The sequence below is a fragment of the Anomaloglossus baeobatrachus genome, chromosome 10, assembly GCF_048569485.1.
Source record: "Anomaloglossus baeobatrachus isolate aAnoBae1 chromosome 10, aAnoBae1.hap1, whole genome shotgun sequence".
Taxonomy (NCBI): Eukaryota; Metazoa; Chordata; class Amphibia; order Anura; family Aromobatidae; genus Anomaloglossus; species Anomaloglossus baeobatrachus.
In genome coordinates this window covers 25,611,972-25,749,471 of record NC_134362.1, presented here as the reverse complement: position 1 = coordinate 25,749,471, position 137,500 = coordinate 25,611,972, and the positions used below count along the sequence as shown (strand labels likewise).

The 137,500-nt window shown below is 46.0% G+C and overlaps 2 protein-coding genes across 2 annotated transcripts; one reads left to right on the top strand and one right to left on the bottom strand.

The window, feature by feature from the left end:
• Positions 1–21,022: 21,022 nt before the first annotated feature.
• Positions 21,023–23,911, top strand: PHLDA2 (pleckstrin homology like domain family A member 2). The gene is made up of 2 exons (XM_075326740.1): positions 21,023–21,598; positions 23,517–23,911. Exon 1 carries the CDS (start codon positions 21,172–21,174, stop codon positions 21,556–21,558), a length of 387 nt encoding a protein of 128 aa, XP_075182855.1. The 5' UTR covers positions 21,023–21,171; the 3' UTR covers positions 21,559–21,598; positions 23,517–23,911.
• A 6,034-nt stretch (positions 23,912–29,945) lies between these two features.
• On the bottom strand, positions 29,946–105,953 carry SLC67A1 (solute carrier family 67 member 1). Its single transcript, XM_075325469.1, has 10 exons — positions 105,736–105,953; positions 103,791–103,888; positions 97,635–97,780; positions 84,341–84,473; positions 62,577–62,692; positions 62,377–62,478; positions 60,732–60,832; positions 50,863–50,964; positions 34,097–34,217; positions 29,946–30,609 (listed from the first exon to the last, which is right to left on the bottom strand). Exons 1-10 carry the CDS (start codon positions 105,844–105,846, stop codon positions 30,422–30,424), a joined length of 1,218 nt encoding a protein of 405 aa, XP_075181584.1. The 5' UTR covers positions 105,847–105,953; the 3' UTR covers positions 29,946–30,421.
• Between the last annotated feature and the right edge of the window lie 31,547 nt (positions 105,954–137,500).

Sequence of the window (137,500 nt, the reverse complement as noted above, 5' to 3'; positions counted from 1 at the left end):
TAGCCTCCTTTTGCTTGGATTACTGCTTTGCAGACTCTTGGCATTCTCTTGATGAGCTTCAAGAGGTAGTCACCGGAAATGGTCCTCACTTCACAGGTGCGCCCTGTCAGGTTTAATAAGTGGGATTTCTTGCCTTATAAATGGGGTCGGGGCCATTAGTTGTGTTGTGCAGAAGTCTGGTGGATACACAGCTGATAGTCCTACTGAATAGACAGTTAGCATTTGTATTATGGCAAGAAAAAAGCAGCTAAGTAAAGAAAAACGAGTGGCCATCATTACTTTAGGAAATGAAGGTCAGTCAGTCAGAAAAATTGGGAAAACTTTGAAAGTGTCCCCAAGTGCAGTGGCAAAAACCATCAAACGCTACAAAGAAACTGGCTCACATGAGGACCGCCCCAGGAAAGGAAGACCAAGAGTCACCTCTGCTGCGGAGGATAAGTTTATCCAAGTCACCAGCCTCAGAAATCGCAGGTTAACAGCAGCTCAGATTAGAGACTAGGTCAACGCCACACAGAGTTCTAGCAGCAGACACATCCCTAGAACAACTGTTAAGAGGAGACTATGTGCAGCAGGCCTTCATGGTAAAATAGCTGCTAGGAAACCACTGCTAAGGACAGGCAACACGCAGAAGAGACTTGTTTGGGCAAAAGAACACAAAGAATGGACATTAGACCAGGGGAAATCTGTGCTTTGCTCTGCTGAGTCCAAATTTGAGATCTTTGGATCCAACCACCGTGTCTTTGTAGAAAAGGTGAACGGATGGACTCTACATGGCTGGTTCCCACCGTGAAGCATGGAGGAGGAGGTGTGATGGTGTAGGGGTCGTTTGCTGGTGACACTGTTTGGTATTTATTCAAAATTGAAGGCATACAGAACCAGCATGGCTACCACAGCATCTTGCAGCGGCGTGCTATTCCATCCGGTTTGCGTTTAGTTGGACCATCATTTATTTTTCAACAGGACAATGACCCCAAACACACCTCCAGGCTGTGTAAGGGCTATTTGACCAAGAAGAATAGTGATGGGGAGCTACGCCAGATGACCTGGCCTACACAGTCACCAGACCTGACCCCAATCGAGATGGTTTGGGGTGAGCTGGACCGCACAGTGAAGGCAAAAGGGCCAACAAGTGCTAAGCATCTCTGGGAACTCCTTCAAGACTGTTGGGAAACCATTTCCGGTGACTACCTCTTGAAGCTCATCAAGAGAATGCCAAGAGTGTGCAAAGCAGTCATCAAAGCAAAAGGTGGCAAATTTGAAGAACCTAGAATATAAGACATATTTTCAGTTGTTTCACACTTTTTTGTTAAGTATTTCATTCCACATGTGATAATTCATAGTTTTGATGTCTCCAATATGAATCTACAGTTCTCAGAGTCATGAAAATAAAGAAAACTCTTTCAATGAGAATTGTTGATTGTTCCCCCAAACGTATATAGATGATATACACCTTATGACACCCACAGTCCCTGAATATAATAATCTGTACCTTTTAGTGTTTCATTTACAGTGATACATAAGAGCAGATCTATTCACTGATGGCAAACACCAACCTTAAAAGAGGCTTAAAATAAACCTTTAAAAAGGTCGCCATGTTAATGGTTACCCACCGCACAGAGGAAAGAGGAAGCGCATAAATCAGCAATACTGACTAATCCTGGCCCGGAATTCAGTATGAAGCGATTTTATTGGTGCACATACGACATATGTAACAATTTACTGTCATATCACATTACTGCACAAATAATTATCTACCTCAAGGCTGAAATTCTATCTATAAATTGGTTCCACATATATTCTTTTCTATTTATAATAACCTATGAAATCATAGTAGTCACATTCTTGTATATAGGGGCAGTATTATAGTAGTTATATTCTTGTATATAGGGAGCAGTATTATAGTAGTTATATTCTTGTACATAGGGGCAGTATTATAGTAGTTATATTCTTGTACATAGGGGCAGTATTATAGTAGTTATATTCCTGTACATAGGGGGCAGTATTATAGTAGTTATATTCTTGTACATAGGGGCAGTATTATAGTAGTTATATTCTTGTACATAGGGGCAGTATTATAGTAGTTATATTCTTGTACATAGGGGCAGTATTATAGTAGTTATATTCTTGTATATAGGGGCAGTATTATAGTAGTTATATTCTTGTATATAGGGAGCAGTATTATAGTAGTTATATTCTTGTACATAGGGGGCAGTATTATAGTAGTTATATTCTTGTACATAGGGGGCAGTATTATAGTAGTTATATTCTTGTACATAGGGGTCAGTATTATAGTAGTTATATTCGTGTACACAGGGGGCAGTATTATAGCAGTTATATTCTTGTACATAGGGGGCAGTAATATAGTAGTTACAGTCTTGTACATAGGGGCAGTATTATAGCAGTTATATTCTTGTACATAGGGGCAGTGTTATAGTAGTTACATTCTTGCACATAGGGGGCAGTATTATAGTAGTTATATTCTTGTACATAGGAGCAGTATTATAGTAGTTATATTCTTGTACATAGGAGCAGTATTATAGTAGTTATATTCTTGTACATAGGAGGCAGTATTATAGTAGTTATATTCTTGTACATAGGGGGCAGTATTATAGTAATTATATTCTTGTATATAGGAGGAGTATTATAGTAGTTATATTCTTGTACATAGGGGGCAGTATTATAGTAATTATATTCTTGTACACAGGGGGCAGTATTATAGTAGTTATATTCTTGTACATAGGGGGCAGCACCACTACAGCTGGATTGAAGTATTACACAGGTGCCCATTAAAATATATGTACAGTCATTACAATGCACAGAAGTTCCAGGTTCACCAGAATCAGAAATGATCTTTGCTGTTCGCTATTTGATAAAGATGCCGCATGATGACCCTTATTTATTTATAGATATATTTAGAATTCCCCAAAAATTGCATTTTGTAAAGCAGAGAATATCTATAGATAGATGAGAATGAATCCGGAATTAGCAGAACTCGCGGATGACACCACTATGTGCAGTGATATACTGCAGCGCGGCTTTCACCCTCTGGATATAATGCCGTCATTATGACAACCTGTCTGCGGTTACGTTATGTCAGGAATGGCGAGATCTCAGTGTAAAATGTCACAGTCCGTGCAATGAAACAACCTCCTGCGTGGCTGACAACAGCGGCTAGAAATGGCTCCATCCCTCTCGCAATCAGACGTTAGCGTATAGTCACCAGATTTACCATTTTTTGTCTATTTTTATGTTATTTTTTAATATAATTTTTATATATATATTGACTCCTATCTAAGTCATTAACAATCTGCATTCACTGAACACAGATTTTACCAAGCAATCAAGCATTTTGAGAATGAAAGATCAGTCCAGGAGGAGAATTGTCTTATTTTCATAATTGTTTCTCCATTTTTGCTTTTTCTTTGCCTTATGTTTAATTTTCTTTTTTTCTATGACTTGTCTTTATTGATGCAGCCCAAGCAATATGGAGGCCTCGCTCATATCCATAGCCTTGTGATGACGTCTTGCCTATGACATTATCAAACCGTCTGGTCTTACGATACACAGTGTCCCTAGTTGTCACCCTAGGTATGGGGACATAGCAAGCGCATGGCAAAAGGGAAGGGAGTCCCTGTGTCTAGGGAAAGGGAAGATGGTGACCCCTGAACAAACCTACTGCTGGTTCCTGGGGTCCCTCACCACCCTAGATAGGTTCCGCACCCCTGAGCCGAGGCAAGTAGCTGACCCTAGGTATCCCTAATGCTGGGCACTAAATAGGGAACGGATGGGATGAGCTCTTCATCAACCCACTAAAGAACTATAGATGACACACAGGGGGAAAAGTATGAACAACTTATCATTAGATGACTCCGGTAGACGTTCAACTGAGCTTCCAGCAACGATACCACTGAGGGGTACAAGCCACCTGCTTGCAACAAGGGCTAGAATGAACTAAAAATATCACCAGCACCAGTCCAAGGGTGGAAAGAGTATTTAAGCACCAAGATAATGCTAATGATCAGCAGCTGGGTGGAAAGTGAACTCCTGCTGGTCCAAAAGGGAGAGATGAATCCAGTAGGAAAGCTACCTATACCAATGAATACTGACAGCAGAAAAAGGGAAAGTCATGGAGCATTCTGTGCAGCCAAACACCGTGACCTTCTAAGGCCAGAAACCACATGACTGTTTCCCGTAACACACCGGTGACACTGGTATTATGGCTCGGATGTCACTCTGCAGTAGAGACTTATCCTGTGATGACTACACTTGTAGGCATGGCTTGGCAGTGATGCGGACCCCATGACTGTTCCGGTCTTTTGTAAAAACGGGCCTCCTTGCTCACTGGAATGAGGAGGCCTGCTTAAAATTTAGTGTGTGGCTAACCTATGACCGTGGCGATGTTCCTTATGCTAATGAATATACAATATTTGAGACTTTCAGAATTCTTTATCAAATAGTGGGATTATTGCAATAAAGTAATTGTTTGTCTCTTCTTTTTCAGCAAAAACGCATATTCATATACTGTGTTTGGGTTTGTGCAGATGGTATCTGATAAATATTTTTCTTGAAGTGCCTTTTTTGTCGTCCCTTTAATCACAGTCTCAGCTGCAAGATTCTATGTATTCAGCTTATAATGTTAAAATTCTATGAAACGTACGTCGTCTGTATAATAGAACACAAGAGTCATAGATTTTCCATTATGTCCCCCAACATCAGGCCACAGTTGATATACCAAGTTATATACTTCATGAAACTGACATATATATACATATATATATATATATATATATATATATATATATATATATATATATACATACATACACACACACACATATATATATATACATATACATATACATATACACACACACACACACACACACACACACATACATACATATATTCATGCAATATTACCCTGATCTTATTTCCCATAAAATAGAAGGTGCAGAAATTTTCCCTGAAATTCCTGATTCCATTATGACTACATTTTATGACATATCTTAACCCTTCGTGGTTCTTTCCAAACTGAAAAAATGTCCTTCTGTTTAACTAGTGGTTACATTTCCGGCTGCACCTTCAGTTACAGTCAGACACATACCGGCTATTATTTGGCATACATATTACTCATGATTATGCTAACATTATCTTTGTTGAGAGGTTGCCCCAATCAACTAACCTGGGAATATAATTCATTACATTTTTAAAGCTACAGTGCAGGTTTTAGCTATTTTCATAGAGCCTGGTAGTTTTATGAGGTATTGCTGCTCTAAAATCCAAAATTCAGCTTTTGTGCTCAGGGAACCGCAATGGGCACGGATCTTGGTCCTAAATAAAAAAAAAAAAAAGTTTTAATGATGTTTCTTGAACACAAAGTTATATTAATGTATTAGAACCATCTGTTTAGAAAAAAAATACAGCTTGTTTAATGTTTGGAGTAATAAATTATGTAGAATTTTGTGAGGAACAGTAAAAGAATGTACATATATAAATGCATACACCATATATGTGAAAGTCACATTCTCTGCCCTTGTAAAAAAAAAAAAAAAAAAGCAGCCGCAATGCCCCCATAAGACTACCAGCCACATTGTCTCATCTTACCCCCATAACACTATCATTTAGTCCAAATGTCTGTGCCAGCCAAGGGACATATTTGGGTCTGGCAGTGCCTGCTCTTCCATTGGCACAAAAGTGTAAAGTGTAAGGTTGTAGTGACAGTGAGTGGATAGCAGATGAGTACTGGTTTGTGGATGTATGGTCTGATCTGTTGGGAATAGGCCCCAGAAGTTCAGTGCCATAAACAATCATTATGCTGACCCTCTATCTCGCTTGGCATACTGTATATCTATGACCTAGTCCAAACCTACTTTTATAGGGTCCATTCTTTTACCGCCACCCTGATTTCTTCTGCTCCTCACATTGATTCTTTTTTTCATTTTTCACCCATTCTAATGAATGGGGAAAAACACAAGTAAAATGCATCAAACACATAATAAAAAACGAGAGCAAAATCACACATATTGTACGTTTTCCTGCCAACGTTCTAGTTTTTGGTGCAGAAACAGCTGCTATAAATACTCAAGCATGTGAATACACCCTTAGGCCTCATTCAGATGTCCGATTTTTGCATATGAGTGTTATCCATGTTTTTCACAAATAGCACTCGTACCTACAGGGCCATTCACATGTCTGACAAAGGGATCCACAGAAATTATATCCGATTTTGATCAGAAAGTCGGATTAATATCAATAATGCAATGTATACGATACTCATATTTTTTGTAATTTTTTCCTTTTTTGCACAGTTTTTTTTTTCATTATTTTTTTTTTTTTTTTTTTATTATTCACCCATGCATTTGAATGAGTGAAAAGCGCTGGAAAATACTGAAAGAAGTGATAAAAAAAATGCAGCAGGGCTCAAAATATGCACAGAAAAAAACAGCATGTATGTAAGGTTTCAGATAATTCACTCATTATGTAGGCGCTGTAAAATGGAGCAAAAACGCCATGTGTGAACATATCCAAAGTTGATTTTTTGTTGCTTGGCTTGGGTCTCGCAATGCAGCTCTTCCCTGTTGATATGAAAGGGTATGAGGTGCAATACCAGCTGCAACCTTTGGACAGGAGTGGCGCTATTTTTGGAAAAATGCTCTGTGCTGCTGTGGGTGTGGGGTTGGATCTTATACAATATATATTTTATTTTGGTACCATTGATTTGTTTCTATTTTGTTCTCTTACATGCAGTCCTTACTTTATCATCATCATCATCATCATCATCACCATCACATAAGTGACCGGTTACTGCCCGCTCTCAGGGTAGACATACTCCGCCACCGCTGCAATGATCATTCCTGTAATTCTATTACGTCTCGCTCAGTGACGCGGATCCTCCAAGCTCTCGGCCCGGATGAAAGCTCTTGTTATAGAGCACGGACCGATGACGTTAGTGCAGCAGAAAGATCCAGATGGAGCAACGGAAGCCGTGACCGAATGTCAACTACAGAAGCAAACAGGAACCATGGGACCCAAAGAAGCAGAGACAAGCTCATGGCAACAATGTTGCAATTCACAAAGGAGCAAAGGAAACTCATCAATGAGAAGCTGAAAAAGCAGAGCCGAGTTGCAGAATATCTGAAGCCGCAGAGCTGAGTTTGTCACAGTCCAGTGCAGAGTTGATATAACACAACTGAGAGTGTGAAAGAGTCTAATGCAAACCGGGCAGAGCGCTATGTGAGTGTGGACTCTAAGCAGTGCAGCAGAGTTACTCTCCTAGGCCTGGAGTCACTAGAGCTTTCACAGGAGCCGCTGGATCCTCTTCATCCTCCATGATGACATCACAGAGCTGGTGGATGCTACAGACCTTGCGCTTCGCCACCTTTTTTTTTTGAGGAGGCCGCACAGATGCTCAATGGGGTTTAGGTCTGGAGACGCTTAGCCGATCCAGCTCCTTTACCCTCAACTTCATTAGCAACGCAGTGGTGGTCCCCACAGCCAGCAGAATTCATGCAGCCTCAAACTATGACCCTCCACCACCATGCCTGACTGTAGGCAGGCCACACTTGTCATTGTTCTCCTCACCTGGTTGCCACTATTCATGCCGGACACCATCTGAACCAAATAAGTTTTTCTTGGCCTCATCAGACCACAGGACGGTTCCAGTAATCCATGTCCTTAGTCTGCTTGTCTTCAGCAAACTGTTTGCAGCTTTCTTGTACATCATCTTTAGAAGAGGCTTCCTTTTGGAACAACAGGCATGCAGAGCAATGTGATGCAGTGTGCAGCAAATGATCTGATCACTGACAGGCAGACCCCCCCCCCCACCCATGTAACCTCTGCAGTGTGCAGCAAATGATCTGATCACTGACAGGCAGACCCCCCCCCACCCCTGTAACCTCTGCAGTGTGCAGCAATTGATCTGAGCACTGACAGGCGGACACCACCATCCCTGTAACCTCTGCAGTGTGCCGCCTATGGTCTGAGCAGTGACAGGCGGACCCCCACCCTTGTAACCTCTGCAGAGTGCGGCGTATGGTCTGAGCACTGACAGGTGGACCCCCCCACCCCTGTAACCTCTGCAATGTGTGGTGTATGGTGTGAGCACTGACAGGCGGACCCCCCACCCCTGTAACCTCTGCAGTGTGCGGTGTATGGTCTAAGCACTGACAGGCGGACCCCCCACCCCTGTAACCTCTGCAGCAATGATGGCCGCACTCATTCGTCTATTCTGGACAGACAGCCTCTGGATATGACGCTGAGCTCATGCACTCAGCTTCTGTGGTCGGCCATGGCGAGGTCTGTTCTGAGTGGATCCGGTCTTGTTATACCGCTGTATGGTCTTGGCCATTGTGCTGCAGCTCAGTGTCAGGGTGCTGACAATCTTCTTATAGCCTCGGCCATCTTTATGTAGAACAACAATTCTTTTTTTCAGATCCTCAGAGAAATATTTGCCATGTAGAGCCATGTTGAGCTTCCAGTGACCAGTATGAGAGAGTGTGTGAGAGATAACACCGAATGTAACACCCCTGCCCCCCATTCACACCTGAGACCTTGTAACACTAATGAGTCACATGACACCGAGACAGTTTGGTCATTTTCACTTGGGGGTGTACTCACTTTTGTTGCCAGCGGTTTCGACATTAATGGCTGTGTGTTGAGTTATTTAGAGGACACAACATTGTATCACAGGGTCAGATCTTTAGTGTTGTCCCATAAAAAGATATGATAAAATATTTACAAAAATGTGAGGGGTGTACTCACTTTTGGTTCACTGACTCAAGTTGAAAAATCGCAATGGTAAAATCAGCTTACGGAAAATCATGGAGCCGGGAACAATGCTCGGTGATTGCCGCTTATCCGTCCGCGCTGAACACTCTGTGATAAGCTGATACGGTCTTGTATGGAGTGAATGCGCCATTTACACCGCGGCCGGTAAATCATCCATTCAGGATTCACGCTAAGTGGCTAAATTGCAAAGCAAATACTGGTCCGTGAATGGAGGAGCGATAGCGGCGCACACCCCGGGACATTACACAATTCAACATTTCTGTATAAACAACTTGAGGCAAGAATCCGGAGATAAGCGGCAATTTAATTTAATTTACACGGCTAAATAATGTTATCGTAACCTTTCATAGAGTCTATGGCAGGGGAAAGTCAACGGAGATTTCCGCTCCAGAGCAGCGAATCTAATCCCCCGATCAGGTCTACAAGTGCGGGACAGATTACATCCAGAAAGGTAACTGGTGCCTGCTTCATCCGCATTGTGCAGCAAATGCTCTATTAAAAAGAAAATTGTCAGCAGAGTTTTGCTATGTAATCTGATGTAGGGGCTGAGACACTGATTCCAGTGATGTGTCACTTGCTGTCACTGCAGATCTAGCAGAGCTCAGAATGCTGAGCTGTCTATAACCCCGCCCCCAACACTGTGCATTCAATCAGTGGTGAGGGGTGTGGTTGGACTAGGAAGTATGCAACACCTAGTCCTGCAGTGATAATCTCCTGCTGATAAAACACTGATTTTAGTGAAACAGCAGCACACAGCCTAGTAAGTGACACATTGCTGGAATCAGGGTCTCAGCCCCTACATCATGCTGCACTCATATTACAGAGCAAAAACCTGCTGACAGATTCCCTTTAATTCCTTTTAAGACCCCCGTGTGCTGTGACTGCTGCTTCCATTATGACATTACGACACTACCTCCAGAACAAGGCCCTGTCCTGTGTGGTCATTAAATGCCAATAAATGAAACTTGTTTATTTATTTATTTATTTTAAAGACACAGAACAACTTGCCAGTGTGAGTCATTAACGTCTACTGAAAAAAAAGTCCCAAAATGGAGAAGTCCCGGAAAATTGATTCTGCTTTACGTAATTCTACTTGAGATATTGCTTAAAATCCCCTCATTCCTATAAGAAGCATCATAAGTTATGATATTAATAAGAAGGAAAGTGGAAGAGACGCGCGGCCAAAACTCCCTTTTTAGGGTCTATTTCCAATTTTAGGATCCTCTTTTAGGTACAGGAGTTGTGTGTATAGTGGTTTTATTTATGCACTACATGGTGGTATTTACATTATCACTGCATTGTATAGTGGTTTTATTTATGCACTATATGGTGGTATTTACATTGCGTTAAATTATCATTGCATTGTATGGTGGTTTTATGCACTATATGGTAGTGATTACATTACATTGCATTACATTATCACTGCACTGTATAGTGGTCGCAGCAGTGTATACCATAGTTAATGTGTCAGCTACATGGAAGTGTTATTTGTCTTTACATAACATAATTGGCCTTTATAATTAGCACTATATGGTGGTATTTACAATGCATCACATTATCACTGCATTGTATAGTGGTTTTACTTAGGTATTATATGGTGGTGTTTACATTGCATTTCATTATCATTGCATTGTATAGTGTTTTTATTTATGCACTATATGGTGGTATTTACAACTGCATTTTATAGTGGGTTTTTTAATGCATTATATGGAGGTACTGTATTTACATTGCATCACATTATCACTGCACTGTATAGTGGTTTTATTTATGCACTATATGGTGGTATAAACATTGCATTTCATTATCATTGCATTGTATAGTGGTTTTACTTATGCACTATATGGTGGTATTTACATTGCTTTACATTATCACTGCATTGTATAGTGGTTTTATTTATGCATTATATGGTGGTACCGTATTTACATTGAGTTACATTATCATTGCATTGTATACTGGTTTTATTTATGCACTATACAGTGTTATTTACATTGAGTTACATTATCATTGTATTGTTGTATTTAGATTGCATTACATTATCACTGCATGGTATAGTGGTTTTATTTATACATTATATGGTGGTACCGTATTTACATTGAGTTACATTATCATTGTATTGTTGTATTTACATTGCATTACATTATCACTGCATGGTATAGTGGTTTTTATTTATGCACTATATGGTGGTATTTACAACTGCATTGTATAGTAGTTTTATTTATACATTATATGGTGGTACCGTATTTACATTGCGTTACATTATCATTGCATTATATAGTGGTTTTATTTATGCACTATACGGTGGTATTTACATTGCATCACATTATCACTGCATTGTATAGTGGTCGCAGCACTGTATAGCGTGATTAATGTGGCGGCTATATGGAAGTATTATTTACCCATGTATTTACACAACATAATTGGCCTTTATAATTAACCCTATATGGTTTGGTTACTTGTGCACTGTATGGCAGTACAGTAGATGGAGGTATAGGAGGACAGGGCGTCACGCTACGATTTCGGGAAAAGCATTGTACAAACACTGGGATAATGCCGGAATCATTATGTAATATGCTGGAAATGCTGCCGCAGACTCCGATTACTCCGGCCGTTTACAGTTTAATTAAAGCTGATTATACACAACAACTCGACTCGTTAACCTCTTTTTTCTTTAACGACATGATTAAAGGAGGGCGGATCCTCGGGACATCCACCCTTTATCCTTGTGTGGGAACGGCCGGGAGCCCGGGCTCTGGGGACGACTTTACAGGTTTAGGCCGCTCCTGGGAATTTGTCACATAAAAACTAATGATGTTTTAAAATTTTTCCCAGAAGATACTTATGGCCGATAAAAAAATGCTAATTGATTGGTTTTAATTATTATCTACGGCCTAAATGGCAATATGCAAAATGGGAAAATCTGAGAAGTGAAGATCCCAAAGCAGGAAGGGACTAGACCCCCCCTTTGTTCATCCTGAACCTCCTGGTTCTTGCAGGTTTGGTGGGGATGTGTCTATCTCCCATTCACTGCACCTCAGACCACTGTAACGGCTGCGATCAGTGCATGTCATGTAGTATCTACTGCTTGTACTTCTAGGCCTTCAAGGATGCTCCGTTGCAATGGACGGTCCTTACCCGTTGCGGTTTTATTTCAGTCTTGACAGTAATATTTATGGAATTCCAGATTTATGGATGTAATAACCTGTAACCGTCCAGATACACACGTCATTCAGGAACGGAGATCTGATAGAGGCAGCGATTCAGCTGTATAATGGCCTCTAGATAAGGAGGAGCAATGACCTTGACTGATCAAAGACAATGGAGGACGATGACCTCCATCTTTCTCCTTCTACCACCAATGACTAAAAACTTGTGTCCAGCTGGAGGCTATGGATGGTCCTTACTCGTTGCAATTTTATTTATTTCTTCACAGTATTATCTAGGAATTCCAGCTTTACGGATGTAATAACCTGTCCAGATACACACGTCATTTGGGAACGGAGATCTGATAGAGGCAGCGACTTATCTGTATAATGGAGGAGCAATGACCTTGACTGATCAAAGACAATGGAGGACGATGACCTCCATCTTTTTCCTTCTCCCACCAATGACTAAAAACTTGTCTCCAGCTGGAGGCTATGGCCTCTGGATCTTGTTGAAGGACCCTTGAGCAACGTCCAAGTATCGGCCATGACCATTATGTTTCCGCAAAACCCCTTCTAATACCTCCCTTGCTATATGGACGCCCAATCATGGGTCTAGTCTGATGGCCGCCGTCGATATCCATGCTCCAAGTAGACATTGATGAATTGTGCAAATACATCTTCCAACCTGATCTGAATGCAAGCTGGAAAGTAACAGATGTCAGGAATTTCAAGTTGAAGATGGAATTTCCCAAATTTTGGGTCCCAGATGTTAAAATCATTATTTACCATAGGGACAAACCATTGCCAAATCTCAGAACATCCATGAGGTTAACAGGAAAATAAAGGGGAGACCTCCCAGCCTTCTAGAGAAGTGGGCATGGCCAAAGTCTTCCGGAAAGCAATACTTCCAGAAGGCGTGACTCAGAGGTTCTCCATCAGTAGACAGTCTCCTACTGTGTATTTAGGTGTATTTAGGGGGCTTGAAAGAGGCGTAAGGGGGTGTGAAGGACCGGTGGTTCCATTATAGAGGGGACAAGGCTAGGAATGGTCTCTCACAAAGTTGGTAAAAGGTGGACAAATCGTGCAGATGCCATGATGCTCCAAGACAGATCATTATGGTGTGGTCCCTAACGGGTGATGGGAAGGAGACACCATAGGATGTCAAAAGGTGTGAAAAATTAACCCAAGGATCTTGGATCAAATAAGAACCAAGTCATCCTATGTCAGGCTGCTAGTGCCAGAAAATTTATACGAGGTGCCAAGGTTGTCGTTCCACTCAGACCCTGGTGCCCAAGTGCCCAAAGACCAGTCTGGTACAACAAAAAAAGCCAACATTTTGCATTGGGCTTTCCAAATGTTGGTTTTCCCACATGTTTTTGTTACCATCTGGCGGGGGTCACATACCCCCTAGGTGTGGGGGGCATCATAGTTTGAGCAGCACATAACATAACCCCTTGATATGGGGGGCACCATAGCTTGAGGAGCACATAACCCCTTGATATGGGGGGCACCATAGCTTGAGGAGCACATAACCCCTTGATATGACGGCACCATAGTTTGAGGAGCACATATTCTTGATATGGGGGTATCATAGTTTGAGGAGCCCATAATCCCTTGATATGACGGCACCATAGTTTGAGAAGCACATAACCCCATGATATAAGGGCACCATAGTTTGAGGAGCACATAACCCCATGATATAAGGGCACCATAGTTTGAGAAGCACATATTCTTGATATGGGGGTATCATAGTTTGAGGAGTTCATAATCCCTTTATATGACGGCACCGTAGTTTGAGAAGCACATAACCCCTTGATAAGGGGGCGCCATAGTTTGAGGAGCACATAACCCCTTGATATTGGGACTCCATGGTTTGAGGAGCACATAACCCCATGATATGATGGCACCATAGTTTGCGGAGCACATAACCCCATTATATAAGGGCACCATGGTTTGAGGAGCACATAACCCCATTACATAAGGGCACCATGGCTTGAGGAGCACATAACCCCTTGATATGACGGCACCGTAGTTTGAGGAGCTCATAACCCCTTGATATGGGGGAACCATAGTTTGAGGAGCTCATAACCCCTTGATATGGGGGAACCATAGTTTGAGGAGCTCATAACCCCTTGATATGGGGGCACCATAGTTTGAGGAGCACATAACCGCTTGTTATGAGGGCACCAGAGTTTGAGGAGCACATAACTTCTTGATATGGGGGCACCATAGTTTGAGGAGCACATAACCCCATGATATAAGGGCACCATAGTTTGAGGAGCACACAACCCCCCTGATATGAGGGCACCATAGTTGGACATACACCCTCCATGTAAGAACTTTCCGGCCCGTTCTCAGCTTGTTCCGCTATTACGATCTCTCAGAAAGGGAATTAAAGGGTGTGTGGGAACAATTGGCCCTGAGTCAATTATTTTTTTGTGTAAACGCCCAGAATATTGAGAATGAGCTCTCCTGGGCGTCCTCGCAGCTTCGGCAGATATCAGATTTCATCTGGGAGCGAGCGAGGCGTAGGAGGAACATTTATTTACAGAAGAGAAGGCAAATTCCAGCAATGGGACATGTCCTTACATGTGCAGAGCCCCGTGTCCCCTATAGAAGCCGCGTCACAAGACCCCATTGTTTAGCTATGAGGACGGGAATATAAGAAATTTACGAAACGCGGCAGACAGGACATCGGAAGTGTCACACAAGCCCCGGCCATTGCACACACGTTAATGGATTGTATATAAACATTTAAGAGACCATTTCTGCTAAACGTGGGCCCGATGTTTACAGTGTATTTATGGGATCCTCGTCAGGACGGCCCCGCTTACTGTAAGCTCGCATTCTATTCACTGACACGTATCCGGTGGTGAAGCCCAACAGAAAGCGAAACGTCACGTTACAAATTCTCCTGTAAATATAAATGTCATTGCTCAAGCTCAGTATTTACATCCTATGGGGGTCATACATGGGGGTCCCTTACTCTCAACCCCCCTTTATACCATAATAGCACATATGCACCAAGTCTGTCTTAGGGTAACCAAGAGGAAGCCATTCTTATAGATTTTGGCTCATTACTGGGGTCCCCTGCCATGATTTCCTTAAAGCCCCTTTCACATTGCATTCTGATCTCCGTCCAGTGGTCCTGTTGAGGCTTCCGACCCACCCCCCCACAAAATGGGTGTCGGACGTATGTGCCAATGGGGCCATTGACTATAATGGTGCAGACGGAGTCACCGTGTGCTGTGTCGTGCACCATTTTCGGGCGTATATGCCTATTGGAAGAAGACACCTAGACGTAGTCTACTATGTCTGGGCGTCCACCACCAACAGGCATATACCACCGAAAATGGTGCACAACAGATCACACGGTGACTCCGTCTGCACCATTATAGTCAATGGCCCCATTGGCACATATGTCCTAAACTCGTTTTGTGGATGGGTTCAGTCGGAAGCCCCGACGAGACCACTGAACGGAGATCAGGACGCAATGTGAAAGGGGCTTTAGCCTTTAAAGGGTTCGTACCAAGTTTTTCAGTTATCACCCATCCGTAGGAAAGGGGGTCCCACCACTTGGACCCCAACCAATCTCAAAACTAGGGCACTGCTATTGGCTATATCCAACAGAGCTATAGAAAATGAATGGAGCGGACATACGATTGCCCGACCAACCGGCCACGTTCTCAGGATTGGTGGGGGTCCCAAAAGTTAGACCCCCAGCGATCGGCAATTATCACCTATCCCATGCGGAATCGTTCTTACAGAGAAGCCCTCCTTTCGGGATCATGGAGGGGGGGGGGTCACATCTATGAGCCAGAAGGGAGGGCTACTCTGGAAGACGGTGGCTTTCAATCTGCTGCGGCCCAAATACACAGGAGACCAACATTGGCTGAACCCACCGTAGATCATCCGACAGTCTAATGTGTATGGTGACTTAACACTTAGGTCATCTATAAAGTCCTGCACGTCTCCTACAGGGGCTAATGCTGGGGAAATATCCGGCATTCAAACCCCCCAAAATCTTCTAACCCCCCCTAAAAGAAAGGAAGGTGCCGCAGTACCGGTCAGATTTGTCTAAGCCTCAGATTCTGGAGTTGCGGGAACCCAGTGGTGACATTGTATCACTTTGTGGAGGTCACAGTGTGAAATGTCAAGGACTTATCAGCAAAGTATCACAAGCATCTCGCGTATCCACCTCAGTCTGGTTTAGTTCTGCTTGTGTTGGAAGGTGCTACAAGGAGTGTCCTGCGAACAATGGGAGGCGCGTGGGAAACTTCAGTGTCAGTAACGTCTGTAGGTGCGCGTCACCCAAAAACAGACGCGAGCTTCAGCATGATCTCCAAACACCAAGCAAGCTAAATGCCAACGATGTGACAACTACAAACCCTTCATACACTTCTAAGGAGTTATATACAACTTTAAAGGAATCCCTCCAGATATAGCGCCACTTTGGTCTATAGGTTGCATCTGGTATTGCAACTGAGCTCTAAATAGTTACATATCACTTGTGACCTAGTGACAAGATTGGCTCTATTAATGGGTTGTATGGTGCCATCCCAGTCCATGAGTGCTGGGTGAATGGGGCTGAGCTGCAGTACCACACACAACCTGTGCATAAGGGGGGGGGCCCTGTTTTCAGATCTTGTTTTAGGTTTGAGATTCATGTTAACTTTTGGTCATTGCCATTTCCGTGTGTGGTTCTACCAGATCTTTCCTTCACTCCCCACATCCGACCATTCTCTCGCTCATGTCACATCCACTTCAAAAACACCTCTAGAATTTGAACTTTGACTCAAAAACTCTTACTGTCGCTCTTATTCATTCTCCTCGGGACTATTGCAACTCTCCACTAATTGGTCTCCGTTACTAAACTCTCCCCTCTCCAATCCCTCCTGCATGCAGCAACAAGGATCACACTCCTTTCCAGACATTACACCGATGCCTCCACCTTCTGCCAGCCATTGCACTGGTTACCCATCCACTTAAGAATCTAATATAAATGCATCGTTCTCATCCACAAATTCCTCCACAGTTCTGCATCACCCTACTCATTCCCGCCATTCTGCTAATGACTTAAGACTGACATTCTCTATAATCCGAACCCCCCACTCTCATCTCCAACACTTCTCTCATGCTGTACAGGTTTTCTGGAATGCACTACCCAGGACAATTTGATTAATTACCAATACGCACAGTTCTATGTGTGCCCTAAAAACGCATTGCATTAGATTAGCCTCACTTATCTAACTATTCCCATTATGCCCTTGCAAAATTTCCAATGTCACATTTTATCCCCCCCATCCTTTTTATAATATACTTTGTGCTGTAATGGACAGATGGGCCCATGGGTCTTGTGTACAGGCCGGAGGGGTGACGTGACCGGACATGTAACCGCAGTCCTGGAGATGAGGAGACACGAAGCCTCGGGCCCCTCTTCTGATGTTATCAGCCCAGAAGATGCTCCGGACGACAACGGGTGGATGGTCATAAATTACTAACCGTCTGTACAGTGGATTCCTTACACTCCGGAGCTTGTGATGGGACAAGTCTGCCCCCCGAAGAACAAGACCCCCAAAAGATGCAGCACATGTTCTGCAGCCCACCTGGCCGCAAGCGCAGAACCAGAGCAATGGACCACCACCACCTCACTGATGGACACAGACAGAAAAGGGCTTCTGTGCAAGAACAGTATATGGGCCCTTGTGCGAGAACACTATATGGGCCCCTGTGCAAGAACAGTATATGGGCCTCTGTGCAAGAACACTATATGGGCCCCTGTGCAAGAACAATATATGGGCCCCTGTGCGAGAACACTATATGGGCCCCTGTGCAAGACCAAGATATGGGCCCCTGTGCAAGAACAATATATGGGCCCCTGTGCATGAACAATATATGGGGCCCTGTGCATGAACAATATATGGGGCCCTGTGCATGAACAATATATGGGCCCCTGTGCATGAACAATATATGGGCCCCTGTGCATGAACAATATATGGCCCCTGTGCAAGAACAATATATGGGCCCCTGTGCAAGAACAATATATGGGCCCCTGTGCAAGAACAATATATGGGCCCCTGTGCATGAACAATATATGGGGCCCTGTGCATGAACAATATATGGCCCCTGTGCATGAACAATATATGGGCCCCTGTGCATGAACAATATATGGGCCCCTGTGCAAGAACAATATATGGGCCCCTGTGCATGAACAATATATGGGGCCCTGTGCATGAACAATATATGGCCCCTGTGCAAGAACAATATATGGGCCCCTGTGCATGAACAATATATGGGCCCCTGTGCAAGAACAATATATGGGCCCCTGTGCAAGAACAATATATGGGCCCCTGTGCAAGAACAATATATGGGCCCCTGTGCAAGAACAATATATGGCCCCTGTGCAAGAACAATATATGGCCCCTGTGCAAGAACAATATATGGCCCCTGTGCAAGAACAATATATGGCCCCTGTGCAAGAACAATATATGAGCCCCTGTGCAAGAACAATATATGGGCCCCTGTGCAAGAACAGTATATGGGCCCCTGTGCAAGAACAATATATGAGCCCCTGTGCAAGAACACTATATGGGCCCCTGTGCAAGAACAATATATGGACCCCTGTGCAAGAACACTATATGGGCCCCTGTGCAAGAACAATATATGGCCCCTGTGCAAGAACACTATATGGGCCCCTGTGCAAGAACAATATATGGCCCCTGTGCAAGAACAATATATGAGCCCCTGTGCAAGAACAATATATGGGCCCCTGTGCAAGAATATATGGCCCCTGTGCAAGAACAATATATGAGCCCCTCTGCAAAAACAATATATGGCCCCTGTGCAAGAATATATGGCCCCTGTGCAAGAACAATATATGAGCCCCTCTGCAAGAACAATATATGGGCCCCTGTGCAAGAACAATATATGGGCCCCTGTGCAAGAACAATATATGGGCCCCTGCGCAAGAACAATATATGGGCCCCTGTGCAAGAACAATATATGGGCCCTTTCCAGTCCAATAATTCAACAAAATCCACAACTCCACCTGCTTTAGAGGTAGAAATGACCCCCCAACCTCTCGGGACCCAGTGCAGCTGCACAGGTTGCACCAATGATATGTCCGCCCCTGGACCACCTGGATCCTCTTAATAGTATAGGTGCAATATGTGGCTTCACCAAGGCTAATTGTAAAGGGTGGAATTTTGGGCAATTGACCGCACTTCCTAGGGGTCCCGTAGATACTGGTTTGCAGAAATAACTTGAGAATAGAGCAAAAACCACACTCTGCCCTATTGGTAATTCCAGTAGCGGTATGCAGGCAGTGTATTGCAGTATTATTTATTATATGGGTATTGCACAGAATGATTTGGCATTGTATCGCGGTATTAATTGATAAAACCTTCACGCAAAGAAGTTCAATGTGTTGCTGGAATTCCCCTTTAAGCGCTTGTCTGCCGATATCAATCTGCCATCTCTGCTGCTTAACAAAACAGGGAAAACCTGCTCAAACTGTAAAAAACCGGCACTGTCCCAGCGGGGGGTCAGGAAATGACACCGCTACAATGCGGACAAGTGTGTCCTCGTTGTATATGGAGAGCCACAAGTGATCGGATGCACAGCGGATCTCTTGTAGAACTACAAGTATCAGACTGCCCGGCAACTTTTCCCAACTCTTAGCACTTTGGCACAATGTCCTACATCCACCTATAGTCTCCATCCGCAGGGGATTGGGGGGTAGCAGCAGGCGCATAACATGAAGTTCATGGGCCAAAATCCCCCAAATATTACTGGTGATTTATGGTATGGGGGTGATCATATGGATCGGTGGGCTCCAAGCCCTGGAGGCGACTGCGACCTCTGCAGGTAAAGAGGATGCATGTGCCGGGGTCTGTGTGCCAGAGGAGGCACCAAAAAGCATTGGAAATAGGAGATAGTCATCTACTGAGCACTACAAGCCTCAGCATGCCTTACTGTCCAGCTCTTGTAGAGCAAAAACATCCTTTATGCATTGCTTATATATGGCGCCATCATATTCCATAGCGCTTTAAAGGGTGCATGTGCCGGGGTCTGTGTGCCAGTGGTGGCACCAAAAAGCTACTCTACATTGGAAATTGGTCATAGTCTTCTATTGGGCACTACAAGCCTCAGCATGCCTTACTGTCCAGCTCTAGTACAGCAAAAAAAACCTTTATGCATTACTTATATATGGCGCCATCATATTCCATAGCGCTTTATAGGATGCATGTGCCGGGGGCCTGGGTGCCAGAGGGGGCACCAAAAAGCTACATTGCATTTGAAATAGGTCATAGTTATCTCTTGAGCACTACAAGCCTCAGCATGCCTTGCAAAGACAAAGACATCCTCTATGCATTTCTTATATGGCGCCATCATATTCCGTAGCGCTTTACATACATTATCATCACTGTCACCATATTCCCTATCAGTATGTCTTTGCAATGTGAGAACCCAGAGGAAACTTGCAGAAACATGGTTTAGATTATGCACTATTTATTTCTAAGCCTGGGAGACACATAGATCTGCATGGGAGCTGTATACACAAAACGACAGGACATTTTTAATCAAGACTATTTGCAAAATGTATGTTTCGATACATTGTAGCAACAGAACAAACTTGTAGCAAAAGTAAACATTCAGTTTCCAAGAAGGAAAGCTATGGTAGAAATTGTTGCAATTGTCGGAACGTTGGACGATTTCTTTAGTAGACATTGTTGCAATTGTCGGAACGTTGGACAATTTCTTTGGTAGACATTGTTGCAATTGTCGGAAAGTTGGACAATTTCTTTGGTAGACATTGTTGCAATTGTCGGAACGTTGGACGATTTCTTTGGTGGAAATTGCTGCAATCGTCGCAGCGTTGGAGCGGTGGTTGTGTGCGCAGCTGCGTGATGTGAGAGGAGCAGAGTTATGAATGAAGCCAGGGCTAGCAGCGGTGGGTGTGCCACTGTGTGAGTTCAATCCCAGACACCAGGGCAGACCAGTGACTAAGCTCTGGGCGGAACTGCATTCCAAAGCCCGTCACTGGGAAGGATGGGAGGGAGTGGTGTGGGTGACATAAATTCTAACATAGCTCCCTATTCTTCTCATTCACAGTCCCAGACACAGCCAAAGGCACAACCTGGAGATCCGGAGCGTAGGACTATCCCCGGTGGCTTCCATCAAGGAGAACCCAGTAGAACTTGTGCCCACATTGTCTTCCAGCATTCCGACCCACCAAATAATGAAAATGCAGGTCAACCCAGACGTGATCATGGAAGGAGAACTGGAAAAAAGAAGCGACAATCTCCTACAGTTCTGGAGAAAGAAGCATTGCGTCTTGACCAAGGCTAGCCTCAGCATGTTCGCCGATGGCCAGAAGAAGACCAAGTGCAAAGAACTCAAGTTCCAGTCCATCAAGAAGTTGGATTGTGTTGAGCGGACGGGAAAATACATCTACTTCACCATTGTCACCAACGACAATAAGGAGATCGATTTCCGATGCACAGATGAAAGCTGTTGGAACGCGGCTATCACCATGGCCTTGATTGACTTCCAGAACAAGGAGGCCATCCAACATTTTAGGTCGCGCCAGAACAGCGAGAGGAGGGTGGCCCCGTCGTGTGTGTGATCCAGAGACTGGATTCATGCAACAGCACCCCACCTTACAGGTGAGAACAGAAACCTGATCAGATCTGGCGGCCCAACGTGCCGGCACATGTCCATCCACAAGCGTGGGCTTTCTGGCTACCAGCTGGCATTGAGACGCATTCAGTCTGGCGCTTATATATCCAAGAATGTTTGGATCTTGATCATTTAGCAAATGTTTTTGTACATCTGCCAGCATGGAGGATAGCCACGTCTCTCCAAAATGTCTATATAGTATCTTAGGTACAAGATAATTACATAAATGTGATATATCGAATAATTGAAAAATGCTAAATAAATATAGGTTGTAACCGTATATATTTTGCGGAGGAACATTTTTTTTTAAAAAAAACAATTTCTAAATCTTTGACCTAAGTATATATATTGTCTCTGACATTCATAATGTGGCGAGATACTTAAGAACGTGGCCGATGAAATATGAGGAGTAACAGGAAGGAGCTCCAGCTCCTTCTGCCATGTGGCTGCGACACGAAGAGACTCAGACGCTTCAGTCTTAGCCTTTGTAACATATTTTTTTGCCGTCATTTTTACCATTTTTTTTACATTATAGAACATTAAAGAAATGCATTTTTTTAAATAAATATATAGATAATATAATAATACAATATAATATAATTATATTAAAATTATAATATAATAATATTTATAATATATATATATATATATATATATATATATATATATATATATATATATATATATATATATATATATATATATATATATATATATTTTTTTTTTTTTTTCAAGTTTATTTTTTCAATTTTGGGCCCTAAACTCCATGATTTTTTTTTCCTATACTTTGGGAGGGGCATTAAATACATATTAATGTATAACAGAATGTATTTAAATAATATTTAGTCTGCAAATTCTCATTTCCAAAGTCACTTCGATTACAATGGATTTAAGAAAATCTGAATAATCCAAAAACTTTCTCTATAAAACATGCATTTTTTTTTAGAATTTTTACAAAAATAATTATTATTTTATTCTTTATTATTACACCCAAAATTAGACTGAAATGAAAACAAAAAGGCAACTTTTTGACTTCTTAGATAGTGGTTTTATAATAATCTCCTATTTATATGCATAATCAAGTCTTTAAATTATTAATTAAAAGGGACAAACTGTGGTTAAGCTGCGTAATGATTTGAGAGCTCTGTATGTAGTGTATATCAGTATACACTATATACAGAGCTATGTAAATGTTATAAAAAAGCATTTTTTAGCCTTTTTACAAAAATTATTTATTTTTTTCTTTATTATTACACCCAAAATTAGACTGAAATGAAAAGGAAACTTTTTGAGTTCTTAGATAGTGGTTTTAGAATAATATCCTATTTACATGCAGAATTATGTCTTTAAATTATTAATTAAAGGGACAAACCGTAATTAATCTACATAATGATTTGAGAGCTTTGTATGGAGTGTATATCAATATACACTATATACAGAGCTATGTCTATGTAGGATTGCACTAGCATGATCTTATAGGGATTATATTAACTTTTTACCCCTTTTATAAATCTATTTACATGCAGAATTCTGTCTTTAAATTATTAATTAAAAGGGTCAAACCATAGTTAAGCTGTGTAATGATTTAAGAGCTCTGTATGTAGTGTATATCAGTATACACTATATACAGAGTTATGTCTATGTAGGCTTGCACTTGTATGACCCTATAGGGATTAGATTAACTTTTTTCCCCCTTTTTTAATAATCTCTTATTTACATGGATCATTAGGTCTTCAATTATTAATTAAAGGGACAAACCATAGTTAAGCTGTGTAATGATGTAAAAGCTCTGTATGTAGTATATATCAGTATACACTATATGTAGAGCTATGTCAATGTGTGATTGCTCTTGAATTACCCTATAGGGATTATATTAACTTTTTTTCCCCCTTTGTCCCGTTACAGTGCCCATGAATTATGGACCAAATAAGAAAGCAGAGGCTAAAGCGCCGACTCTGAAGACAGAAAGTCGGACAAAGCAAGTTGAGCAAGATTTGATTGTTGGAGCCTAATCGAGCTGACGATTGAACAACCATGATGAAGATGGAAGATCCTTCACTATTTGCTTAGTGTTATTTATTTATCCGCGGGGAAAAAAAAGCCTTATGCAATGTCAGACCGGGTTGGGCCGGATAATTTATTTGATACTCTCATCTTGTATATGTATCTATTTATTTCCACAGCTTTCCTTCTTAATATAAATATATATGTGTATATATATATTGTTTCATTTCAAGGAATGAATGTAATTTGAGATGTTAACTTATTATTATATTAAAAAAAAAAAGATTGTTTTGATACTTAAATGTGTCCGGTTGATATTTTAGATCTACCAAATTTTAGGCCGTGGAATGCTTAAAAGAAATGGCGCAAAAGAACAAGACAGCCTTTAATGGGTTGGCCATTGAAAATGCTGCGAGCTGGGGGTTGTAGTTCATCAATAGGACATAGAAAATACTTTTTTTTAAAAGGTGGCCATATAGTGGAACTACAACTCCCAGCATAAAACTGTTAACATCAGTGTGTTTGGGTTCACTCTCAAGTCATTGATTTATAAAAGTATGTGCCCCCCCCCTTCCCCCGGACCACTAAACCCCCAGATACCTTTCTGTCCATTATAACGCTCCGGCACTATTATATCGTGACGACTTTCCTGTATCCAACCAAAGTTTGACCTTTGATTTTTTTTCCTCTTTGAAGTATAATTTCCTCCTGAACCTTGAGCTACAATTAATATCAGTAAAAGATTCCTTCAGATTTCGACCGTGTCATCTCCTGCCAATTATAAGACGCTCAGGTCCGGTTACGCAGAGCAGGGGCCATTGGGTCTTATCAGAACAATATGATCTACAGCCAGGGGTGTCGCTGTTTCTGGAAGAATTACACCATGTTTTTCCAACTTTTTTAGGTTATGTCTGTTATTGAAGTTAAAGGGGAAGAGTTGTAATACCACAAATGACCTCCTGCCAGGGGTGGCGCTGTTTCTGGAAGAACGACCATGTTTTTCCAACCTTATTAGGTTATGTCTTGTATTGAGGTTAAAGGGGAAGAGATGTAATACCACAAACGACCTACAGTCAGGGGTGGCGCTGTTTCTGGAAGAATTACACCATGTTTTTCCAATTTTTTTAGGTTATGCCTTTTATTAAAGTTAAAGGGGCAGCGTTGCAATACTACAAACGACCTACTGCCAGGGGTGGCGCTGTTTCTGGAAGAATTACATCATGTTTTTCCAACTTTTTTAGGTTATATCTGGTATTAAAGTTAAGGGTGCAGAGTTGTAATACCACCAACAACCTACAGTCAGGGGTGGCGCTGTTTCTGGAAAAAGGACGCCATGTTTTTCTAACCTTTTTAGGTTTTGTCTGGTATTGAAGTTAAAGGTGCAGAGTTGTAATACCACAAACGACCTACAGCCAGGGGTGGCGCTGTTTCTGGAAAACAGACGCCATGTTTTTCTAACCTTTTTAGGTTTTGTCTGGTATTGAAGTTAAAAGGAGCAGAGTTGTAGTACCACAAACAACATACAGTCAGGGGTGGCGCTGTTTCTGGAAGAAGGACGCCATGTTTTTCCATCCTTTTTCAGTTATGTCTGGTAATAAAGTTAAAAGTACAGAGTTGCAATACCACCAACAACCTACAGCCGGTGGTGGCGCTGTTTCTGGAAGAAGTATGCCTTGTTTTCCCAACCTTTATGTCTTTTAGTGCAATTAAAGCAGAGTTGTAATACCACAAACGACCTATAGCCAGGGGTGGCGCTGTTTCTGGAAGAAGGACGCCATGTTTTTCTGACTTTTATGCTATGTAGTGCCCAGCTATGGTGTCCTGTGTACGTCGGGGAAACTATTCAGTTGATAGAGCGGAGATTTTCATGATTAGGGAGTAGATCAGGCTATTATTGAGCGGGGAGGTTACTGTTCTTACAGAAGCGGGGGAGGGGTATCACTACTGGCGTGCATGAAGCGATTGTGTCGGCGGGCGTGTATATTTCTTGCTTTACAAGAAAAGGCAGCGACCTGCGAGTGACGTCACCGTGCAAAGCTCATCACAATGGGAAGAAGGGAAATTCCTTGATTGCATTCCACACAGGCCGGAGGCGATAACGAATCGCTTTATCATGCGCCATAAAAGACTGCAAACACTATATCATATATCATACCGCCGTCATAAATCCGTATATATCTATATATATTTACTTAAGTCACAGCAGTTCTGTATTTAAAGGGGAACACGCAGGTGCAGCAGCTCCTTAGGTGACCTGCTTAAAGGGGCTGTCCACTTTTGTCAGGTCCCTAGACAATAACTTGATCACAGGTTGCTGCAGCCCCAAGTGATGAATTGTAATCTGAGATGTAAGCTTTTAAAATTCCCGGCAGCACTGTATATAAGGGGCTATGTTGGGGCTAACACTATATATAAGGGCTATGTGGTGACTCACATTGTATATAGCAGGGCTATATGAGGGCTCATACTGTATATAGGGACTATGTGGGGGCTCACACTATATATAAGGACTATGTGGGGGCTCACACGAAATATAGGGGCTATGTGGGGGCTCATACTATATATAATTGCTATGTGGGGGCTCACACTATATATAAGGGCTGTGGTGGCTCACATTGTATATAGCAGGGCTATATGAGGGCTCATACTGTATATAAGGGCTATGTGGGGATTCACACTTTATATAGGGGCTATGTGGGGGCTCACACAAAATATAGGGGCTATGTGGGGGCTCACACGAAATATAGGGGCTATGTGGGGGTTCACTATATATAGGGGCTGTGTGGGGACTCACGCTATATATAGGGACTATTTGGTGGCTCACACTATATATAGGGGCGATATGAGGGCTCATACTGTATATAGAGACTATGTTGGGCCTCACACTATATATAGGGACTATGTGGGGACTCACACTAATATATAGGGACTATGTAGGGGCTCACATTGTATATAAGGAGCTATGTGAGAGCTCACATTGTATAGAGAGAGGCTATTTGGGGGCTCACACTATATAAGGGGCTATGTGGGGGCTCACATTGTATATAGGAGGCTATGTGGTGGTGCACACTTTATACAACAGGCTGTATGAGGGCTCACATTGTATATAGGAGGCTATGTGGTGGTGCACACTTTATACAACAGGCTGTATGAGGGCTCACATTGTATATAGAAGGGCTATGTGGGGGCTCATTTTATATATAGGGGTTATGTGGGGGCTCACACTGCATATAGGGGCTATGTGGGGGCTCACATTATATATAGAGGTGCTGTGTGGGGGTCACTTTGTATATAGGGATTATGTTGGGCTCACAATGTAAATAGGAGGCTATGTGGGGGCTCACACTTTATATAAGGAGCTATATGGGGGTTCACATTATATATAGAGGGGCTGTGTGTGGGGCTCACTTTGTATATAGGGATTATGTGGGGCTCACAATGTAGATAGGGGTCTATATGGGAGCTCACACTTTATATAAGGAGCTATATGGGGGCTCATTGTGTATAGGGGCTAGGTGGACGCTCACATGGTATATAGGGGCTATGTGGGGGTTCACATCGTATATAGGAGGCTATGTGAGGCTCATACTGCATTTAGGGGCTATGAGGGGCTCATACAGTATACAGGGGGACGTCACCATACTTCATTCTGCTCAATATTAATATAAAATCATTAGAATTAATATATCAATATTAATATTGAGCAGAATTAATTTCAGTCTATTGGATCGGCCTCCACACCAGTCACAGTCTCTTATGTGACCCCTCAGGAAAATTATTTGCCCACCCCTGGTATAAATGCTATTCCTCCCCTCACCGAAACACCCCTACAGGACAGATGAAGCATTACACGGGCTTAAAGCCATTGTAATTAAATGAAGGTTACCATTATCAGTGTATTACTTTTCTTAATTCTATAAGTGAGTATATATCAGAGGACGTGTATATAATATAGTGGGGGATGGGGTGGGATTTAAATTTGCTTTCTTCTTAAAGCAATGCTGCACCCCTCCCTGTCCAGGGACGGCACATACCGAGAGCAGGGAGTTATAGGTGGGAGTTTCGGTGATTCACTTGTATTACATCGGTAACAAGTTCCATAAATCGAGTTCTCGGCCCTTTATGCCGGGGTTTACAGCGTTAGCAGCAGATGTGCGAATCGTTTTATGGAGGATGAGCAAGTGCAGATTCTGCAGATAATAAAATCTATACAACCTCGTAAATATTCCTCACTGTACAGAAAGTCATTGTCAGAAACAAGTGAAAGTCGCTTCATTTCTCTCCAAGGTGCAAATGCAACTTCGGCTGTGTGCACACCTTGCGGTTTTTTTAATGCATTTTTTGTTATCAATCTGTATGGGAAAACGCATCCCAGCAAAGCCTATGAGAATCCTGAAGTGTTGTGCACACGGTGCAGAAAAAAACCTGCACCAAATAATTTACATGTCATTGGTTCTGCATAATTCCTATAACATTGTATTAAACACAAAAAAAACCCTTAAATGCATCAAAAACCGCAAAACCCTAGCAAAAACCGCATGTTTTTTTTCAGCAGCCTTTTTCTTACCAAGAGATGCAGTTTTAGGTGCAGAAAATCTGCAAACACATCTTTAATGTGGGAACATACCCTTAGGCCCTGTGCGCACGCTGCATTGTTTGACGCGTTTTTGGGTGCAGTTTGTAAAACTGCATGCATTTCCTTTCCCTGCAAAGTCTATGAGAATTCAAAAATGCTGTGCGCACATTGCTTTTTTTTCCTTGCAGATTTGGGTGCAGAAAAAAAAAGAAACAGCTTGTCAATTCTTTTTGACTTGCGTTTTGCCATTGAAAACAGTAACAAAACGCGGGCAAACACGCACCAAAAAATGCACTGAAAGGCCAAAACGCCGCAAAAGTGCATGTATTTTTTGGATGCGTTTTTCTGCCAAGGGGTGCATTTTCCGCTGAAGGCACAAAACTGCAGCGTGCGCACATAGCCTTACTGCAGTTTTTCCCCATTGAGATAAAAATGGGTTAGAAACAAAAAAAAAAAAAATGCATAAAAAAACTACAACATTCCCCATGTGTATCCCCAGCTAATGCAACATGACTGAGAACCACATGGCAAAAAACCCATGCCATTTTACTGGAAACTGCTGTGCTTTTGTGATGGGTTTCACCAGTTGAAACTGCCTGGGTGCAAATTGCGCATTCAATAAACGTTTAGTGCAAACTCTACAAGAAAAGATTGGTATCAGCTGTATGATAAATTTCTGCCACTTTCTACTGTAGTTTGTGCTCCATTTCCATCTCTGCTTGCTGACACTGAATGGGGAGGGGCTGTTTATATCAAGAGTCCGGATTCTACAGACCTGATACAATTGTAACAATCAGTTGTGAGAAGTATCAAGTGAAGACAATCGTATGTTCCCACAATCCACCGACACATTCTATTATGTAAATATTTATTATTTAGACACAAACAAGGATGGAAAAGTCATAATATTGTATCTAACAATTGCATTGTTTCTTAAAAGTACCTTTATGAGCAGTGCCAGACTTGGCCACAGGTAAAAGTCCAAATATAGAGGTAGATCATTGCCCATTGCTGACTGTTTCCATTAGAGTCCAGCGTGTGATAGGGGGAAGTCAGAGAACGCCAGCCAGAAGATGAGCTTTTATAGAAACCTGACAGCCAAAGCTTTTGAGGCTACAGTCCTGTGGTTGTTAGGGCATGCTGGGAATTGTAGTTCTCTTGAAACGGGGAGAGCTACAGGTTTGAGACTCGTCTCCTCATTGAGGGCATGCTGGGAGTTGTAGTTCTATTGCGACTGGAGAGCTATAGGTTTGAGACTCATATTCTCGTTGAAGGCATGCTGGGAGTTGTAGTTCTCTTGCAACTGGAGAGCTACAGGTTTAAGACGCGTCTCCTCATTGATGGCATGCTGGGAGTTGTAGTTCTCTTGAAACTGGAGAGATACAGGTTTCAAACTCATCGCCTCTATGAGGGCATGCTGGGAGTTGTAGTTCTCTTGCAACTGGAGAGCTACAGGTTTCAGACTCATATCCTCATTAAGGGCATGCTGGGAGTTGTAGTTATCTTGCAACTGGAAAGCTACAGGTTTAAGGCTCATATCCTCAATGAGGGCATGCTGGGAGTTGTAGTTCTCTTGGAACTGGAGAGATACAGATTTCAGGCTCATTGCCTCTATGAGGGCATGCTGGGAGTTGTAGTTCTCTTGAAACGGGAGAGCTACAGGTTTCAGACTCATATCCTTATTAAGGGCATGCTGGGAGTTGTACTTCTCTTGAAAATGGAGAGATACAGGTTTCAGGCTCATCGCCTCAATGAGGGCATGCTGGGAGTTGTAGTTCTCTTGAAACTGGAGAACTACAGGTTTCAGACTCATCATCATTGAGGGCATGCTGAGAGTTGTAGTTCTCTTGCAACTGGAGAGATACAGGTTTCAGGCTCATTGCCTCAATGAGGGCATGCTGGGAGTTGTAGTTCTCTTGCAACTGGAGACCTGCAGGTTTAAGGCTCATATCCTCAATGAGGGCATGCTGAGAGTTGTAGTTCTCTTGGAACTGGAGAGATACAGGTTTCAGGTTCATCGCCTCTATGAAGGCATGCTGGGAGTTGTAGTTCTCTTGAAACGGGAGAGCTACAGGTTTTAGCCCCATATCCTCGTTGAGCTTTCTTGAAGGACGGAATAGGCTCATTAAGTATTGCCATCTTAGGGAACAATGGGGTTCATAACTTCTTTACACAATGGGGGGTTTAGATTTGCAATAATTAATGTAATATATAAATCTTGTGTCCCGCACTACTTGTTCTTCCCCACGTTTCGCGTTGATTGCCTATTTACAAGGTACATCAGCAAACACAGGCTAATGATAATGTTAAATAGGCCGAAGGAGGGCACCCCATAGTGTTTATACAGATATCCCCCAATGGTGGGTCCAATGGTCCTTATGAGGGGCTGGATAGAGGCGCAGATCCCCAACATGGCTCCTACAACAAAAAAAAAAAAGGATATAAATCAACAAGTTGTATCCTCACTACCTATCACCTATCAGAAGGACCACCCGACCTGTAGAAGAAAAAATGAGAACAGCAGGAGATGAGTGTGCTGACCCTGTGGGGAAAGTGATCTGTCCGCTATGAGAAAAAAACACTAAATGTATCCTCTTTGGATTCTACAGGGCATAATATAAACATCATAACATCATAAGATCTAAAAAAAAATAGGTGAACGAAGCCTCAGATCACGAGCAACACATGACAAATTACATTATTTCCCCAAAACTAGAGCAAAATGCAGAAATATAGTGTGAAAAAGTAAGTACACCCTTAATCCTTTCATAGGAAATAAGAGAATAAATAGCAGCCAGGTGCAGCTAATGAAATGCCTTGGCCTAATTGTTCATCAGTACGTGGAACCAGCTTGATAAAAGCAGACGTTTTTGCCAGTTTGCTGGTCTGACACATTCAGGTATGTGTTAACAGAACAATTAATTATTATATTCCCAAAACTAGAGCAAAATGCATAACTATAGTGTAAAAAATTAAGTACACCCTTACTCCTTCCATAGGAATTAAGAGAATAAATAGCAGCCAGGTGCAGCTAACGACATGCCTTGGACTAACTGTTCATCAATAAGTGGGACCAGCTCTATAAAAGCAGAAGTTTTGTCAGTTTGCTGGTCTGGAGCTTTCGGGTATGTGTTAATATAATGGCAAGAAGTTACCAGGCTTACGATAGGTATTGAGTAATCAAAATATTCTGTATAATGCCACTATAATGCATTCATAACTATTAAAAAAGCCTTAATTAGATCCTGCAGAGATTCAAATAAAAGGGAATAGTGACAAATTCAAATAAAAAACATAAATTTTACTCAATCTTTAAACCATTAAAAACATCATGTGCATAAATATAAGGAATAAATAATGGACTGGATCAAGTTCCTAAATGTTAGCAGCGGATTAATAGGTTATAAGGTGCCTAATGCAATGACCATATTATAATAAATAGTTATATATATAACAAAGTGCTTAGTGCTGTGGCTATATTAGATAGTCATATATAACTAGATGTTTATAGTAGTAACAAGGTATTCCCCAAGCTTATATCATGCAAAATAGATGAATACTGATCTAATATGTAACAATAGTATGGGGGCACTATACCTTAAAATGGTCCAAGATCCCGACGCGCGTTTCAAGCAATGTCTTCTTCAGGGTGAACTTGGGAACTTGATCCAGTCCAGTATTTATTCCTTATATTTATGCAAATGATGTTTTTAATGGTTTAAAAATTGAATAAAATTTATGTTTTATATAATAATAATATTTATTCATTTATATAGCGCTATTAATTCCACAGCGCTTTACATACATTGGACACACTGTCCCCATTGGGGCTCACAATCTAAATTCCCTATCTGTAGGTTTTGTTATCATGAATTTGTCCCTATTCCCTTTTATTTGAATCTCTGCGGATTCTTATTAAGGGTTTTTTGATGGTTATTACGGTAAGTATTGTGAGAGAATACAATCCATTTTGTTCTTATAGAACCCATTTTGTCTTATAACTGAATGATGTCATAGGGCTCAGCTAACACTAATGGGCGGGGAAGTTTCACATTTCTGCACACCCTTACGGCCCTTATTGGTACATAGTTCAGGGGAGTTATTTCTTTGTTTGGGGTACTATATAAACTGTCTGATAAGTTATTTCTTTGTTTGTGATACTATAGAAAATGGTCACATGATGTAATAAAGCAGAAACTTTCAGTACACCACAGAGCGTGTGTGCTGTATTGATTTCCTGAGTGCTTATAAAACAAATCTTACTAATTTGGAGTTCCAATGGCATAGGAGTGTATTTCGCTCACAGTATCTAGTGGTCACACATGGGTCCTTGTGCCAAAAAGAGACCCAGTTACTACATATGAAGAAACCAAAGTGATGGCCCTATTACAGATTTTTCTCCAAGTTTTGCTTCTGATGGAAGGGCAGTGTCATCCAGCAGCACAGAGTATTTTAGGAGAGGAGTGTGCTGATATTGAAGGGAGCAATGACCTGTCGCCTCATGAAATTATGTTAAAGCCCCCAAAAAGGTTAGATTAGCGTAGGATAAAACCTGCCAATTTAGGTAGGATCAGTCAACCGTCCAATGTCTATGGGGTTGACCTGACATCAGAGGGATCCTTTTTGTACGATAAGTGAAGGCCTAACATCAGATTACTCCCCTCAATCCATAAAAAACAAATGCACGCGCGGCCGAATTGAGCGTGCATATGTATAATGGTAGCAGGAGAAAAGAAAGCTGTTGGCAGGAGAAGCATTTGACCAACCACTATCGTAGATGTATGGGCACCTCTATGAAGGGACAGGTGTCATGGTAGGAAGAAGGGGGATGGAGACAAGGTGGAGGGAATAGGGTGCTCGAGCAGCACAGAGGATTTCAGCAGAGGAATGTATGGAGACAGAGGTAGTGTTATGATGTGCGGAGGGGAATAAAAGTAACAAGAGGCAGCATAAACCTTCTTGCAGGTGCCGGGGCTTAGTCTCCGCTTCTTGTATTCTGGGCATGGGAAGCTTTGGAATGTAAAAACGCCTACAAAAAAAGTAACACAAAACCCAACATAAAGGCGAAGAATGTGCAGAGTCACGTCCGACACCCGAGACCCCTGTAATGGGAGATCCCATAGAGAAGGGGTAAGGGGTTTAGAAGGAAAAAATAAGGAAAGATGGACTAAAGGCTGATATCTGCGAAGAGGAAGGGACAAGGTTCCAGCAGCACAGAGTATTTCAGGAGATGAATGGGAGGCAGTTACCGGTCGCTCTCATGGAGAGAAATGGGGGGGGGGGGACTATAACCTGTCCATCGATGAGGGTTGGAGACAAGGAGAAAGGGTCCCTCAGCAGCACAGAGTATTTCAGGAGAGGGGCTTGGCTTGTGGTCTTTTTGGTGATTGGTGGCCATTGACTGTCCGCCCATGAGGAGAGGGCTGTATGTGACAAAGGCAATGTCATAATTGGAGGAGGGGGAAATTATTGGCCAGGAATAGATGTGAAGCCTCCGCTCTGTGATACCAGGTATTATAAGGTCACATGACTGCATAAGGCGCCATTTGTGCCGATCGAGTGACGCAACTTATTGATCATTATGTAACATTTTCATGAAAATGTGTCAATGTACAGTCAGTGCATTCCAAAGGGGGCGAGTGTTTTTGGGTTTCCAATTAATTCATTCACATAATTAAAGGGGTTGTCCACTACTTTTACATTGATGGCTTATCCTTAGGAGAGGTCATCAATGTCTGATCGGCCGGCGTCTGACACCCGGCACCCTTGGCGATCAGCTGTTCTTGGTGTTGGCATCAGTGTGAGAAATGGTTAGGATACAATGCGGCTGTAACGCACCCAGTACAAGCAATGGTGAGTCCATCACTGGTCCTAAATGGTGTCATGGCCTCTCCTCAGTACTTACCAGTTTCTGAAGGAGGGACGGCTTTGGTTAAGATACTGTCGGTGATGACTCCTGAGACGCACAGACTGAAGACCATCGGGAGAGCGATAATGCAGAAATGGAAGACATTGGTCATTATTATCTAAAGGAGGAAAGACAGAAAGTTGCGTCACATGAAGCCAAAATGTCTGCACCTGAAATAGGAATGTGTTATGTAACTGTAACATCAAAGAGGGACTGTAACTAATTCTAGATGGAACTGATGGGATTGCACTGTTATGGAGGCCCTGTCTCCGGCACTGTTATGGAGGCCCTGTCTCCGGCACTGTTATGGAGGCCCTGTCTCGGCCCTGGTCTCGGCACTGTTATGGAGGCCCTGTCTCCGGCACTGTTATGGAGGCCCTGTCTCCGGCACTGTTATGGAGGCCCTGTCTCCGGCACTGTTATGGAGGCCCTGTCTCCGGCACTGTTATGGAGGCCCTGTCTCCGGCACTGTTATGGAGGCCCTGTCTCCGGCACTGTTATGGAGGCCCTGTCTCCGGCACTGTTATGGAGGCCCTGTCTCCGGCACTGTTATGGAGGCCCTGTCTCCGGCACTGTTATGGAGGCCCTGTCTCCGGCACTGTTATGGAGGCCCTGTCTCCGGCACTGTTATGGAGGCCCTGTCTCCGGCACTGTTATGGAGGCCCTGTCTCCGGCACTGTTATGGAGGCCCTGTCTCCGGCACTGTTATGGAGGCCCTGTCTCCGGCACTGTTATGGAGGCCCTGTCTCCGGCACTGTTATGGAGGCCCTGTCTCCGGCACTGTTATGGAGGCCCTGTCTCCGGCACTGTTATGGAGGCCCTGTCTCCGGCACTGTTATGGAGGCCCTGTCTCCGGCACTGTTATGGAGGCCCTGTCTCCGGCACTGTTATGGAGGCCCTGTCTCCGGCACTGTTATGGAGGCCCTGTCTCCGGCACTGTTATGGAGGCCCTGTCTCCGGCACTGTTATGGAGGCCCTGTCTCCGGCACTGTTATGGAGGCCCTGTCTCCGGCACTGTTATGGAGGCCCTGTCTCCGGCACTGTTATGGAGGCCCTGTCTCCGGCACTGTTATGGAGGCCCTGTCTCCGGCACTGTTATGGAGGCCCTGTCTCCGGCACTGTTATGGAGGCCCTGTCTCCGGCACTGTTATGGAGGCCCTGTCTCCGGCACTGTTATGGAGGCCCTGTCTCCGGCACTGTTATGGAGGCCCTGTCTCCGGCACTGTTATGGAGGCCCTGTCTCCGGCACTGTTATGGAGGCCCTGTCTCCGGCACTGTTATGGAGGCCCTGTCTCCGGCACTGTTATGGAGGCCCTGTCTCCGGCACTGTTATGGAGGCCCTGTCTCCGGCACTGTTATGGAGGCCCTGTCTCCGGCACTGTTATGGAGGCCCTGTCTCCGGCACTGTTATGGAGGCCCTGTCTCCGGCACTGTTATGGAGGCCCTGTCTCCGGCACTGTTATGGAGGCCCTGTCTCCGGCACTGTTATGGAGGCCCTGTCTCCGGCACTGTTATGGAGGCCCTGTCTCCGGCACTGTTATGGAGGCCCTGTCTCCGGCACTGTTATGGAGGCCCTGTCTCCGGCACTGTTATGGAGGCCCTGTCTCCGGCACTGTTATGGAGGCCCTGTCTCCGGCACTGTTATGGAGGCCCTGTCTCCGGCACTGTTATGGAGGCCCTGTCTCCGGCACTGTTATGGAGGCCCTGTCTCCGGCACTGTTATGGAGGCCCTGTCTCCGGCACTGTTATGGAGGCCCTGTCTCCGGCACTGTTATGGAGGCCCTGTCTCCGGCACTGTTATGGAGGCCCTGTCTCCGGCACTGTTATGGAGGCCCTGTCTCCGGCACTGTTATGGAGGCCCTGTCTCCGGCACTGTTATGGAGGCCCTGTCTCCGGCACTGTTATGGAGGCCCTGTCTCCGGCACTGTTATGGAGGCCCTGTCTCCGGCACTGTTATGGAGGCCCTGTCTCCGGCACTGTTATGGAGGCCCTGTCTCCGGCACTGTTATGGAGGCCCTGTCTCCGGCACTGTTATGGAGGCCCTGTCTCCGGCACGGTTATGGAGGCCCTGTCTCCGGCACTGTTATGGAGGCCCTGTCTCCGGCACGGTTATGGAGGCCCTGTCTCCGGCACGGTTATGGAGGCCCTGTCTCCGGCACGGTTATGGAGGCCCTGTCTCCGGCACGGTTATGGAGGCCCTGTCTCCGGCACGGTTATGGAGGCCCTGTCTCCGGCACGGTTATGGAGGCCCTGTCTCCGGCACGGTTATGGAGGCCCTGTCTCCGGCACGGTTATGGAGGCCCTGTCTCCGGCACGGTTATGGAGGCCCTGTCTCCGGCACGGTTATGGAGGCCCTGTCTCCGGCACGGTTATGGAGGCCCTGTCTCCGGCACGGTTATGGAGGCCCTGTCTCCGGCACGGTTATGGAGGCCCTGTCTCCGGCACGGTTATGGAGGCCCTGTCTCCGGCACGGTTATGGAGGCCCTGTCTCCGGCACGGTTATGGAGGCCCTGTCTCCGGCACGGTTATGGAGGCCCTGTCTCCGGCACGGTTATGGAGGCCCTGTCTCCGGCACGGTTATGGAGGCCCTGTCTCCGGCACGGTTATGGAGGCCCTGTCTCCGGCACGGTTATGGAGGCCCTGTCTCCGGCACGGTTATGGAGGCCCTGTCTCCGGCACGGTTATGGAGGCCCTGTCTCCGGCACGGTTATGGAGGCCCTGTCTCCGGCACGGTTATGGAGGCCCTGTCTCCGGCACGGTTATGGAGGCCCTGTCTCCGGCACGGTTATGGAGGCCCTGTCTCCGGCACGGTTATGGAGGCCCTGTCTCCGGCACGGTTATGGAGGCCCTGTCTCCGGCACGGTTATGGAGGCCCTGTCTCCGGCACGGTTATGGAGGCCCTGTCTCCGGCACGGTTATGGAGGCCCTGTCTCCGGCACGGTTATGGAGGCCCTGTCTCCGGCACGGTTATGGAGGCCCTGTCTCCGGCACGGTTATGGAGGCCCTGTCTCCGGCACGGTTATGGAGGCCCTGTCTCCGGCACGGTTATGGAGGCCCTGTCTCCGGCACGGTTATGGAGGCCCTGTCTCCGGCACGGTTATGGAGGCCCTGTCTCCGGCACGGTTATGGAGGCCCTGTCTCCGGCACGGTTATGGAGGCCCTGTCTCCGGCACGGTTATGGAGGCCCTGTCTCCGGCACGGTTATGGAGGCCCTGTCTCCGGCACGGTTATGGAGGCCCTGTCTCCGGCACTGTTACCGGCACTGTTATGGAGGCCCTGTCTCCGGCACTGTTATGGAGGCCCTGTCTCCGGCACTGTTATGGAGGCCCTGTCTCCGGCACTGTTATGGAGGCCCTGTCTCCGGCACTGTTATGGAGGCCCTGTCTCCGGCACTGTTATGGAGGCCCTGTCTCCGGCACTGTTATGGAGGCCCTGTCTCCGGCACTGTTATGGAGGCCCTGTCTCCGGCACTGTTATGGAGGCCCTGTCTCCGGCACTGTTATGGAGGCCCTGTCTCCGGCACTGTTATGGAGGCCCTGTCTCCGGCACTGTTATGGAGGCCCTGTCTCCGGCACTGTTATGGAGGCCCTGTCTCCGGCACTGTTATGGAGGCCCTGTCTCCGGCACTGTTATGGAGGCCCTGTCTCCGGCACTGTTATGGAGGCCCTGTCTCCGGCACTGTTATGGAGGCCCTGTCTCCGGCACTGTTATGGAGGCACTGTCTCCGGCACTGTTATGGAGGCACTGTCTCCGGCACTGTTATGGAGGCACTGTCTCCGGCACTGTTATGGAGGCCCTGTCTCCGGCACTGTTATGGAGGCCCTGTCTCCGGCACTGTTATGGAGGCCCTGTCTCCGGCACTGTTATGGAGGCACTGTCTCCGGCACTGTTATGGAGGCACTGTCTCCGGCACTGTTATGGAGGCACTGTCTCCGGCACTGTTATGGAGGCACTGTCTCCGGCACTGTTATGGAGGCACTGTCTCCGGCACTGTTATGGAGGCACTGTTTCCGGCACTGTTATGGAGGCACTGTCTCCGGCACTGTTATGGAGGCACTGTCTCTGGCACTGTTATGAAGTCACTGTTTCCGGCACTGTTATGGAGGCACTGTTTCCGGCACTGTTATGGAGGCACTGTCTCCGGCACTGTTATGGAGGCACTGTCTCTGGCACTGTTATGGAGGCACTGTTTCCGGCACTCTTATGGAGGCACTGTTTCCGGCACTCTTATGGAGGCACTGTCTCTGGCACTGTTATGGAGGCACTGTTTCCGGCACTGTTATGGAGGCACTGTTTCCGGCACTGTTATGGAGGCACTGTCTCCGGCACTGTTATGGAGGCACTGTCTCTGGCACTGTTATGGAGGCACTGTTTCCGGCACTCTTATGGAGGCACTGTTTCCGGCACTCTTATGGAGGCACTGTTTCCGGCACTCTTATGGAGGCACTGTCTCTGGCACTGTTATGGAGGCACTGTCTCTGGCACTGTTATGGAGGCACTGTCTCTGGCACTGTTATGGAGGCACTGTCTCTGGCACTGTTATGGAGGCACTGTCTCTGGCACTGTTATGGAGGCACTGTCTCCGGCACTGTTATGGAGGCACTGTCTCCGGCACTGTTATGGAGGCACTGTTTCCGGCACTGTTATGGAGGCACTGTCTCCGGCACTGTTATGGAGGCACTGTCTCTGGCACTGTTATGGAGGCACTGTTTCCGGCACTGTTATGGAGGCACTGTTTCCGGCACTCTTATGGAGGCACTGTTTCCGGCACTCTTATGGAGGCACTGTCTCTGGCACTGTTATGGAGGCACTGTCTCTGGCACTGTTATGGAGGCACTGTCTCTGGCACTGTTATGGAGGCACTGTCTCTGGCACTGTTATGGAGGCACTGTCTCCGGCACTGTTATGGAGGCACTGTCTCCGGCACTGTTATGGAGGCACTGTCTCTGGCACTGTTATGGAGGCACTGTCTCCGGCACTGTTATGGAGGCACTGTCTCCGGCACTGTTATGGAGGCACTGTCTCCGGCACTGTTATGGAACCACTGTCTCTGGCACTGTCTCCGGCACTGTTATGGAGGCACTGTAGCTGGCACTATTATGGAGGCACTGTAGCTGGCACTGTTATAAAGGCACTGTCTCCGGCACTCTCTGACAGTCTTCCCCGGGTGTATACATTCCGCGGCCTCCTTATGCCCGATGCGCATGCGCATTGACGTCATCGGGAGATTTCTCCCTAGGCGTGCGCACTGAGGCTGGAGAGCTGCGTTATGTTGCCACAACAACCGGGGGCTGTTCATTGCGCGTGCGCCGATATGACGTGCGCGCATCACCGGCCGACTAATTAATGGACTATGGGTATTTAATGTTACGATCAGGGAATGAACGCACTTCCACCCCCGCCTCCAGCCTGCTGAGGAAGCGAGAGCGATACGCGTTCAGGACTGGGAGCTGCTCTTCTTCCCCCCACAGTTTGGGTCTTTTGCCTTTTTCTGTCCATAATATAAGCCTTGATATTCTTACAAATCCTTTTGGTATCTATATATAGTTTGGTAATTACCCTTGGGCAGTCTTTGAGCCTTATTAGGCTATGTGCGCACTAGGCGTTTTCTTCACGCTGCGTTTTTATGTGCGTTTTTGTCTAAAAAACGCACCCGCGGCTAAAAAACGCGGCATAAACGCATGCGTTTTTGCCGCGATTTGGTGCGTTTTTTGCTACGTTTTTACTCACTGCGTTTTTAATCAGTGCACAATGCCATTAAAGATTGTTGATGAAAAAAGAAAAAAAAAAGGTCTGATGTCATTTCCTTCTTCAAAATGTTCATTGTATGCAGGAGAGCAGACAGCAGCTGCAGAACTACAAGTCTCAGCATCCTCCATTCACTAGTGTATGCAGGAGAGCAGACAGCAGCTGCAGAACTACAAGTCTCAGCATCCTCCATTCACTAGTGTATGCAGGAGAGCAGACAGCAGCTGCAGAACTACAAGTCTCAGCATCCTCCATTCACTAGTGTATGCAGGAGAGCAGACAGCAGCTGCAGAACTACAAGTCTCAGCATCCTCCATTCACTAGTGTATGCAGGAGAGCAGACAGCAGCTGCAGAACTACAAGTCTCAGCATCCTCCATTCACTAGTGTATGCAGGAGAGCAGACAGCAGCTGCAGAACTACAAGTCTCAGCATCCTCCATTCACTAGTGTATGCAGGAGAGCAGACAGCAGCTGCAGAACTACAAGTCTCAGCATCCTCCATTCACTAGTGGATGCAGGAGAGCAGACAGCAGCTGCAGAACTACAAGTCTCAGCATCCTCCATTCACTAGTGTATGCAGGAGAGCAGACAGAAGCTGCAGAACTACAAGTCTCAGCATCCTCCATTCACTAGTGTATGCAGGAGAGCAGACAGCAGCTGCAGAACTACAAGTCTCAGCATCCTCCATTCACTAGTGTATGCAGGAGAGCAGACAGCAGCTGCAGAACTACAAGGCTCAGCATCCTCCATTCACTAGTGTATGCAGGAGAGCAGACAGAAGCTGCAGAACTACAAGGCTCAGCATCCTCCTTCCAGGACTGTATGCAGTTTTTTGCCCAAAAAGAAAAAAAAAATGACATGGGCTTCGCCATATTTTTGTATGCTAGCCGGGTACAGCAGGCAGGTACGGGCTGCCCCCAACCCCCAGCTGCCTATTTGTACCCGGCTGGGAGCCAAAAATATAGAGAAGCCCTTTTTTTTAATTATTTCATGAAATAATTAAAAAAAAAAAAAAATGACGTGGGCATCGCCTAATTTTTGAGTCCAGCCGGGTACAACTAGGCAGCTGGGGATTGGAATCCACAGTGCAGGGTGCCCATGCTTTCTGGGCACCCCCACTGCGAATTGCAGTCCGCAGCCACCCCAGAAAATGGCGCTTTCATAGAAGCGCCATCTTCTGGCGCTGTATCCAACTCTTCCAGCTGCCCTGAAGCCGGGTGGCTAGCCAGGTAATAATGGAGTTAGGGCTAGCTGTATATTATCAGCTAGCCCTAAGCCCGAAATTCATGGTGTCACGCCAATATTAGACATGGCCACCATGAATTTCTAGTACAGATAAAAAAAAACCACAACACACAGAAAAATATTTTTATTAGAAATAAAACACAACACAATTAGTGACTCCATCTTTATTGAAATAAACCCCCCTCCGCAGTAATCCTGGGTCAGGGTCCCGCGCCGTCCAATCAGGATCCAATATCATCTGATCGGTTTGCTGGAAGGCATACCGATCAGATGATGTGTCAGGATCAAGTGCCTGAATCACATCACACATCAGCTGATTGTATAAAAGCCGATTATACAATCAGCAGATGCATCAGTAGGAAAAAAAAAAAAAATACTCACTTATGTGCTGATTACCGGCAGCTCCTGGAGCGATCGATTGGACAGGAGTCTGATCCTATACGATCGCTGCAAGAGCTGCCGGTGATCAGCTGATGAAGTCCCCTGACGGCAGGATCAGCTGATAGCCGGCGCGAAGAAGCCGGCGACACTGCGATCAGCTGATGCGTCAGGTGACTGCATCAGGTGATCAGCGCCAGGTCCTGCAAGCAAGGTCCTGCCCCGGGGAGACTGCACACAGCCAGAGCGGCGGGACCGGGAGGAGATGGGAGCGGGCATGGCACCGGGACCCTGCGGACAGGTGAGTATATGACATTTTTTTTTTTTTCTACTGTTCACTTTGGTTTTCGCCGCTGCCTCCACCTCCCGCCCAGACATGGCGCCGCACGGAGCTGACATGCACAGGACGGGAGGTGGACGCAGCGGTGACGGTACCGGGAGGATTCCTGCTTCTGTGTTTACCAACAGAAGGAATCCTCTTCCTGTACACGTCACTGTAGTGCCCACCCCTTGCGTTTATAGCTGCGTTTTTAGTCATAGAAACGCGGCTATATGCGTTATTCATTGCGTTTTTAACATCTCATTGAATTCAATGAGTGAAAAACGCAGTGAAAAACGCAGAAATAATTGACATGCTGCGTTTTTGTGGTCACCACAAAAACGCAGCTAAAAAAAAACGCTGTGTGAGGACAGCACTTCTGAAAACCCATTGACATTGCTGGGGAAGCAATGTCACTGCGTTTTCAGCACAAAAACGCGGTAAAAAACGCCGCTAAAAACGCGGCAAAAACGCCTAGTGCGCACATAGCCTTAGGCTGAGTAAAAACGCAGCAAAAAACGCACCAAATCGCGGCAAAAACGCATGCGTTTTTGCCGCGTTTTTTTAGCCGCGGGTGCGTTTTTTAGACAAAAACGCACATAAAAACGCAGCGTGAAAAAAACGCCTAGTGCGCACATAGCCTAACTCTATATACGTGCAGCAGTCCTTGATTAATCTGGTCTATCAAGGAAGACACTTTGTTACTGAGGCAGATATTCTGCTATTGCTGCCACTATAGACTATGCACATTTTTAACTGCATTTACGGATTAGGACCCACACACACACTCATGTGGGGGGTGATTGCTGGTAGAAGTCCTCTTTATACCTCTACATATTTTGTTTATTGATGAACAATGATATTTTTAATTCATATACGTATGTTTTTCTGAATTTCAATAAAGATTGTTATATTTTATGGAAATAGTACTCCTATGTGTGTGGTTTATACACATGTGTTCAAACTGTCTCCGGCACTGTTATGGAAGCACTGTTATGGAGGCACTGTCTCCGGCACTGTTATGGAAGCACTGTTATGGAGGCACTGTCTCTGGCACTGTTATGGAGGCACTGTCTCTGGCACTGTTATGGAGGCACTGTCTCTGGCACTGTTATGGAGGCACTGTCTCCGGCACTGTTATGGAGGCACTGTCTCGGGCACTGTTATGGAGGCACTGTCTCGGGCACTGTTATGGAGGCCCTGTCTCCGGCACTGTTATGGAGGCCCTGTCTCCGGCACTGTTATGGAGGCCCTGTCTCCGGCACTGTTATGGAGGCCCTGTCTCCGGCACTGTTATGGAGGCCCTGTCTCCGGCACTGTTATGGAGGCCCTGTCTCCGGCACTGTTATGGAGGCCCTGTCTCCGGCACTGTTATGGAGGCCCTGTCTCCGGCACTGTTATGGAGGCCCTGTCTCCGGCACTGTTATGGAGGCCCTGTCTCTGGCACTGTTATGGAGGCCCTGTCTCTGGCACTGTTATGGAGGCCCTGTCTCTGGCACTGTTATGGAGGCCCTGTCTCTGGCACTGTTATGGAGGCCCTGTCTCTGGCACTGTTATGGAGGCCCTGTCTCTGGCACTGTTATGGAGGCACTGTCTCTGGCACTGTTATGGAGGCACTGTCTCTGGCACTGTTATGGAGGCACTGTTTCCGGCACTGTTATGGAGGCACTGTTTCCGGCACTGTTATGGAGGCACTGTCTCTGGCACTGTTATGGAGGCACTGTCTCTGGCACTGTTATGGAGGCACTGTCTCTGGCACTGTTATGGAGGCACTGTCTCGGGCACTGTTATGGAGGCACTGTCTCGGGCACTGTTATGGAGGCACTGTCTCGGGCACTGTTATGGAGGCACTGTCTCGGGCACTGTTATGGAGGCACTGTCTCGGGCACTGTTATGGAGGCACTGTCTCTGGCATTGTTATGGAGGCACTGTAGCTGGCACTATTATGGAGGCACTGTAGCTGGCACTGTTATGAAGGCACTGTCTCCGGCACTGTTATGGAAGCACTGTTATGGAGGCACTGTCTCCGGCACTGTTATGGAGGCACTGTCTCTGGCACTGTTATGGAGGCACTGTCTCTGGCACTGTTATGGAGGCACTGTCTCTGGCACTGTTATGGAGGCACTGTCTCCGGCACTGTTATGGAGGCACTGTCTCTGGCACTATTATGGAGGCACTGTCTCCGGCACTCTTATGGAGGCACTGTCTCTGGCACTGTTATGGAGGCACTGTCTCTGGCACTGTTATGGAGGCACTGTAGCTGGCACTGTTATGGAGGCACTGTAGCTGGCACTCTTATGGAGGCACTGTCTCCGGCACTCTTATGGAGGCACTGTCTCCGGCACTCTTATGGAGGCACTGTCTCTGGCACTGTTATGGAGGCACTGTAGCTGGCACTGTTATGGAGGCACTGTCTCTGGCACTGTTATGGAGGCACTGTCTCTGGCACTGTTATGGAGGCACTGTCTCTGGCACTGTTATGGAGGCACTGTAGCTGGCACTGTTATGGAGGCACTGTAGCTGGCACTGTTATGGAGGCACTGTCTCTGGCACTGTTATGGAGGCACTGTAGCTGGCACTGTTATGGAGGCACTGTCGCTGGCACTGTTATGGAGGCACTGTAGCTGGCACTGTTATGGAGGCACTGTAGCTGGCACTGTTATGGAGGCACTGTAGCTGGCACTGTTATGGAGGCACTGTAGCTGGCACTGTTATGAAGGCACTGTCTCCGGCACTGTTATGGAGGCACTGTCTCCGGCACTGTTATGGAGGCACTGTCTCCGGCACTGTTATGGAGGCACTGTAGCTGGCACTCTTATGGAGGCACTGTCTCTGGCACTGTTATGGAGGCACTGTCTCTGGCACTGTTATGGAGGCACTGTCTCTGGCACTGTTATGGAGGCACTGTCTCTGGCACTGTTATGGAGGCACTGTCTCTGGCACTGTTATGGAGGCACTGTAGCTGGCACTGTTATGGAGGCACTGTAGCTGGCACTGTTATGGAGGCACTGTAGCTGGCACTGTTATGGAGGCACTGTCGCTGGCACTGTTATGGAGGCACTGTAGCTGGCACTGTTATGGAGGCACTGTAGCTGGCACTGTTATGGAGGCACTGTAGCTGGCACTGTTATGGAGGCACTGTAGCTGGCACTGTTATGGAGGCACTGTCTCCGGCACTGTTATGGAGGCACTGTCTCCGGCACTGTTATGGAGGCACTGTAGCTGGCACTGTTATGGAGGCACTGTAGCTGGCACTGTTATGGAGGCACTGTCTCCGGCACTGTTATGGAGGCACTGTAGCTGGCACTGTTATGGAGGCACTGTCTCCGGCACTGTTATGGAGGCACTGTCTCCGGCACTGTTATGGAGGCACTGTCTCCGGCACTGTTATGGAGGCACTGTAGCTGGCACTGTTATGGAGGCACTGTAGCTGGCACTGTTATGGAGGCACTGTAGCTGGCACTGTTATGGAGGCACTGTAGCTGGCACTGTTATGGAGGCACTGTAGCTGGCACGGTTGGTTTACAGGATGGCCTAAAGTTATGGCCAGAGGTTTTGAGGCTGCTACAACGTTTGGCTTTCACATTTTGCTGCTTCAGCTTTTTTAGTGGCAAATTCCATGAACTCTATATTGCGATGAAGAGCGATCAGATTATTTAAAAAATTGCAACGTTACTCCATGAAAAGGGTTATTCACTACTTAATCATTGGTGACCTGTCTTATCAATGTCTGATTGGCCGGGGTCTGACACCCAGTACCAATGCAGATCAGCTGTTCTCAGTGCGAGCGGTGGTCTCTATCAGAAGGAGGCAAAGTGCAGTACCAAAGTGGTGGCCACTAACAGAAGAAGGAGCAGTTCCGGAACTGAACATTTCCGGCTGCCTGCTGCCGCTTCCGGGACCGAGAACGGCTGATCGGCAGGGGTGCAGGGTGTCAGACCCCGGCCAATCAGACATTGATGAGCTATCCTTAGGGGCACTTTGCACGCTGCGACATCGCAGGCCGATGCTGCGATGCCGAGCGCGATAGTCCCCGCCCCCGTCGCAGCAGCGATATCCTTGTGATAGCTGCCATAGCGAACATTATCGCTACGGCAGCTTCACATGGACTCACCTGCCGTGCGTCGTCGCTCTGGCCGGCGACCCGTCTCCTTGTTAAGAGGGCGGGTCGTGCGGCGTCATAACGACGTCACACGCCAGGCGGCCAATCGGAGCGGAGGGGCGGAGATGAGCGGGATGTAAACATCCCACCACCTCCTTCCTTCCGCATATCCTACGGAAGCCGCAGTGACGCCGGTAGGAGATGTTCCTCGCTCCTGCGGCTTCATACAGAGCGATGTGCGCTGCCGCAGGAGCGAGGAACCACATCGGACCGTCGCGTCAGCGTAATTATGGATTACGCCGACGCTGCACCGATGATACGATTACGACGCTTTTGCGCTCGTAAATCGTATCATCGAGCCTTTACACACTACGATGTCGCATGCGATGCCGGATGTGCGTCATTTTCAATTTGACCCCACCGACATCGCACCTGCGATGTCGTAGTGTGCAAAGTACCCCTTAGCCTCTCTGACAGACCCTGACAAAAATGGCTTCTTAGAGCAGGGTCCACCTGGTGTCACGGAACCCAGAACAAAAATCCTGAAAAATGTGGGGCAGCTATAATGTCACGCTGGGGCAAGGGAACACCCGGTGTGTGGCAAAGGAGGAGGGATACACCAGGGAAGATGTGAAGGAAGGCCCTGATGATAGGGAGAGGGGTCCCCACCTAACTCACCCCTATACGGGTCCTTCCCCCAGTGCGCAATCACGTGCCTAGGCTCTGGCTGATGTGACGCCCCTGGACTATTCAGGGCATCACAGGGTACTGCACTTTCTATTCTTGGTGCAGTATTCAACCCCTCATGGTTCTGGGTTCCCAACCTGTGGTACTGCCTCCATCAGCATCCAAAATCCCAACCACACCTTACACCCCACCCTGTCAGGCACACCAGTGGGCTGCTGAGCTGGAATAGGGCCACCCACCGAGGGGTCGGGCAGACTGGTGGGAGGGAAGTAGTGAGTGTAGATGTAGCCCTTGAGAAGTGAGGAGCTGGGAATGGTGGCTCCCTGTTTGTGTCAGGTTGGGTTGCAGACGGTGGTCTGGGCCCAGAGGAGTCGGAGACCCAGTTGCAGGGTATTGAGGCCGGGTGCCTAGACCTGGTCTTGGAGGACGGGAGGCATCTGAGTCTAATAACCGGTCCGAGACTGAAAGCACGGCGGGGTACAGGACCGGGGTATAGGTCGGGGAGTAGCTTCAGGCAACCCGGCAATTAACCTGTTGAGGATAGTGACTTCATGGACTGTCCCCACCAAGCTCAGAGATCAGGGGCACTAGCGCAACGATGGGGATAGGGCATTCCAACCCACGCAGCCCACTGAAATCCCAAGCGTGAACCCTTGAGAGCACAATTCCACTACCAACAAGGAGGGAGCGGGGCCCGGACAGCTTTAAGCCAATGGGCCACCAGGACACTTTGAATTTGTGCACAGAGGCAGGCTCCAAATCACCCGGCAGTACTGTAGAGGACGGATACCTGGACGGGCTCCCCAAGAGGGCAGCAGCACCCAGAGACTTGGTTTACCTTGTTGTCGGTCTGCTTTGCGGTCGCATCACCACCAACACTGCCTGAGTGAGTACATGAGCCTCCCCTGCTTCCAACCGACCCTGCGCACCCCCACTCCCCCAGCATGCAGAGTCCAGGGACCTTGCCTACCCGTAGAGGGAACATCATCTGGCTTCCCCACTTCATCTTCCTTGGGTACTCCCATCGGCAGCGGTGGTACTCCCTTACCGCAAACCACGGGTGGCGTCACAAACTCTTATCCCCTGTAAATAGTCCCCTTTACATTTGAGTGGCCACAAGCCCCCGGGTCCGGAGACCCTCGAGCCACAGCAGCAACCCCGGATCCGAGCGGATCAACCTCTGCAGGGGCGGCACACTGACACTGGACTAGCCCTGACTAATGAGCAGGCCAGCAAGACACTGGTCTTACTACTAATATAAAGACAACACAAGGGAAGGGGAATAAAGGAAGGAGACAGATTCAACAAAAAATCCAATTTTTCTCTAGAGATAGACTCCACCACATCCACTGGAAAGATAGCCACAGCTTTCTCCAGAGACAGCTCCTTCACAGGTCAGCATAGAATGAACTATAGCCGGCATAGGACATAGAGGAGTGGGTTTATATAGCAGCTTAGATTAAAAATTACATGTCAATCAAAGCAGGATAGAAAACAGCAGAGAGTGAAATGTATCATAAATGTGACATTCGAGTATACAACAAAGCTACATAAAAAAAAGTTTTGTTATTTTTTTTGTGATCCTTCATTAGTCCGGACTTGTTGAGTCAAATTACTGAGAAAATGGCGTCTTAGACATCACAGGAGGGTGACGTACGGGAGCTGCTGATGGGGATGTGCAGTGTACACAGACGACACAACACTTACTGACACAAAGCACGAGAAAATATCCCAGAAAAACGCTATTTATTCAGCCGCCGACAAAAGCGACCGCTCCGCTTCAGTCCTGAGTCTTGTTGTCACAGGCAGGTATTCGGGCCCCGGACAGAGGAGCAGCAATAAAGGATGTTATTTCTAGGACTCTTTTCATAAGTGGCGGCAAAGAGCGAGATTCTTGTATGTGTTATTGTGGTATAATTAGTAACGTGTAAAGGACGCACCGCGCAAATAAACAAGCCATGTATTCACAAAGAAGCCGCATACCGGGGGGCAGGGGGGGGAACAGAGGGGCTTCCAAGCATCAAAAAAAGGTCCATGGACTGGGGTTCTGCATCAGTGTGGACAACATTACTAGTGATGAGCGGGCACTACCATGCTCGGGTGCTCAGTACTGGTAACTAGTGATGAGCGGGCACTACCATGCTCGGGTGCTCAGTACTGGTAACTAGTGATGAGTGGACACTACCATGCTCAGGTGCTCAGTACTGGTAACTAGTGATGAGCGGGCACTACCATGCTCGGGTGCTCAGTACTGGTAACTAGTGATGAGCGAGCACTACCATGCTCGGGTACTCAGTACTCGTAACTAGTGATGAGCGGGCACTACCATGCTCGGGTACTCAGTACTCGTAACTAGTGATGAGCGGGCACTACCATGCTCGGGTGCTCAGTACTGGTAACTAGTAATGAGCGGGCACTACCATGCTCGGGTGCTCAGTACTGGTAACTAGTGATGAGCGGGCACTACCATGCTCAGGTGCTCTGTACTTGTAACTAGTGATGAGTGGGCACTACCATGTTCGGGTGCTCAGTACTGGTAACTAGTGATGAGTGGGCACTACCATGCTCGGGTGCTCTGTACTCGTAACTAGTGATGAGCGGGCACTACCATGCTCAGGTGCTCAGTACTTGTAACTAGTGATGAGCGGGCACTACCATGCTCGGGTGCTCAGTACTCGTAACTAGTGATGAGCGGGCACTACCATGCTCAGGTGCTCAGTACTGGTAACTAGTGATGAGCGGGCACTACCATGCTCGGGTGCTCAGTACTGGTAACTAGTGATGAGCGGGCACTAGCATGCTCGGGTGCTCAGTACTGGTAACTAGTGATGAGCGGGCACTACCATGCTCGGGTGCTCAGTACTGGTAACTAGTGATGAGCGGGCACTACCATGCTCGGGTGCTCAGTACTGGTAACTAGTGATGAGCGGGCACTACCATGCTCAGGTGCTCAGTACTGGTAACTAGTGATGAGCGGGCACTACCATGCTCGGGTGCTCAGTAGTCGTAACTAGTGATGAGCGGGCACTACCATGCTCGGGTGCTCTGTACTGGTAACTAGTGATGAGCGGGCACTACCATGCTCGGGTGCTCTGTACTAGTAACTAGTGATGAGCGGGCACTACCATGCTCAGGTGCTCTGTACCGGTAACTAGTGATGAGCGGGCACTACCATGCTCGGGTGCTCTGTACTGGTAACTAGTGATGAGCGGGCACTACCATGCTCAGGTGCTCAGTACTGGTAACTAGTGATGAGCGGGCACTACCATGCTCGGGTGCTCAGTACTGGTAACTAGTGATGAGCGGGCACTACCATGCTCGGGTGCTCAGTACTGGTAACTAGTGATGAGCGGGCACTACCATGCTCGGGTGCTCTGTACCGGTAACTAGTGATGAGCGGGCACTACCATGCTCGGGTGCTCTGTACTGGTAACTAGTGATGAGCGGGCACTACCATGCTCGGGTGCTCTGTACTAGTAACTAGTGATGAGCGGGCACTACCATGCTCAGGTGCTCTGTACCGGTAACTAGTGATGAGCGGGCACTACCATGCTCGGGTGCTCTGTACTGGTAACTAGTGATGAGCGGGCACTACCATGCTCAGGTGCTCAGTACTGGTAACTAGTGATGAGCGGGCACTACCATGCTCGGGTGCTCAGTACTGGTAACTAGTGATGAGCGGGCACTACCATGCTCGGGTGCTCAGTACTGGTAACTAGTGATGAGCGGGCACTACCATGCTCGGGTGCTCAGTACTGGTAACTAGTGATGAGCGGGCACTACCATGCTCGGGTGCTCTGTACTAGTAACTAGTGATGAGCGAGCACTACCATGCTCAGTACTAGTAACTAGTGATGAGCGGGCACTACCATGCTCGGGTGCTCTGTACTAGTAACTAGTGATGAGCGGGCACTACTATGCTCGGGTGCTCAGTACTGGTAACTAGTGATGAGTGGGCACTACCATGCTCGGGTGCTCAGTGCTCGTCACTAGTGATGAGCGAGCTATTATGGGGGCACTGTGGTTTACTCCTTTATAAAGGGTACCTGGGTAGAACGGCAGTGATGACTTTATACCTGGTGCTACTATGGGGGCACTGTAGCTGGCTCCTTTATAAGGAGATAGTACCACGATATGTAGAGCCATTATGGGGGCACTGTGGCTGCCAGTGGTCAGGACTAGACCAGCCTCTCAGGGAGCGGTCATGTCACCCAGCTTTCCAAATGAGCTGAATGGTAAATCTGCTGGCTAAATAGTGTCACCAAAAATTGATAAATACTCACCAGTCCCAGTCCAACGACCATAGAGACCAGTATACTCAAGAGAAGCATGGTGTCCTCGGAGAAGCGGCGGGTCAGGCGTCCCACCATGAATCCCTGCACCACCTAGAGAATGAGAAGATCATAAGTCATAGAGAGGAATGAAAAGAGAAGAAAGAAACTAAAAATGAAGAGGAAAAATGAAAATAGTAAAAAAATAATAAAAGTAACTAAAGATTAAATAGAAAATAAACAAATACAATTCTAATTTTAGAAACCTGTAAAACTATAACAGAAGACAAAGCTATAGCCGGTGATCGTCAGTATAAGAAATAGGTAAGATTGCAACTTATATACTGTAGAATAATGTATACGATGGATAAGATTGCAGGATAGTGACACTGCTCCAAACATAAAGGGAACACAAGAGCCCACATCCTAGCTGTCAATCAATGACATATTCATCAGTGGAATGTGATGAGAACAATAAAACATAAAAATGATCAATGTAAATCAGAATCAATATCCCATGGAGGTCTTGATATGGATTAATAATCAAAATCAAAGTGGAAAATCAAATTACAGGCTGATCCAACATCAGTGGGCATGCCTCAAGACAAAAAAAAAATGAGGCTCAGTGGTGTGGTGGCCTCCATGTGCCTGTATGACCTCCCTACAATGCCTGGCCATGATCCTGATGAGGCTCAGTGGTGTGATGGCCTCCATGTGCCTGTATGACCTCCTTACAATGCCTGGGCATACTCCTGATGAGGCTCAGTAGTGGGGTGGCCTCCATGTGCCTGTATGACCTCCCTACAATGCCTGGCCATGATCCTGATGAGGCTCAGTGGTGTAGTGGCCTCCATGTGCCTGTATGACCTCCTTACAATGTCTGGGCATGCTCCTGATGAGGCTCAGTGGTGTGGTGGCCTCCATGTGCCTGTATGACCACCCTACAATATCTGGGCATACTCCTGATGAGGCTCAGTAGTGTAGTGGCCTCCATGTGCCTGTATGACCTCCCTACAATGCCTGGCCATGATCCTGATGAGGCTCAGTAGTGTGTGTGGCCTCCACGTGCCTGTATGACCTCCCTACAATGCCTGGCCATGATCCTGATGAGGCTCAGAATTGTGTCTGGCCTCCACGTGCTTGTATGACCTCCCTACAATGTGTGGTCATGCTCCTGATAAGGCTCAGTAGTGTTTGTGGCCTCAACATGCCTGTATGACCTCCCTACAACGCCTGGGCATGTTCCTGATGAGGCTTAGTAGTGTGTGGCCTCCACTTGCCTGTATGACCTCCATACAATGCCTGGGCATGCTCCTAATGAGGCTCAGTAGTGTGGTGGCCTCCATGTGCCTGTATGACCTCCTTACAATGCCTGGACATGCTCCTGATGAGGCTCAGTAGTGTGTGTGGCCTCCATGTGCCTGTATGACCTCCTTACAATGCCTGGGCATGCTCCTGATGAGGTGGCAGATGTTCTCCTGCCAGACCTGGATTAAAGCGTCAGTCAACTCCTGGACAGTCTGTGGTGCAACGTGACGTTGGTGGATAGAACAAGACATGATGTCCAAGATGTGCTCGGTTGGATTCAGGTCTGGGGAACGGGCGGGACAGTCCATAGCATCAATACCTTCATCATGCAGGAACTACTGACACACTTGAGCCACATGAGAACTAGCATTGCCATGCATCAGAAGGAACCCAATGTGTCTGATGATCTCATCCCGGTACCTAATGGCAGTCAGGATACCTCTGGCGAGCACATAGAGGGCTGTGTTGCCCTCCAAAGAAATGCCACCGAACACCATTACTGACCCGGTCATGCTGGAGGACGTTGCAGGCAGTAGAACATTATCCATGGAGTCTTCAGACTTTGCTTCTTCTGTCACATGTGCTCAGTGTGAACCTGCTCTCATCCGAGAAGAGCACAGGGCGCCAATGTTGAATCTGCCAATGCCAATCGCCCTGCATGGAGTTGGGCTGTAAGCAGGACACCTACTTGTGGACGTCGGGCCCTCATACCACCCTCATGGAGCCTGTTTCTGACAGTCTGAGCATACACATGGATATTAGTGGCCTCCAGGAGGTCATTTTGAAAGGTTCTGGCATTGTTCCTCCCTGCGCAAAGAAGGCGGTATCGGTTCTGCTGCTGGGTTGTTGCCCTCCTATGGCCCCCTCCATGTCTCCTGGTTTGGACACTGTGCTGAGAGACACAAATAACCTCAAACTGATGTGCCATCGTGGATGAACAACGTCTATGGGTTATGTTACCTCTAGGGGTGAGAGCAATGACAACAACCAAAAGTGACCGAAACAACAGCCAAAAAGGAACAGAGAACTGGTCTGTGGTCACCACCTCCTTTATAGGGGTGTCCTGCTAATTACCGATCATTTCTACTTGACCGTTCTATTTGCACAACAGCAGAAGACATTGACCACAATCAGTTTTTGCTTCATACCCGGAGAGATGATGTCACAGACGTGATTGGCGGAGTTACATTGTATTGTTTAAGTGTCACCTTTATTATTTTGAGCATTGTGTGAACCTCAACCCTCAAATCCAGAGTCATCGTCATCATTAGTCCCAATTTTGTGATTATTTTGGGTTAATTGTTACTTTTTTAAAGGTTTCCTCATTCTTTAGATACTTAATAAAGATAAGTCGCAGTAATTACAGAGCTGAGGATTTACTGCTCGATGGGCGAGGACGAGGATCTCATGTCTCCCTCATTACCGCAGACGCGACCCGAAATATCAGGTTTTCTGTTCTGAATTTGATATCTTAATCTTTTCTCAGCGTGAGAAAAAAAAGGGAAACAATGAGCAGCCGGGGAACCCCACCTCAGCGACAAGTCACAGCAAACCGCACTATGCACAGGAGGCAGCCTGCACGCCGAGGAAGCAAAACCGTGCAATGCCATCCACAGCACAGGACAATGGGCCGCTCCTGTAACACAAAAGCCCGGAGGAAACCCTGTGGCTGCAGAAATACAAGCTGGTAACATAATTGCACGCAACACAGGACAGCATTCCAGTCCAGATTGCTCCGGTCACAAATACCATGTCCTGGTCATTAGTGAGGACGAAATAGTCATGAGAGATCAGATTCTCATTAGCAACAAGTTGTACCTTCTTTTAATAAAAATCAGTATTTTAGCAGTATTATAGCAGTTATATTCTTGTACATAGGGGGCAGTATTATAGCAGTTATATTCTTGTACATAGGGGCAGTATTATAGTAGTTATATTCTTGTACATAGGGGCAGTATTATAGTAGTTATATTCTTGTACATAGGGGGCAGTATTATAGTAGTTATATTCTTGTACATAGGGGCAGTATTATAGTAGTTATATTATTGTACACTGGAGCAGTATTATAGTAGTTATATTCTTGTATATAGGGAGCAGTATTATAGTAGTTATATTCTTGTACATAGGGGGCAGTATTATAGTAGTTATATTCTTGTACATAGAGGGCAGTATTAACAACTACTATAATACTGCCCCTATGCACAAGAATATAACTACTATAATACTGCCCCTATGCACAAGAATATAACTACTATAATACTGCCCCTATGTACAAGAATATAACTACTATAATACTGCTTCTATGTACAAGAATATGACTACTATATATTCTTGTACATAGGGGGCAGTATTATAGTAGTCATATTCTTGTACATAGGAGCAGTATTATAGTAGTTATATTCGTGTACATAGGAGCAGTATTATAGTAGTTATATTATTGTACATAGGAGCAGTATTATAGTAGTTATATTATTGTACATAGGGGCAGAATTATAGTAGTTATAGTCTTGTACATAGGAGCAGTATTATAGCAGTTCTAGTCTTGTACATAGGGGCAGTATTATAGTAGTTATAATCTTGTATATAGGAGCAGTATTATAGTAGTTATATGCTTGTACATAGGAGCAGTATTATAGTAGTTATATTCTTGTACATAGGGGCAGTATTATAGTAGTTATATTCTTGTACATAGGAGCAGTATTATAGTAGTTATATTCTGGTACATAGGGGCAGTATTATAGTAGTTATATTCTTGTATATAGGGAGCAGTATTATAGTAGTTATATTCTTGTATATAGGGGCAGTATTATAGTAGTTATATTCTTGTACATAGGGGCAGTATTATAGTAGTTATATTCTTGTACATAGGAGGCAGTATTGTAGTAGTTATATTCTTGTACATAGGGGCAGTATTATAGTAGTTATATTCTTGTACATAGCGGGCAGTATTATAGTAGTTATATTCTTATACATAGGGGACAGTGTTATAGTAGTTATATTCTTGTATATAGGGGCAGTATTATAGTAGTTATATTCTTGTACATAGGGGCAGTATTATAGTAGTTATATTCTTGTACATAGGAGGCAGTATTGTAGTAGTTATATTCTTGTACATAGGGGCAGTATTATAGTAGTTATATTCTTGTACATAGCGGGCAGTATTATAGTAGTTATATTCTTATACATAGGGGCAGTATTATAGTAGTTATATTCTTGTATATAGGGGCAGTATTATAGTAGTTATATTCTTGTATATAGGGGTAGTATTATAGTAGTTATATTCTTGTACATAGGAGCAGTATTATAGTAGTTATATTCTTGTACATAGGGGCAGTATTATAGTAGTTATATTCTTGTACATAGGGGGCAGTATTATAGTAGTTATATTCTTGTACATAGGGGCAGTATTATAGTAGTTATATTCTTGTACATAGGAGCAGTATTATAGTAGTTATATTCTTGTACATAGGGGCAGTATTATAGTAGTTATATTCTTGTACATAGCGGCAGTATTATAGTAGTTATATTCTTGTACATAGGGGCAGTATTATAGTAGTTATATTCTTGTACATAGGAGCAGTATTATAGTAGTTATATTCTTGTACATAGGGGCAGTATTATAGTAGTTATATTCTTGTACATAGGGGCAGTATTATAGTAGTTATATTCTTGTACATAGGAGCAGTATTATAGTAGTTATATTCTTGTACATAGGGGCAGTATTATAGTAGTTATATTCTTGTACATAGGAGCAGTATTATAGTAGTTATATTCTTGTACATAGGAGCAGTATTAAGTATTATAGTAGTTTTATCCCACATATAAATTGGCAGCGTTATTAGGAAGCGTTTATATTAGGTGGAGTTATTTTTTATGTGATGTGTTTCATTAGAAAACAATACACACTTCTGTGATATTTAAGTCGCTGTTTATGATCTTGAAGTCTATTATTACAATGTTTATATTATAGATAAGTGAGGGAAGAGCAGGGATGAGGAGGAGGAACACATCGGCCGGTCACTGACTTCACAGCCTGTGATACTACATAATGTACCGTCTGATTGATTATATATATATATATATATATATATAATCTATTTACTTATTTATATAGCGCTGTTAATTCCACAATGCTTTACATACATTGATGTATCCATTCTGTTAAATTCTTAAGGTTGGATACAAAATGTAACAAATTGTCATCAGTGAGAAGAATTAGTATTGTATATTCTCAGCTCTTGTTTGTAAATAAGAATGTTCTAATTTCTTATAGAAAGGAGAAATCTTCAAAAAAGATAAGGAATTGACCAAAAAAGCTTATTACCCAGAATATGCTGTTAGATATATTAGTTCAGTCCCGCACCCATTTCCCCCCATGTCTGTATACACAGATACATTAGTGAGGGGTCTGTGGTCACGGTATAATGAGATCACACGGCCTCCAGCACTCCGCACTTTATGTCATGGGTCTAAACTTTGTACTGATCTTCAAAGACCATGAGAATACAAAGAAAACAGCAGCTTGAAGGAATCCGTGCTGTCATTCATACCCCAGAGAGGAAGGAAATAGTTGTCAGGTGAAATAACAGCCACCCATATGTGTGTTTATCTGCCGGGGGCAACATGGCTCCACACATAGATGATCTATTCAGAAGAAGAAAGGAAGGAAGGAAGGACACCCACAACACAGCACAGCTCCTGGTGGCCCAGATACAGAGCCGGACAACCGGAAGACACCGGCGGAAGAAGTGGGAAAAGGAAGATTGACGGAATGGTTCAGTTTTAGCAAATAAATGATATATTTTGTATAATGAAAAATTATAAAATTTTCCAATACACTGTCTGTATTAATTCATTGCCGTTTTTAAGACATTTTTATATACATTTATATTTTTTACATTATTATTATTATTATGAAAGGATAGTAGTAATAATAATAAATAATAATGATAAAAAAGAAAATAATAATAACAATAATAATCTTTATATCTATAGCGCCAACATATTCCAGAGTGCTTTACAATTCAGGAATAAGGATAATAGTAATAATAATAGTAATAATATATGGAAGAAAATTATATTGATCAATAATAATAATAATGATAATATTTACTTATTACAATTATTATCCACTTTTTTAAAATTAATATTATTATCCATATATTAGTATTCTATTATTTTGATTACTATTATTATCATGATTCATTTTTTTATATAATAATGAAATAAAAAATATAAGAATATATGGATATGAAAATTATTAAAAAAAAGAATAAAAAAATGATAATGACAATAATAATAGTAATAAAAAGATATAATAATAGATAATAATTAAAAAATATGGATAATAGTAAAATAAATCATATTTTTTATTTTATTTATCTAGCTAATAATTAAAAATAAATACAAAATATCTATAGAAATATATGAATAATAGTAAAAAAAAGACAAATATATTATTATATTTCTCTTTTAACTATTATACATATATTTTTGTATTTTAATTATCTATATATTATGTATTATTATTAATAAACAAATAGATAATTAAAAAATAAACACAAAAATATAAGGATAATAGTAAAAAGAGAGAAAAATTATTATTATTATTTCTCTTTTTACTATTATCCATATATTTTTGTATTTTAATTATCTATATATTATGTATTATTAATATTAATAAATAAATAATTAAAAAATAAACACAAATATAAGGATAATAGTAAAAAAAAGAGAGAAAAAATATTATTATTATATTATTATTTCTCTTTTTTTACTATTATCCATATATTTTTGTATTTTAATTATCTACATATTATGTATTATTAATATTAATAAATAAATAGATAATTAAAAAATAAACACAAAAATATAAGGATAATAGTAAAAAAAAAATATATTATTATTATAATATTATTTATCTTTTTTACTATTATCCATATATTTTTGTATTTTTTAATTATCTATTTATTTAATAATTATTAAATAAATAGATAATAATTAAAAAATAAAAAAATATGGATAATAGTAAAAATGAGAAATGATGATGATGATGATGATAATAATAAATAGATAATTAAAAAATACAAAAAATATATCGATAATAGTAAAAAAAGAGAAAAATATAATAATAATAATCTCTTTTTTTACTATTAGATATATATTTTTGCATTTATTTTTTAATTATCTATATTTTATTATTATTAATAAATAATACATAGATACCGTAATTAAAAAATATATGGATAATAGTAAAAAAAGAGAGTAATATTCTTATTATTGTTATCCATTTTTTTATTCTTTGTTAATAATTTTCAGATTATATTATTATTAACATCATCCATATATACTTTCATTTCTTTTATATCTTACTTTGTATTTTTTTTAGATTTCTTATTTATTTATTTTTTGTCATCTCCACATATTCCTCATATCATAAGTATATTCTTGTCAGAAGAAAATCCCCTATAGATTTTTCTATATACTACCAGTATAGGCCATCAGTATATTCTTGGGAGATTAAAGCTCCCATAGATCAGCGGGCTATTCTTTTTTTTTTTTTTGCACCCCCAGTCCCTTCCGCTCTTCAGACTTCAGTGTTTTATGTCCAAACATGAGAGAGTTTAAAGTAAACACAGATTATTTTTCTTCCATTTCCGACTCATTATTTCTAAGGTAATAACATAAACAAAGAGAAAGATCAAAAGTCCAAATATAGATCCCATTTGCTTTGGGGAAAAGTTAAAAGCAAATAGTAGTTGTTGCAAAGCAAAAAAAAAATGTTTCCACAAAGCAAAACAGGCACAAGCTAAAGGACCTGATATAGAAGACGTTTAAGCAGCCAGACTGACCGAGCAGAGCTGCAGTGTAAAGCATGGAGGAGCAGAGAAAAGATTTTCATTAGAGAATCTAGATTTACAGTGGGTACGGAAAGTATTCACACCCCTTTAAACTTTTCACTCTTTGTTTCGTTGCTGCCATTTGGTAAATAAAAAAAGTTGTTTTTTTTTTCTCATTAATGTGCATTCTGCCCCTATCCCCCATCTTGGCAGAAAAAAACAGAAATGTAGAAATTTTTGCAAATTTATTAAACAAGAAAAAGTATTCATACCCTTTGCTCAGTATTGAGTAGAGGCACCCTCCCTTTTGAGCTAGTACAGCCATGAGTCTTCTTGGGATCCTGGATTTGGGGATCCTCGGCCATTCTTCCTTGTAGATCCTCTCCAGTGCCGTCAGGTTGGATGGTGAACGTTGGTGGACGCCATTTTCAGGACTCTCTCGAGATGCTCAATTGTGTTTAGGTCAGGGCTCCGGCTGGTTCGGTCAAGAATGATCACAGAGTTGTTCTGAAGCCACTTCTTTGTTATTTTAGCTGTGTGCTTAGGGTCATTGTCTTGTTAGAAGGTGAACCTTTGGCAAAGTCTGAGGTCCAGAGCATCTGGAAGAGGTTTTCTTCCAGGATATCTCTGTACTTGGCTGCATTCATCTTTCCTTCAATTGCAGTCAGTCGTCCTGTCCCTGTAGCTGAGAAACACCCCCTTAGCATGATGCTGCCACCACCATGCTTCACTGTGGGGATTGTATTGGGCAGGTGATGAGCTGTGCCTGGTTTTCTCCACACATACCGCTTAGACTTATCACCAAGAAGTTCCATCTTCGTCTCATCAGACCAGAGAATCTTATTTCTCATAGTCTGGGAGTCCTTCATGTGTTTTTTTGCAAACTCTATGCAGGCTTTCATATGTCTCGCACTGAGGAGAGGCTTCTGTCGGGCCACTCTGCCACAAAGGCTCGACTGGTGGAGGGCTGCAGTGATAGGTGACTTTGTGGAACTTTCTCCCATCCCCCTCCTGCATCTCTGGAGCTCAGCCACAGTGATCTCGGGGATCTTCTTTACCTCTCACCAAGGCTCTTGTTCCACGATTGCTCAGTTTGGCTGGACGGCCAGGTCTAGGAAGAGTTCTGGTGGTCCAAAACTTCTTCCATTTAAGGATTATGGAGGCCACTGTGCTCTTAGGAACCTTGAGTACTGCAGAAATTCTTTTGTAACCTTGGCCAGATTTGTGCCTTGCCACAATTCTGTCTCTGAGCTCCTTGGGCAGTTCCTTTGGCCTCATGATTCTCATTTGGTGTGACATGCAGTGTGAGCTGTGAGGTCTTATATAGACAGGTGTGCGCCTTTCCAAATCAAGTCCTATCAGTTTAATTACACACAGCTGGACTCCAATGAAGGAGCAGAACCATCTCAAGGAGGAGCACAAGGAAATGGACAGCATGGGACTTACATATGAGTGTCTGAGCAAAGGGGCTGAATACTTATGACCATGTGATATTTCAGTTCTTGTTTGATAGATTTGCAAAAAATTCTACATTTCTGACAAGATGGGGGATGGGCGCAGACAGTACATTAATGAGGGAAAAATGAACTTTTTTGAATTTACCAAATGGCTGCAATGAAACAAAGAGGGAAAAATGTAAAGGGGTGTGAATACTTTCCGTACCCACTGTACAGACTATGGTTACTTTCTGGCATTCTTGTTTGGATTACAGGACCTATATTCCGGGCGACTTACCAACTGGAGAATCCCAAAATACGACATTAAATATCCAGCCGTAGCTGCATTAAGGCCAAAAAAGTCGACAGAAACGATGGGAAACATGAGCATAAAAACACCTGAAAGGACAGAAATGTGCATTTATTATTGTTGTGTCCTGCCTGATAAATCCACGTTCACAGCTTTAGTTCATACAGTGCACAATGCCAGGAAGCAGCATTGAAAGCCAGTGAAATACCAGGGACTTTGTCATTACACCTTATTAAACATGTCATATGTTTGGTGGAAGGATTATTGTCGCAGGGATCGCAACTGCGACTGGGCCCGGGGGTGCAGGGGGCCCGCCGGCCCAGCCCCTAATTCAGATGGATGTGTGTCCGAGGCTGCACATCCAGCTGCAATACATCGCGATGCATAAATCCGTCAGGTCCCTGTACTGTGATACACACTGCCGGCCATACAGAAGCCGGCAGCTTTCATCTTCGTTCCAGTGACTGAGGGCGGTGTATGGCAATGATGCCATGCATTCCAATAGCACCAACACCGATGAAAGCTGCCGGCCACTGTGCGCTGGCTACACAGCATGACGCTGCACTGTGGGAGCCAGGGAGGGGGAGTACAATGTTGTTTACCAGGATGGGGACATGGAACAGTATATACCAGGATGGGGACAATATGTACCAGGAGAGGGACAGTATGTACAAGGAGGGGCCCAGGATGGAGACATATATACCAGGAGGGGGACAGAATATACTAAGAAGGGGACAATATATAATAGGAGGGGGACATTATATACCAGGAGAGGCTGAGCAGGGGGACAGTATACACCAGGATGGGGGACATATATACCAGCAGAGCCCCAGAAGGGGGACGTATATATTAGGAGGCGTCCAGCAGGGGGACAGTATACACCAGGAAGGCCCCAGTAGGGGGACAGTAAATACCAGGAGGCGACATCAGATACTAGGAGGGGTACGGTTTATACTAGGAGGGTCCCCGGATGGTGACATATACACTAGGATGGTGACATATATACCAGGATGGGGACATTTTTACCAGGATAGGGACATTTTTACCAGGATGGGGCTAGAATGGGTAACATATATACTAGGATTGGGGACCTATATACCAGGAGGTGGACAGTATATACCAGGAGAAGGACAGTAGATACCAGGATGGGGACAGTATATACCAGGTGGGGGACAGTATATACCAGGAGGAGCCTGGGAGGGTGACATATATACCAGGATGGTGACATATATAACAGTAGAGAGACAGTAGATACCAGGAACGGGACAGTATGTACCAGGAGGGGCCCAGGATTGTGACATATATACCAGAATGGTGACATATATACCAGTAGGAGGACAGTAGATACCAGAAAGGGGACAGTATAAAGAAAGAAGGGCCCATGATGGGGACATATATACCAGGATAGTGACATATATACCAGTAGGGGGACAGTAGATACCAGGAAGGGGACAGTATATACCAGGAAGGGCACAGCTCCACAGATGTGAGGACGATGAATGAGGAGAATAGGGATGAATTCCCTTTAAATTAGTGACATCACACTCTGGTAGGAATAAGATTTCCGACCACCACAAGCCCCCATTAGACAATGCAGCCGAGCCAGAGACAGATAACAGGGGAGAAGCTTTACCTATGGGAAACCCGGAGAGAACTTTAATTATAAAAATAGCCATGACGCCCGGGAACTGCAAGAGCCGGATTAATTCTCCAAAGTTGAACACGCCGGCTTTACCTGGAAGACAATGGGAGTCACGTTGAGACAATGATACAATTGTCATTATACAGTAGATTGAAGCCGGCAGCGATCACCGCGCAGGGATCCGGTCTTACTTGGTGGATGGGATCGGCCTTCCTGCTTTGCTTTGGTTTGTGCCGGGATGTAGATCATCACGATGACAGCGCTAATGAGGCTGGCGGCCAACGCGATAAACGTGGGGGTGTAGAGTCTGCCAACACAAGAAGCCCGCATCACTGCCAAGTGTACATATTATTAGTAATAATAGGGATATAACATCAACAGCACTCATTATAAAGAGCTCAGAAGACAGCAGAATCTGAGCAAGAGGAGCTGCAGTGTAAAGCAGAGAGAACAGCAGCAAAGGAATGAGAAAAGATCAACACTTCATGCTGGGCTTGTACTCATACCCTGCAGCCAACGTGAACAATAAAAGCTTCAGTGTAAAGCAGGGAGGATGGAGAGAACATCACATTAACAAGGAAATGTAAAGGGCTGACTTCCTGCTAGCCTGAACAAGCAAAGCTTCAGTGTAAAGCATGGAGAACAAGCGAAGTAAATGTATAGGGATGATTTCCTGCTAGCCTGAACAAGCAAAGCTTCAGTATAAAGCATGGAGAACAAGCGAAGTAAATGTATAGGGATGCTTTCCTGCTTGCCTGAACAAGCAAAGCTTCAGTGTAAAGCATGGAGGAGGGAGAGAAAAACAAGTGAACAAGCCTTGTAAATGTAAATTGGCTGACTTGATGGTAGCCTGTACAAGCAAAGCTTCAGTGTAAATCATGGAGAACAAGCCAAGTAAATGTATAGGGATGATTTCCTGCTGGTCTGAAAAAGCAAAGCTTCAGTGTAAAGCATGGAGGAGCGAGAGAACAATAAATGAACACGCCAAGTAAATGTAAAGGGTTGACTTCCAGCTGGCCTAAACAAGCAAAGCTTCAGTGTAAAGCATGGAGGAGGGAGAGAACATCAAATGAAGAAGCCAAGGAAATGTAAAGGGTTGACTTCCTGCTGGCCTGAACAAGCAAAGCTTCAGTGTAAAGCATGGAGAACAAGCCAAGTAAATGTATGGGGATGATTTCCTGCTGGTCTGAACAAGCAAAGCTTCAGTGTAAAGCATGGAGGAGGGAGAGCACAACAAATCAGCAAGCCAATAAAATGTACAGGACTGACTTCCTGCTGGCCTGAACAAGCAAAGCTTCAGTGTAAAGCATGGAGGAGGGAGAGAACACAAAATGAACAAGCCAAGTAAATGTAAAGGACTGACTTCCTATTGGCCTCAACAAGCAAAGCTTCAGTGTAAAGCATGGAAGAGGGAGAAAACAAGACAAGTAAATGTAAAGGGCTGACATCTTGCTAGCCTGAACAAGCAAAGCTTCGGTGTAAAGCATGGAGGAGGGAGAGAACAACAAATGAACAAGCCTTGTAAATGTAAACGGCTGACTTGGTGCTGGCCTGTACAAGCAAAGCTTCAGTGTAAAGCATGGAGGACGGAGAGAAAAATAAGTGAACAAGTCAAGAAAATGTAAAAGAGCTGACTTCCCACTGTCCTGAAGAAGGAAAGCTTCAGTGTAAAGCATGGAGGACGGAGAGAAAAAGAAATGAATAAGTCAAGTAAATGTAAAGGGCTGACTTCCTGCTGGACTGAGCAAACAAAGTCCAATCTATGGAGGCCGCACCTCACAAACACAGGAAGGGGTTACATTTCACTTGTAAAGTGCCATGGAATTAATGGCGCTATAATAATAATGATAAAAAATAATAAATATTTCTTCTTACTTAAATTCATGTAATTTTCGATAAAAATCATTTTTTTTGCATTTGGGTTTCATAAAAAATGTCCTATATCTATAGTATATCCTCTGTGATGCACCGTCTATTACTTGCTGCAAAATGAGTTAACTGAGAATCCATCAGTGAGCTCACTGTGTCTTCTGCCGGGGAGTTCGTAACTTATCTGTCTTTTGTTTTTAGTTGCTTTATGACCCCAATCCACATTAAAGCTGAATGTGCAGAGACACAAAGAACCTGTAAAGCAAAAGGGTGCAACATTTTTTAATGAAACCCAATTGCAAAAATTGTTTTTAGCCCCCCAAAAATGTAAGAGGACGTATGGAGTGGGAAGAGCTGCTCTGTTGGCAAAAGGGGGATTTCTTAAGGACATTTTTGTACTTCCTTGGATTGGGATTGTGACAGAGGGTCGCCGGAATACAAGAAATGTATCTCTTCGTTGCCGGCCCCCTGCGGGGCTCAGGACTAAGACCCCATTATATAGTGGCCAGAACCTCGGCGCTCTCAGCCCGGAGGCCAAACCGGCTGCGGTGCCGGAAGTTATCTATTTCAGTTTTGCAATTATTGCCGCTCCCTGAAGAGCATTAACCCCAGAGAGGGTCCCCCCCGACTGCGGCATAAGCCCCCCCTGCTGGGTGCTGGCGATATTTTGGCATAGACCGTAGGTTTACCCCGCAAACTATTCTGCCGGGGACAATGGACGGATTGTGCAGGACATTTGTGACAGACAAGCAGAAGCTTTGATTCTTACAGACAGAATAAGGACGCTGTGTCCCCTCCTGAATGATAATAAGACACTTACTGTAAAGGGAAGAAAAGGCCAAGTTATAACTCCGGGGTCTGCGAAATCTCAGAAACTGACGGGACATTGCCGAAATATTTATACTGAATGTCACATAAAAAAGGATTAGTATTGTAGTTATATATCCTTCTACGTAGGGGCTGTATTCTTCTATATAAGGGATGAGTATAGCAGTATTATAGCAGTTATATTCTTGTACATAGGGACAGTATTATAGTAGTTATATTCTTGTACATAGGGGGCAGTATTATAGTAGTTATATTCTTGTACATAGGGGCAGTATTATAGTAGTTATATTCTTGTACATAGGGGCAGTATTATAGCAGTTATATTCTTGTACATTGGAGCAGTATTATAGTAGTTATATTCTTGTACATAGGAGCAGTATTATAGTAGTTATATTCTTGTACATAGGGGGCAGTATTATAGTAGTTATATTCTTGTATATAGGAGACAGTATTATAGTAGTTATATTCTTGTACATAGGGGGCAGTATTATAGTAGTTATATTCTTGTACATAGGGGGCAGTATTATAGTAGTTATATTCTTGTACATAGGGGGCAGTATTATAGTAGTTATATTCTTGTATATAGGAGACAGTATTATAGTAGTTATATTCTTGTACATAGGGGGCAGTATTATAGTAGTTATATTCTTGTACATAGGGGGCAGTATTATAGTAGTTATATTCTTGTACATAGGGGCAGTATTATAGTAGTTATATTCTTGTACATAGGGGGCAGTATTATAGTAGTTATATTCTTGTACATAGGGGGCAGTATTATAGTAGTTATATTCTTGTACATAGGGGGCAGTATTATAGTAGTTATATTCTTGTACATAGGGGGCAGTATTATAGTAGTTATATTCTTGTACATAGGGGGCAGTATTATAGTAGTTATATTCTTGTACATAGGAGTAGTATTATAGTAGTTATATTCTTGTACATAGGGGCAGTATTATAGTAGTTATATTCTTGTACATAGGGGCAGTATTATAGTAGTTATATTCTTGTACATAGGGGCAGTATTATAGTAGTTATATTCTTGTACATAGGGGGCAGTATTATAGTAGTTATATTCTTGTACATAGGGGGCAGTATTATAGTAGTTATATTCTTGTATATAGGAGACAGTATTATAGTAGTTATATTCTTGTACATAGGGGGCAGTATTATAGTAGTTATATTCTTGTACATAGGGGGCAGTATTATAGTAGTTATATTCTTGTACATAGGGGGCAGTATTATAGTAGTTATATTCTTGTACATAGGGGGCAGTATTATAGTAGTTATATTCTTGTACATAGGAGTAGTATTATAGTAGTTATATTCTTGTACATAGGGGGCAGTATTATAGTAGTTATATTCTTATACATAGGAGGCAGTATTATAGTAGTTATATTCTTGTACATAGGGGGCAGTATTATAGTAGTTATATTCTTGTACATAGGGGGGCAGTATTATAGTAGTTATATTCTTGTACATAGGGGCAGTATTATAGTAGTTATATTCTTATACATAGGGGCAGCATTATAGTAGTTATATTCTTGTACATAGGGGGCAGTATTATAGTAGTTATATTCTTGTACATAGGGGCAGTATTATAGTAGTTATATTCTTGTACATAGGGGCAGTATTATAGTAGTTATATTCTTGTACATAGGGGGCAGTATTATAGTAGTTATATTCTTGTACATAGGGGGCAGTATTATAGTAGTTATATTCTTGTACATAGGGGGCAGCATTATAGTAGTTATATTCTTGTACATAGGGGGCAGTATTATAGTAGTTATATTCTTGTACATAGGAGCAGTATTATAGCAGTTATATTCTTGTATTTGAGTGGCAGTAGTAGCTCGTTTTTTGTCTCTTCTATGATGTAATCTTGTCTCCTGCATTAATAGACATGCAGATATCTCGGGCCTCTAGTTGAGGTCACTGTGGGTGGGAGTTGCTCCATGATCCCGGGGTCTCTTTTTCGGCCAATCACACAGTCACATTTATAACTAAACTCTGTTGCAGGGTAAAACTCTCCTGATTATTACGTAGATCAAAACACAGGACTTGCGGCAGTGGGAACAATGCGAGCCTCATGAATTAGTTATGGGGTCAGATAAGCTTGGCCGGGGGGTCGGAGGCCGCTTCCCTTCCACGATCCCCCCCTGATAATATTCAGGAAGTCATCCTTAATAATGGAGCAGATGTTGTCACCAAATGATGTTACTTTGCCCAATAGCTGATTATCTCCCGTCCTAATTATCCCGGCACATGGCCGACAGCAGAGCCTCATAAGCTCATGTTATTGTGGTTAATTGTGTTAATTAGCAGGCATTGTGTAGGGGGGTTCAAGAGGCGGTGACCCCCACTGATGTCCTAAACAAGGGGTCTCAGACTGCATCAAAGACTGGATGTTGAGGCTTGTGGTCCCCAATGCAAAATCTGTCCCAGAGCCACCACCTCCCATTTATAGTCCAGGTGTCATCCGATACGGCAAAGGAGACTATTTCCGCCATTCTGCACCTCCTAATGGGCCTCCCATTCCTTTTATAGATTGGGTCGGTACAGATCATAGCACCGCTATATGACTGCCAGGGGCTCATAGAGGAAGATAGCATGAAATAATGATATCTCCTAGGATGGGGGACATAAGGGACCAGGATGGGGGGCATAAGAGCCAGGATGGGGGACATAAGGGACCAGGATGGGGGACATAAGGGACTAGGATAGGGAACATAAGGGACCAGGATGGGGGACATAAGGGCCAGGATAGGAGACATAAGGGACCAGGATAGGGAACATAAGGGACCAGAAAGGGGGACATAAGGGTCAGGATGAGTGACGTAAGAGACTAGGATGGGGGACATAAGGGACCAGGATGGGGCACATAAGGGACCAGGATAGGGAACATAAGGGACCAGGATAGGGGACATAAGGGACCAGGATGGGGGACATAAGGGACCAGGATGGGGGACATAAGGGACCAGGATGGGGGACATAAGGGTCAGGATGAGTGACGTAAGGGACCAGGATGGGGACATAAGGGACTAGGATGGGGGACATAAGGGACCAGGATGGGGGACATAAGGGACCAGGATGGGGCACATAAGGGCCAGGATGGGGCACATAAGGGCCAGGATGGGGGACATAAGGGACCAGGATGGGGGACATAAGGGACCAGGATGGGGGACATAAGGGACCAGGATGGGGGACATAAGGGACCAGGATGGGGCACATAAGGGCCAGGATGGGGGACATAAGGGACCAGGATGGGTGACATAAGGGCCAGGATGGGGGCTAGAATGAGGAACATAGATTATTGGATTATGATAGTAACTAGGGGAAATGGTGTAGGGGCCAATTATGGAATATTTTTACTATTGTAACAACTCGTATACTGTATTTTTCTTTTTAGGATAATATTTTCCATGGGGGGCAGAAGGGAGTTCCTGTTACTGTGCAGGGTGGCTCTAAGTGACTTTTTTTTCTACTTTTGGTGCAGTGATGATTTATTTCAGGGAAAACGTAGGGCATGTGTACTAGAAGCAATCTATAATCTATAAGCAAGCTATAGATATCTGTGTGTTATTTTCTGCAGCGATGAGTTCTGGCTGGAAGAAGTGATAGTGGTCTCACTAGATGATGAATAAAAGCAAAGATGAATTACTTTAACCACAGACAATTGGTAAGTCAGTGTATTACCTGTACATTATACACTATATACAGAGCTCCTGTGTATAATGTCACCGGTGATCACTGTATTACCTATACACTATATAATGTAATTGGTGAGCAGTGAATTAGCTGTACACTATATACAGAGCTCCTGTGTATAATGTCACAAGTGATCACTGTATTACCTGTATACGATACAGTATATAATGTCATCGGTGAGCACTGAACTACCTGTACACTATATACAGAGCACCTGTGTATGTTACTGGTGATCAATGGTTTACCTGTACACTGTACACTATATACAGAGCTCCTGTACATAATGTCACTGATGGTAATATTAATGTTATTAGAATTGTGCATTTTATTAAGGATCAGTATTATAGTATATGCTCACTATGTGGTATGGTCTGATCATGTGGTGGTGGTATTTGTTCTTTCTATGTGGTATTATTCAGTCACAATGTTATGGTAATATGTGGTAATATGTGGTCTGGTCATTGTGTTGTGGTATTTTGTGCATATTGGCCTGTGCCTGCTAAGGCCAGAGATTAGGTGCAGCTGACAGTTGAGGTGATGGGCAGGAGGGCAGCCTTTCCAAGTTGAGCAGTTTTCCTTTAGTATTAATTTTCAACACTTGTAGAAAACAATTTAATAATATTCATCATACTAAGAAGTGACTGACTGTGACAGGAACAACGTGGATCTGATAGGGGGCAATGAGACTATGAATGAAGGCACAGGGGGGTAAAAAGGGAAAGCTCTTTTATACTACAGACTCTGACGCTCCACACTATGCTTTCTTTGGTGCTTCTGCGTTGCATGGACAGGCTCGGGCGTCGACGAGCTGTGTTCTCATCAGTAATCAGACAAGCAGGAGTTAATTTTTGCTAGCCTACAGGTTACCTTTTGCATGACATGTTGCGGGAACCCTATCCCAGTTACTCCCTGCCTTTTTATGATGGCGGAATCTGTCTTCCCATGCCGACTATAGCATTTTGTCCATGTGCTGTTGTGATCCAATTGCTGGTGAATTATTGAGTACTGCTGGGTGCGCTTTGGAGACCCTCTTGTCTGGTTATTTCTTCCCTGCTCTTTGTTTCCCCCTTATCATATACTGTCGTATACCTCCATGTGTGCTTGCTGTGTGATATAGTTTTTGGTTTCCCTATTTGTCTATTTGAGTGGGTTCTACCATTTCTGTCCCAGCCCACCTCTGGGTTGGGGGAGAGAGGGTAATAGATCAGGGCTGGAAGGGAGCAGGGCAATGGTCCTGGCCCAGACATCTTCACCATCAAAAGTATCTCTGAGATGTGGATAGCTAGGACTCACTAGCCTGAGGGCTAACCTAGGAGTCCCGGACTCCTGTCATCCCAGACTACTCCATGGCACAGTAATAGGCACTGACTGGCAATGATATGGAGGCTCGTTTGAGTTAGCACTGTTAATGGGAAAGATTGTCTGCTGTCATTCATAGCGGGAATTTGACTGGCAGTCTAAAGGCCACTTTACACGCTGCGATATCGGTACCGATATCGCTAGCGTGGGTACCCGCTCCCATCGGTTGTGCGACACGGGCAAATCGCTGCCCGTGGCGCACAATATCGCTCGGACCCGGCACACATACAGTTAGGTCCAGAAATCTTTGGACAGTGACACAATTTTGGCGAGTTGGGCTCTGCATGCCACCACATTGGATTTGAAATGAAACCTCTACAACAGAATTCAAGTGCAGATTGTAACGTTTAATTTGAAGGTTTGAACAAAAATATCTGATAGAAATTGTAGGAATTGTCACATTTCTTTACAAACACTCCACATTTTAAGAGGTCAAAAGTAATTGGACAAATAAACCAAACCCAAACAAAATATTTTTATTTTCAATATTTTGTTGCGAATCCTTTGGAGGCAATCACTGCCTTAAATCTGGAACCCATGGACATCACCAAATGCTGGGTTTCCTCCTTCTTAATGCTTTGCCAGGCCTTTACAGCCGCAGCCTTCAGGTCTTGCTTGTTTGTGGGTCTTTCCGTCTTAAGTCTGGATTTGAGCAAGTGAAATGCATGCTCAATTGGGTTAAGATCTGGTGATTGACTTGGCCATTGCAGAATGTTCCACTTTTTTGCACTCATGAACTCCTGGGTAGCTTTGGCTGTATGCTTGGGGTCATTGTCCATCTGTACTATGAAGCGCCGTCCGATCAACTTTGCGGCATTTGGCTGAATCTGGGCTGAAAGTATATCCCGGTACACTTCAGAATTCATCCGGCTACTCTTGTCTGCTGTTATGTCATCAATAAACACAAGTGACCCAGTGCCATTGAAAGCCATGCATGCCCATGCCATCACGTTGCCTCCACCATGTTTTACAGAGGATGTGGTGTGCCTTGGATCATGTGCCGTTCCCTTTCTTCTCCAAACATTTTTCTTCCCATCATTCTGGTACAGGTTGATCTTGGTCTCATCTGTCCATAGAATACTTTTCCAGAACTGAGCTGGCTTCATGAGGTGTTTTTCAGCAAATTTAACTCTGGCCTGTCTATTTTTGGAATTGATGAATGGTTTGCATCTAGATGTGAACCCTTTGTATTTACTTTCATGGAGTCTTCTCTTTACTGTTGACTTAGAGACAGATACACCTACTTCACTGAGAGTGTTCTGGACTTCAGTTGATGTTGTGAATGGGTACTTCTTCACCAAAGAAAGTATGCGGCGATCATCCACCACTGTTGTTATCCGTGGACGCCCAGGCCTTTTTGAGTTCCCAAGCTCACCAGTCAATTCCTTTTTTCTCAGAATGTACCCGACTGTTGATTTTGCTACTCCAAGCATGTCTGCTATCTCTCTGATGGATTTTTTCTTTTTTTTCAGCCTCAGGATGTTCTGCTTCACCTCAATTGAGAATTCCTTAGACCGCATGTTGTCTGGTCACAGCAACAGCTTCCAAATGCAAAACCACACACCTGTAATCAACCCCAGACCTTTTAACTACTTCATTGATTACAGGTTAACGAGGGAGACGCCTTCAGAGTTAATTGCAGCCCTTAGAGTCCCTTGTCCAATTACTTTTGGTCCCTTGAAAAAGAGGAGGCTATGCATTACAGAGCTATGATTCCTAAACCCTTTCTCCAATTTGGATGTGAAAACTCTCATATTGCAGCTGGGAGTGTGCACTTTCAGCCCTTATTATATATAGAATTGTATTTCTGAACATGTTTTTGTAAACAGCTAAAATAACAAAACTTGTGTCACTGTCCAAATATTTCTGGACCTAACTGTACTTACCTGCCTAGCAACGTCGCTGTGACCGGCGAACCGCCTCCTTTCTAAGGGGGCGGTCTGTGCAGCGTCACAGCGATGTCACTAAGCGGCCGCCCAATTAAAGCGGAGGGGCGGAGATGAGCAGGACGAACATCCCGCCCACTTCCTTCCTTCCGCATTGCGGGGGGCGGCAGGTAAGGAGAAGTTCCTCGCTCCTGCGGTGTCACACGGAGCGATGTGTGCTGCCACAGGAACGACGAACTACATCGTACCTGCAGCTCCAACGATATTTGAGAAGTGACCCTCATGTCAACGATGAGCGATTTTGGACGTTTTTGTAACGATCCAAAATCGCTCCTAGGAGTCACACACAACGAGATCGCTACAGCGGCCCGATGTGCGTCACCAATTCCGTGATCCCAACGAGATCGCTGTAGCGATCTCATAGTGTGTAAAGCCCCCTTTAGAGGAGCTACTACCATTCACAAGGGCACTGACTTGCAGGCCCCGACACAATGACACTCTGGCTGGCACCCGTCATGGTGGTACTCTATCTGGCACAGTGGCACTCTGGCTGGCACCTGTCATGGTGGCACACTGGCTCGCACCTGTCATGGTGGCACACTGGCTCGCACCTGTCATGGTTGCACTCCGGTTGGCACCCGTCATGGCGGCCCTCTGGCTCGCACACATCACGGTGCCACTCTGCCGGGTACAGTGGAACTCTGGCTGGCACCTATCACACTGGCACACTGGCTCGCACCTGTCACGGTGGCACTCTGCCGGGTACAGTGGAACTCTGGCTGGCACCTATCACACTGGCACACTGGCTCGCACCTGTCACAGTGGCACTCTGGCTCGCACACATCACGGTGCCACTCTGGCTGGTACAGTGGAACTCTGGCTGGCACCTATCACATTGGCTCACACCTGTCACGGTGGCACTCTGGTTGGCATCCGTCACAGTGCCACTCTGGCTCACACACCATCACAGTGCTACTCTGGCTGGTACAGTGGAACTCTGGCTGGCACCCGTTACACTGGCACTCTGGCTCGCACACCGTCATGGTGGCACTCTGGATGGCATTTGTCACGGTGGCACTCTGGCTCGCACCCGTCACGGTGGCACTCTGGCTCGCACCCGTCACGGTGGCACTCTGGCTCGCACCCGTCACGGTGGCACTCTGGCTCGCACCCGTCACGGTGGCACTCTGGCTCGCACCCGTCACAGTGGCACTCTGGCTCGCACCCATCACGGTGGCACTCTGGCTGCAGTAAAGTCCGTATTGAGAGGTAAATAAATAAAATAAATAAATCTTTATTTTTATATAGAGCTAACATATTCCGCAGCGCTTTACATAGATCAGGAACACTGTCCCCATTGGGGCTCACAATCTAGAGTCCCTATCTGTATGTTTTTTGGAGTGTGGGAGGAAACCGGAGAACCCGGAGGAAATCCACGCAAACACGGGGAGAACATACAAACTCCTTGCAGATGGTGTCCTTGGTGGGATTCGAACCCAGGACCCCAGCGCTGCAAAGCTGCAGTGCCTGCCACTGAGCCACCACAAGACTGCAGTGCTAACCACTGAGCCACCACAAGACTGCAGTGCTAACCACTGAGCCACCACAAGACTGCAGTGCTAACCACTGAGCCACCACAAGACTGCAGTGCTAACCACTGAACCACCACAAGACTCCAGTGCTAACCACTGAGCCACCACAAGACTGCAGTGCTAACCACTGAGCCACTGTGCCGCCCAGAGGTGGTGTATATACTGTATATAGATGACATTTCTGTGTGTCACATCTGAATTCTGCAGATAATTATCACAATCCGTTACAATCACAGTGCGGTGCGTCTAATCTGTGGTGAGTAAACACGATGTCCCCGCAGTTCATCCGTCCACAGCGCGGCGCGGCCAGTTACAATAATGCGGCGTGGGCCGATCAGTGGAGTTACATTTTTCGTACATGACATCAGGAAATAAGCTGCTTATTCTTTGTGGAAATCAGAAGAAAATGCGATTGTGTTGGCCGCAGAATAATACGCCCTCTCATGTGCACGGATGAATAAGACGCCCTCAACAATGGTGGCCTGTACGGCTAAAAAAAGCTCCACAGCAACAAGGGGACGAGCGGCCGACAGATAGACCTGGGTGATCATTTGTCACACCGCCACCGATCAACCCATAAATATCAACCGCCGGGCATTTAATGGCCACATAGGGCAAGATAAAATCACCCTTAGACTATCCTTGTTTTCAAGGGGTTAAAAACGATGAGTTTTTCAGGGAGAATCGGCTCCAGGATACGCCGGCGTTTTCTTGGTGTTTTTGTCCTGCACCTTGTTACCTTTTTGGATACATTTCTCTGTAGACATTTTTTTGGCAGTTTTTTTTCCCCATTTTTGTGGCATTTTTTAGCTTTGCCATTGACTTCTCCTGCAACACATGGGGCAGCATTGACAGGTCGCTTCTTTTAAGCACTATCGTTTTTGGAAACCTCTTTTAAAGGAGTTGTCCACTACTTTAACATTGATGGCTTTTCCATAGGATAGGTCATCAATGTCTGATCGGCCGGGGTCCGACACCCGGCACCCCCTCCTATCAGCTGTTCTCTGTGCCGCTGCCCCGGTTTCTGATAGTGTCCATGGCCGGGTACTGCACATCACCTGCTATTAATCTGACTGGGAGTCGGATGTGCAGTACCCGGCTTGGCCACTATCAGAGGACGGAGCAGTTCCGGAAATGAGCATTTCAGGCCACCTACTGGCATCAAGAGCCGCTGATCTGTGGGGGTGTCAGGTGTCGGACCCCAGCCAATCAGACATTGATGACCTATCCTAGGGATAGGCCATCAATGTAAAAGTAGTGGACAACCCCTTTAATTTGTCATGACACTGAATACTGATGGGTTCGGTGAAGTCTTTACCATGGTGGGTTTCTGGGGTCACTACGTGGCGGTTCTCGGGAGCTCGTCAGGACAGTCTGTTGTCGGTGTGCAGTGGAGCAGCCTTTAGTGTCCAGCCCTGATGCCTAATATTCCAAGTGCCCCCTTATCATCAAGTCTCATAGTGTCCTATGTGGAAGAGACGTCTTGGGAAACCAGTGCAAATTCTGCACCCCTATAGTAAACCCAATGACTTCTTATGTTATCCATGCCGGTATAAGGCCCTGTGCGCACACTGCGTTTTTGTTGCAGATTTGCTGCGGTTTTGGGTGCAGAATTGGTGCAGTTTTTGTTCATAAAATGCATATATAACCTTCCCCAGAAAAGTCTATGAGAAATCTGAAATGCTGCGCACGATGCTTCTGTTTTCCTTAGGCTATGTGCCTACGCTGCGGATTTACCGCGGATTTTGCCGCGGATTTGCCGCGGATTTCCCGAAAATCTGCAGCAGCGGCACTTCCAAGCCATTTCAATGGCATTTTGGAAATGCTGTGTCCATGCTGCGGATTTTTCCGCGGCGGATTTGCCGCGGATTTTGATCGGGAAAAATCTGCAGCATGTCAATTATTCTTGCGGATTTTAGTGCGGATTTTGGGTATAGAATGGGGAAAAAAAAAAAAAATCCGCATCAAAATCCGCGGCAAATCCGCGGTAAATCCACGGTAAATCTGCGGCAAATCCGCGTGTGCGGATTTGCCGCGAAAGTCGCGGATTTTCATGCAGAAAAATCCGCAGGTACATTCTACCGTGGACACATAGCGGCTATGTGTCCACGGTAAAATGTACCTGCGGATTTTTCTGCATGAAAATCCGCGACTTTCGCGGCAAATCCGCACACGCGGATTTGCCGCAGATTTACCGCGGATTTGCCGCGGATTTTTTTTTTTTTTCCCCATTCTATACCCAAATCCGCACCAAAATCCGCAACAAATAATTGACATGCTGCAGATTTTTCCGCATCAAAATCCGCGGTAAATCCGCAGCGTGGGCACATAGCCTTATAGGTTTTGCTGCAGAATTTCTGCAGCAAAAAGAAGCAGCGTGTGACTTCTTTTCTACAGGTCCCTGCGTTTTGCTGAAGGGACAAAAAGGCACCAAAACGCGGTAAAAACGCATGCAATTTTTAATTGCCTTTTTTGCTGGAGAAACAGCTCTGCAGGGTGCGCAGCCTGATGCCGAGTTTATCACATACAGTTTATGCAATATTTAATAAACTTACTACAACTTTCAACAATATTTTGAGTTTTAAATGACTTCCTACCACGAGCTCAGCTTACTGAGGAAATAATATAAATATTAATCTAATACTGCTCAGGGCTGTATCCAGTGTGCACAATGTAAGATAAGTACATTACACCGGGGCCGACACATTGTAGGAAGGTATCAGAACCGGAGGCAGAACTGGGCCGATGATGTACTGAGCTCAGAGCCTGGTCTACACTGCATAAATTACTCCGGATCTGGACAGGTTTATGCAAAATCTTCCGGAAAAATGCTCAAATCCGCTCATCACTAGTTACCAGTACTGAGCACCTGAGCATGGTAGTGCCCGCTCATCACTAGTTACCAGTACTGAGCACCCGAGCATGGTAGTGCCCGCTCATCACTAGTTACCAGTACTGAGCACCCAAGCATGGTAGTGCCCGCTCATCACTAGTTACCAGTACCGAGCACCTGAGCATGGTAGTGCCCGCTCATCACTAGTTACCAGTACCGAGCACCCGAGCATGGTAGTGCCCGCTCATCACTAGTTACCAGTACCAAGCACCTGAGCATGGTAGTGCCCTCTCATCACTAGTTACCAGTACTGAGCACCTGAGCATGGTAGTGCCCGCTCATCACTAGTTACCAGTACTGAGCACCCGAGCATGGTAGTGCCCGCTCATCACTAGTTACCAGTACTGAGCACCTGAGCATGGTAGTGCCCGCTCATCACTAGTTACCAGTACCAAGCACCTGAGCATGGTAGTGCCCGCTCATCACTAGTTACCAGTACTGAGCACCCGAGCATGGTAGTGCCTGCTCATCACTAGTTACCAGTACCAAGCACCTGAGCATGGTAGTGCCCGCTCATCACTAGTTACCAGTACTGAGCACCCCCGAGCATGATAGTACCCGCTCATCACTAGTTACCAGTACTGAGCACCCGAGCATGGTAGTGCCCGCTCATCACTAGTTACCAGTACTGAGCACCCGAGCATGGTAGTGCCCACTCATCACTAGTTACCAGTACTGAGCACCCGAGCATGATAGTGCTCGCTCATCACTAGTTACCAGTACAGAGCACCCGAGCATGGTAGTGCCCACTCATCACTAGTTACCAGTACAGAGCACCCGAGCATGGTAGTGCCCACTCATCACTAGTTACCAGTACAGAGCACCCGAGCATGGTAGTGCCCACTCATCACTAGTTACCAGTACAGAGCACCTGAGCATGGTAGTGCCCACTCATCACTAGTTACCAGTACAGAGCACCCGAGCATGGTAGTGCCCACTCATCACTAGTTACCAGTACTGAGCACCCGAGCATGGTAGTGCCCGCTCATCACTAGTTACCAGTACTGAGCACCTGAGCATGGTAGTTCCCGCTCATCACTAGTTACCAGTACTGAGCACCCGAGCATGGTAGTGCCCGCTCATCACTAGTTAAGAGTACTGAGCACCCGAGCATGGTAGTGCCCGCTCATTACTAGTTACAAGTACTGAGCACCTGAGCATGGTAGTGCCCGCTCATCACTAGTTACCAGTACTGAGCACCCGAGCATGGTAGTGCCTGCTCATCACTAGTTACCAGTACCAAGCACCTGAGCATGGTAGTGCCCGCTCATCACTAGTTACCAGTACTGAGCACCCCCGAGCATGGTAGTGCCCGCTCATCACTAGTTACCAGTACTGAGCACCCGAGCATGGTAGTGCCCGCTCATCACTAGTTACCAGTACTGAGCACCTGAGCATGGTAGTGCCCGCTCATCACTAGTTACCAGTACTGAGCACCTGAGCATGGTAGTGCCCGCTCATCACTAGTTACCAGTACTGAGCATCCGAGCATGGTAGTGCCCACTCATCACTAGATACCAGTACTGAGCACCCGAGCATGGTAGTGCCCACTCATCACTAGATACCAGTACTGAGCACCCGAGCATGGTAGTACCCGCTCATCACTAGATACCAGTACTGAGCACCCGAGCATGGTAGTGCCCGCTCATCACTAGTTACCAGTACTGATCACCCGAGCATGATAGTGCCCGCTCATCACTAGTTACCAGTACCGAGCACCCGAGCATGGTAGTGCCCGCTCATCACTAGTTACAAGTACTGAGCACCTGAGCATGATAGTGCCCACTCATCACTAGTTACCAGTACTGAGCACCTGAGCATGGTAGTGCTCGCTCATCACTAGTTACCAGTACTGAGCACCCGAGCATGGTAGTGCCCGCTCATCACTAGTTACCAGTACTGAGCACCTGAGCATGGTAGTGCCCGCTCATCACTAGTTACCAGTACTGAGCATCCGAGCATGGTAGTGCCCACTCATCACTAGATACCAGTACTGAGCACCCGAGCATGGTAGTGCCCACTCATCACTAGATACCAGTACTGAGCACCCGAGCATGGTAGTACCCGCTCATCACTAGATACCAGTACTGAGCACCCGAGCATGGTAGTGCTCGCTCATCACTAGTTACCAGTACAGAGCACCCGAGCATGGTAGTGCCCACTCATCACTAGTTACCAGTACAGAGCACCCGAGCATGGTAGTGCCCACTCATCACTAGATACCAGTACTGAGCACCCGAGCATGGTAGTACCCGCTCATCACTAGTTACCAGTACTGAGCACCCGAGCATGATAGTGCTCGCTCATCACTAGTTACCAGTACAGAGCACCCGAGCATGGTAGTGCCCACTCATCACTAGTTACCAGTACAGAGCACCCGAGCATGGTAGTGCCCACTCATCACTAGTTACCAGTACAGAGCACCCGAGCATGGTAGTGCCCACTCATCACTAGTTACCAGTACTGAGCACCCGAGCATGGTAGTGCCCGCTCATCACTAGTTACCAGTACTGAGCACCTGAGCATGGTAGTTCCCGCTCATCACTAGTTACCAGTACTGAGCACCCGAGCATGGTAGTGCCCGCTCATTACTAGTTACAAGTACTGAGCACCTGAGCATGGTAGTGCCCACTCATCACTAGTTAAGAGTACTGAGCACCCGAGCATGGTAGTGCCCGCTCATCACTAGTTACAAGTACTGAGCACCCTAGCATGGTAGTGCCCGCTCATCACTAGTTACCAGTACTGAGCACCCGAGCATGGTAGTTCCCGCTCATCACTAGTTACCAGTACTGAGCACCCCTGAGCATGGTAGTGCCCGCTCATCACTAGTTACCAGTACTGAGCACCCGAGCATGGTAGTGCCCGCTCATCACTAGTTACCAGTACTGAGCACCTGAGCATGGTAGTGCCCGCTCATCACTAGTTACCAGTACTGAGCACCTGAGCATGGTAGTGCCCGCTCATCACTAGTTACCAGTACTGAGCATCCGAGCATGGTAGTGCCCACTCATCACTAGATACCAGTACTGAGCACCCGAGCATGGTAGTGCCCACTCATCACTAGATACCAGTACTGAGCACCCGAGCATGGTAGTACCCGCTCATCACTAGATACCAGTACTGAGCACCCGAGCATGGTAGTGCCCGCTCATCACTAGTTACCAGTACTGAGCACCCGAGCATGGTAGTGCCCACTCATCACTAGTTACCAGTACTGAGCACCCGAGCATGATAGTGCTCGCTCATCACTAGTTACCAGTACAGAGCACCCGAGCATGGTAGTGCCCACTCATCACTAGTTACCAGTACAGAGCACCCGAGCATGGTAGTGCCCACTCATCACTAGTTACCAGTACAGAGCACCCGAGCATGGTAGTGCCCACTCATCACTAGTTACCAGTACTGAGCACCCGAGCATGGTAGTGCCCGCTCATCACTAGTTACCAGTACTGAGCACCTGAGCATGGTAGTTCCCGCTCATCACTAGTTACCAGTACTGAGCACCCGAGCATGGTAGTGCCCGCTCATCACTAGTTACCAGTACTGAGCACCTGAGCATGGTAGTGCCCGCTCATCACTAGTTACCAGTACTGAGCACCTGAGCATGGTAGTGCCCGCTCATCACTAGTTACCAGTACTGAGCATCCGAGCATGGTAGTGCCCACTCATCACTAGATACCAGTACTGAGCACCCGAGCATGGTAGTGCCCACTCATCACTAGATACCAGTACTGAGCACCCGAGCATGGTAGTACCCGCTCATCACTAGATACCAGTACTGAGCACCCGAGCATGGTAGTGCCCGCTCATCACTAGTTACCAGTACTGAGCACCCGAGCATGGTAGTGCCCACTCATCACTAGTTACCAGTACTGAGCACCTGAGCATGGTAGTGCCCGCTCATCACTAGTTAAGAGTACTGAGCACCCGAGCATGGTAGTGCCCGCTCATCACTAGTTACAAGTACTGAGCACCCTAGCATGGTAGTGCCCGCTCATCACTAGTTACCAGTACTGAGCACCTGAGCATGGTAGTTCCCGCTCATCACTAGTTACGAGTACTGAGCACCCGAGCATGGTAGTGCCCGCTCATCACTAGTTACGAGTACTGAGCACCCGAGCATGGTAGTGCCCGCTCATCATTAGTTACCAGTACCGAGCACCCGAGCATGATAGTGCTCGCTCATCACTAGTTACCAGTACTGAGCACCCGAGCATGGTAGTGCCCGCTCATCACTAGTTACGAGTACTGAGCACCCGAGCATGGTAGTGCCCGCTCATCACTAGTTACCAGTACCGAGCACCCGAGCATGATAGTGCCCGCTCATCACTAGTTACCAGTACCGAGCACCCGAGCATGGTAGTGCCCGCTCATCACTAGTTACAAGTACTGAGCACCTGAGCATGATAGTGCCCACTCATCACTAGTTACCAGTACTGAGCACCTGAGCATGGTAGTGCTCGCTCATCACTAGTTACCAGTACTGAGCACCCGAGCATGGTAGTGCCCGCTCATCACTAGTTACGAGTACTGAGCACCTGAGCATGGTAGTGCCCGCTCATCACTAGTTACGAGTACTGAGCACCCGAGCATGGTAGTGCCCACTCATCACTATTCATTATACAGTGATTTATACCCGCTGCCACCTCAGCTGCAGATGCCCCCCAAAATATAACTTATTTTGTTTAAATAAACGTAGCTTTGGTCTCCAAGTATTAAGTCAACAAATAACAGATATTGTGAAATAGAAATGTCAAGATACAAATACAGAAGAAAAAACTGTTCCAGCCGTTATAAGAATGTGAGAAATGTTTGCAATGTGCGTTTCCAGGTGAGGACAATAAACAGACCCTCGTGTCCCCAGGAGGAAGTGACAAGGTGACAGAGCGGAGTCACCGACAGGTGAGGCACCAGCAACACTGTGCAGGCAAGCGGGCGAGGGCCCTTTAAGAGAAGCCATGGTGTCTAGAGGATAGTGCAAGGAGCAGGAGAGCTGGAGTTGTCGTGCCAGTGTTCAAGGCACAAAGAGGTGCAACGCCGATATATGTACAGATTATATACGTTCCCCAGGACTTGTGACTGGCTGTTTATGGCAGTCTGTATCTACAAAGTAGCAAAGGCACACTACCATTGCAGACCCCGAGTGTAATAAAGGTTGTTCCAGTCGCTGACAGCAAGCAGAGGTCTTGAAAACTGTGAATAACATCTCACTATATAATGATCGTGGAATCAGAACTTGTTATTCTCTTATTGTAGGGAATATACTCGCTACAGAGATGAGCGACAACCGATATGGCTGCTGTGAAGTATCAAAAAAGGGGGGTTTTCACCAAAGTTTTCCAGAAACCTGAACAAATGAATGTCACATTGTCAGACCCTTTCCTTGAAGCCACCACTAGAGGGAGCTCTCTGCATACAGATTCTTCCAGCCCCCATTGAATTCTATATTAGCTGCGCATATCCAGTGGCAAAACAATTGCGGTTGCAGGGATCGCAACCGCGATCGGGCTTGGCGGTGGAGGGGGCCCGCCGGCCCCAGACGCTGCTTCAGCTGAATGTGTGTTGGAGACTGCACATCCAGCTGAAATACACTGCGGTGCAGAGACCCGTCGGATCCCTGTACTGTGATACACGCTGCCGGTAAAACAAAAGTCGACAGGTTTAATCTGTGTCCCAGTGACTCAGGGCGGTGTATGGCAATGATGTCATGCGTTGCAATAGCACCAACACAAATGAAAGCTGCCGGCCACTGCGCACTGGCTACACAGCATGACGCTGTGCGACATGGGAGGGTGAGTACAATGTTGTTCTTTTTTGCATTAGACAGAACGGAGACATATATACCAGGAGGGGGACATATATATTAGGAGAGGTACAGTAGATAGCAAGAGGGGCCCAGCTGGGGGACAGTATACACTAGGTGGGCCCCAGGAGGGGGACAGTAGGTACCAGGAGGGTGATAGTATGCACCAGAATGACCAGAGGAGGAGGACAGTAGATACCAGGAGGGGACAGTATAAACTTGGAGGGGGACAGTATACACCAGAAGGGGACAGTAGGTACCAGGAAGGAGACAGTATATACCAGGAGGGGGATAGGTTGGGGACAGTATATATCAGGAGGGGCCCAGCAGGAAGACAGTATACACCAGGGGAGCCCCAGGAGGCAAACAGTAAGTACCAGGAGGGGGACAGTATACACCAGGAGGGCCCCAGAAGGGGAACAGTAGATACCATGGGTGGAACAGAATATACCAGGAGGACAGTAGATATCAGGAGGGGCCCAGCAGGGGACAGAATAAACCAGGGAGCCCCAGGAGGGGGACAGTAGATACCACGGGTGGAACAGTATATACCAGAAGGACAGTAGATATCAGGAGGGGCCCAGCAGGGGACAGAATAAACCAGGAAGCCCCAGGAGGGGGACATTAGGTACCAGGAGGGGGACAGTAGATAGCAGGAGGGGGACAGTACATACCAGGAGGGGGACAATACATACCAGGAGGGGCCCAGGATGGGGACATTCTTACCAGGACGGGGTTATATATACACCAGGATGTGGGCTGGCTAGAATGGGCAACATATACACTAGGAAGGGGGACATATATGTGAGGATGAGGGACGTACTTACCAGGATGGGGGACATTACTACATAATGGGGGGGCAACTCGTTTGTCTTTATATGATTTTAGAATGATAAATGTATACATACATCTCACCAACATGGAGGGGCAGGTCCAAATTTGGCACCAGGGCCCATAGAAATCTAGTTACGCCACTGCATATATCCATATACTTCTATAAATTATATATACAGTGACAGTATACTCTTGGGGTGCCATGCTGTATCAGTTTAACTGGCCATTTTCATGAATGCTTCCATCCTTCCTATATAAAGCTGCAGCGCTGATGTCTGTGTCACCTTTATATACAATTAGGAGCTGACGCTTTGATCAAACAGATTTAATCAAATCTCGTCACCAGATTTTTAGTGAGTAAAACGGTCTAAATATCTGATGACAGATTCGCTTTCTCAAAGGCCAGAACTAGTTGATGAACCTCTGATGACCTCTAGTGGTCACATCAGTAACGGTTTTAGTGCAATAATTGATGTGACCACTGGGGGTCAGTATAGAGTCTCATAAACTGGAATTCCTATCTAATTAATAATATAAAGAGCTTGGTTGGATTTACATTGGTTGAAAGTTGTAATTGGGGTCTCCCAAAGTATCGGAGGCATTTAAAGGGAACTATACATCCAATTATTTTTCAGAATAAGGTGCATGTGAGTAATTATGTGTCTTCCTCTGGTCATTCCCTCACTCATCCTCTCCATAGTGTTTAATGGGAGCTGTAACCTCTGTGCAAAGGTCTGTGATTGTTGAGTGCAGGAAGCAAAAGGAAGGGAAGAAATGGCTCATAAGTGGAGAAAGATACAATTTTTTCTGATAAGATATATAACATAATTTCTTATAATCGCTTGTACTTTTCATTTATGCAAAGTTTGCTGAAATTTATAGTCCCACTTTAAATGGGATTTGTATAAAGATAAGTTCAGTAACTTTCTAATGTATGTTATATTTCAATCTGTCTCCATTTTTAAAGTTCCCTGCTTGATATCAATGAATGGGAGCCGTCTTCTTTATGTCCAGAGGCTGAAAACATACACATGGCTTAATTCTGCTCACAGCTGAGGGTTTGCTGCAGTTGCATCCAGTACCGTCAATCCTTTATGAGCAGAAAATAGCAGCAGTATAAATCTCTTTCCTATTGTAATAATCTGTTACAATGTATTAGATATTAAAAATTAATAGTGCTCACCCAAATCTCGTAGCTAGGAATCCCCCCAGTGAGGATCCGACAATGATTCCTATTCCGAAGCAGAGGCCGAGCTTCCCCAGGGCTCCGGCGCGTTCCTCGGCCGTCGTCAGGTCGGTCACAATCATCTGGGCTCCTATTAAACATGAAAAAAAACATTACACCCACAATTTTATAACAGTATGGCATAAAAAAAGACCAAAAGACCAAAGTGGGATTTTTTTTTTCTTAAAGGGATATTCAAGATTCAGGAAATAAAGACATTTTTTGTAGAATTAAAAGTAAAAATTTGGATTATATATTAATTCTCAATGTTTCTCCGAGTTTTCAATATATTTTGCTGTTCAATGGAAACTTTAAAAACTGTCCTGGTCATTATTTTTTTTCTTCTACAGGATGAAAACTCATGGTATAATGTCTCCATCTAGTGGACAAAACTGATATTGCACTTCAGGATTTTTTTTAAATTTGTTTATTATTATTTTTTAATTTTTTTTTTAATGAAATGCATTTAGTTGAGGATAAAAAAAATAATTTTGAAACCTGGCAGTGGTAAAACAACCTTCTTTGGTACTCAGGGCAATGACTTAAAAATGCATCCCCCTCCCCCATATAGTTTACACTGGTGATTTTGGTGATCTTTAGACTAGGTGTAAACCCATGCTAACGTGCAGATTACTGCTTGAAAACGAGGGCATTATATTCACAGTTGTGAATTTGCAGGTAAAACAACTGTTTCCTTACAAAATTAAATGGAAAACCAGGGTGCGGCATCACCGCTGCACGGGAACGCAACAATACACTCCCCGACTATTGGGATCACTTCTTCAAATTATCATCCAGTGTTAAAGCGCACCAATGACCAGGATTTTCCTATATAACCTAAAGCCAGTGCTCTATTGGCACTATCAGGCTGACTCTATACATACCTTTAGTTGTCAGCTCAGATGTTTAGGTTTTGAAACACAAGCAAGTAAAGTTTGTAAAATGAGCAGCTTTTTGAATGACAGCAGCTGCCGATCAGTTGATATCTGGGGTGGGTATTCATAGTGATTCCCGCCCCCTTGCCTCTTGTCCCTCCCACTGTTATTTTATGCTAATTCTGTTATAGAATCGTTTTACTAAGTGACTAGAAGGACCTGTGCTGATGTCATACCCATGTGACTAGAAGGGGCGTGACCTCAGTCAACATAGCTGATACCAGGAAGCAACATTATTTTTCTGTTGGCTGAGGCCCCGCGCCTTCTAGTCACATGGGTTTGACATCAGCACAGGTCCTTCTAGTCACTTAGTAAAATGATTCCATAATAGAATTAGCATAAATAACAGATTAGGGGAGGAACAAGAGGCAGGGGGTGGGAATCACTATGAATACCGACCACAGCTATCAGCTGCTGCCAATCAAAAAGCTGCTCATTTTACAAACTTTACTTGCTTGCGTTTCAAAATCTTTACATCCGATCTCACAACTTAAGATATGTACAGAATCAGCCTGATAGTGCCAGTATAGCATTGTATGTATAGAATCAACCTGATAGTGCCAGTATAGCACTGTATGTATAGAATCAGCCTGATAGTGCCAGTATAGCACTGTATGTATAGAATCATCCTGATAGTGCCAGTATAACACTGTATGTATAGAATCAGCCTTATAGTGCCAGTATAGCACTGTATGTATAGAATCAGCCTGATAGTGCCAGTATAGCGCTGTATGTATAGAATCAGCCTGATAGTGCCAGTATAGCACTGTATGTAGATAATCAGCCTGATAGTGCCAGTATAGGACTATATGTACAGAATCAGCCTGATAGTGCCAGTATAGGACTGTATGTACAGAATCAGCCTGATAGTGCCAGTATAGCACTGTATGTATAGAATCAGCATGATAGTGCCAGTATAGCACTGTATGTATAGAATCAGCATTATAGTGCCAGTATAGTACTGTATGTATAGAATCAGCCTGATAGTGCCAGTATAGCACTGTATGTATCGAATCAACCTGATAGTGCCAGTATAGCACTGTATGTATAGAATCAGCATGATAGTGCCAGTATAGCGCTGTATGTATAGAATCAGTCTGATAGTGCCAGTATAGCACTGTATGTATAGAATCAGCCTGATAGTGCCAGTATAGCACTGTATGTATAGAATCAGCCTGATAGTGCCAGAATAGCGCTGTATGTAAAGAATCAGCCTGATAGTGCCAGTATAGCACTGTATGTATAGAATCAGCCTGATAGTGCCAGTATAGCACTGTATGTATAGAATCAGCCTGATAGTGCCAGTATAGCACTGTATGTATAGAATCAGCCTGATAGTGCCAGTATAGCACTGTATGTATAGAATCAGCCTGATAGTGCCAGTATAGCACTGTATGCATAGAATCAGCCTGATAGCGCCAGTATAGCACTGTATGTATAGAATCAGCATGATAGTGTTAGTGTAGCACTGGTTTTAGGTTATATAGGAAAATCCTGGTGATTGGTGCGCTTTAAGTTATCGTCCAGCTGTATACAATCCCTGAACAAATGCATATACTGCACACGTTGCATACTTATATACACACGCCAGACACTTGTAACACTCGCTCAACACAGAGGACATGCCTATACTCTCCACATACAACACGTGACACTTATTGCCCTGGTCTGCAGAAAGAGGAAGGAGCCACAATATGTGGAAGAACAGACATCAGCCATAGAGAAGTGATTTTTTTTTTGGGGGGGGGGGGGGGGGGGGTAGACACTACTCTAGTGCAGCTCAGTCCCTTACATCTGTGCTCCTCCTGCACCTGCATCAATGGCAGAACATAAATGGTTAAAGGCGGCTCCTGTGCAAGTGCAAGGGTCAAAAGAAAAAAGTTTGGGCCCGTTTCATATGTAACTTTTTACCTTGTCTTTTTATTCTATGTATTAATAAAGTTTATACATTTTGAATTGGCTATATATTTTTTTCTATGGGTTATACCCATTGACAATTAGTCCGTTCTCTCCGCGTCTTGTCTGTTTTTTCCCCAGGACAGCACTTAGTTGTGTGAATTTGGTTTAAAGGAAACTAAATAATAATGTTGTAGATTTTATATATTTTTGCTTTAGGACAAAGAATGAAATAATGTTACAAATTGAGCTTTCGAGAATATTTGGGTCTCTTCATTCCTTCTGGAGCCACCGCATATATTTACTGATACTTTGCAATTCTTTAAGGCCTCTTTCACATCTACGTATTACCGGTATGTATGGCAGCCACTTTTTTCATGGATATGACACGTACCCATTGGGCTGCTCATGGACTGTAATCCACAAGGAGATATGTTTTGTTTCCAGCAGAATGGATGACAAAGGTCAATACACGTCTATGGGTCCGGAACTGGATTGAGACCCTTAAACTGTCCCTCAACCCAGAGGTACACTCAATGGTTGTGAGGTCTGGGCCCCCAGCGTGTCCCTATCTCCTGTCCAAAACCCTGATGTAACACCCTCCACGCCCACCACCCAAGGTTCGGGCAAGAACAGTAGTCACAAAACTCCGCCGACAAACAACATAGACAGGGGGGACAACAGAAGTCACGCACCCCCCAAAAAAACAACACGGGGACTACAAGAAGGTGTATATGGTAAATATATATATGTAAATATATGTATATATAATGTATATATAATATATGTAAATAAGGTAAGGGGAAAGTAACTAAACAACAGGGTACATCCACACCAAACTGAAGGCGGCAGCAGGAAACAACACCTTCCCACTCAAGACCAAGCTCCAGAATGAAATCTGAATAACCGGCGCCCTCTGCTGGGAGCAGAGGGTATTTATCCAGATTGGGAGTGGTCCAAAACTGGAAACACCTGAGCAAGGATAATGATTTTTTTAAAAAAAAAATGAACACAAAGATGGGTGATAAATGTAAAAATGGATGATGAAAACGGAAAGTGCCAAACGTACGTGTTTTATACGGACATGTGAAGGGGCCTTACATAGGAAACTGTATTTGCTCCTGTACATCTTTAATGACTGCTGATGTATAAAAACAGATGGATGACAAATGAAAAATATCGTCCGATGAAGCGTGAATGATTTTTTTACCCTCGTGTGAACCTGACCTTAGGGCTCATTCAGACATCAGCGAAGTTCACGTACAAAAAAATCAGTCCTAGATTTGGTCAGTGTCAGATTTTACCACCAGAATTTACTCAGGATATCATCAGTTTTTGGCCTTGGTTCCATTTGCGTTTTGCACGGATGAGTGCACTCCGATAAAACAGCGAGTCTGCACTCGCACCAGTACAAAACTATGGGGCAGTGTCCATCTGCAATTGATTTTTCATGCCATAGCGGCATGCTGCATTTGGCAGCGATTCTCGGCTCACGCACCCCCATACAAGTCTATGGGTGCGTGTGAAACATTGCGCTGCACTCATATGTCATCCGAGTGCAGTGCAATGTACGCAGAGACAGACAGCAAAGGAGATGGAAAGAAAGTGCTTTCTCCCTCTTCTCTGCAAAATCACATCACAATCGCATGACCCTCTGCTCACACACCCCCATACAAGTCTATGGGAGCATGTGAAACATTGCACTGCACCCACATGTCATCCGACCGCAGAGACAGGCAGCGGAGGAGAAGGAGAAAGTGCTCCCTCCCTTTTTTTCTGTAGCTGTGCAATCGCAAGATCATATCACAGGCGCATGACCCTCGGCTGAAGCTCACAGCAGTGGGTCATTAGCATATCGCTTCCAATGCTCTCGCATTGGAAGGACTGCGCAGGTGGAACTGAGGCCTTTATCGGATCAGAAGCAACAAGAAAGAAAGCTTTCTCCACCTTTTCCTATCAGTCTGTGAAAAATAGAGAGCACATGCGTGACATCTGAGCAGGGGAGTAACGATCGTGGTCATGAACACAACCGGGTCCATGCCGAGGACCCCAACTGGATGTGGTGTATTGCGGTGCAGAGACCCATCGGATTCCTGAGCTGCAATACACACTGTCAGCCAATCAGAGGCCAATTTTCAGATCCAAATTTTTCATTGGGGCCTATCGGACTCTAGTTACCCCACTGCGGTCCGATTTCTTCACTTGAATTTTAATCGGACACTCAGATCAATATCGCAAATGTCCCTGCAATTTTGCAAGGAACGATAACGATCATGGATGTTAACGGCCCCCACGCTGCAGAATGGTGCACTAAATCTCTCAGCCACGGCAAAGCTGCACCGAGGTCCCTAATGTTGGAATCAGACCAGACTAGAGGCAACAATGATTACAAGAAGGGAACAGCTTTATAGGGCACATCCCCTATATAACCATGGGCTTACGCAATGATTTGGAAGTGACAGACTCTACGGGGAAACCCAACTTCTGCCATCTCATGGTTATTATACAGAAGCATTTATAAGATGTTTTCACAGAAATGTCTTTAATCGCACCAATCTCCAGGATTTTCCTATATAACCTAAAGCCAGTGCTATACTGGCGCTATCAGGCTGATTCTATACATACAGTGCTATACTGGCACTATCAGGCTGATTCTATACATACAGTGCTATACTGGCGCTATCAGGCTGATTCTATACATACAGTGCTATACTGGCGCTATCAGGCGGATTCTATACATACAGTGGTATACTGGCACTATCAGGCGGATTCTATGCATACAGTGCTATACTGGCACTATCAGGCTGATTCTATACATACAGTGCTATACTGGCGCTATCAGGCTGATTCTATACATACTGTGCTATACTGGCGCTATCAGGCTGATTCTATACATACAGTGCTATACTGGCGCTATCAGGCTGATTCTATACATACAGTGCTATACTGGCACTATCAGGCTGATTCTATACATACAGTGCTATACTGGCACTATCAGGCGGATTCTATACATACAGCGCTATACTGGCGCTATCAGGCTGATTCTATACATACAGTGCTATACTGGCGCTATCATGCTGATTCTATACATACAGTGCTATACTGGCGCTATCATGCTGATTCTATACATACAGTGCTATACTGGCGCTATCAGGCTGATTCTATACATACAGTGCTATACTGGCACTATCAGGCTGATTCTATACATACAGTGCTATACTGGCACTATCAGGCGGATTCTATACATACAGTGCTATACTGGCGCTATCATGCTGATTCTATACATACAGTGCTATACTGGCGCTATCAGGCTGATTCTATACATACAGTGCTATACTGGCGCTATCATGCTGATTCTATACATACAGTGCTATACTGGCACTATCAGGCTGATTCTATACATACAGTGCTATACTGGCACTATCAGGCTGATTCTATACATACAGCGCTATACTGGCACTATCAGGCTGATTCTATACATACGGTGCTATACTGGCACTATCGGGCTAATTCTATACATACAGTGCTATACTGGCACTATCAGGCTGAGTCTATACATACAGTGCTATACTGGCACTATCAAGCTGATTCTATACATACAGTGCTATACTGGCACTATCAGGCTGATTCTATACATACCTTTAGTTGTGAGATCGGATGTATAGGTTTTGAAACACAGGCAAGTAAAGTTTGCAGAATGAGCAGCTTTTTGAATGTTAGCAGCTGATAGCTGGGGGTGTGTATTCATAGTGATTCCTGCCCCCCTGCCTGTTGTTCCTCCCCCGATCTGTTATTTATACAAATTCTATTATAGAATCGTTTTACTAAGTGGCTAGAAGGACCTGTGCTGATGTCATACCCATGTGACCAGAAGAGACGGGGCCTCAGTCAACAGAAAAATAATGTTGCCTCCTGGTATCAGCTATGTTGGCTGAGGCCCCGCCCCTTCTGGTCACATGAGTATGACATCAGCACAGGTCCTTCTAGTCACCATGATTTATAGTCACAACCATTAGTAAAACACTTCTATAATTGAATTAGCATAAATAGTAGTGGGAATAACAATAGGCAGGGGGCGGGAATCACTATCAAGTCCCACCACAGCTATCAGCAGCTGCTGTCACTCAAGAAGCTGCTCATTTTACAAACTTTACTTGCTTGTGTTTCAAAACCTATACATCCGAGCTGACAACTAAGGGTATGTATAGAATCAGCCTGATAGTGCCAGTATAGCACTGTATGTATAGAATCAGCCTGATAGTGCCAGTATAGCACTGTATGTATAGAATCAGCCTGATAGTGCCAGTATAGCACTGTATGTATAGAATCAGCCTGATAGCGCCAGTATAGCACTGTATGTATAGAATCAGCCTGATAGTGCCAGTATAGCACTTGTAGCGGGGTGGGGGTCCCCCAGGACCACAAATACGCCGTGACTCAAATAGTCCGATCAAAACAGCTTTATTGTCCTCGCTGTACATGTAAATGGACCCGGAACACAGCCGGGTTATGCACCGTCCATACGGGTCCCCGTCACACAGGCACCCCTTGCCGTAGGAGACGGTCTTAAAAAGCCCCGTTCGGCTGTTCCAAGAGGGTCCACAAACCTATAATCGCTCCACGCAGGCCTGGAGCTTTTCCAGGCTTCCGGCTCTGCAGCTTACAGAGCAGACTCTATTACAAGATCATAGTGGGAGTTTTAACCACTTTCTTCTCTCTCTGGCACCTGGTAGCAGACACCTCTAGCTGAGGTTCCTTCTTGGCCCCAGGGCCCTCTGCAGACCCCTGGGTCTGTGTCTCCTCCAGGAGAGGTTCGGCCTTACAGCCCTCGTCTGGCTGCACTCACCTCAGACTTAATATCGGAGCCCTGTGCTCGGCCTCCACACAAGCTGCTCCATGCAGAGCTCTCGGCTCTGCTCTCACTCTCTCCCAGCACACACGCTGGAAGTCTAGAGCTAGTCTCTATCTAGACTGCCCTAGACACACCCCACCCAGGTTCTGAGACTGGATTGCTTTAACCCCTCGAGCCACACCCACAGGTGGAGGTCTGTGAATCTCAGCCCTGCAGAGCACCTTGTGATTGTTAAAGGGAACCTGACCCTTATGTGTAGCAAGAAGCCTTTGTGGACTACAAAGTCCCATAGCAACCTTTACCGTCTAGATATCGCAGATACCTTCTCCACTGTGACATATAGCGACCATTTACCACGTTGGTGGTCGCTACATCACATATCCCCCCCCTCTGTTCAAACTTGTAGGGTTGAACACTCGATACCCTACAGGGGCCCGGAGACAGGGCAACCGGGCCACAGTGCGCTAACAGGCAAGAGGGCCCTTCAGGACACCCTCGAGCTTCTGGTCTCGCCGGACCGTCCGTCACCAAACCCTGCGCAGGAAACCCACTACTCAGACACGGTTCCCGGCCAGACCCATCCCACCAAGGCTGTCGCCCAAGATCTGTGCCAGAGGGAGATCCTCCCCTAGGTGGCACCATCGTCCTGTCAGTCCCTGAGCTAACCTGACCACTAGGGCCCTCACTATCGAGGAGCCTCCGCGGGGAGATGATAGAAGAGATGCCATAACTAGGACGTCCGCCTGAGCCGTTCACAGATCTCTCTCGGGCTCTTCCACCCGGGCATCTTCGTTTGGGTCTTGGATAGCGCACTGTCTTGTCAGCGTCTTCGTCTAACGCTGCAGCCCTCCTTCCATTCAGTCCTTCAGATTGTGTCTCGCGGGATGGAGACCCTTCAGAACCCGTACTATAGCCTGATAAATATCCGGGTCCTCTGTGACCCCGGCTCACTTTATCAACAGGCTTTCTTTCGCCCTCTGAGGTAACCCGTTCATTGAGTGGGCTACCTTCCTCTTCGAGGCCATAACCCCTATATGGTCGCCATCCCGCACCAACTTGGCGGAGTTGGCTCGCAACGCTCTGTTTTTCTAAATTCAACTGGTTTACGTCTTCCAAGTATCCCAGGCGGTAGTCTAGGAGGACTCGCATATCGGCAACACACTCTGTCGTTCCCGCAATGGCACCGGGAACCATGCCGACTTCACAGGGTATCCTGGCTTTATTATGAATATCTATTCTTACTCTCGTCACGCCGGTCTTATCAACCATCTCCTGCATGGCTCTTCCATGTCGTCCAATAAGCCTCATGACCATCTCTTTGGGAACTTGAATGCTCTCTTCAACAAACTCCAATAACCGTTGAGCTGTCTTCACCGCTTCTTCAGTCTTTCCATAGATACGGAAGGTTCCGCTGTCTTTTTCGAAGTGTACAGCTGTAACCCCGGGAACCTCCCTGGCTTGCTTAACGTTATTTCTTAGCGCTCTCAATGCCAGCCCGATCAATGTTGTCTTCACAACCACCACCTCGTGAAACCCTGTGGTCAGCTGCGCCAAGCGTCTGGCGTCTGCATCCTTCCTGGCAGTAATATGCCACTTCGTACGAAGACACCGGAGGTGCATGTCCCTTAGGATGGCCACTCGCCTCTTTGTGACGTCACTAAAAGAGCACACCACCAACCGATTAGTCTCTGCGGCAAAGTACATTTTACAGGCCCCTACTGCCTTCTGGAATCTCTCATGCACCCTCTCACTGGCACAGGCTTCTCTTAAGTCTTCCGGCACGTCTATCCAGCACTTGAAGACTGGTTTGCTTCCTTCACTGTCAAGGACACTAGACTGTTCCTGAGGTCTCTTGTCTTCTTCCAAATTCTTGGTCTTACCCACTGAGTCAGTCAGGTTCTCAGCTCCTGATGAGACCTTACGTCCGATCTTCACCTCTTCCTCAGAGGCTCTTTCCATTTTTACCGCATCAGCCGTGTCTTGGGACTTCACTGCATTCCCTCCTACTTCCTCTTGGGTCTCTGCAGTGACACCCTCTGCCTTCTCTTGGGCATTTACAGCATCGTCCTCTACCGGGGTGTCACTCCCTTCAGCACGGTACTCTGTTCTTCTTAGAACCTTGACACCCTTTTCAACATTCAGCCCCTCAACACTGGGTAGCTTACTGGTCCGTTCACCAGGACCTTTGTGGATTGGTACTTCACCAACACTGTCTAGGACTTTGCTGTCCGACTCCACATGAGTGGTTGCTATTGGCAACGTGCCTTTCTCAACCTTCTCTGCACACTCAGTTTCTGGAAGGGAATCCGCACTGTGGGCAGAAATACAGGACACTGTCTCTACTTGGTCCATATTTTCAGAGGTTGTAGCTAGCTCCGCCCTTCTGCGCCTTCGGCGACTGGAGGAAGATTTCCCCTCTTTGCTCATCGGTCTGTCACTGTACTCATTTGTCACTTTAGTAACGTCAGTGTCTATTCTGGAGTCAACGTCACTCCCCCTGGTGTTCTGGACTACCACATCCCCACTTAACCAGGGGTCAGACCCCTTGTCTAGAGCTCTCCCGTTTTCAACGGTCACACTACCATTGGTTACTTTAACGGTCATGTCGCTAAGTTGGGCTTGTCCCCCATTATCTTTGGTCACCCTCAACTTAGGACTGTCCTTACGTGGAAGTACCTCCTCCTCAGTGTACCTCAACGTCCCACCGGGAATCTGTATAACCTCTTGCGGAAAAGAGGCTTCCGTAGACGGGAGCCGACTTATTCCTGTGCCATCGGTCCCGGCCTCTGTCTTCCAGAGGTCCCAAAAGAACTCAAAGTCCTGTCCTATGACAACCGGATATAGCAGATCTGGAGCTACACCCACATCAGGGCGCCCCACACCTTTGTCCGACCAAATCATCATCCTGGCCAGAGGATATTCCTTAGTGGTCCCATGCACACAACGGCCTTCTATTTTCCTACCCTCCATAAAATGGAGATCGGACATGGGTCTCACTAAGGTCAACTGGCTACCCGGGTCTAAACAGACCAAACACACTTAGCCCATTCAAGTCCACGGAGCACTTCTGTGGCCTCACATCGGATGGATATCCTATACCGCAGGTAGGACATAGGTAAGGCGAATCCCATTGCCCCTTGCTATAGTCCCTCTGCTCGGACCCTGAATGCTCCACCCCCCTGTGGATCACCACCACTTTCTGGGGTCCCGCCCCCTGTTGGGTAACTACCCCGTTCCGGGCCTCCGCCCCCTGTTGGGCAACCACCCCTTTTTGGGACTCCGCCCCCTTTTGGGACTCCGCCCCCTTTTGGGGTTTCCATGCAATGTCCTTAGCCCCCAGTTCACACTGTTCGCCCTTATTTCCCTGGGCACCCAGTGTCCATACTGGCCGCCGAAGGGAACGCACAAACTGGTTCATGGCTACGACATCGCTACACTCTGACAGCTCCTGTTGTTCCACAATGTCCGCAGGGACCTTTCCCTCTTTTTGGCTTTCAGCCCCCACTGCTGTCGCTGGACCTCCTGGCCCATGCTGCTGGTGCTGCTGACTGTGTAGCAGCTGGTTCAGGAGCTCCTCCATGCTGCAACGAGAAGAGGAACAGGAGGGGCGCTCCAATGGGTAATACCCGGTGGTCAAAGACAGGGGGGGGGTTAGAGAACCACTAACCTTTCCAGGTTGTACCGCCCGTACAACCTGGGTTTCCAGCCTGTGGTGTATCACTGCTCACCAAGCAGGGCCTCGCAATTCCGGCTGGCCTGGAACCTCCGGTCACTGGTTTCTCGCCCCTGCAGATCCGCTGATTCACCGCCAGCAGCTGGAGCGCTCTATCCCTGTTCGTGGACCCGCCGATCCACCGCCAGCTGCTTGAGTGCGCAGACGATTTTTCGTGGACCCGCCGATCCACCGCAAACCGCTTCAAAAAAAAAATTTCGTGGACCCGCCGATCCACAGCAAGCAGTCCGTATCCACAGGAATATGTCCTATGCCGTTGCCCCTAGCAACCAGGCTGCATGCCCGCATTCTCCACCATAATGTAGCGGGGTGGGGGTCCCCCAGGACCACAAATACGCCGTGACTCAAATAGTCCGATCAAAACAGCTTTATTGTCCTCGCTGTACATGTAAATGGACCCGGAACACAGCCGGGTTATGCACCGTCCATACGGGTCCCCGTCACACAGGCACCCCTTGCCGTAGGAGACGGTCTTAAAAAGCCCCGTTCGGCTGTTCCAAGAGGGTCCACAAACTTATAATCGCTCCACGCAGGCCTGGAGCTTTTCCAGGCTTCCGGCTCTGCAGCTTACAGAGCAGACTCTATTACAAGATCATAGTGGGAGTTTTAACCACTTTCTTCTCTCTCTGGCACCCGGTAGCAGACACCTCTAGCTGAGGTTCCTTCTTGGCCCCAGGGCCCTCTGCAGACCCCTGGGTCTGTGTCTCCTCCAGGAGAGGTTCGGCCTTACAGCCCTGGTCTGGCTGCACTCACCTCAGACTTAATATCGGAGCCCTGTGCTCGGCCTCCACACAAGCTGCTCCATGCAGAGCTCTCGGCTCTGCTCTCACTCTCTCCCAGCACACACGCTGGAAGTCTAGAGCTAGTCTCTATCCAGACTGCCCTAGACACACTACACCCAGGTTCTGAGACTGGATTGCTTTAACCCCTCGAGCCACACCCACAGGTGGAGGTCTGTGAATCTCAGCCCTGCAGAGCACCTTGTGATTGTTAAAGGGAACCTGACCCTTATGTGTAGCAAGAAGCCTTTGTGGACTACAAGTCCCATAGCAACCTTTACCGTCTAGATATCGCAGATACCTTCTCCACTGTGACATATAGCGACCATTTACCACGTTGGTGGTCGCTACATCACACACTGTATGTATAGAATCAGCCTGATAGTGCCAGTATAGCACTGTATGTATAGAATCAGCCTGATAGTGCCAGTATAGCACTGTATGTATAGAATCAGCCTGATAGTGCCAGTATAGCACTGTATGTATAGAATCAGCCTGATAGTGGCAGTATAGCACTGTATGTATAGAATCAGCCTGATGGTGCCAGTATAGCACTGTATGTATAGAATCAGCCTGATAGCGCCAGTATAGCACTGTATGTATAGAATCAGCCTGATAGTGCCAGTATAGCACTGTATGTATAGAATCAGCCTGATAGTGCCAGTATAGCACTGTATGTATAGAATCAGCCTGATAGTGCCAGTATAGCACTGTATGTATAGAATCAGCCTGATAGTGCCAGTATAGCACTGGCTTTAGGTTGTATAGGGAAATCCTGGTGATTGGTGCGCTTTAAGAAAAAAAAAAGTTTGCGGTTTGAGTCACTGGAATCCCCCTTTTTCTTTCTTGTTTATGTTATGTTTATTTTCAGTTTTACTTTTCAACATTACATCGGAATCCCCCCAAATTTTCCACCAGCTGATAAGTTCCCTTACTGGTTTCCAGCAGTTACCACTAGTGGGAAAGTCCTGCACATCTACAGTACCTTGCACCAAAATGAGAATTTTCTGGCTACCGTAAAGGGAAAACACCATCTCATCCCATGCAAGCCTCGTACCTGGAAGACCGTGCATGAAAACCGATGGGAGCCGGGACAGAAACAGGAAGGGGATGCTGGTGGTAAATGCGAGGATCAGGTAATAGGTGGAGGCGGCCAGGAAGGAAAGCGTGAGCGCCGCCCGAGGGCCATGCTGATCCGAAAACCTGGAAGAAAGTAACAGCACACAATAAATATTTGTAAACACTAAAGACTGTTATAAAAGAGCGTCCTCTGCTTTTCATTTTATGGAATAACTGTGCGCGCCCCAAATCTGGCCCGGGATGTATATTCACGCTATAATGCTATTTCTGTAGTCCCTGCAATAGGAGATGGCAAAGTATTGCCCTGCTTGGACCTTCTTCTTCGCTAACCACCATAAAAGTATAATTCCTTGCACTCCCAGTCAGGAGAGTCGTTACTGGCTCAGTGATAGGAAACAAAAGGTGTTTATTAATGGAACACAGTTTACAGTGGGGTGCCACAGGGGTCAGTATTGGGCCCTCTTCACTCACACTATGACACTGTTGCAGAATGTAGGTTATTTTTGGAGTTTTCTTGCTGGATATCTCTCCAGTAGCCAATAGGAAGCAGCTGATGTAATGATACAAGCTTGTAAGCTGAGAAGATCGGAAGACAGGCTCGGACTGGCCCACCGGGAAGCAGGTGAATCCACAGGTGGGCCCCTGTGCATGAGTAATCCACTAACCCCCCCCAACAGGAGTAGTGGTTGGCCCAATACATATGATTCATAGTGGACAGACAAAAGCATCTCATTCTTCATTTAAGAAACTAGGTTATTATATAGAAGCAAAGGTAAATTTGTGAAAGAAGGTAATATAGTATTTGTATGTAGTTGAATAGTGGTCCCCCAGATCAATGTTTCTGGTGGGCCTTTTCCACAAAAGTCTGACACTGCTGGGAGAACATATGCAATATTAAGTAGTGTTCTATGTTGCCCCTGTAGTGGTCTATGTCGCCCCTGTAGCGGTCTATGTCACCCCTGTAGCGGTCTATGTCGCCCCTGTAGCGGTCTATGTCGCCCCTGTAGCGGTCTATGTCGCCCCTGTAGCGGTCTATGTCGCCCCTGTAGCGGTCTATGTCGCCCCTGTAGCGGTCTATGTCGCCCCTGTAGCGGTCTATGTCGCCCCTGTAGCGGTCTATGTCGCCCCTGTAGCGGTCTATGTCGCCCCTGTAGCAGTCTATGTCGCCCCTGTAGCGGTCTATGTCGCCCCTGTAGTTGTTTATGTTACCCCTGTAGTGGTCTATGTCGCCCTGTAGTGGTCTATGTCGCCCTGTAGTGGTCTATGTCTCCCCTGTAGTGGTCTATGTCTCCCTGTAGTGGTCTGTGTCGCCCCTGTAGTGGTCTGTGTCGCCCCTGTAGTGGTCTATGTCTCCCCTGTAGTGGTCTATGTCTCCCCTGTAGTGGTCTATGTCTCCCTGTAGTGGTCTATGGCCCCCTGTAGTGGTCTGTGTCTCCCTGTAGCGGTCTATGTCGCCCCTGTAGCGGTCTATGTCGCCCCTGTAGCGGTCTATGTCGCCCCTGTAGCAGTCTATGTCGCCCCTGTAGTTGTTTATGTTACCCCTGTAGTGGTCTATGTCGCCCTGTAGTGGTCTATGTCGCCCTGTAGTGGTCTATGTCTCCCCTGTAGTGGTCTATGTCTCCCTGTAGTGGTCTGTGTCGCCCCTGTAGTGGTCTATGTCTCCCCTGTAGTGGTCTATGTCTCCCCTGTAGTGGTCTATGTCTCCCTGTAGTGGTCTATGGCCCCCTATAGTGGTCTGTGTCTCCCTGTAGCGGTCTATGTCGCCCCTGTAGCGGTCTATGTCGCCCCTGTAGCGGTCTATGTCGCCCCTGTAGCGGTCTATGTCGCCCCTGTAGCGGTCTATGTCGCCCCTGTAGCGGTCTATGTCGCCCCTGTAGCAGTCTATGTCGCCCCTGTAGTTGTTTATGTTACCCCTGTAGTGGTCTATGTCTCCCTGTAGTGGTCTATGTCGCACTGTAGTGGTCTGTGTCTCCCCTGTAGTGGTCTGTGTCGCCCCTGTAGTGGTCTATGTCTCCCCTGTAGTGGTCTATGTCTCCCCTGTAGTGGTCTATGTCTCCCTGTAGTGGTCTATGGCCCCCTGTAGTGGTCTGTGTCTCCCTGTAGTGGTCTATGTCTCCCTGTAGCGGTCTATGTCCCCCTGTAGTGGTCTATGTCTCCCTGTAGTGGTCTATGTCTCCCCTGTAGTGGTCTATGTCTCCCTGTAGTGGTCTATGTCCCCCTGTAGTGGTCTATGTCCCCCTGTAGTGGTCTATGTCTCCCTGTAGTGGTCTGTGTCGCCCCTGTAGTGGTCTATGTCTCCCTGTAGCGGTCTATGTCTCCCTGTAGCGGTCTATGTCCCCCTGTAGTGGTCTATGTCTCCCTGTAGTGGTCTATGTCTCCCCTGTAGTGGTCTATGTCTCCCTGTAGTGGTCTATGTCCCCCTGTAGTGGTCTATGTCCCCCTGTAGTGGTCTATGTCTCCCTGTAGTGGTCTGTGTCGCCCCTGTAGTGGTCTATGTCCCCCTGTAGTGGTCTATGTCGCCCCTGTAGTGGTCTATGTCGCCCCTGTAGTGGTCTGTGTCGCCCCTGTAGTGGTCTGTGTCGCCCCTGTAGTGGTCTGTGTCGCCCCTGTAGTGGTCTGTGTCGCCCCTGTAGTGGTCTGTGTCGCCCCTGTAGTGGTCTATGTCGCCCCTGTAGTGGTCTGTGTCGCCCCTGTAGTGGTCTATGTCGCCCCTGTAGTGGTCTATGTCGCCCCTGTAGTGGTCTGTGTCGCCCCTGTAGTGGTCTGTGTCGCCCCTGTAGTGGTCTGTGTCGCCCCTGTAGTGGTCTGTGTCGCCCCTGTAGTGGTCTGTGTCGCCCCTGTAGTGGTCTGTGTCGCCCCTGTAGTGGTCTGTGTCGCCCCTGTAGTGGTCTGTGTCGCCCCTGTAGTGGTCTGTGTCGCCCCTGTAGTGGTCTATGTCGCCCCTGTAGTGGTCTATGTCGCCCCTGTAGTGGTCTATGTCCCCCTGTAGTGGTCTATGTCGCCCCTGTAGTGGTCTGTGTCGCCCCTGTAGTGGTCTATGTCGCCCCTGTAGTGGTCTATGTCGCCCCTGTAGTGGTCTGTGTCGCCCCTGTAGTGGTCTGTGTCACCCCTGTAGTGGTCTGTGTCGCCCCTGTAGTGGTCTGTGTCGCCCCTGTAGTGGTCTGTGTCGCCCCTGTAGTGGTCTGTGTTGCCCTGTAGTGGTCTGTGTCGCCCCTGTAGTGGTCTATGTCGCCCCTGTAGTGGTCTGTGTCGTCCCTGTAGTGGTCTGTGTCGCCCTGTAGTGGTCTGTGTCGCCCCTGTAGTGGTCTGTGTCGCCCCTGTAGTGGTCTGTGTTGCCCTGTAGTGGTCTGTGTCGCCCCTGTAGTGGTCTATGTCGCCCCTGTAGTGGTCTGTGTCGTCCCTGTAGTGGTCTGTGTCGCCCTGTAGTGGTCTGTGTCGCCCCTGTAGGGGTCTATCTCGCCCCTGTAGTGGTCTGTGTCGCCCTGTAGTGGTCTATGTCGCCCCTGTAGTGGTCTATGTCGCCCCTGTAGTGGTCTTATGATTGGTCTTATGATTTGTAACAGATGTACTTGCCTGATCCATGTACAGAAAGCTGCACATGAAATGATAAATGATTTACTTGTGTCCCGGGATTATATGAGGCCACTGACACTTTACCTTTAAGACTCTAGGACAGAAGTGACCAACCTCATTACATCTCCTCTGTCAGAGCAAAGATCTACAAAGTGTTAATGATTTCTGGAAAGTTACTTGTATCCTCAAACAGAAATGAGGCCGGCACGTGGCTCCTTAGTTCTAGAGCACGTCTTTAAATCCTGTATTATTGGGATTTAGTGGGGACCTGTCACGGGTCCCCACAAAATGCCAATAATACAGGATTTAAAGCAGACAGTCCTGTGGTGTCCGGCTATAGTAGGTCACAGTGTTTGGCTGTGCAAATTGCTTCCTGCTTGGTTTTAATCCCTTTCCCTTTAGGACCCTGCAGATTTTCTCAGCCTGTCAGCTGCTGTTCATCAGTACTTCCCTTGTCTTTATATATACCTTAATTTCCTATTACTCGGTGCCGGTGATATTTCATATGCCTTTATCAAGTCTTCAGTGCAAGCAGGCGGCTTGCATACATCTAGAGAACCTTGGTGATTGTTGCAGTTTCTGTCCTTGAGTCATCTGGAGTTAAGTGCTTGTTGTTTTCACTTGTTTTTTTTTATCCCTGTGTGTCCATGATATTTCATATATCTTATTCAAGTCTTCAGTGCAAGCAGGTGGCTTGCATGCATCTAGAGAACCGTGGTGGTTGTTACAGTTTGCTCCCTGAGTCAACTGGAGATAAGTTGTTTGTTGTTTTCCCTTATTTGTTATCCCTGTGTGTTCTTTAGAGCATAGTGGGGTTGACGAAGAGCTCATCCCACCCACCCCCTACCTAGGGCCCAGATCAGGATCAGCCAGGGTCAGGTATCCCGCTCGGCACATAGGGTCAGAACCTATCTAGAGTGGTGAGGGACCCCAGGGGCCAGCGGTAGATTTGGTCAAGGGTCACCATCTCCCCATTCCCTAGACACAGGGTCTCCCTTCCGCTTGGTACTTCCCCGTATCTAGTGTGATAACACCTCTTGCAGCTCTAAAGGCCAGATTGCTACTGGATCCGTTCTAATGGATCATTACCGGATGTGTGAACAGCGCCTAAGACGAGGTGACACTAAAGGGTGCGACATCGCTAGTGATAGCACCCGCTCCCGTCATTCATGCGACATTTGGTGATTGCTGCCGTAGCGAACATTATCGCTACAGCAGCGTCACACGCACTTACCTTGTCAGCGACGTCGCTGTGACCGCCGAACAATCCCTCCTTCAAGGGGGAGATGCGTTCGGCGTCATCGCGACGTCACCGCGACGTCACTGAGTGGCCGTCCAATAGCAGAGGAGGGGCAGAGATGAGCGGCCGGGACATCCCGCCCACCTCCTTCCTACCTCATTGCTGGTGGACGCAGGTAAGGAGATGTTCGTCGTTCCCGCGGTGTCACACATAGTGACGACGAACAACCAGCGGCATGCACCACCAACGATATTATGAAAAGGAGCGACGTGTCAACGATTTTTGATGTTTTTGCGATCGTTGATCGTCGCTCCTAGCTGTCACACGCTGCGATGTCGCTAACGGCGCCGGATGTGCGTTACTAATGACCCCGACGATATATGGTTAGCGATGTCGCAGCGTGTAAAGCACCCTTATGAGATATCAAGAAGAGAGCACTCTTCTCCTGAAATGCTCTGTGCTGCTGTTGACTTTGCTTCTTTAACTGTGGCACTTCCCACCTGCCGTCATCCCCCACCTTATCTGATGACAATAGCACAGTCCTCAATAAAATCCACATGAATGGAGCGGTTGCCCATTGCTCTACTGAAATACTCTGCTGCTGCTGTCTTAAGGGTGCTTTACACGTTGCGATCTCGCTAGCGATCGTACCCGCCCCCGTCGGTTGTGCGTCACAGGCAAATCACTGCCCGTGGCGCACAACATCGCTTACACCCTTCACACGGACTTACCTGCCCTGCGACGTCGCTGTGGCCGGCGAACCGCCTCCTTTCTAAGGGGGCGGGTCGTGCAGCGTCACACGGCAGCCGTCCAATAGAAGCAGAGGGGCGGAGATGAGTGGGACGAACATCCCGCCCACCTCCTTCCTTCCGCATTGCGGGCGGCCACTGGTACGATGATGTTCCGCGTTCCTGCGGTGTCACACATAGCGATGTGTGTGGCCGCAGGAACGACAAACAACCTTGCTACTCACCAGACAACGATTTTTGCCTCTTTTGCGATCATTTAAGGTTGCACATAGGTGTTACACGCTGCGATGTCGCTAACGACGCCGGATGTGCGTCACAAACACTGTGACCCTGACGATATATCGATGTCGCAGCGTGTAAATGGCCCTTTAGGCAAAAACCCACATATCAAATCCCTGTTATATAATCAAATCTTTTCTCACTAATATAATCACATTGAGCTGAAATACTCTGTGCTGCTATTTGGATTGCACGACTGGCGGCACAAAATAAGCTTTTTTATCTGAGAAATAATAATAAATAAATAAATAAAAATTTTAAAAATAAAAAAATAGCATTTAAAAGTTTGTACCTGCCAAAAACAGGGCCTCCCACAAGCTGAAGGATGCCAAAGACAGTCTGCAGGTATCCAAACCCGACTGTATCCAAACCAAGACTCCTCGCTAGATACTGCAGGAATAAGAGAAAGGAGGTATCATGTAAAAAAGCAAAAATAATACATAACATAGTAGTGAACAACAGAAGAGTCACCTGCAGAAGTGGAGAGGAATCATTTACAGGGAATCCAAAAGACACAAGTGGAGGGGGGAGGGGTTCTCTGTCCACAAGAGCATTCACCCTACAGAGGAGCCACTGTAACCTTATATGACGGCCATAAGGCGGAGGCTACACCGTAATCATATGTCACGTGGCCAAAGATCGCTGTTTAATAGCAGCATGATAAAAGTGAATGGGGTCACATCGCACCCTAGAGGAAACAAGCAAGTCACAAAAATCTGGAATGGTCGCGTTAACCTCAGGGTTGCAATGAGACCCCATCAGCTTCTGTTGTGTGGAGATATCACAGCGACACGTAGAGAAATTTGGCCACGCAAAGTGTGTCACGGTCAAAGTCACTGTGTTGCCCCAGCCTAAAGTAGACAAATGTTAAAGGCAAATAAACTTCAAGAATATGGCCGCGGAGGCCAATCTGCGCATGCGCCGCCTCTGTGGCCATTTCCTTGAAGTCCATAGCGTCAATGGCCAGTGATTTAATGGAGACTGCAGTCTGCCGCCAGATCAATGGAGCTTGCTGCCACGATACCCCAAGAACCCACACTATCGCCGACCTTTCACTGCCGCACACTGATCCTCTTGAGCCACGACACCCCCTCCTCCAAGCCCACCGGCAGATCAATGGCGCTTGACACCGTGACTCACCACAAACCCGCAGTATCTCCGACTCTCCGCACATTGACCCTCCTGAACCGCAACACCCCCTCCTCCAAGCCCACAACATCGCTGACCCTCCTGAGCACCAACACCCCCTCCTCCGAGCCCGCAGCATCTCCCACCTGGTCTTCTGTGACCTTTCTGAGCCGCTCCACCACCGGCGCGTCCCCCTGGTGAGCTAATATAAAAGGCACTAGGATTATAAGACGGACCTTCATTTTAACAGTAACATTTTTTTTTTTCCTATTTTTTTCTCCTTCACATTTTGGGGTGAATCTTATAAAACAAAAAATACGGTATATACAATTACGGTAAATATATCACCACAGAACTTTAGACCTACAATCAGAATGCTGGATATTAACTTTTATAAAAATGTAACATGTGCCTGAGCCTTTAGAGGGGGTTGGAGCCCATTTTGAGTATTTTTTTGGGGGGGCCTATGTGGAGTGGCGTACCACCAATCATTGCAGGGATGTATGAATTGGGGAGAAGCTGTTTCCAAGGGGAGCATACTGTGTTGGGGTAGTTGAGGGTGGTACAGTTAGGTCGTCATACTGCCTGTGTGAAGGGTACAGGGGAAGAATTGATTGTGGGGGATCATAAAGCGTTTGGGGGCACTGTTATTGGGGATCATGCTATATGGGGGCAATGAAGGGGAATCTAGGGGCTTCAATAGGAGGAACATTACTTTGTAAGGGCTGAAAAGTTGTGAAACATGCTTGCCAAATTATATATATATATATATATATATATATATATATATATATATATATATATATATATATATATATATATATATATATATAAAATATATTTTTTTTTTATTTGTTTTTGTTTATTTAATTTTTTTTAAAAATTTTTTTTTGGGGGGGGGGCACAATTAGATACTCTGCTGTGGGTCCTATGATTGCTGTTTACGCCGCTGCTTATATGTTTTTGTCCTGAATATAGATCTTGAAAATGGTGAGAAACTGAAACAGAAAGTAAGAATCAGGGGGAATGATACATTGTATATACCGATGATATAATGTAAGTTCTGTATATATGGATGCACCGGACACGCCACAGTCACCAGCACTTACCGGAGTCACCGCAAACTGCATGAACAGGCAGGAGACATCTGTGGCCGCCAGCAGGTAGGTGACCCCGATCACCGGCCCCCGAGCTCTGGAGGGCCCTGCATCCGCCGCCATGGCCGGTGTGACGGTGCAGACTGTGCGCTCAGCAGCGGCTGCGGGAAACGCATGGACTCTCCGCTTCTCTCTCCTGTATGTTATGTGCAAAGTTCAGAGCCGACTCCTCCTTCACTGCACGGACACATTAACCCTTCCTCCGTCATCCTGCAACTATACCACTGCAGAACATGATAGCTGCATCACTATGGGACTGTACATGTAGAGGGTGTGCATACTTTTGCAACATTATTTATGATAGTGCACAAAAAATAAATAAATAAGGCAACCTTGTTAACAGTCTTGTTCCTAAGTTACTTACCATCTTGTGCATACAGTGTATGTATGTAAAGCGCTGTGGAATTAATAGCGCTATATAAATGAATAAATATTATTATTATTATTATTACAGTTCCTATGTAGATTTATGCGTCTCGCTGGTTGCAAACTACAAACATCATGTCACGGCTCCGCTGTGCAGAGCATTTTGCATTTGAAAATGCTCTGCTGTGTATTGTGCACTCGCTGACAGGTTGTCTTTCAGCACTAGGGTCCCCACTGGTTTTGGAAGGTGCCTTCACAGATGCGCCTCATTCCTGGTGATTGCTCGGTTTCTTTACTGGGCTTGCTCTGTCTGAACTTCACCAGTCATACTTCCTGTTTGCTCAGTCTGCTCTTGGCTTCTTTCTGGTGTGTCTGATCTTGGCTTCTGACCTCGGACCTATTCCTGATCATGTGTCTGTCTGCTCCCTGAACCTTATCCGTTGCCACCTGCTTCTGACCTCGGACCTCTTCCTGACCACATCTCTGTCTGCTCCCTGAACCTTATACGTTACCACCTGCTTCTGACCTCGGACCTCTTGCTGACCACGTCTCTGTCTGCTCCCTGAACCTTATACCTTACCGCCCGACTTCTGACCTCGGACCTCTTCCTGACCACATCTCTGTCTGCTCCCTGAACCTTGTACGTTACCTCCTGGCTTCTGACCTCAGACCTCTTCCTGATCATGTCTCTGCTCTCTGAACCCTATATGTTATCGCCCAGCTTCTGACCTTGGACCTCTTCCTGACCATGTCTTTTTCGGCTCCCTGAACCTTGTACGTTCTCTCCTGGCTTCTGACCTTGGACCTCTTCCTGACCACGTCTCTGTCTGCTCCCTGAATCTCATATGTTTCCTCCTGTCGTATGATCCCGGCTTGTCTGACTACCCTTCTATAAATACTGCTCGTACTGTCTAGCATCACATGTCACCTACATAGTTTGGTGCTGCTGCTATGTGCTACACTTCTTCCTCTGTTTGGTGCAGCATATTGGGGCGTGTGTTCTGGGGGTGCCTTTCCCCACTAAAGGCTTCTGTCACTGCCATCTTTGTACTTTGAAGCCCAGCCGGTAATTTCCTAAGAGATGGTGATGTTTAGGATATACATAGTATTGTTTACTATATACCAGCCTCTCCAGATGAGTCTGCAGGAGTGCACCGCTTCCCAGCCCCGGGCTTCCTGCTGAGAGGGACGCTGCACTCCTGATGATTGACAGTTCAGACCCGCAGCATAATTGTGCCGCTGGTTTCAGCTGAGCACTTTCCAAAGCTGCTAGTGGAGGCAACTTTGTTTCTGCTGCATGGAAGGAGCGCAGAGGGACTGAGGACAGAGAGGAGAAAATTACAAGGTTGCTAGTTTTTACAAGCTCTTTGCAGTTTTATCTATGTCATGCCCGGGCAAGGGAACGCCCGTGTGTGGTGCAACATAGAGGCAAAACCAGGGAAGATGTAAAGGAAGACCCTTACGAGAGGGAGAGGGGTCACCACCTCACAGTCACCCATGGCTGATCCCTGAGCTGACAAACGTCTCTAATCGGGTCCTTTCCCCCATGTGCCATCATGTGCCTAGGCCCTTGCTGACCCTGAACTTACCCTGACTAGGATGTAATCCCACTACTAGAATAAAACAACACAAGGAATGTAAGACAAATGGGTGGCGAAAGAAAAAAACAAAAAGCACTCCTGGTTTTCTTCTGCAGGAAACTTCACAGTTGCAACTGAAACAACACCTCAGCTTCTCCAGAGACTGGCTCCTTCAAAGTGGTCAGCATAGAAGATCTATCACCGGCATGGAGTAAAGCCAGGAGTGGATATATGGATAGCACACGACACACTCGTGACAATCAATTTATGAATTTGAGACAACAACTTTTAAAATTGAATCCTTCTGACCATAAGATAGAGATTTAGAGAGCTGCACTCTGATGTAAGGGCAAAACCCACAGAACCTAGAATCAAAGCTTCACTGAGAAAAAGGATAGCTCCAAATATTGAAATGCAAAAAATCAATATTTACCCATGTGCAACAATGCAACAATGTGACACATATCTACAAAATATACAGATCACTGTTTGTGCAGAACGTACGGCTTTGTGTGTACACAGGACATGTGATGCTCTGAGGATTGAGGGTTCTTATAACATACACAATCGTGTTTATATAGAATGAATATAAAAGTCTTAGTAGATAAGTGTTTGCGTGGGCTTCCTCCAGGTGCTCCGCTTTCCTCCCACACTCCATAAACAAAATACCGTAATAGAGAATTTAGATTGTGAGCCCCAATGGGGACAGGGATGACAATGTTCGTACAGTACTGCAAAATATGTATGCAGTATATAAACAATGCATTGTAATAATATATAGAAAAAACAGCTATTCGACACCAGTGGTGCAGCTTCCATAAAAGCTGACCAGGCACTGCTTTCCTGCTGGCCGATACATAGCCTGATTCCTGCAGCTACCACTAGAGGGAGCTTGCTGTATATATTTTTTCCCATTGAGCTCCCCCTAGTGGTGGCTGCAGGCAGTCAGTGTTTTATTATTTTTAATAACACACTGTTTTAATAACAAATTGAGTTATTAGGAAATGTGAGAACAAGTTGTACTTTGTGGTATGCAGGAAGAAAAGAGCAAAACAGTAACAATGCACGACATGACAAGAATCTGCATAACTAATCATATGTTAAACAGTTGCAAGTCAGATTTATGTATGAGATAGCCAAGATGATTATCTGTAAAATGAATATCGCCTCATGCTTAAAGCTGTAGTGGATAGTGATATATGGAGCCTGAAAGTCAAAAGTTCAAAACATTGTTACCCTTTTGCTTGTCAGTATATAATTACACCCAGCGCTGCTTCAACAAGATGTCTGATGGTTTATTCAACGGGACGCTACAAATCTTCAGACGTAGCAGCACGGAGGCGGTGGCTCAGACGTGGCAGCACGGAGGCGGTGGCTCAGACGTGGCAGCACGGAGGCTTTGGCTCAGACGTGGCAACACGGATGTGGTAACTTAGAAAGGAGGCGGTTCGCCAGCTAGAGTGACGTCGCAGGGCAGGTAAGTGCGTGTGACGGGGTTAAGCGAGGTTGTGCGGCACGGGCAGTGATTTGCCCGTGACGCACAACTGACGGGGGCGGGTACGATCGCTTGCAATCTCGTTAGCGAGATCGCAGCGTGTAAAGCCCGTTTAACTATTCTTAACTATAACAACAAAATAAAATGCGCTTTAAAAAAATATTTTGCACATAAAAGTCACAAACTAAACCGGCGTCACCACGAAATATTAACTCCCACATAAGCGGTCCCATACTAACACTGTCCTTTGTTGCCTAAAGCAACCAATCAGAGCTCCTTGACCTCTAACAAAATAGAAGCAGAGTTGTGATTGGTTGCTATAGGCCACCTGATAAATATTGAGGGTAACTGTCAAAACAGCTAATATATTACTTCAAACATACAGTTTCTGTGTGTGTGTGTGTGTGTGTGTGTGTGTGTGTGTGTCTCTTTCTGTTTATGTGCCTCTTCTGTTTATGTCTCTTTCTGTTTATGTGTCTCTCTTTATGTCTGTGTGTCTCTCTCTGTGTATGTCTTTTTCTGTGCATGTGTCTCTTTCTGTCTCTGTCACTTTCTATGTGTGTCTTTCTGTGTGTGTGTCTCTTTGTGTGTGTGTGTGTGTGTGTGTGTGTGTCTCTCTTTGTGTGTCTCTCTCTGTGTGTCTCTTTCTCTGTCCATAATTTAAGTCTATAATAAGAGATCCGTTCCCAGCTCCATTGACTTTAATGGAGGCAGGTTTTTTGTGACTACCTGTAAAGCTTGGGTTTATATTTCACCCATGGACATCACCAAACGCTGGGTTTCCTCCTTCTTAATGCTTTGCCAGGCCTTTACAGCCGCAGCCTTCAGGTCTTGCTTGTTTGTGGGTCTTTCCGTCTTAAGTCTGGATTTGAGCAAGTGAAATGCATGCTCAATTGGGTTAAGATCTGGTGATTGACTTGGCCATTGCAGAATGTTCCACTTTTTTGCACTCATGAACTCCTGGGTAGCTTTGGCTGTATGCTTGGGGTCATTGTCCATCTGTACTATGAAGCGCCGTCCGATCAACTTTGCTGCATTTGGCTGAATCTGGGCTGAAAGTATATCCCGGTACACTTCAGAATTCATCCGGCTACTCTTGTCTGCTGTTATGTCATCAATAAACACAAGTGACCCAGTGCCATTGAAAGCCATGCATGCCCATGCCATCACGTTGCCTCCACCATGTTTTACAGAGGATGTGGTGTGCCTTGGATCATGTGCCATTCCCTTTCTTCTCCAAACTTTTTTCTTCCCATCATTCTGGTACAGGTTGATCTTGGTCTCATCTGTCCATAGAATACTTTTCCAGAACTGAGCTGGCTTCATGAGGTGTTTTTCAGCAAATTTAACTCTGGCCTGCCTATTTTTGGAATTGATGAATGGTTTGCATCTAGATGTGAACCCTTTGTATTTACTTTCATGGAGTCTTCTCTTTACTGTTGACTTAGAGACAGATACACCTACTTCACTGAGAGTGTTCTGGACTTCAGTTGATGTTGTGAACGGGTTCTTCTTCACCAAAGAAAGTATGTGGCGATCATCCACCACTGTTGTCATCCGTGGACGCCCAGGCCTTTTTGAGTTCCCAAGCTCACCAGTCAATTCCTTTTTTCTCAGAATGTACCCGACTGTTGATTTTGCTACTCCAAGCATGTCTGCTGTCTCTCTGATGGATTTTTTCTTTTTTTTCAGCCTCAGGATGTTCTGCTTCACCTCAATTGAGAGTTCCTTAGACCGCATGTTGTCTGGTCACAGCAACAGCTTCCAAATGCAAAACCACACACCTGCAATCAACCCCAGACCTTTGAACTACTTCATTGATTACAGGTTAACGAGGGAGACGCCTTCAGAGTTAATTGCAGCCCTTAGAGTCCCTTGTCCAATTACTTTTGGTCCCTTGAAAAAGAGGAGGCTATGCATTACAGAGCTATGATTCCTAAACCCTTTCTCCGATTTGGATGTGAAAACTCTCATATTGCAGCTGGGAGTGTGCACTTTCAGCCCATATTATATATATAATTGTATTTCTGAACATGTTTCTGTAAACAGCTAAAATAACAAAACTTGTGTCACTGTCCAAATATTTCTGGACCTAACTGTATATATACACACACACACACACACACACACTCAGCTTTATACATTAGATGGAACATAAAGGATGGTATTCTGGGGTTTTTTTGCACTGTACATCACCAAGCTCTGTTCAGAGATACCTCTAGCAAAAATGATTTTGTTGAAAACAGAGCAAAATGGATACAAAATAGAAAAAAAGGATGCAAAATGGAAACCAAAGTTTTCACTTTTAAATAGTTCCATCTGTTTGAAAATAGATACTTTCATTTCTGTTTTGTATCCATTTTGTTCTGTTTTGAACAAAAACAGTATTTAAAATACTGGATCTGATGCAGATGGATGAGAAACATGTGAACGGAGCCTTAGAACATAGCAGGTGATAAGACCATCTCAGCTTATAGAAAAGAAGCCAAAGAAATACAATAACTGAAGAAGCCGCAGATGACTGGTCACCAACAGAAATCCCTCTATCACTGCTAGAATCATTCTCAAAGCATCATGTGCAAGAAGCCACTCTAGGGGGCGCTATAAGACCAGTACAAAATCCAGGATTTGTCCCTGTATTTACAGATGAATGTGGGATAATCTCTTCAAAAGTTGACAAATTTCAAGACCAACACAATTTACAACTTTAGGTACAGCAATGGGCTCAAACATGATGCCAGCATCCCTAAACATTGAATTTCACATTCTCCATCATGTACTTATTAGATGAAAATGCTTAGACGTATTTTTAAATCTGGATGAGGTCAAACAGCTATTGGATTTTCATCAATATTTCAATGACATCAATGTTGTTGGTGCTTCGAGTTTCTTGATTTGCAGTTAACATCTGGGAGATTTCCAATTGTGTCTTTAAAACATTTATCCCAGAAATTAATCTTTAATGAAAAGTTCTGAAATGTTGCTAGGAGCTGTTTGAAAGACATTTACAGTGTTTCTGATAAAATACTATTTTTATCAAGGTTACAAATAGATATCATGGCCCCATCTACTACCCCCTTACCCCAAAAAAAAAAATATTTTATATATATATATATATATATATATATATATATATATATATATATATTTATTTTCAATGGACTAGGTGAGATCATGGCACATAGGAAATGTCACAGAAGGCCATATGCCTCAACATTTAAACACAGGGAAAGGGACATGTAATATGGCACAAACACAGTAATTGTGCCTCTACTGAAGTCCCATTAATTTCTAACCCATTACTATATGACCACATAGATTATGATGCTCCTTAAAAAATCCCCCCACACACTACGATTCTCAGAATGTGACTTGCAAACAAATTGCCCCCACAGTATATCTGTATTGCTCATCGCTGAGTGATGGTACTGCGGTGAGCTAGAAAGTGGACCAACTGGACCACAGGACGACCCCGGGCCTACTATAACGTGGGATAGAGACCCGGGACCATGGCAGCTGGCCCCCAGGACAGGGGCAGACACAGGAGCAGACAGGACAGAGTCTCAAGTGCAGACAGGGACCACCAGGGTGGCTCAAGGTAGACAGTACAGGCAGGATGGACAGGCAGAGTCTCAAGCACAGCAGCATAGGACTGACAGGCAAAGTCCAGGTACAGGCAGGACAGGGGCGGATAAGCAAAGTCCAGGTACAGGTAAGACAGGGGCGGATAGGCAAAGTCCAGGTACAGGTAAGACAGGGGCGGATAGGCAAAGTCCAGGTACAGGCAAAAAGAGTCCAGATACAGGCAGGATGGGCAAGAAGAGTCTCTAGCACCAATAGGGCAGGCAGAGTCCAGGTACGGGCAGGACAGGACTGGAACCAGATGCCAACAGGCAGGACGGACTGGTAGCCAAGTACAGGACAGGCTGGACCCAGGAGCCAACAGGCTGAATGGGCTGGGAACCAGGTAAGGGACAGGACAGACTGGACCCAAGAGCCAACTGGCTGGGAACCAGGTATGGGCAGAACAGGACCAGGATACAAGAGCCAAAAGGCAGGGAACTGGGTATGGGCAGCCCAGGACCAGAATACAGGACTGAACAGGACGGGTGATCTGACAACCGGCTACAGAGAGCAAACTGACTAACAGGAACTATGGTGTTGAACAGGCACCTTCCCTAGTGGGAGATTGCCCTAAACACCCAGTGCCTTTCAGCGATAGGCTGAGAGACACTTCCTGGTAGTGGCGCACTGGCACTTTTAAGAGAGGGGCAGTGTCGCGCCACTCCTTTGAGGTGCTCCCGGAGGTCTAGTGACACACGAACAGCCTCCAGGAGAAACCACGTAGAGGAGAGGCAGAATGAAGTCACCACAGTGACCCTCAATACAGTATAAAAACCTCCACAGAGTATCAAAGTATGAGATCCCCCACAGCACCCAACCAGTATTTTGGCCCCCCTAGTCCTCAACACACTGTACCATGGTCTCCACAACCACCCTCACCCTCTTTCCATAATGTCCCCGGATTACAAGAACTAGTTTAATATTGAATGGTCTTTCCTTCCTGCCCCCATTGGCTGAATGCTATGAGGACATCTGCCCAAAGCCAGAGCCACCGCATGAGCCACCAGGACCAGCAGACATATGGCTGCAGCAGGACACACAGCTCCCACTTAATGATTCCTGCAGCCTATCAAAAGCGACCCTGGTCAAACCCTTTAATGGTCACAATCTCCTTCGCTGTATTCTGTATTTCTACCACTAGAGGGCGATGCAGTACTGCTACCCATCAGTGTGACTGCTCTGCTAAGAGTTAATACAAGGTTTGACTTTTTATCTATTCTTTGAGTCATTTCCTCCCAAAATAATAATAATACAAATATTATTATTATTAATAATAATAATAATAAATAAAAAGATAATACTAATATAATTATAATAATTATTATTATTATTATTATTATTATTATGCTGGGAATCTGCCAGTAAATAATGAATTTCCCTATAGCACCCCCAGTGGAGAAATAAGGTATTGCAATATGATGCATGGATAGGATTGGCCCTATGTTCTTTGTGGTCAATCTCCTTTCCAGAATTGGGGTCCCTCTTTTATTTACTCAAAATGCAATAAATAATTGGGCAAATCCTTTGTCAAGCCAAATTGAAGAGTTTCTCAACCCCCCAAAAATACAATACCTTCACCTATATTGCGCTCACTAATTCGTGCCACATTGACATACTCCTATGACTCACAATATTATATCAGCCTGTTTTATATAAACTCCTATTTAAAGGGGAAGCGCGCCTCTTTTTTTTTTGGCTGGTCCTTCTGCCTATGAACACACAATGGCAACTATACAGAATCAGCGAAGAAATCATCTACTGCGACACCTGGGCCCACAAGAAAGATCCATAAAAGCCACCAACAATGGGGCGACCATTGCTAGGAAACCCCAGGGGTAATAAAGCTTATCTGCATTCACCACCCAGGATCACAGCAAAAGGGAATCCATAGAATTTAATCTTTGGGTCTGGCAGCTTTTCAGATATGACCTTCCTTCATCAACTGGGCGGGGGATGGGGAGACAAGTGTTCTCCTTTGTCTGCATCATTGCCAAACCTTCATACATTCTGCGCTCGGGTTTGTCACTGTTCATCATATTTAATGTATCCGGCACCTCTATGTATAAAGAAGTACACATGGGGATTTTTCTTTACTTGACTTGGCTTCTTTCTACAAGAAATGTAATTTTGCCATATGAAATATTTATTAACATATTTTTGTACAAGAATAGAGTTACTATAATACTGCCCCTATGTACACAAATAAAGCTATTATAATACTGCCCCTATGTACAAGAATATAACTACTATAATACTGCCCCTATGTACAAGAATATAACTACTATAATACTGCTCCCTATGTACAAGAATATAACTACTATAATACTGCCCCTATGTACAAGAATATAACTACTATAATACTGCCCCTATGTACAAGAATATAACTACTATAATACTGCCCCTATGTACAAGAATATAACTACTATAATACTGCTCCCTATGTACAAGAATATAACTACTATAATACTGCCCCTATGTACAAGAATATAACTACTATAATACTGCCCCTATGTACAAGAATATAACTACTATAATACTGCCCCCTATGTACAAGAATATAACTACTATAATACTGTCCCTATGTACAAGAATATAGCTACTATAATACTGCCCCTATGTACAAGAATATAACTACTATAATACTGCTCCTATGTACAAGAATATAACTACTATAATACTGCCCCCCTATGTACAAGAATATAACTACTATAATACTGCCCCTATGTACAAGAATATAACTACTATAATACTGCCCCTATGTACAAGAATATAACTACTATAATACTGCCCCTATGTACAAGAAGATAACTACTATAATACTGCCCCCTATGTACAAGAATATAACTACTATAATACTGCCCCTATGTACAAGAATATAACTACTATAATACTGACCCTATGTACAAGAATATAACTACTATAATACTGCCCCTATGTACAAGAATATACCTACTATAATACTGCCGCCTATGTACTAGAATATAACTTCTATAATACAGCCGCTATGTACAAGAATATAACTACTATAATACTGCCCCTATGTACAAGAATATACCTACTATAATACTGCCGCCTATGTACTAGAATATAACTGCTATAATACTACCCCTATGTACAAGAATATACCTACTATAATACTGCCCATATGTACAAGAATATAACTACTATAATACTGCCTCTATATACAAGAATATAACTACTATAATACTGCCCCTAAGTACAAGAATATAACTACTATAATACTGTCCCTATGTACAAGAATATAGCTACTATAATACTGCCCCTATGTACAAGAATATAACTACTATAATACTGCTCCTATGTACAAGAAGATAACTACTATAATACTGCCCCCTATGTACAAGAATATACCTACTATAATACTGCCGCCTATGTACTAGAATATAACTTCTATAATACAGCCGCTATGTACAAGAATATAACTACTATAATACTGCCCCTATGTACAAGAATATACCTACTATAATAACTGCCGCCTATGTACTAGAATATAACTGCTATAATACTACCCCTATGTACAAGAATATACCTACTATAATACTGCCCATATGTACAAGAATATAACTACTATAATACTGCCCCTATATACAAGAATATAACTACTATAATACTGCCTCTATATACAAGAATATAACTACTATAATACTGCTCCTATGTACAAGAATATAACTACTATAATACTGCCCCCTATGTACAAGTATTTAACTGCTATAATACTGCCCCTATGTACAAGAATATAACTGCTATAATACTGCCCCTATGTACAAGAATATAACTGCTATAATACTGCCCCCTATGTACAAGAATATAACTGCTATCAGAGTTTGATTTATAATATTAATATTACATTTGTATGTCCATGTTGTATGATGCTCCTGTTTCCTCTCCGTTTCGTACATTGTGACTCTCTACCGTAATTCGTGCCAGGGCTGCCTATAGACCCCGTTGCAGGAGGCTTTGTGGTTGGCTGGCACTATGGGTGCACATTTTTATGGGCTCATGGGGTCTCGAATGCTTTAATTTGCTGACAAAGGCTCTTTTGCAGGTCAAGGAGATGGCACACTCGTCTCTCGGCTTCTCCAGATCCGCTTTTGTCAGGCTCTTACCCCTCATGCCAGATGGCCAAAAAATGCAAATTTACCTCTTTTTTTTTCTAATTGAATTGATGTGACTGAGCTGGGACTGCGGATCATGCGGTATTGAAATAAGCGGCTGGGACACCTTTGTCAGTGACACGCACGCTGCGCACTGTATGGCCGTGCCCGTCTGGGCGAACACCGCACGGTAAACTCATTTCACCTTAAATGATCCTCTATAGAATCCTGGAAGGAACATTTGTCATTCACCTATAATGTGAACATTGCCTTTATTCCGGCAATAGTGAGGCTAATTTTATAGCAGGAAAATATACAGTATACAAGCGCATCTCAATAAATTAGAATATCATCAAAAAGTTACCTTATTTCAGTAATTCAATATAAAAAGGAAAATACATATATTATATAGAAGAAAAAACAAAAAGCCAGCACCAGCATATATTATATAGAGTCATTACACACAGAGGGATCTATTCCTATATATTATACAGAGTCATTACACACAGAGGGATCTATTCCTATATATTATATAGAGTCATTACACACAGAGGGATCTATTCCTATATATTATATAGAGTCATTATACACAGAGGGATCTATTCCTATATATTATATAGAGTCATTACACACAGAGCGATCTATTCCTATATATTATATAGAGTCATTACACACAGAATGATCTATTCCTATATATTATATAGAGTCATTACACACAGAGGGATCTATTCCTATATATTATATAGAGTCATTACACACAGAGGGATCTATTCCTATATATTATATATAGTCATTACACACAGAGGGATCTATTCCTATATATTATATAGAGTCATTACACACAGAGGGATCTATTCCTATATATTATATAGAGTCATTACACACAGAGGGATCTGTTCTATATATTATATAGAGTCATTACACACAGAGGGATCTATTCCTATATATTATATAGAGTAATTGAGTCATTACACACAGATGGATCCATTCCTATATATTATATAGAGTCATTACATACAGAGGGATCTATTCCTATATATTATATAGAGTCATTACACACAGAGGGATCTATTCCTATATATTATAAAGAGTCATTACACACAGAGCGATCTATTCCTATATATTATATAGAGTCATTACACACAGAATGATCTATTCCTATATATTATATAGAGTCATTACACACAGAGGGATCTATTCCTATATATTATATAGAGTCATTACACACAGAGGGATCTATTCCTATATATTATATAGAGTCATTACACACAGAGGGAACTATTCCTATATATTATATAGAGTCATTACACACAGAGGGATCTATTCCTATATATTATATAGAGTCATTACACACAGAGGGATCTATTCCTATATATTATATAGAGTCAATGAACACAGAGGGATCTGTTCCTATATACTGTATTATATAGTCATTACACACAGAGGAATCTATTCCTATATATTATATAGACCCATTACACACAGAGGAATCTATTCCTATATATTATATAGACCCATTACACACAGAGCGATCTATTTGACATGTTTATTTCTGTTAATGTTGATGATTATGGCTTACACCCAATAAAAACCCAGAAGTCATTATCTCAGAAAATTAGAATAATTACCACAAAACACCTGCAAAGGCTTCCTAAGCGTTTAAAATGGTCCCTTAGTCTGGTTCAGTAGGCTACACAATCACAAGGAGGGTAAACCACAAAAGGTCATTGCTAAAGAAGCCGGCTGTTCACAGAGTGCGGTATACAAGCATATTAATGGAAAGTTGAGTGGAAGGAAAAAGTGTGGTAGAAAAAGGTGCACAAGCAACCGGGATAACCGCAGCCTTGATAGGATGGTTAAGAAAAGGCCATTAAAAAATTTGGGGGAGATTCAGAAGGAGGGGACGCTGCTGGAGTCAGTGCTTCAAGAGACACCACACACAGACGTATCCAGGACATGGGCTACAAGTGTCGCATTCCTTGTGTCAAGCTACTCATGGCCAATAGACAACACCAGAAGTGTCTTTCCTGGGCCAAGGAGAAAAAGAACCGGACTGTTCTCAGTGTCCAAGGTGTTGTTTTCAGATGTAAATTTTGCATTTTATTTGTAAATCGCGGTCCCAGAGTCTGGAGGAAGAGTGGAGGCCACAATCTATAGAAATAAATCCCTCTATGTGTAATGACTCTATATAATATATAGGAATAGATCCCTCTGTGTGTAATGACTCTATATAATATATAGGAATAGATCCCTCTGTGTGTAATGACTCTATATAATATATAGGAATAGATCCCTCTGTGTGTAATGGCTCTATATAATATATAATATATAGGAATAGATCCCTTTGTGTGTAGTGACTCTATATAATATATAGGAATAGATCCCTCTGTGTGTAATGACTCTATATAATATATAGGAATAGATCCCTCTGTGTGTAATGACTCTATATAATATATAGGAATAGATCCCTCTGTGTATAATGACTCTATATAATATATAGGAATAGATCCCTCTGTGTGTAATGACTCTATATAATATATAGGAATAGATCCCTCTGTGTATAATGACTCTATATAATATATATGTTTCCCTTTTTGTATTGAATTACTGAAATAAGGTAACTTTTTGATGATATTCTAATTTATTGAGATGCACTTGTATAAAACTATAACTCCCCGTAAGTCCCAGTCATATTCTGGCTAGAAATCTTTCTTAAAAACTGGGGGACGGCTATGGTTTCCATTACGCTGCCTACAGGGATTGTCACCCAGCTTTTCTCCTCATTGTACAACTTAGGTAACGTGCCGTTCAGGTCTCTAGAAAGCTGGATAAGCAGCAAAATAAAGGAGGCATGATTGGATTTCCGTTACATCTGCAGCTGATCAATACTTCCACCAGATGATTGATCGGCGGTAGCCCCAATGGCCGGGGCTGACAGATGGCAGCGGAGCCATTGTCCTATCCCCTGGATCAATATGTAGTGAAAGGGTGGCAGCCATTAACCCCATGCTGGTGTATTGACTTTGTCCCCTTTCTATAGCTGATCGTGGGTTAATGATAGCTCAGGGGGGGTCAGCGGCAAGAGACCAGGGGCATCCACAACACAAAGGGTGGACAGATTACCACCGGAAAGCCTAGTACAGCCGCCATTCACTAAGCGATACCCTATACCTATAACCTGCAGCTCTCCAGCTGTTGTACAACTACAACTCCCAGCATGCCTTAAAAGTTTTTTTTTTTAAACAATGTGACTATCACTCCCATTGGATTAATATTGTCTCTACTCTTGGAAGATTTTCTCCTATGTTCATTATTGATTATTGATTATCGCCCCCTAGTGGATGAGTAGTGCACTGTGTATGAGCTGAGAGAAGAAGTGGGGGAGGGGCTTTGACAACCGCTTAGTGCATTATACTGGTACGCATTAGGGTTGTCACTTGTAATGATTGTAGTGATTGTCCTTATCTATTAGGACCATCCTTCTATATTTCTGTATTGTGTACAGTGAAGATCAAAATTAGAGAACAATACACAATTTCCTAAATGTTGCGGTCATTGTGTCGTCCTATGTGATAGTATCCTAACATGGGGAAACTCGCAGGATTTTCCGTTTATCTCATAAATTGAATTTATTCCAAAACACATAATAAAAATGTAAATGAGATAAATGAAAAAGACAAGGATCAAAATTAGAGAACACTTTCAGATCCCTGCAAGTTATTGGTGTTAATCTGCACCTGGTGCTAATTTCCTTAATTATCTGACAAACCCTATGTAACTGGCTCCTAACTTTCCAGTTTGAACTGACTTTGCAAAAATGGTGTGCCGTTCCAAAGTGACTGAAGCAATGAAATGGCCACAGCCCAGAGTCCTGATCTAAACCCAATAGAAAACCTCTGGAAAATCTTTGCTGACAAAGTTATGGCCAAGAATCCCACAACAGTCCAAGAACTGTGTAAGAGACTGGAAGAAGAGTGGACCAAAATCCCCCCAGAGCAGTGTGAGAGGCTAGTGATGTCCTGTGGCTGCAGATATGATGGAGTCATTTTGTAAAATCCTATTCTAGTGGCATGGTGCACCCCTTACCCTGCTCTAGTGGCATGGTGCGCCCCTTACCCTGTTCTAGTGGCATGGTGCGCCCCTTACCCTGTTCTAGTGGCATGGTGCACCCCTTACCCTGCTTTAGTGGCATGGTGCACCCCTTACCCTGCTCTAGTGGCATGGTGCACCCCTTACCCTGTTCTAGTGGCATGGTGCGCCCCTTACCCTGTTCTAGTGGCATGGTGCACCCCTTACCCTGCTCTAGTGGCATGGTGCACCCCTTACCCTGTTCTAGTAGCATGGTGCACCCCTTATCCTGCTCTAGTGGCATGGTGCGCCCCTTACCCTGTTCTAGTGGCATGGTGCATCCCTTACCCTGCTCTAGTGGCATGGTGCCCCCCTTACCCTGCTCTAGTAGCATGGTGCACCCCTTATCCTGCTCTAGTGGCATGGTGCACCCCGTACCCTGCTCTAATGGCATGGTGCACCCCTTACCCTGCTCTAGTGGCACGGTGCACCCCTTACCCTGCTCTAGTGGCATGGTGCACTGTCACGAACCACCGGGGGGGTCACTCAGAAATCCCCCGCGCTGGCTACCAGTACGTCACAATCGGGGGGTAACAAGTGGGGGTCACCCCTCCTTTATACCTCCCGACCGACAGACAGAGCACGTGACGCGCTCTCTAGCGCCCCTCTTATAGTCAGGCCAATTATGGAATTGCCCGACAATAAGCAAGGAGGCCGCTATACTACTTATGCCGATTATTGAAGGGTCCCCGGTGAGAGTAGGGTATATATTCCCCCGACCTCCGCGGGCGGAATATATAAAATCTCCCCGAATCTCACTGGCCTCCCCACAATAATCCTTGGCACAACTCGCTGCCACCAACCGCTTCACGGTAACTATTAGCCGAACACACAGACGTGGGATTCAAGATCGAGATAACAGAACAGCCCAAGATTAATTATATAATTTAATCAGCCTAAAGCACACTAGAAACTACAATATATACAATAGGGAATCTACAGAATATACATAGGTCAGAGTACAGTTACAGATAAAGCATGGTTTACAAACAGGTATGCAATTCAATCAGTTACCTTGTGCGTCTGGCCACAGGGGGGCGCTGTAGACCAGGTTTCTAGGAACTCCCACAGATGTTTCCTGCACGTGACCCCCAGCGAAAGAACACTGGAAAATGGCCGAAGTAGGGTTATCAACCTGGGCAAATCCAGGTCCCCTCCTACCTTAGTGACCTCAGAGGGAGCACTGCTCCACCCCTGGCTGGAGTTATGGACAAAATCCACAACATGGAATATGGCCATAACTTTGCCTGGGAGCGTCGTAGGCGGACGCCAATGCTCTCATTGTGACAGCTATGAATTTAGCTACAGAATGAGAGGACTCGTGACTTGTCTACTAGTTCCACATTGGCTGATATCACGCCTGGGGTATTTCCCAAGCTCCCGCTCCCATAAAAAAGGGTGTGCCAGCATCGTCCGCATGCGGAGACACCATTTTTATGGTTGCCATATTTATCGGAAATATGGCTTGCGAGATATGAACCATTTTTTACTGGAGTCGTTCTGTCTGGATACTTCCAAGCTTGGTAATGAGATAGCAGCTCCTACCACAGGGTCACGGCAGGGAGTCATCCTGTGTCCATTGTTCCCACATCATCTCATCTCCATATCACAGGAGATGGCCATGGAGGTGTAACACCTTCACAGATGCTGGACATTGAGAACAAGAAGGGAGGGGGGCACTGCCAGGGAGTGATGAGCGATTATGACTGGAAGTCATAATTCATCTTCATATCCCGGGATTTGCCTCACACCTCCCCCCTTTTGAGGGCGCTAGGGGGCAGCACACTCCGGTGTTCCCCCGTGCGCCCGTCCGCGACCTCTCCTTGTCGGGACAGCCCGTCTGCGTTACCGTGGTCACGGCCCCTTTTGTGGCGAATGGTGAAGTTGTATTGCTGGAGCGCAAGGCTCCATCGCAACAATCGCCCATTCGTCCCAGAGACGGTGTGCAACCAGCTGAGGGGATTGTGGTCCGTCTCCACGATGAAGTGGCGCCCGTATAGATAGGGTTGCAGACGCTGCAGGGCCCACACTATGGCCAGGCACTCCTTCTCCATCGTGGAATAGGCCACTTCCCTTGGTAACAGCTTCCTGCTCAGGTACAAGACTGGGTGCTCTTGGCTCGCAGAGTCCACCTGGCTGAGCACCGCACCGAGGCCGAAGTCACTGGCGTCGGTCTGTACTACAAACGGCCGCGTGAAGTCGGCTGCCTGTAGCACGGGCGGGCTGGACAGGGCGTCCTTTAGGGCCTGGAAGGCTGTCTCGCAGTCCATTGTCCAATCGACTGCAGAGGGCAGCTTCTTCTTGGTGAGGTCCGTCAAGGGCTTTGCCAGGCTACTATAGCGTGGAACAAACCTCCTATAGTACCCGGCGGTCCCTAAGAAGGACATCACCTGCTTCTTGGTCCTGGGGGTGGGCCAGGATGCGATGGCCTCCACTTTCTCAGGCTCGGGCTTCAGTGTTCTCCCGCCTACCCGGTGACCGAGGTACTGGACCTCGCTCATGGCCAGCTGACACTTTCCCGGCTTGATGGTCAAACCTGCCCGGTGGATCCGCCTGAGCACCTGTGCTAGATGCTCTAGGTGGTCCTCCCAGGTGGGACTGAAGACGGCAATGTCATCCAGGTACGCGGCCGCGTACCCTTCAAGTCCCTTGAGCAGGGTGTTGACCATCCGCTGGAAAGTGGCAGGGGCATTCCTCATCCCGAATGGCATCACCGTGGACTCGTATAGTCCAAATGGGGTAATAAAGGCAGAGCGTTCCCTGGCCTTGCGAGTCAGGGGGATCTGCCAATATCCCCGGCTCAGGTCCATGATGGTCAGGTACTGAGCCCCGGCCAACTGATCGAGCAGGTCATCGATGCGTGGCATTGGGTACGCATCGGCGACCGTGACAGCATTGAGCCCCCTGTAGTCCACGCAGAACCGAGTGGTTCGGTCCTTCTTAGGGACGAGGACTACAGGCGAGGCCCAAGCGCTGTTGGATGCCTGGATCACCCCCAGCTTCAGCATCTCGTCAATCTCCTGGCGCATGTGTTGCTGCACCTCCAGGGAGACCCGATATGCTGAACGCCGGATCGGGGGATGATCCCCAGTGTCCACGTGATGGACAGCCAAGTTAGTCCTTCCGGGCTGGTTGGTAAACAACCCCCGGAAGGGGTGTAGGGTGGCCCACAGCTGGGACCGTTGGTCCTCCAAGAGCTGGTGGCCAACCTCCACATCCTCAATGGATCCGCCTGCCCTAACCTGGGCTAGCATATCCAAGAGGGTTTCCGCTTCTCCCTCCTCGGGCAGGTTGCACACGGGGAGCGCACATGCCTCCCGCTCATGATGTGCCTTCATCATGTTCACATGGAAGGGCTTCCGCCTTCCACGGGCAGGGTCCAGGGTGACCAGGTACGTCACAGGGTTGAGCTGCTGGTACACGAGGTATGGGCCTTCCCAGGCTGCCTGAAGCTTGCCCTGTGGTACGGGGACCAGTACCCACACCTTTTGACCCACTTGGTAGGTCCTCTCACAAGCGTTCTGGTCGTACCAACGCTTCTGATCGGCCTGGGCTTGAGCCATATTGTCGTGTACCAGTTGCGTCAAGGCCTGCATTTTGTCCCGGAAGCGCATGACATACTCAATAACCGACACTCCAGGGGTGGCCAAATCCCCTTCCCAAGCCTCTTTCACCAGAGCCAGGGGGCCCCGCACACGTCGCCCGTACAGGAGCTCAAACGGTGAGAATCCTGTTGAGGCCTGTGGAACCTCCCGGTAAGCAAATAACAGGTGTGGGAGATACCGCTCCCAGTCACGCCCATGGGAGTCGACCAACATCTTAAGCATCTGCTTTAAGGTGCCATTGAACCGCTCGCACAGGCCATTAGTCTGTGGATGGTACGGGCTGGCCACCAGATGTCGCACCTGGACTTGCTTACAGAGGGCCTCCATCAGCTGGGACATGAATTGGGTCCCCCGGTCAGTGAGCATTTCCTGGGGAAAACCCACTCGGGAGAAAATCTCCAGCAATGCGGTGGCCACCTTGTCAGCCCGAATGGACGACAAGGCCACTGCTTCTGGGTACCGGGTGGCATAGTCCACTACCGTCAGTATGAAGCGTTTCCCGGAGCTGCTGGGGATGGCCAGCGGGCCGACCAGATCCACAGCCACCCTCCTGAAAGGCTCATCGATGATGGGCAGAGATACCAGTGGGGCTTTGGGGCGTGGCCCCGCCTTCCCCACTCTCTGACAGGTTTCACACGAACGGCAGTAGGCAGCCACATCGGCCCCCATTTTTGGCCAGTAGAAATGCTGGTTTAACCTGGCCTTGGTCTTAGCGATCCCTAGGTGTCCGGCCATCGGAATCTCATGTGCGATCCGCAACAACTCCGTCCGGAACGGATAGGGTACCACCAACTGTCGGTCCCTGGGCCACGCCTCCGGTGAACCCTGCTGGACCGTGGCCCGGTACAGCCGTCCTTGGTCCCAGACCACTCGCTCCGGGTCCGAGTCCGAGGGAGGCTGTGCCGCCTGCTCCTTTAGAGCTTTCAGGCTGTCGTCAGCTTCGAACGCTGCCTGAAACCCCTGACTAGATGTGGCCAGAATCGACGAGACTGTCACATCTTCGGTCAGTACCCCGGGACCTGTGTCCTGGCCTCCACCTGACTCGGCTGCCACTTGGTCAGAAGGGGAAGAGCTATCGGACCTCCGGGAGGCCCCTTGGCTTCCAGCACTCCCACTGCGGGTGACAGCGGCCACAGCCGCTGCGACCGTGGGTCGTGCCTGCTCCTCCTCCGTTCCTCACCAAGTCGCCGGTTCAGGCAGACCTACCTGGCTTCCTGACACCCCGGTTGTGGGGGAACCATGCACCGAGATCTTACCTGGGAGCACTTCCGCTCCTGGACCGGCCCCAATCTCACCTGCCTGTTCCCCTCCTGCAGCAACAGAACCCCGCTGTGAAATCTCTGGGGACCCCACATTTGCTGTGGTAGCCCCCACCCCACACACTGGTCCTCCCCCTGCAGCACCCTGCTCTCTGCTTATCCCTGCAGAGGGCAGCAGATCCCAGCTCACAGGCTGATTACTTGTAGAGGCATTGTCACACCTTTCTCTGACCCCCTCCCCTGTCACAGCTGCAGCTGTGTGTGTGTCTATGGTGTCTGTGCAAGCAGAAATATCAGAGTTCACTCCCCCCTCTCTCACATCATTCATAGATAACACATTAACATTGTCAGGAGTCATGTCAGTACGGGCTGAAGGTTCAGCCCTTGGGGGGGGCCCAAACTGGGAGGTTATCTGCCCCAAATCTGTCCCAAGTAGCACGTTTGCAGGGATCCGATCAGTTACCCCCACCTCCCTCACCCCTCGCCCTGCGCCCCAGTCCACATAAATGTCAGCAACAGGCAGCGCCGGGTCAATGCCTCCAATCCCGGAGACAGCGAGGGTTTTTCCAGGGATCAAGTCTTGGGGGGACACCATCTCAGGCCGCACCAGAGTCACCTCCGAGGCGCTGTCTCGCAGTCCCATGGTCACAGACCGGCCGACGGTGACAGGTTGGAAGCTGTCCAGGGACCTACCACCACCCCCAACCACACAATACACCTTGGGCGGCCCTTGGGACGGGGACGGAGCCGGGGCCTTGGGACGCTGAGGGCACATGGCCTTGAAGTGTCCAGGTAGGTTGCACTGGTGGCACCGTCTTGGTTCTGCCACGGGCCTGGAGAGGGGAGTTGAGGGGGACACCCCCTGCAGTCTAGGGGCAGGTGGGGCAGTCGCAGAGTTCGTCTTACCCCCTCTCCAGGTGCTGCTGGTGGCTGCTCTCCTGGCCTCAGGAGCCCGATTGTTGGTGTAGTCATCGGCCAGGGCAGCTGTAGCCGTGGACCCCTTTGGCTTCTGGTCTCGGATGAACTGGCGGAGATCCTCAGGGCAGTTCCACAAGAGTTGCTCCGTGATGAACAAGTCCAGGATCTCCGGTCCGGTGGAAAGCTGCAGGCCTTGGGTCCAGTGGTCGGCAGCTCGGGCAAGTGCCCGCCGGTGGTCAGCCCAGGAGTCCTTTGGTCCCTTCTGTAGGCTCCGGAACTTCTTGCGGTAGGACTCTGGAGTGAGGTTGTACTGTTGGATCAGGGCCCGCTTGATGGTGTCGTAGCCCTGATCTGCCTCAGCAGGCAAGTCCCCAAGGATATCCAGGGCCTTACCCCTTAAACGGGGGGTCAGGTATTTGGCCCACTGGTCCTTGTCCAGATGGTGCTGCAGGCAAGTCCGTTCAAAAGCAGTCAAGAAAGAGTCCAAGTCTCCATCCTTCTCCAGCACTGGGAAGTCCTCAACACGGACCTTTGGAAGTTTGGTGTCTTGAAGGTCACGTGTGGCTGATGAGGGCCGGAGCTGAGCTAGCTGCAGCTGGTAGTCACGCTCTGCCTGGCGCTCTTCACGTGCTGCTTGCCGCTCCGCAGCCTCACGCACTGCTTGCCGCTCCGCAGCCTCAGCGTCACGCGCTGCCTGTCGCTCACGCTCGGCCATGAGTATCTCGTAGGTATCCCGGTCTCCAGCCTGGAGAAGGGCCATAGCCATTTGAAGAAGGCTATCCGAGCCTCCCAGGCTCGGTGGAATGGCACGTGGTGATCTGCGGCCCGCTGCGGAGCCTGGTGCTTCACTGTCCATTGCAGAGCGGAGGGCTGGCATCTGGCTCGTTGAGGACCCTTGGGTGAGCTGCTCCTCATCTTGTCCATAATTGCCAGGTTGGGCGCTGTCCTCTGCAGAACGGTTTTCTGGCGTCGAGCTCCTGGAGGGCTCGTGGACAACCTCCTCATCGTCTCTGGCCTGAGCATCGGCCATTCCTTTGGCTTTGCTCCTGGTGCTCTCAGCCATTGTTGCAGACTTTGGTCACTGACACAGAACTGACACCTGATGCCTCCACACACCTTACAGTATCTGCACTCTGACACTCTAGTGTTGGTCTGGTCTGAAGACCCCAGCAGCCACAGCTGCTGCAGGCAGTCTTTAGTGTCTGGGAGTATGGGTCTCACACTCACACACACTATTATCTCGATCCCACCGCTTGCCACCAATATGTCACGAACCACCGGGGGGGTCACTCAGAAATCCCCCGCGCTGGCTACCAGTACGTCACAATCGGGGGGTAACAAGTGGGGGTCACCCCTCCTTTATACCTCCCGACCGACAGACAGAGCACGTGACGCGCTCTCTAGCGCCCCTCTTATAGACAGGCCAATTATGGAATTGCCCGACAATAAGCAAGGAGGCCGCTATACTACTTATGCCGATTATTGAAGGGTCCCCGGTGAGAGTAGGGTATATATTCCCCCGACCTCCGCGGGCGGAATATATAAAATCTCCCCGAATCTCACTGGCCTCCCCACAATAATCCTTGGCACAACTCGCTGCCACCAACCGCTTCACGGTAACTATTAGCCGAACACACAGACGTGGGATTCAAGATCGAGATAACAGAACAGCCCAAGATTAATTATATAATTTAATCAGCCTAAAGCACACTAGAAACTACAATATATACAATAGGGAATCTACAGAATATACATAGGTCAGAGTACAGTTACAGATAAAGCATGGTTTACAAACAGGTATGCAATTCAATCAGTTACCTTGTGCGTCTGGCCACAGGGGGGCGCTGTAGACCAGGTTTCTAGGAACTCCCACAGATGTTTCCTGCACGTGACCCCCAGCGAAAGAACACTGGAAAATGGCCGAAGTAGGGTTATCAACCTGGGCAAATCCAGGTCCCCTCCTACCTTAGTGACCTCAGAGGGAGCACTGCTCCACCCCTGGCTGGAGTTATGGACAAAATCCACAACATGGAATATGGCCATAACTTTGCCTGGGAGCGTCGTAGGCGGACGCCAATGCTCTCATTGTGACAGCTATGAATTTAGCTACAGAATGAGAGGACTCGTGACTTGTCTACTAGTTCCACATTGGCTGATATCACGCCTGGGGTATTTCCCAAGCTCCCGCTCCCATAAAAAAGGGTGTGCCAGCATCGTCCGCATGCGGAGACACCATTTTTATGGTTGCCATATTTATCGGAAATATGGCTTGCGAGATATGAACCATTTTTTACTGGAGTCGTTCTGTCTGGATACTTCCAAGCTTGCTAATGAGATAGCAGCTCCTACCACAGGGTCACGGCAGGGAGTCATCCTGTGTCCATTGTTCCCACATCATCTCATCTCCATATCACAGGAGATGGCCATGGAGGTGTAACACCTTCACAGATGCTGGACATTGAGAACAAGAAGGGAGGGGGGCACTGCCAGGGAGTGATGAGCGATTATGACTGGAAGTCATAATTCATCTTCATATCCCGGGATTTGCCTCACACACCCCTTACCCTGCTCTAGGGGCATGATGCACCCCTTACCCTGTTCTAGTGGCATGGTGCACCCCTTACCCTGCTCTATTGGCATGGTGCACCCCTTACCCTGCTCTAGTGGCATGGTGCACCCCTTACCCTGCTCTAGTGGCATGATGCACCCCTTACCCTGCTCTAGTGGCATGATGCACCCCTTACCCTGCTCTAGTGGCATGGTGCACCCCTTACCCTGCTCTAGTGGCATGGTGCACCCCTTACCCTGCTCTAGTGGTATGGTGCACCCCTTACCCTGCTCTAGTGGCATGGTGGACCCCTTACCCTGCTCTAGTGGCATGGTGCACCCCTTACCCTGCTCTAGTGGCATGGTGGACCCCTTACCCTGCTCTAGTGGCATGGTGCACCCCTTACCCTGCTCTAATGGCATGGTGCACCCCTTACCCTGTTCTAGTGGCATGGTGCCCCCCTTACCCTGCTCTAATGGCATGATGCACCCCTTACCCTGTTCTAGTGGCATGGTGCCCCCCTTACCCTGCTCTAGTGGCATGGTGCGCCCCTTACCCTGTTCTAGTGGCATGGTGCACCCCTTACCCTGCTCTAGTGGCATGGTGCACCCCTTACCCTGCTCTAGTGGCATGGTGCACCCCTTACCCTGCTCTAGTGGCATGATGCACCCCTTACCCTGCTCTAGTGGCATGGTGCACCCCTTACCCTGCTCTAGTGGCATGGTGCACCCCTTACCCTGCTCTAGTGGCATGATGCACCCCTTACCCTGCTCTAGTGGCATGGTGCACCCCTTACCCTGCTCTAGTGGCATGGTGCACCCCTTACCCTGTTCTAGTGGCATGGTGCACCCCTTACCCTGTTCTAGTGGCACGGTGCACCCCTTACCCTGCTCTAGTGGCATGGTGCGCCCCTTACCCTGTTCTAGTGGCATGGTGCACCCCTTACCCTGCTCTAGTGGCATGATGCACCCCTTACCCTGTTCTAGTGGCATGGTGCACCCCTTACCCTGCTCTAGTGGCATGATGCACCCCTTACCCTGCTCTAGTGGCATGGTGCACCCCTTACCCTGCTCTAGTGGTATGGTGCACCCCTTACCCTGCTCTAGTGGCATGGTGCACCCCTTACCCTGTTCTAGTGGCATGGTGCACCCCTTACCCTGTTCTAGTGGCACGGTGCACCCCTTACCCTGCTCTAGTGGCATGGTGCGCCCCTTACCCTGCTCTAGTGGCATGGTGCACCCCTTACCCTGCTCTAGTAGTGGCATGATGCACCCCTTACCCTGCTCTAGTGGCATGGTGCACCCCTTACCCTGCTCTAGTGGCATGGTGCACCCCTTACCCTGCTCTAGTGGCATGATGCACCCCTTACCCTGCTCTAGTGGCATGGTGCACCCCTTACCCTGCTCTAGTGGTATGGTGCACCCCTTACCCTGCTCTAGTGGCATGGTGCACCCCTTACCCTGCTCTAGTGGCATGGTGCACCCCTTACCCTGCTCTAGTGGCATGATGCACCCCTTACCCTGCTCTAGTGGCATGGTGCACCCCTTACCCTGCTCTAGTGGCATGGTGCACCCCTTACCCTGCTCTATTGGCATGATGCACCCCTTACCCTGTTCTAGTGGCATGGTGCACCCCTTACCCTGCTCTAGTGGCATGGTGCACCCCTTACCCTGCTCTAGTGGCATGGTGCACCCCTTACCCTGCTCTAGTGGCATGGTGCACCCCTTACCCTGCTCTAGTGGCATGATGCACCCCTTACCCTGCTCTAGTGGCATGGTGCGCCCCTTACCCTGCTCTAGTGGCATGGTGCACCCCTTCCCCTGCTCTAGTGGCATGGTGCACCCGTTACACAAAACCAGAGCATGTTCATCACTGGAGATTACATTATTTCTGAAAAAAGAAACTGATCAGACCTTGTTCTATAATTTTGATCTCCGGTGTATATGGAAGTTTCTCCCTCTGGAGTTGCCTAATTTAGAGAGACAAGGGCCGTTCACTGTTAAAAAAAAAATGATAAAAAAAAGTTTGGGCAACTTAGTGATCAGATCTGATTGGTTGGGGCACAGGTAGCAGGGGCTTAATTTCCCTGCAGCACCTCCGCAGGAGGAAAGAGGTATTACACTGAAATCTACATACTGGGTCATTCAGAGAAGACTCTTTGTAGCCAGAATGGCTAATAGATGAAGATCCTAAATTGGAGATCCCATCCATTGCAACCTGATTAACCCCTTCCTGACACGCCAGGTGCTGTGTATGGTGGGGCCCTTTCCATACACAGTGGGTGTTATATAGATGACACATTTGGCTCTAGCTCTAACCCCTTAGATGCCTCTGTCAGCACCGTCCGCAGCCTTTAAGTGGTCATCTTGTTGGACAAGACCCATTATTAGGGCTATAATGGCCATATAGGCGCAGGGTACCGGTCACAACAAGGCATCAGACTGTATACAACCTCCAGCAGCCGGACCGGGGCTGTGCGGGACGGTGGGGGTCGTAGTTGAGCGGTCGGAAGCTTTCTTTGGCCCCGTCATACAGTTTGCCGTGGGCTTTATCCTAGATAAACCTGATGGGCCGGCTTCCGATACTAATCCGCATTCATTTACAGAGGGGATTTGCTTGTATCCACACGGAGCTCATGGATCCGGGGTGACACAATGTGCCCGGATTACACGGACTACTTTAATATTTAATGGTCTTTCCTTCCTGCCCCATTGGCTGAGTGCTCTAAGGACATCTGCCCAAAGCCAGAGCCACCGCCTGAGCCACCACGACCAGCAGACATATGGCTGCGGCCGGACACAGCTCCACTATTTGCATCAATAATAGATGCCAAACACTGCCCGATTGTTTCCCGGCCCCAGACATGCTGCAAGGGAATAACATGGATGTGGGCTCTGCCATATGCTGCACCAGAAGAATGGACGCGCGTTTTATGACAGCGACAGCAATCAAAGTTCTACTTCTTCTAAAGAGCGTCATAAACTCGGCTCAGAGGTGCAACAAAATGGAACAAGCCTGCATGAAAGCCCCCATAAATCCAGTACATCCCCCCTGGGGAAGGGGACAATGGGGGAGGGGAGGCCGCAGGGTATGGCGGATAATGTCATCTGTGCCAGCAAAGGATAGATAAACCGGGAGCCATTACTAGGATATTAGGACATAGATAGATATATACAGTATGTAGGATAGATAGATAGAGGGATAGATAGATAGATAGAGGGATAGATAGATAGATAGAGGGATAGATAGAGGGATAGATAGATAGATAGATAGATAGAGGGATAGATAGAGGGATAGATAGAGGGATAGATAGATAGATAATAGATAGAGGGATAGATAGATAGAGGGATGGATAGATAGATAGAGGGATAGATAGATAGATAGATAGATAGATAGAGGGATAGATAGATAGAGGGATAGATAGAGGGATAGATAGAGGGATAGATAGATAGATAGATAGAGAGATAGATAGAGGGATAGATGGATAGATAGATGGATGGATAGATAGATAGAAAGATAGAGGGATAGATAGATGGATAGATAGATAGATAGAGGGATAGATAGATAGATACCATACAAAAGCAGTACAAAACCATCCTCAGGAGGAAGAAGCAGAGCTACATCTCTACCAAACTTAGCCAACTCCAAGACGCCCTCCAAGACAACTCCTTCTGGGAAATATGGAACCACATGGACACAAAGAGCAAGAAAAAGAATGACACCCATATCCAAAATGGCAACATCTGGCTCCAGTACTTCAGAGACCTCTACAAAGACATCCCAAAAGAAGGACTAAGCCAAGAGCAGGAAAACATAACATCAAAACTAAAGGCAATGGAAGAGAAAATCAAAAACTTCCAAAACCCACTGGACACACCAATTACATTACAGGAAGTTGCAGAGAAAATCACTTCCATAAAGTGTAAAAAATCTAGTGGTCTGGATGGAATCCCCCCAGAGATGTTGAAGTACAGCCCACCAGAAATTCAAGCTGCAATGGTTAAACTGTTCAACATTGTGCTGAGTGCTGGTTACTTCCCTCGTACCTGGAACCAAGGACTCATTACACCGATCCACAAGAGTGGGGACAGGTATGACCCTGCCAACTACAGAGGCATATGTGTCAGCAGTAACTTGGGAAAACTGTTCAACAGCATCCTAAACAAAAGGATCATCAGTTTCCTTACCGAGCACAATGTCTTGAGCAAAAGCCAAACCACCGCACCACGGACCACATCTACACCCTGCACAGTCTCATTCAGAGCCACGTCCACAATACAAAGCATGGGAAGATATACGCCTGCTTTGTAGACTTTAAAAAGGCCTTTGACTCAGTGTGGCACCCGGGCTTGTTCTTAAAAATGCTGGAAAGCGGAATAGGAGGAAAGACCTATGATGTCATCAAAAGCTCCTACACCGAGAACCTCTGCAGCGTGAGTGTGAACGGTAGAAGAACGGCTTATTTCCAGCAGAGCCGAGGAGTCAGACAGGGCTGCAGCCTAAGTCCAACGCTCTTCAATATTTACATCAATGAGCTGGCTACTGCTCTAGAATCTTCACCGGCTCCAGGTCTCACACTCCATGATGCCCAGGTGAAATTCTTGCTCTATGCAGATGACCTACTGCTGGTGTCACCAACCGAGAAAGGTCTCCAAGACAACCTACAAATCTTGGAGAAATTCAGCTCCACATGGGCACTACCGATCAATCTAAAGAAAACCAACATCATGGTGTTCCAGAAGAGAAAAAGAAGATTTGACCAGCATCCTTCATTTGTCCTAAACGGCTACACTCTAACAGGAACAGACAAATACACCTACTTGGGCCTGGAAATTCACCAGTCAGGGAGCTTCAAACAAGCCATAGAGACCCTGAAAAACAAGGCCTGCAAAACCTTTTATGCCATCCGAAGGACATTGTATCATCTGAAGCCACCAGTGAGGGTCTGGCTAAAAATCTTCGATTCCATCATTGCCCCAATCCTCCTGTACGGCAGCGAAGTCTGGGGCCCTCACACTTACCCAGATTGGTCAAGGTGGGATTCCAGCCCAACAGAAATATTCCACCTGGAATTCTGTAAGCACCTTCTCCAGGTCCATCGAAGCACCTCCAACAGTGCCTGTCGAGCTGAGCTGGGCAGATTCCCTCTACACCTAGCAGCTCTGAAGAGGTCACTATCATTTCAGGCTCACCTACAGAGTAGCAATCCAAACTCCCATCACCACAAAGCTCTGATATATATACGTGGGCCAGATGAACCAGGACCCCGGGCACAGCCCTCCCAAACCCAACTGGACAAAATAACCAATCACAGCAGCCTGACAAGAACCAGAATCAGGAAGATGGTAGACGAGGGCCAGGAGAGGTATGTCAGTGACTGGAGGACCGACATCAACACCTCACAGAAACTGACCACGTACCAGAGACTACAGAGAGACTACAGACTGGCCCCATATCTGGAGAAACTCCCGGACCCCAGAGACCGCAGGACCCTGAGCCGATATAGACTCAGTGCCCACAGTCTAGCCATCGAATCCGGCCGACACAAGCAGAGCTACAAGCCCAGGGAGGACAGACTGTGCCAACACTGTGACCTGGAGGCCGTGGAGGATGAAACCCACTTCCTGCTACACTGCACCAAGTACTCAGCAGTGAGGGACACTCACTTCAGGAGACTCTCCCATCTCTTCCCGGATTTCAGCTCCATGAAGGAGGGAGAGAAAATATATATCCTGCTGGGGGAAGAAGAGAGCGCAGTGGAGATAGCAGCGCAGTATGTGAGCGAATGCCATAGACTTCGAGAAAGAGAACTATGATAAGTCATGGACTTCCATAGCCCCCCATCCCAGATGTGGCCCCCCCAATCCCCACCCTGGATATGTCCCATCCACCGTTACCACAGTCCCACCGTGGATATGCCCCATCATAAGCCATGGACTTCCATAGCCCCCATCCTAGAAGTGCCCCCACAGTCCCCACCCTGGATGAGCCCCATCCATCCTTCCTACAGTCCCCACCCACCATCCCCACAGCCCCAGCCCCTAATGTACACTTGCTTTGGCAAAACTAATTTGTATTTGGTCCTGCCAATAAAGCTTATTTGATTTGATTTGATTTGATTTGATAGAGGGATAGATAGATGAATATATGGATGGATAGATAGATAGAGGGATAGATAGAGGGATAGATAGATAGAGGGATAGATAGATAAATAGATGGATAAATAGATAGATAGATGGATAAATAGATGAATATATGGATGGATAGATAGATAGAGGGATAGATAGATAGAGGGATAGATAGATAGAGGGATAGATAGATAGAGGGATAGATAGATAGATAGATAGATAGAGGGATAGATAGATAGATAGAGGGATAGATAGATAGATAGATAGATAGATAGATAGATAGATAGAGGGATAGATAGATAGATAGATAGATAGATGGATAGATAGATGGATAGATGGATAGATAGATGGATAGATAGATAGAAAGATAGATAGAGGGATAGATAGATGGATAGATAGATAGCTAGAGGGATAGATAGATAGATAGAGGGATAGATAGATGAATATATGGATGGATAGATAGATAGAGGGATAGATAGAGGGATAGATAGATAGAGGGATAGATAGATAAATAGATGGATAAATAGATAGATAGATAGATGGATAAATAGATGAATATATGGATGGATAGATAGAGGGATAGATAGATAGAGGGATAGATAGATAGAGGGATAGATAGATAGAGGGATAGATAGATAGATAGATAGAGGGATAGATAGATAGATAGAGGGATAGATAGATAGAGGGATAGATAGATAGATAGATAGAGGGATAGATAGACAGATAGATAGAGGGATAGAGGGATAGATAGATAGATAGATAGATAGAGGGATAGATAGATAGATAGATAGAAAGATAGAGGGATAGATAGATAGAGGGATAGACAGATAGATAGATAGAGGGATAGATAGATAGAGGGATAGATAGATGGATAGATAGAGGGATAGATAGATAGAGGGATAAATAGATGAATATATGGATGGATAGATGGATAGATAGAGGGATAGATAGAGGGATAGATAGATAAATAGATGGATAAATAGATAGATAGATAGATGGATAAATAGATGAATATATGGATGGATAGATAGAGGGATAGATAATTAGATAGATAGAGGGATAGATGGATAGAAAGAGGGATAGATAGAGGGATAGATAGATAGATAGATAGATAGAGGGATAGATAGATATAGATAGAGGGATAGATACATAGATAGATAGATAGATAGAGGGATAGAGGGATAGATAGATAGATAGATAGATAGAGGGATAGATAGATAGATAGAGGGATAGATAGATAGATAGATAGAGGGATAAATAGATGAACATATGGATAGATAGATAGATAGATAGATAGATAGATAGAGGGATAGATAGATAGATAGATAGAGGGATAGATAGATAGATAGAGGGATAGATAGATAGATAGATGGAGGGATAGATAGATAGATAGATAGAGGGATAGATAGATAGATAGATAGATAGAGGGATGGATAGATAGATAGAGGGATAGATAGATAGATAGAGGGATAGATAGATAAATAGATGGATAAATAGATAGATAGATAGATGGATAAATAGATGAATATATGGATGGATAGATAGATAGAGGGATAGATAGATAGAGGGATAGATAGATAGAGGGATAGATAGATAGATAGATAGAGGGATAGATAGATAGATAGATAGAGGGATAGATAGATAGATAGATAGATAGATAGATAGAGGGATAGATAGATAGATAGATAGATAGATAGATAGAGGGATAGATAGACAGATAGATAGAGGGATAGAGGGATAGATAGATAGATAGATAGATAGAGGGATAGAGGGATAGATAGATAGATAGATAGATAGATAGAAAGATAGAGGGATAGATAGATAGAGGGATAGACAGATAGATAGATAGAGGGATAGATAGATAGAGGGATAGATAGATGGATAGATAGAGGGATAGATAGATAGAGGGATAAATAGATGAATATATGGATGGATAGATGGATAGATAGAG

What these genes read in the sequence shown, in the direction of transcription:
- PHLDA2 (XM_075326740.1), top strand. Translation starts at nt 21,172, where the DNA reads ATGAAAATGCAGGTCAACCCAGACGTGATCATGGAAGGAGAACTGGAA.
- SLC67A1 (XM_075325469.1), bottom strand. Translation starts at nt 105,846, where the DNA reads ATGGCGGCGGATGCAGGGCCCTCCAGAGCTCGGGGGCCGGTGATCGGG. An exon ending in GGAGGCCCTGTTTTTGGCAG is followed by an intron (nt 97,781 to 103,790) that starts GTACAAACTTTT and finishes ACTTTCTTCCAG; the next exon opens with GTTTTCGGATCAGCATGGCC. An exon ending in TTTCATGCACGGTCTTCCAG is followed by an intron (nt 84,474 to 97,634) that starts GTACGAGGCTTG and finishes CATGTTTAATAG; the next exon opens with GAGCCCAGATGATTGTGACC.